The sequence below is a fragment of the Schistocerca piceifrons genome, chromosome 2, assembly GCF_021461385.2.
Source record: "Schistocerca piceifrons isolate TAMUIC-IGC-003096 chromosome 2, iqSchPice1.1, whole genome shotgun sequence".
NCBI lineage: Eukaryota > Metazoa > Arthropoda > Insecta > Orthoptera > Acrididae > Schistocerca > Schistocerca piceifrons.
This window is the reverse complement of record NC_060139.1, coordinates 177,486,028-177,630,206: the sequence shown is the minus strand read 5'-3', so window position 1 is coordinate 177,630,206 and position 144,179 is coordinate 177,486,028.

Genomic DNA, 144,179 nt, shown 5'->3' with positions numbered 1-144,179 from the left:
ACGTGGTTCTGAACCGTTGTTCTCCCGAATGCGAGTCCAGAGTGCTAAACACTCCGCCACCTTTCTCGGTCATCTGTATCTTCATTTCCACACATGAATGTTCGGCGAACGATGATGTGTAATGGCTTGTTGTCAGATCAAAACATGTTCGCTCGTCGCCTTACATGCATACAAGTTATATGATGCCTTCTGCACACGATACTCCGTGACTGGAGCAAGTGTAGTCCGTATCGGGGAGGAGTCATCGCATGACTTACCGACCTTGAATTACCTCATCAGTGCCCAGCCTGCGGTTAGAAATAGTTATCGCTTGTGAATTCCATAACAATGACCATACAATCAGCTGGCTGACTCTGCCTTAGTCTGACGTACGAACAATCTGCGAGCAGCCCAGCCCTGAATAATTGCTGGTAAATATTTCCTCACTGTAGTGCCGTACTGTCGGCTATCCGAGGGACTGTCTTCCCACTGCCACAGAGAAAACTGCCGTCCCAGCATCAAACACAGTATCTGCGGCGTCTAAATAAAGCTTTTGGATTACAGGATCGTTGTTTAGCATTTGGTATTTTTGTGCAGCATTAGTGCTGTACCAACAACTCTCATGGCAGTCGCTTCATCGTTCCCCGAGACACTGATAATTTTTTTCCATTATTTATGCAAGTCAGTGTTTCTCAATGGTATATTTGTAAAGTGAGTTCAAGAAACAATTTAAGTTGCAGTACAATTAATTAGTTTTCTTTAACAGATTTACCCATCACGAACTGAGGCCCTGGTCAACTGAACCGAAAATGCCTTATTTATCTTTTTTGGGGGGGTGGAGAGAGGGGGGGGGGGCTGGGAGGCATTTTTTGTACTGTTCGCTTATCAGCCTTTCACAGCAGAAATACCATCTGTACTAACGAGCTATCAAAAAATAAAACTGGGGGCACTACGAAGGAGTACACACACATGAGGCTGGTGTACAAGTTAAACCAATAATACGTTGCAACTGATGGAAAATTTCTGGAAACTGCAGAGAGATAACGAACATCTTTTCACATCTTCCGAGCGTGTCGTATCTCCATGAGGAGCGCTTGACATTGGGCGTTGAACTACAATACAGACCATAGCACAGATAATGTCCGTTTCGCTTACATTCATGGGTACTTTTGCAGACAGTGAAATTCTAAAATTGTGTGCAGTGGAAGAGGGATTAAATTACAGCTCCAAGCACTACAGATGGAAAAAACACACAAGTGAGACAGAATCGAAATTGTAAGCGAAGGTAGAGATTTTGTTGATTTTTCGGGAGAACTGAGTTTGATAGTTTGTAGGAACGCTAAGACAAACATAGTGCATACGAAATGGATTCGGAGGCCATACCACTGAACCTGTAATGAAAAAGGAATTACGACACACGTGTTAGTATTAAATGCACAGAAAATGAAAGTTTGCAGTTATTTACTGCTGATTTTATCTTCAGTCATCAAGGGAAACATTTCGTAATGTTATTACTATCCCTAGTACTTAACAGTCTCTTACACAGTAAATGTGCGAACTCGCTTGCAAAGCAATTTTGGACGAAGTTCTTTGATGTCGCTGTGTCATTTATTCTTGGTAACTGAGGTATTTAAATAAGGGCTTTTATCTGCATTACTTTAGTGCGCAGAATTAATTGCCTTCAAGAAAGAATTAAAAGCCTTCCCACATTTTTAAACAAAATTTATACACACGAGACAAATTGTTTTACACTCCTTAACGATACTACTATTACAGCCTGCGGCTGAAGGACAAGCGAAGAATTATACGCCTCTAAAAAGAAAAAATTTAGTGACTTGCTTAAAAACCTAATTCATTTATGCACGAAATGCCTTGTTAATTATATGCACGGAATACAGTTCTATTCAAAATTGCTTCTCTTCATTCACTTTACGTTCGCGCACTCTAAACATAATGTGGAATGAATAAATAACTGAAATTGTTAACAAGCGTGATTCCTCCTAAAGGGAAAAGTGGCTCTGTTCTCTACTTCTAAGTATACAGTTGATAAATATGGCTTTTAATTGTTTATTCTTCCTTTCTTGCACCAACGGTAACGACTAGTCGACAAATGATCGAAACAACTCTGCGTTCAAGAGAAGAAATCTGTTAATCCGTACAGAAAATCTACCAAATCTACATTTCAGTACACTTCCTTTGCAGTGTACCAGAAATAAAGTTCGTGATGAATATTAAATAGTTTTCGCCAGTTACTTGATGCTAGTAGAGCAATGAGGTTAGTCGCAGGCCAACACAAGCAATAAAAGGAGTTACACTGACGAGCCAAAACATTGTGACCACCTCCTTAATAGCCTGTTGGGCCACCTTTGTAACACAGTATGTCACCTGTTCTGCGTATAATCGATTCTACAATTCGTTGGTAGATTTGTGGAGCTATGTGCCACCAAGTTGCAAGTGTCTACGCGCAAGTCATGCAGTTTCCGTAAATAACTGGCCGCTGCTTTGTGTACGTGGTGATGGCCCTCGATAACGACTCAGATGAGAACCATCAGACTCACATCAGGTGACCAAGACATTAACGTGACTTCACTATCTTGCTCCTCGAACTATTGTAACACGATTCTGGCCTCGAGACACGGACAATCATCGCCAGGAAAGACATCAAGCGTGAGTGGATGAAGGTGGTCCGTAGGCGGCCTGGTGTCTTTGATTACTAACCCAGGTCCCATGCAAGCGCAGGAGAATGTCTAGCGTAGCAAAATACTGCACCCACCACCCTGCGTCCGTGGCGCAGCGCACGTTTGGAGCAGCCTTTAGCCTAGATGACGGCATTTGTGGGTGTGACCATCGACCTGGTGTAGCAAAAACACGACCACCTGACAGGTTTCCACTGATACACTGTCCAATCTCGATGATCCCGAGCCAAAACAATCACAACTGACGATGTCGTGAACTGCAGGTGTCGTATGCTGCAGAACCGCAGCGTGAATGGCATGCTGCGAAACACGTGTGTGTCCACCGGCATTTATCGCCATCTATTCTAATTCACAGAGCAGACAAGCCTCCAAACCCCATATTCTGTGGAGAGTCGTGAATGTCCAACAACTTAGCGCCTAGTGGTAGTTCCACCGCACTTCTACCGCCTTTCTCTAGATGCTCACGACAGTAGCACGTGAATATTCGACCAGCTTCGCAGTTTTCGAGATACTTGTTCACAGGCTCTGCGTACTAAGAATCTGCCCTTTAGCAATGTCGCTTATTTGCAGCGCATATCTTCACTGTGGTAATCCCCCATCCGTCTCTTCCCGGCTTAAATACTTTTGTTAGCTCGCCACTTGCCCGTAACGCCACAAGGACGCATCCAGCCTTGCAGTGGGCAGTGGTCACAACATTTTGGTTATCTTCTTCTTCTGCTTCTTCTTCTTCTTGCGTTACGGCCCCTGTAGGACCACGGGTAGCCCCTTCGTGGACTGCATTTTCCTCTTCTTCTCCCAGAACCTCTTCATTCTTTCTCTTCTTCTCTCCCGCTCTTCTTCCGAGTGTCCTTTTCTCCTGTCGGCTCCACTGTTGACTGTATTCTTCTGTGTCGTTGATCTCTGGCATATTGGTCGATGTATATTTGTTCCCCCAATTTTCCTTTCCTTCGACCTTGATCCCCAATTCCAACCAGTCCTTCCGAAGTTCAATACCCCACTTCGATCCTGTATTTCCCCTTGTCCTCCCTGTTGTTTCCCACACTCTCTTCGTCATTCTGTCCATACTCATCCTAATTACATGTCCAGTAGGCCGGCCGAAGTGGCCGTGCGGTTCTAGGTGCTGTAGTCTGGAACAGCGGGACCGCTACGGTCGCAGGTTCGAATCCTGCTTCGGGCATGGATGTGTGCGATGTCCTTAGGTTAGTTAGGTTTAACTATTTCTAAGTTCTAGGGGACTGATGACCTCAGAAGTTGAGTCCCATAGTGCTCAGAGCCAGCCATGTCCAGTATACCTTGCCCTTTTGTGTCTGATTACCCCGGATATTGTTCTCATGTTCCGGTACAATTCTTCCCTAGGTCTTCGCATCCATCTCTCTCCACCTCTTTTGGGACCTAGTATTTTTCTTAGTATTTTTCTCTCTTCTTTCTCTAGTTGTTCTGCCCCATTTCTTCCTAGTGCCATCGTCTCAGCAGCGTATAATACTGTATTCCTCACTGTTGCCTTGTAGTGGCTTATCTTTGCCTCTGTGGATATATTCTTTTTATTGTATATCTCTCTCGTCATACAGAAGGCTGACCTCATCTTCTTTATCCTCTCTGCTATTCCCTCCTTGCTACTATTCCTTCCTCTTATAAATTCTCCCAGGTATATAAATTTGTCCACCATTTGCACAGTGCCTCCCGGTGTTTCCCAGTCTAGAGTGGTATTTAATGTCTTAGTCTTGTCATAGGCGATCCTCAGTCCCATCTCTCTGGCTGCCTTACTTAAATTGTCGAGCTGTATCTTTGCGTCTTCTTTCGTCTCACTTATTATTGCTATGTCGTCTGCAAAGGCTAGGCAGTCCACTTGAGCCCTGTTGTCCTTTTTATCCCCCACATGGGTCTTTGATATTCCCGTTTCCTCGTTTATTGCTCTCGACTGCCTGGTTTATCAATATACATCTCAACATTACCCTCGTTCCACTGGAACAACAAAGTTGTCGGTGAACCTACAAATTACAACTTACTGTACATACTGGCCAAAAGTAACCAAGAGGGTGCTTTGAACATTCCATATAAAGAAATGTTTCCTGTAACGCTGGTATGTTCTGTTTCTGCGTGTTTCCCAAGATTAATGTGATTATGAAGAGAAGAGAAAATGAGTTCTAACATGGAAATAAAGCGTTGCCTAACTAATGTACACTACACATTTTATTCCTCTATGTGTGAGGAATGTCTCCTGAAAGTTTGGACACATCGTTTTGTTAAACACTGTATCAACTGGAACTACAAACTAAAAGGAAGTGGTTTAGGGTATTGTGTGTCTTTAATAGAAACCGTCTCATATTTCCGTAACTCGTATCTCATATATTAAAAGACAAAATTACGACTTCTGCAGTTATGACTTCTGCAGTTATGCCTTCTTTCCTCGATAGCAATGGAAATACCATTGATGACAGTGCTGCTAAAAAAGAGCTACTGATGAATAATTTAAAAGTAGATATCCTCGGAGTAGTGAAGCAACTTAAATCACTTATTAAAAGCAAGTCTTCTGGTCCAGACTGTATACCAATTAGGTTCCCTTCTGAATATGCTGATGCCTTAGCTCCGTACTTAATCATATACAACCGTTCGCTCGATGAAAGATCCGTACCCAAAGACTGGAAAGTTGCACAGGTCACACCATTATTCAAGAAAGGCAGTAGGAGTAATCCACTAAATTACAGGCCCATATCAATAACGTCGATATGCAGCAGGAATTTGGAGCATATATTGCGTTCGTACATTATGAATTGCCTCGAAGAGAACGGTTTATTGACACACAGTCAACACGGATTTACAAGACATTGTTCTCGTGAAACACAACTAGCTCTTTACTCACACGAAGTGATGAATGCTATTGGCAAGGGATTTCCCATCGATTCCGTATTTCCAGATCTCCAGAAGACTTAGGCACTGTACCTCACAAGCGGCTTGTAATGAAATTGCGTGCTTAGGGAATACCGTCTCAGCTATGCGACTGGATTCGTTATTTCCTGTCCGAAAGGTCACATTTCTTAGTAACTGACGTAAAGTCACTGAGTAAGACAGAAGTGATTTCTGGCATTACCCAAGGTAGTGTTATAAACCCTCTGCTGTTCCTTATCTATAAACGATTTAGGAGACAATCTGAGCAGCCGTCTAGGTCTTTTACAGATAATGCTTTCGTTTAGCGTCTATTAAAGTCATCAGAAGATCAACGCCAATTGCAAAATGACTTAGATAAGATACCCATATAGTGCGAAAATTGACAATTGACTCTAAATAATGAAAAGCTTGAGGTCATTTACATGAGTGCTAAGAGGTTACATGATGAATCGATCAAATCTAAAGGCCGTAAATTCAACTAGATAGTTAGGAGTTACGATTAAGAAGAACTTCAGGTGTAAAAAGCACATAGAAAATTTGTTCGGAAGGCGAACCAAAGACTGCGATTTATTGCCAGAACACGTATAAGATGAAACAGATCTACTAAAGCGACTGCCTACACTACGCTCGTCCGTCCTCTTTTGCAGTATCGCTGCGCGGTGTGGGAACCTTAACAGATAGAGTTAACGGAATACAAGGAGAAAGTTCATGAGAGAGCAACACGATTTGTATTATCGAGAAATAGGGGAGAGAGTGTCACGGACATATGCAGGATTTGGGGTGGGCATCGTTAAAACATAGGCATTTCTCATTGCGATGGGACCTTCTCACGAAATTTCAATTACCACCTTTTTCCTCCGAATGCGAGAATATTTTGTTGATGCCGACATACATAGGGAGAAACGAACGTCACAATAAAATAAGGGAAACCAGAGCTCCCACGGAAAGATGTAGGTGTTCGCTTCTTCCGCGCTTTTCGGGGGTGTAATAGTAGAAAATTATTGTGAAGGTGGTTCGATGAACCTTCTGCCTGGCACGTAAGTGTTGTCTGCAGAGCATCCATGTAGATGCAGATGTAGATGTAGATGTGACCATGCGGAAAGCGCACATATCAAAAAGTTAAGACAATTTCCCAACTTCGCTCACTCATGTTAACGAACTACAGATTAAAGAAATCACAGAGGGGTACCCAAACAACTGAGCGTCATGACTTTGTTAGGATCGGACAACATGGGCTCATTAAGTGTCCCGGTTCTGCGAGTGAGCTATACGTAGCAGTAACAGCACTGGAGCGCACGCCGAGGACGCGCTGTCTGTAGTGAAACTTTTAATCCAGTTACACAGGTCCCTGACAGCAAGCCTCTTGTACCGCGCCTGCTACCGTTTCGAGATAAGCCTTATTGATCGTTAGGTGATAAGGGCGAATCTGGCCGTTCAGATAACCACTGATCGTAAAAACTAAGCGGCAGGAGCCAACACGGCAGCTGAGCGCACGAGCTGTGAGCTCCAACAACCGCTGGCTTCGCCATTTGCGCGCCAGTTACTTGAAATTCATGCGGCCCGAAAGAGCTGATCGCGGCTCCAAACTCTGCACTCAGGCAGAATGCGCGGCTCCATCCGATACAGGGACAAATCCGTTACTGCAGATATTCCAGAACGGTATACAAGGCCTGAGTTGGAACACAGCGGAAGGGATAAGGACAGTACGATGCCTCTATACACAGTGTAAAGTGTCACGTATGTCACCTTCTTCGAATAAAATTCATGAATATAAAACCGTGAAATGGAAATACAGTTTTCTGAAAGATTCATTAAACGTTTGTCAAGCTTTAACACAGTTATCGCTACTCACCCACTCACACACCCTCCCACCCACCCAAACACACACACGAACACACACACACACACACAAAATGGTTCAAATGGCTCTGAGTACTATGGGACTTAACTTCTAAGGTCATCAGTCCCCTAGAACTTAGAACTACTTAAACCTAACTAACCTAAGGACATCACACCCATTCATGCCCGAGGCAGGATTCGAACCTGCGACCGTAGCGATCGCTCGGTTCCAGACTGTAGCGCCTAGAACCGCTCGGCCACCCCGTCCGGCCACACACACACACACACACACACACACACACACACACACACACACACACACACACACATATACTATATATGCGGGGTGTGGTGGGTGGGAGTGAAGATATTTCTGTTGCCGACTGGGGATGGTGTACTGAACAACATCGGTATTTACGTCATTTGCAGACTAATAATTATAGCTATTAGGAATAATGTGTTTTTAGATTGGTTAGTGCATCCATGTACATGTTGCAAGAAGAAGCCATTAATGATTATTTTTTCTGGTCAGCAGGTCAGACGTTCAAATCTGTACACACGGAGACAAAACGGTTAGTCCATACTTACAGGCGCAGTCCACTTTTGGTACGGCAGGGCCGTGCGGTTAACACAAGGTTGTAGAGTTTGAGACGTGTTTGTGCGTAGACTTCTCGACACAGAGTAAAAACAACCGACAAACTGAAGCGCGTACATGTTACAGTAGCACATACAAAAGTACCTGCCCTAATATCATTACACACTATACACATAATTATTCTATTCATCTATGCAACTGTACATTTTTCATTATAAGTGACCTAGGCTAATCTGTCTATGTATTTATAAAAATCATTTTATGCTTTAATGTACATTCTTCATCTCCTCAGCCGGCCGCTGTGGCCGAGCGGTTCTAGACTTTTTAGTCCGGAACCGCGCTGCTGCTACGGTCCCAGGCTCTAATCCTGCCTCGGGCATGGCTGTGTGTGATGTCCCTAAGTTAGTTAGGTTTAAGTAGTTCTAAGTCTAGGGGACTAATGACCTCAGATGTTAAGTCCCATAGTGCTTGGAGCCATTTGAACCGTTTCTTTTTTCATCTTCTCATGAAATACTCGATGGATTTCAATCAGATTTGGTTCACAAATTTCCCACTGTGTGGAAAGAAACAGTGTGGGGGCTAACACTCACATATCTCCCGCAAAAGGGTCTGGAGAGGTGTTGACGTACAAGCATAACTCCTAACGTCTATAGCAATTATAACCAAATATCGTACATCCACCCTCCCATTATTTACAAAATTATTTTTGTAAAAATACTGTGGGGTTATACACCACTACCATCCCTAGCGTTGAATATGCAGGCGAGAAGCTGTAACATTTAAAAATATTCAGTTTCGACCAATATCAGCATCCGATTAATAGCTGTCAGAGTCGCTACGCTCTATGGTGACAATCCCCTAGGGTTAATGGGAGGAGTGACGGTGCAAAGTTAGATACAGTGACGTATCAACATATATCTGTAGCCCTGAAACGTTAAGAGTCATCATTCTTCTGTTTGGTTCAATTCAGCCTGCCACGAATTACTCTCTTATGCCACACTGTTCATCTCAGAGAAACGCTTATTAGATGTAAGTCAATTTCTGTCTTCTCCTACAAATTTTACCCTCTACAGTACTCTCTAGTACCATGAAAGGTATTCCCCAATGTCTTAAAACAAGTCTTATTAAGATATCCATCTTCTCAACATCTGCAGTTAAATGGAGAAACTCATTCCTTGTCTTATCAGTATACCTAATTTTCAACATCCGTGTACATCTTGAGCAGTGGAGCTATGATAGTTTTAGAACAAAGGGACTGTTGTTCTCCTTGTGTAAACAAACCGACTAGTAGCTAAAGCTTCCCTTTTATAAACAAACTACTCTCTTGGGATCTTATTTCGTCTATTTAGGGTATAATTAATAGGCTACGATTGTCATTATAATTACCATAATTTAGGCCATGATGACCACCGAGTTTTCTGTCTGCACTCAACTGTGTTAGCCTAATCGTGATGACCTAACTTGTTGTTGTTGTTGTGGTCTTTAGTCCTGAGACTGGTTTGATGCAGCTCTCCATGCTACTCTATCCTGTGCGAGCTGCTTCATCTCCCAGTACCTACTGCAACCTACATCCTTCTGAATCTGCTTAGTGCATTCATCTCTTGGTCTCCCTCTACGATTATTAACCTCCACGCTGCCCTCCAGCACTAAATTGGTGATCCCTTGATGCCTCAGAACATGTCCTACCAACCGATCTCTTCTTCTAATCAAGTAGTGCCACAAACTCCTCTTCTACCCAATACTATTCAATACCTCCTCATTAGTTATGTGATCTGCCCATCTAATCTTCAGCATTCTTCTGTAGCACCACATTTCGAAAGCTTCTATTCTCTTCTTGTACAAACTATTTATCGTCCATGTTTCACTTCCATACATGGCTACACTCCATACAACACTTAAATCTATACTCGATGTTAACAAATTTCTGTTTTTCAGAAACGCTTTCCTTGCGATTGCCAGTCTACATTTCATATCCTCTCTACTTCGACCATCGTCAGTTATTTTGCTTCCCAAATAGCAAAACTCCTTTACTACTTTAAGCGTCTCATTTCCTAATCTAAATCCCTCAGCATCACCCGACCTAATTCGACTACATTCCATTATCCTTGATTTGCATTTGTTGATGTTCATCTTATATCCTCCTTTCAGGACACTGTCCATTCCGTTCAACTGCTCTTCCAAGTCCTTTGCTGTCTCTGACAGAATTACAATGTCATCGGAGAACCTCAAAGTTTTTATTTCTTCTCCATGGATTTTAATACCTACTTCGAATTTTTCTTTTGTTTCCTTTATTGCTTGCTCAATATACAGATTTAATTACATCGGTGATAGGCTACAACCCGGTCTCACTCCCTTTCCAATCACTGCTTCCCTTTCATGTCCCTCGACTGTTACAACTGCCATCTGGTTTCTGTACAAATTGTAAATAACCTTTCGCTCCCTGTATTTTACCCCTGCCACCTTCAGAATTTGAAATAGAGTATTCCAGTCAATATCGTAAAAAGCTTTCTGTTAGTCTACAAATGCTAGAAACGTAGGTTTGCCTTTTCTTAATCTAAGATAAGTCGTAGGGTCAGTAACTTATTACCCAGAAATATTGGTCTCCCCTCTCCCACTAGTGCAGTGGACCCCTGCTGGTCCAGCAACACACCACTAATCATCTTAGAGCACCCTGCATCCTGAGATGACACGTGGCATTCGTAGTCTGTAACTCACTCAAGCAACACAACCATCAAGCGTCTGCAAATTCAAGGGTTTAGTCACCACATCCACGGAGAACAAAATGAAAAAGACTGTTCCATTCAAATGTACTCTAACTATTAATTCCTCCATATTTCTCGTTATTCGCATTCTTATTCTTGTTATTGTCCGCAGCTCGTGGTCTCGCGGTAGCGTTCTCGCTTCCCGAGCACGGGTCGTCTTCATCATCCCATTACGGTCGGAGGAAGGCAATGGCAAACCACCTCCACTAGGACCTTGCCTAGTAAGGCGGCGCGGGTCTCCCGCGTCGGTCCCCTATGCTCTTTAAAGAAGCATGGAAATCATTATCTTTCTTATTATTATTAAAAAGTTTTCTCGTTTAGTATTTTTCTTCCACAGTGCAGTGGGCCCCTAATGACAACACAATTGATCAGTGGGATTTATGGGAGTCATTCGATTTTCCACAGCACCTACTTGTTTCATCAGAGTTCAGGTTTCGACCACATGGTTCGTTCAGCTTCAAGCCTCCAGTACAACAGCAGCAGAAGAACATAAAAGAACACTTCATCTTCCCAGACTGCAGATTTCCACCACCTGATTTATCCTTCTTTGAGCTTACAGGGCAGCAACATCGACAGTGCACTAACAGTGCATCACAGTGGGACATAAAGGAATTCTTCTTACAGGATTGTGAATTCCCATTGTCACTTAAGTCAGCACCACCCGTCAGGCAGTTACGATAGCATACCTCAACCATTAAAGTGTTTCTATTCGCAGTTATGGAAAATGTAAATGTGAGTGGAATTGGGGGGGGGGGGGGGGGGGAGGGTTCTAGTTGGTTGGTTGGTTGGGGAAGGAGACCAGACAGCGTGGTCATCGGTCTCATCAGATTAGGGAAGGATGGGGAAGGAAGTCGGCCGTGCCCTTTCAGAGGAACCATCCCGGCATTTGCCTGGAATGATTTAGGGAAATCACGGAAAACCTAAATCAGGATGGCCGGACGCGGGATTGAACCGTCGTCCTCCCGAATGCGAGTCCAGCGTCTAACCACTGCGCCACCTCGCTCGGTGGAGGGTTCTAGGCATGTTCTTTAGTGAAGAGTTCAACACTGTGGTCGTGTTTGAAAATCCTCATTTTGGCACAGGAATGTTGTGCTTTCATCGCATGAGTGGTTATGTGAGAAATTCTCAAATGTTACTTCCTTGTTCAATGATCAAACAGCCTCCCGCTTGCTTCTGGACTGTCATACAATACATATGTGTTGTGGGCTACGCGAAAACAATAAAAATTCACAACAATCGTGACACTATAAAGTACACTCATTTCCAGCAATTACTATTCAGAAACTTGACGTGTGCCAGTTCTACGAGTATCCAGTGAATGTCCATATCAGTTTGCTGGAGTACATGTACGAATTTTTCGGCAGTATGTCATGTGTCCTAACACAGCTCACTAATGACAACATTTCGGAGGATGTTTTCACTAAAAGTTTTTTGTGTTGTGACTCTGTACCCTGTATGTATAGTACGTCATCACTGCCCAATGCAACTAATCAAATGGGTGCATAATTGCTCATGTTCATATATCCCACAAATGGTTTTCTCTAGCTCTGAAAGAGTGTCCTACTTCATTCCAATAGACAGGTACGCAAAGATGCACAGCCATTTTAGCTCAGTCAGTAGTTTTGTAACACAACTCTGAGGATTACTAGATTTTTCCTTTCAGTTTTTCAGTTACGATGTGTTTTTTCTATTAAACAAAGGTTTTAAATAATTTAACTAATATTTTTCTTATGAAATATTGAGTGTTGAAATCTTACGCTGTTTTTCTATTGTAAAATTGAATTGGTTCAAATGGCTCTGAGCACTATGGGACTTAACATCTGAGGTCATCAGTCCCCTAGAACTTAGAACTACTTAAACCTAACTAACCTAAGGATATCACACACATCCATGCCTGAGGTAGGATTCGAACCTGCAACCGTAGCGGTCGCGCGATTCCAGACTGAAGTGCCTAGAACCGCTCGGCCACCCGGAAGTAAAATAGTCTCTCATTCGGATCTCAGGGCGGGGACTATTCAGGAGAACGTCGTTATCGGAAGAATCAAGGAAAGCGTTTCTGAAGAAGAGCAATTTGTTGTTAACATCGAGTATAGATGTGTCAGGAAGTCTTTTCTGGAAGTATTTTATGGAGTGTAGCCAGGTATGGAAGTGAAATATGAACGATAAACAGTGTAGACAAGAAGAGAATAGCAGCTTTCGAAATGTGGTGCTACAGAAGAATGCTGAAGATTAGATGAGTAGATCACTTAACTACTGAGGAGGTACTGAATAGAAATGAGGAGAAGAGAAATTTGTGGCACAACTTGACTAGGAGAGATCGGTTGGTAGGACACGTTCTGAGGCACCAAGGGATCACCAATTTAGTATTGGCGGGAAGCGTGGTGGATAACAATCGTAGACCTCGAGATGAATAACTAAGCAGAGTCAGAAGGATGTAAGTTGCGGTAGTTATTCGGAGATGATAAGGCTTGTAGAGGATGGAGTAGCATGGAGAGCTGCATCAGACCAGTCTCTGGACTGAAGACTACAAAAGAAAACAAAGACAACTTTCCCCTTATGATCACAGCCTCTATTTCGTGAACACTCACTCTCTTTCATGGAATCCATGATGTTAGTTTGTCTGTGAGCTATGGTGAATTTTATGCTCTCTCCGAGTTTAGAAACGGAAGGCTGAACCGCTGGAATGCACAGGACAATGTCAGTGGTTGGGGAAATCAAAGAACAAGGAGAGAAACGGTGGCAGACGACCTCTTTCCCCTCCGTGCGTGATACGGAGCGCTTGGGTGGAACTATCTTTCCCGCCGAGCTCGTGGGCGTGTGTTTCCATTGATTACTGGAAGTTCGCGGTAGAAGCTTAGAGTTCTTTCCAGGATCTCTCTCAGTTAAAACGAACAAACAGGGATCCGTAGGGATCGCTTTTTGAAGCGAGCAAATTGGGCCGTTGTGTTATGCCCGCCAAAAAGTACGTCCCCTCAGCGGTTTTGAGGAGCGAACAGTGGGCAGATGAAGACGTGGCAAGCTACAGTCTGGACGTGTTGGAGATCCTGTGGACTGGTGGTGACGCGTTGTGCAGGTGTACGACGAGGCACTGGCGGTGAGACAAATGCAATTGGTTGCTGGCATACTGCTAGTTTGGTCGCGATCAGAGCTTGTTCGTAGTCGTAGTTCTTTGTACTAATATCTTCCCGAATTTCTAAAATCTTTGCCATTCGTGTAGTTAGTTAAATTCTTTACACCGCTCTGTTTTAGGTTGAGCACTATGATCGTTATCTTGCTTCAATTACTGTAACTCATATCCATTTCTTTTTTCTCTCGCACTGCATTTGTCCCGTGAAGATTGGTTAACGAAGTTGAAAGTTTATCAGCCCCGCCAGTCACTATGAATAAGTAATAGCAACTTCCAGCTTTGTTCTTTACCCTCAGTAACGCTTATGTCTGTTGCAGCATGTTCGCGCGCAGAAGCTTATAAAATGCATTTCTTTGTTCCCACATAGGCACTCTTATGCTGATCATTTTGTCTACGTTGTCAAGTCTGATTTCACAGGGACCTTATAATAATAGAAACACTGGATCAGTTATTTCCCCAAAATCACAAAGCCATGTACTAATCCAGCGACGCCTCCGCCGCGACGTGATGTCAACATGATGACAACACACTACTCAAGGCTGGAATGGGAGATCCGCTGAAGCGCGTGTGAGCTGCAAACATCTATTCCTCGAGCGATGACGGGAAAGCTGCCAGATCAGCAGAACAGCAACGCGTTAGGCGCTGCCGATACAAGGCTGTCAACATATACCAAACGACAAATAGCAAACAAGTTTAATAGAAATTGACATACACGGCAATACTTATAATTTTCAAGGAAACCTACTATTAAAACTGCAGTGTAGGAGCGGCCCATTCATAAACATTGCAAGTTAACCTTCCTAGCAACAACAATAAACAGTTTACAAAGTCGTCTAAAAGAACGATTTCACAATAACTCAAACAAGATTAAATAAGTCAAGGTATACCTTTACTGGGGCCTCTTAGGGACTAATAGACACTGCAATTTGGATACGTGCCAAATAGTACACTACTGGCCATTATAATTGCTACACCAAGAAGAAATGCAGATGATAAACGGGTTTTCATTGGACAAATATACTATACTAGAACTGACATGTGATTACATTTTCGCGCAATTTGGGCTCATAGATCCTGAGAAATCAGTACCCAGAACAACCACCTCTGGCCGTAATGATGGCATTGATACGCCTGGGCATTGAGTCAAACAGAGCTTGGACGGCGCGTACAGGTACAGCTGCCCATGCAGCTTAAACACGATACCACAGTTCATCAAGAGTAGTGATTGGCGTATTGTGACCAGCCAGTTGCTCGGCCACCGTTGACCAGACGTTTTCAGCTGGTGAGAGATCTGGAGAATGTGCTGGCCAAGGCAGAAGTCGAACATTTTCTGTATCCAGAAAGGCCCGAGCAGGACCTGCAACATGTGGTCGTGCATTATCCTGCTGCAAATGTAGGGTTTCGCAGGGATCGAATGAAGGGTAGAGCCAAGGGTCGTAACACATTTGAAATGTAACGTCCACGGTTCAAAGTGCCGTCAATGCGAACAAGAGGTGACCGAGACGTGTAACCAACGGCACCCCATACCATCACTCCGGGTGATACGCCAGTATGTCGATGACGAATACACGCTTCCAATTTGCGTTCACCGCGATGTCACCAAACACTGATGCGACCATCATGATGCTGTAAACAGAAACTGGATTCATCCGAAAAAGATGACGTTTTGCCATTCGTGCACCCAGGTTTGTCGTTGAGTACACCATCGCAGGCGCTCTTTCTGTGATGCAGCGTCAAGGGTAACCGCAGCCATGGTCTCCGAGCTGATAGTCCATGCTGCTGCAAACGTCTTCGAACTGTTCGTGCAGATAGTTGTCTTGCGAACGTCCCCATCTGTTGACTCAGGGATCGAGACGTGGCTGCACGATCCGTTACAGCCATGCGGATAAGATGCCTGTCATCTCGACTGCTAGTGATACAAGGCCGTTGGGATCCAGCACGGCGTTCCGTATTACCCTCCGGATCCCACCGATTCCATATTCTGCTAACAGTCATTGGATCTCGACCAACGCGAGCTGCAATGTCGCGAACAATAAATCGAAATCGCGACAGGCTACAATCCGACCTTTATCAAAGTCGGAAACGTGATGGTACGCATTTCTCCTCCTTACACGATGCATCACAACGTTTCACCAGGTAACTCCGGTCAACTGCTGTTTGTGTATGAGAAGTCGGTTGGAAACTTTCCTGATGTCAGAACGTTGTAGGTGTCGCCAACGGCGCCAACCTTGTGTGAATGCTCTGAAAAGCTAATCATTTGCATATCACAGCATCTTCTTCCTGTCGGTTAAATTTCGCGTCTGTAGCACGTCATCTTCGTGGTGTAGCAATTTTAATGGCCAGTAGTGTAGATGGCCGGTTAAAATGTATACCTATGCCCCCAAGGGTTCCTCAATATGGAGTAACACACATACACACACAAAAATGGCTGTGAGCACTATGGGACTTAACATCGATCCTGCGACCGTAGCGGTCGCGCGATTCTAGTCTGAAGCACCTAGAACCGCTCGGCCACACCGGCCGGCGGGGAGAATAGTGGTTTGGAACGCGAGTGATTTTTTGGTCATCAGTCTACTGACTGGTTTGATGCGGCCCGCCACGAATTCCTTTCCTGTGCTAACCTCTTCATCTCAGAGTATCACTTGCAACCTACGTCCTCAATTATTTGCTTGACGTATTCCAATCTCTGTCTTCCTCTACAGTTTTTGCCCTCTACAGCTCCCTCTAGTACCATGGAAGTCATTCCCTCATGTCTTAGCAGATGTCCTATCATCCTGTCCCTTCTCCTTATCAGTGTTTTCGACATATTCCTTTCCTCTCCGACTCTGCGTAGAATCTCTTCATTCCTTACCTTATCAGTCCACCTAATTTTCAACATTCGTCTATAGCACCACATCTCAAATGCTTCGATTCTCTTCTGTTCCGGTTTTCCCACAGTCCATGTTTCACTACCATACAATGCTGTACTCCAGAAGTACATCCTCAGAAATTTCTTCCTCAAATTAAGACCGGTATTTGATATTAGTAGACTTCTCTTGGCCAGAAATGCCTTTTTTGCCATAGCGAGTCTGCTTTTGATGTCCTCCTAGCTCCGTCCGTCATTGGTTATTTTACTGCCTAGGTAGCAGAATTCCTTAACTTCATTGACTTCGTGACCACCAATCCTGATGTTAAGTTTCTCGCTGTTCTCATTTCTACTACAACTTATTACCTTCGTCTTTCTCCGATTTACTCTCAAACCATACTGTGTTCATTCCATTCAGCAGATCATTTAATTCTTCTTCATTTTCACTCAGGATAGCAATGTCATCAGCGAATCGTATCATTGATATCCTTTCATCTTGTATTTTAATTCCACTCCTGAACCTTTCTTTTATTTCCATCATTGCTTCCTCGATGTACAGACTGAAGAGTAGGGGCGAAAGGCTTCAGCCTTGTCTTACACCCTTCTTAATACGAGCACTTCGTTATTGATCGTCCACTCTTATTATTCCCTCTTAGTTGTTGTACATATTGTATATGACCCGTCTCTCCCTATAGCTTACCCCTACTTTTTTCAAAATCTCGAACAGCTTGCACCATTTTATATTGTCGAACGCTTTTTCCAGGTCAACAAATCCTATGAAAGTGTCTTGATTTTTCTTTAGTCTTGCTTCCATTATTAGCCGTAACGTCAGAATTGCCTCTCTCGTCCCTTTACTTTTCCTAAAGCCAAACTGATCGTCACCTAGCGCATTCTCAATTTTCTTCTCCATTCTTCTGTATATTATTTTTGTAAGCAGCTTCGATGCATGAGCTGTTAAGCTGATTGTGCGATAATTCTCGCACTTGTCAGCTCTTGCCGTCTTCGGAATTGTGTGGACGATGCTTTTTCGAAAGTCAGATCGTATATCACCAGACTCATATATTCTACACACCAACGTGAATAGTCGTTTTGTTGTCACTTCCCCCAATGATTTTAGAAATTCTGATGGAATGTTATCTATCCCTTCTGCCTTATTTGACCGTAAGTCCTCCAAAGCTCTCTTAAATTCCGATTCTAATACTGGATCCCCTACCTCTTCTAAATCAACTCCTGTTTCTTCTTCTATCACATCAGACAAATCTTCACCATCATAGAGGCTTTCAATGTATTCTTTCTACCTATCTGCTCTCTCCTCTGCATTTAACAGTGGAATTCCCACAGCACTCTTAATGTTACCACCGTTGCTTTTAATGTCACCAAAGGTTGTTTTGACTATCCTGTATGCTGAGTCTGTCCTTCCGACAATCATATCTTTTTCGATGTCTTCACATTTTTCAGCAGCCATTTCGTCTTAGCTTCCATACACTTCCTATTTATTTCATTCCTCAGCGACTTGTATTTCTGTATTCCTGATTTTCCCGGAACATGTTTGTACTTCTCCTTTCATCAATCAACTGAAGTATTTCTTCTGTTACCCATGGTTTCTTCGCAGCTACCTTCTTTGTACCTATGTTTTCCTTCCCAACTTCTGTGATGGCCCTTTTTAGAGATGTCCATTCCTCTTCAACTGTACTGCCTACTGCGCTATTCCTTATTGCTGTATCTATAGCGTTAGAGAACTTGAAACGTATCTCGTCATTCCTTAGTACTTCCGTATCCCACTTCTTTGCGTATTGATTCTTCCTGACTAATGTCTTGAACTTCAGCCTACTCTTCATCACAACTATATTGTGATCTGAGTATATATCTGCTCCTGGGTACGCCTTACAATCCAATATCTGATTTCGGAATCTCTGTCTGACCATGATGTAATCTAATTGAAATCTTCCCGTATCTCTCGGCCTTTTCCAAGTATACCTCCTCCTCTTGTGATTTTTGAACAGGGTATTCGCTATTACTAGCTGAAACTTGTTACAGAACTCAATTAGTCTTTCTCCTCTTTCATTCCTTGTCCCAAGCCCATATTCTCCTGTAACCTTTTCTTCTACTCCTTCCCCTACAGCTGCATTCCAGTCGCCCATGACTATTAGATTTTCGTCCCCCTTTACAAACTGCATTACCCTTTCAATATCCTCATACACTTTCTCTATCTGTTCATCTTCAGCTTGCGACGTCGGCATGTATACCAGAACTATCGTTGTCGGTGTTGGTCTCCTGTCGATTCTGATTAGAACAACCCGGTCACTGAACTAAAAACCTGCTATAATTGTGAAAACTGATGGAAAATACGTAAAATTGTGGAAAATTCGACACCTCGGCGGTTTTCCCATCCGTTATCGACAACAGTATCGTTGACTGAGTTCGTAGTTCTACTCAGTTGGATGTTACGGAATAATGAGGAAGCAGAGAATGCGAAACGTAGCTTGCCGTCGGGTGTAAAATTGATCGTGCCTTTTTTTCCGACACGTGAATGGATAGCGTGAAAGCCGCTGTACTGTTTTGATATTTGTTGGTCTGAAATGTATGTAATGCCTGCACACACGACAGTTTATTTACAGGACTTCCGTAGACACTTGTTCTGACTTTGTGGGCTATTGGAGTCTGCTGATGGAAGCAGCCGGCGGCAGCTGAGGAGTGGCCAGCGCCAGAGAATTGAATAGCGATCGCCGGCTAGTGCGGCCGAGCGGATCTAGGTGCTTCTGTCTGGAACCGCGCGACCGCTACGGCCGCAGGTTCAAATCCTGCCTCGGGCATGGATGTGTGTGATGTCCTTAGGTTAGTTAGGTTCAAGTAGTTCTAAGTTCTAGGGGACTGATGACCTCAGATGTTGAGTCCCATAGTGCTCAGAGCCATTTGAACCATTTTTTTTAATAGCGATCGCCCGCAGCGAGCACAGCGGCCGCTGGTGACGGCGCCTGCCTCCCCGGCGAGTGCAGCACCTAGAGCTGCCTCTTGCCGCTGCAAAACGTAGCCGAGGGCAGTATCATGCTGTTGAGCATTCGTGACGAATTATTGTTATTTTGAAAAGTATCATTCTTTGTAAATGTTGTAGATAAAACAAAAGGAAAGAAAACTGTAAGAAAATGAAAAACGAAAATTGTAAGATGTACGACCTGTTTTAAACATCAGGTAACAGGTCTATAATTTGGCAAGAAATTAAAAAAATTCCGTGACGAATAGCAAGGTGTTTCGCTGTTCTTCCAGCGGGTCGGCATTTCCTAGAAACACGTTTGATTTCTGTAGATCTGAAACATTATATCATTGTCATCCCAACGAACGCAGGGCATCGTCAGCAGATGGATCTCTTCGTGTACCATCAGCGAGAGGATAGAACAGACCTCGGAAAGCAGAACCACTATCTACGGGAAGGTCCTGCTGCAGATCGGAAATATTATATCATTATCAAACCACCACTGACCACAGCAGAGCCCCTGCAGTGGATGGAGCTCTTTGTGCGACAGCAGTATAGAACAGGACTGGAAAACCAGCATCCCTACCCACAGGGAGACGAGATAGAGATCGGAGAGGAGGTAAGACGCATCGAGGTGAAGATACATGTACTGCTCTGGTGGGAAGGTTTTTTCTTTCTCGATAGTTTTGTGGTGTAAAACCAAGGCGCGGATGCACTCATAGCATAACATAATTGAGCCGTGCGTGGCTCATGTTCGTGCCATCTATTATGTAACATCTTGTTGTACCGTACGACCGTCTCGTCATTTTCAATTTCAAATATTGGTGTCACTGAATTACTTTTTTGCCTGCCCGTGAGTGGCAGCAGCAGCAGCGCGTATCGATATTTGGCCTGCCGTATTATCTTTGCTGCACGGCTATTACTTCCCGGTCGTGGTGTGTCATGGGGTGAGATTGGGTCTGGAGCGGTTGGAGTTGGAACGCAGCAGAAGTGCAGTCGGGACGTAGCGGCAGTCGCAGACGGAGCGCTACGGAGGCGCGGATAGCCAGTGCTCGCCGCCGAATGCTCGCGACACAGGATGAACTGTCCGACAGACGGCAGCGGGATCGACCGGCTTCAGAGAAGGCAACAGTGCACAATTTCGAGAGTTATATGACGCGAAACTGGTAGAAGTCGACCTCGGGGAAGATCAGTTTGGATTCCATAGAAATGTTGGAACACGTGAGGCAAAACTGACCTTATGCCTTAACTTAGAAGAAAGATTAGGAATAGGCAAACCTACGTTTCTAGCATTTGTAGACTTGGAGAAAGCTTTTAACAATGTTGGCTGGAATACCCTCTCAGAAATTCTAAAGGCGGCAGGGGTAAAATACAGGGAGCGAAAGGCTATTTACAATTTGTGCAGGAACCAGATGGCAGCTATAAGAGCCGAGGGGCATGAAAGGGAAGCAGTGGTTGGGAAGAGACTGGGACAGGGTTGTAGCCTCCCCCCGATGTTATTGAATCTGTATACTGAGCAAGCAGTAAAGGAAACGAAAGAAAAGTTCGGAGTAGGTATTAAAATCCGTGGAGAAAAAATAAAAACTTTGAGGTTCGTCGATGACATTGTAATTCTGTCAGAGACAGCAAAGGACTTGGAAGAGCAGTTGAATGGCATGGACAGTGTCTTGAAAGGAGGATATAAGATGATCATCAACAAAAGTAAAATGAGGATAATGGAATGTAGTCGAATTAAGCCGAGTGATGCTGAGTGAATTAGATAAGGCAATGAGACGCTTAAAGTGGTAAAGGAGTTTTGCTATTTAGGGAGCAAAATAACTGATGATGGTCGAAGTAGAGAGGATATAAAATGTAGACTGGCAATGGTAAGGAAAGTGTTTGTGTAGAAGAGAAATTTGTTAACATCGAGTATAGATTTAAGTGTCAGGAAGTCGTTTCTGAAAGTATTTGTTTGGAATGTAGCCATGTATGGAAGTGAAACATGGACGATAAATAGTTTGTACAAGAAGAGAATAGAAGCTTTCGAATTGTGGTGCTACAGAAGAATGCTGAAGATTAGATGGGTAGATCACGTATCTAATGAGGAGGTATTGAATAGATTAGGGGAGAAGAGGAGTTTGTGGCACAACTTGACAAGAAGAAGGGACCGGTTGGTAGGACATGTTCTGAGATTTCAAGGGATCACAATTTTAGCATTGGAGGGCTGCGTGGATGGTAACCAAGAGATGAGGGAGACCAAGAGATGAATACACTAAGCAGATTCAGAAGGATATACGTTGCAGTAAGTACTGGGAGATGAAGAAGCTTGCACAGGATGGAGTAGCATGGAGAGCTGCATCAAAACAGTCTCAGGACTGAAGACCACAACAACAACAATGACGCAAAGAGCTAATGAAAATGAATGAAAGAGAAACAGAGGAAATGCTAAGATTCGGAAAAAATTAAAAAGAAGAAAATGCAGGTCCTGCTAAGACAACACCTAAAAGTTATAAAAGAAAACTTGACTTTTCATCATCTGAATCTGAAACAGTGGTATACTGGACAAACTTGAGCGACGACAGTGAACTAGGTGACATGGATCCACACTCCTAACAAACTTGTTGTTTGGAGTGCGCGTCTCTCTCATCAAGCTCACTGTCTTCACGCAGGTTGGTCCAGTCTACCACTGTTTCAGATTTGTTGGCTCTGAGCACTATCGGACTTAACATCTGAGGTCATCAGTCCCCTACAACTTAGAACTACTTAAACCTAACCAACCCAAGGACATCACACACATCCAGGCCCGAGGCAAGATTCGAACATGCGACCGTAGTGGTCGCGAGGTTCCAGGCCGAAGCGCCTAGAACCGCTGGGCCACACCAGCCGGCTTCAGATGTGTTATGAATAATAATTCTCTCTGCTGCTTTTTAGCGTTCCGTTAGTTTAGTTTCTCGCTGTTATCATTTCTGCTACTTCTTTCGTCTTTCTTTGATTAACTCTCAGCCCATATTCTATGCTCATTAGACCGTTCATTTCGTTCAGCAGATCATGTAATTCTTCTTCACTTTCACTCAGGATAGTAACGTCATCTGCGAATCGTGTCATTGATATCCTTTCACCTTGAATTTTAATTCCAGTCCTGAACCTTTCGTTTGTTTCCATCATTGCTTCTTCGGTGTACACATTGAACAGCAGGGGCGAAAGACTACATCCCTGTCTTACACCCTTTTTAAACGCGTGCACTTCGTTCTTGTTCATCTACTCTTGTTATTCTCTCTTGGCTCTTGTACATATTGTATACTACCCGTCTCTCTATAGCTTACTCCTATTTTTCCCAGAATTTCAAACATCTTGCACCGTTTTACATTATAGAAAACTTTTTCCAGGTCGACAGATCCTATGCACCTGTCTTGATTTTTCTTTAATCTTGCTTCCATTATCAACCACAACGTCGGAATTCCCTCTCTGGCACCTTTACCTTTCCTAAAGCGAAACTGTTCGGCATCTAACACAACCTCAATTTTCTCCTCCATTCTTCTGTATATTAGTCTTGTCAGCAACTTGAGTGCGTGAGTTCTTAAGCCGATTGTGCGATAGTTCTCGCACGTCACAGATCTTGCAGTCTTCGGAACTCTGTGGATGATGCTTTTCCGAGAGTCAGATGGTATGTCACCTGACTCATACATTCTAAACAGCAACGTGAATAGTCGTTTTGTTGCCACTTGTCTCTATAATTTTAGAAATTCTGATGGAATGTTATTGATCCCTTCTGCCTTATTTCATCTTAAGTCCTTCAGAGCTCTCTTAAATTCTGATTGTAATACTGGATCTCCCATCTCTTCTAAATCGACTCCTGTTTCTTCTTCTATCACATCAGACAAATCTTCCTCCTCATAGAGTCCTTCAATGTATTCTTTTCACCTATCCGCTCTCTCCTCTGCGTTTAACAGTGGAATTCCCGTTCCACTCTTAATGTTACCACCCTTTTCACCGAATGTTGTTTTAACTTTATTATATGCTGCATCAGTCCTTCAGACAAGCGACTGGACGGCAGAGTCAGCAACCGCATTGCAGCCCGTGGATGCTACACCACATTCTAATATGGGTGTTTCAGCTTGGGTCGATACATGGTACTTCACAACCGCCTCTGCTATTGCTGCTATTCATCGGTAAATGTAATCAATTCATATAGTCCATATGCATTGATGCAAGAATAAATCTTGATTGAATTGGAAACCTCTAAAAGGATGCGCAATTCTTTTTATTTATTTTTTTGCGTTAGTGCATTATAGATACGTTCAGACTATCCTGATGGGGGAATGTTCGCAACTCAGCATCGTAATAGACGTGAAAATCACCGCTCGAGTTGTTTGGCTTTTATTTTTTAAATCACAACGGGTTTTGGGCCAACAAATGTCCATCATCAGCTACAATGAGTCGGGTGCTGCGACACCGCCTGCCGCGAGACTGGTCGATGTGAAAGAGTTCGTAGGCGACCACCGCAATCAGCACACGAATAATTGCACCTAATGATGGGCATTAGTTAGCCCGAAACCGGTCGCGATTTAAAAAATAAAAGTCGAACAACTGAAGTGGCGATTTTCATATATATTATTACAAGCAAAAATTGTGTTGATTGATTGAATTGTTAATTAGCTACACTTTTCAGCAAAACCTTAGGAAAGATAGCCGGTCACTTTTTAAAAATTATACATAAAGTGTGATGAATGCTTTTAATTAGCTACAATTTTAAAGTGACCTTTTAAGCAACAATATCCCGTAACTGTTTGCAGACTATTACCATACGCATTTCCAAAACTAACTGTTATATAGTAGTTCTTACTGCCAGTTGTATACAGGGCTTGTCAGATTTTGGAATGAGGTCACCGAGTTATACATTTATGACCTGCATACTCTTTGTCTGTAAATTGCTATGAAGCATTGATTGTATGTATTTCTATCTCTAATATCATTCTACGTAGTTATAAGTTCGGCATCTACATTTTTGTAATGAGTTACCTCGCCTTTGTGTGTTACTTTCTGTTTCTGCACCATTATATGATGTCTCATTTCCTATATCACTACTGCTGTCATTTAATATCCTAATTAAGTTCAGTCTGGGCCACATCTATACGACAATACGACATGTCTTTTGCCTATTCTTCTTGCAACATTCTTGAAATACTACCCGTTTGCCCATTGGTCTAGATTCACAAGGGACTTGTATATCTTCTCGTACATCATCTCTTGTCGCCTTACCTATGTGAGCGAGGCTCAGTGTATGCAGTATTACACGTTCAGGGCAGACAATTTCCGCATATGTGCATTAGTGGCTCTGACAGACGTTCATACGATGTAAGTGTGTTGGGTAAGCACCATGTCATGACATCTTGACGTTAGGATGGAAAGATGGAAAAGTGTAGAACCGTTCACTCTTCGGGAATGGCAGGTGACTGATGGTGATTATGATTTAAGATAATGATGGATGTTGAAGCACGCACTGGTAATACCTGTAGTCTGCTTGTGCGGGTGGTGCTCGATATTCTATGGACTGACTGAAACTAGTTGTCGCTCGACAGCGAGCTGCAAGACTCCCGCCACTACAATGTGAGCGTGGCAACTCGATGTGTTACCTGAAGTACTGTGCTAGGCAGTCCTCAGTGACGCCTTGTACTGAGAGATTTGGGTGACATTTAGCTTCGTCTGCTTTTGTGATAAAAAAAGTCAAAAGAGGGGCAGACAGAGGCTATAAGCTCCTAGGAAACTTTGAAAAGATGTCGGACATGGCGTGATTATATGCAACCAATCGGGAGAATTTGTATGTCTGTTGAGAGAGTAGTTCGAGAGGGATGCAGAAGCGCCGCTACTTCTTTGAATAAAGTGGTGGAGCGAACTGCAGCCCCTCTACAAATCAGCGAACGGTCAGTGATAAGGATCTGCAAGGAGAAATTCGCGAAAGAAGAATCAGGCGAGTCATCTAAACTGGAGACACCTGGGAAGAAGAGGCGTCTCTAGAATAGGGTCACAAATTTCGACTCTATTCAGGAAGATGCGCTTCGTCGTCAGATATAAGCATATTATTAAGGGAGAAGTAGCCGACACTCAAAAAAAGGCTTCATGCTACGTTTGTTGCAGCGGACCTATTTCAGGATGGTATATAGTCCTTGTTACGAATGGTGTAAAAGTTTGGATTCCGCTGTAAATAATTTTCTGGCCGCAAGATGTTGCGATGCTGCTTTCACAGTGATTTAGTAGGGACAAATTTTGAAGATATCGTTTGGCTTTGGCTTCTGAAACAGGGATCAATAAGGACAAAGTAAAAAAAATGAAGCTCAACGGACGATACCATCGACGGTAGTATGGCAGAGGAAAAATAATACTAGGTCTACAACTTTGCTTCCTCCGTTTTGCAATAGACGGCAGTATTGGAAAGTAGTGATGCAAGTCGTTCGTCATGTCATACAGTAAACTTAGGCATCTGAGAACATGGCGCCATCAAAATATCAGTCGATTTTTGATTGCATCATTAAGTTATTCTCGACTGAATACGTCAACTTATGAGCCCAATTCTCGCCATCTGCGGGTGGTTTTAATTTTCTGCTTTGATGTGAAGAAATCTGCGGCTGAGGTTCATAAAAAGCTAGGTAAGACCTATGATGAGACGCCTGTTAGTGACAGAACTTCGCAGAAAATGGTTTCCATGCTTCACGAATGGTGATTTTGACGTTGATGACCGGCATGGTTGTGAAAGAGAGAAAGCTTTCGATGCTACTGCAACCGACGGGAACAATCACAGGAGATCGCTATCGAAAGCAATTGTTGTGTTTGAGCCGAGCACTGATAGACAAACGGCCACACTACAGCGATGGACATGAAAAAATGATTTTGCAGCATGATAGTTCACGACCCCATGTCGAAAATCCCGTCAAAACATAGTTGGGGACGTTGAAATGGGAAGTTCTACCCCACCCGCTGTATTCTCCAGATATTCTTCCCTCTGACTGCCACCTAGCTAACTACCACTTGCGGTCGTATGAACACGTGCAAAACTGGATCGATTCATGGCTCCCCTCAAAAGATGCCCAGTTTATACACTGCGGTATTCGTATGCTGCCCTCAAGCTAGGAGAAAGCAGTGGCCAAAGATGTCCAATACCGTGAATCGTAAAATTTTTGTAAGTTTTCCACAATAATGTCTCTATCTTAGAGAAAAAACGGCGGAAGCAGTGTTGCAGACCCAGTAGTATTATTTTTTATTTTCCCATGACTTTTGAGGTTTGGAAAAAGTATTCGTGTCTACTTGCCCACACGGTGGTAAAACATGTCAGATGGTGAGCCTAAAGCGACAAGTCTGAGAGTGCTCATGTTCCGTCTAGAGTGCCGAGTCCACAAACTATGTATCGTGGATTGTTGATGGGACTGAGAAATCCGCATGAAGCGGCTGGCAGCTGGCGGCGAGCATTGCCAAACATTTTCACGCTCGCGCGCGCTGGACTGGGTGTCCCTTTGAGCCTGAGGTAAACATCCGCCGCATAAAGGCCCGCGGCTAGCCGTGATGTGGTTCTCTTGGCAGCCCCCTCTGTTGTCAGTCTCAGCACGAGGCGGCGGCGGCGCTGGCGTCGTTTCATTACCCCCTTGTTAACGCGCTCCCTGCGCTGACCTCTACATTTTGCTTACGACGTCACAGCAGTGCTTAAGATGTAATGCTCCAGACGCCGCCAGCAATAGCGGTGATTTTACTATAAATCCTGCGGAGGGGCGGGTCGTTCTCTCCCTAGCCTTTAAACAATCTGTCCACCTACCTGGATAGGTTTCAGATTGTCTGCCCCTTCACTCTGCGAATGGTATACTGGGTGGTCCATTGATAGTGACCGGGTCAAATATCTCACGAAATAAGCGTCAAACGAAAAAACTACAATGAACGAAACTTGTCTAGCTTGAAGGGGGAAACCAGATAGCGCTATGGTTTGCCCGCTAGATGGTGCTGCCATAGGTCAAACGGATATCAACTGCGTTTTTTTTTTTAAATATAAACCCCCATTTCTATTACATATTCGAGTAGTACGTAAAGAAACATGAATGTTTTAGTTGGCCCGCTTTTTTCGCTTTGTGATATATGGCGCTGTAATAGTCACAAACGTATAAGTACGTGGTATCACGTAACATTCCGCCAGTGCGGACGGTATTTGCTTCGTTATACATTAGCCGCGTTAAAATGGACCGTTTACCAATTGCGGAAGAGGTCGATATCGTGTTGATGTATGGCTATTGTGATCAAAATGCCTAACGGGCGTGTGCTATGTATGCTGCTCGGTATCCTGGACGACATCATCCAAGTGTCCGGACCGTTCGCCGGATAGTTACGTTATTTAAGGAAACAGGAAGTGTTCAGCCACATGTGAAACGTCAATCACGACCTGCAACAAATGATGATGCCGAAGTAGGTGTTTTAGCTGCTGTCGCGGCTAATCCGCACATCAGTAGCAGACAAATTGCGCGAGAATCGGGAATCTCAAAAACGTCGGTGTTGAGTATGCTATATCAATACCGATTGCACCCGTACCATATTTCTTCGCACCAGGAATTGCATGGTGACGACTTTGAACGTCGTGTTCAGTTCTGCCACTGGGCACAAGAGAAATTACGGGACGATAACAGATTTTTTGCACGCGTTCTATTTAGCGACGAAGCGTCATTCACAGCCGTAACGTAAACCGGCATAATATGCACTATTGGGCAACGGAAAATCCACGATGGCTGCGACAAGTGGAACATCAGCGACCTTGGCGGGTTAATGTATGGTGCGGCATTATGGGAGAAAGGGTAATTGGCCCTCATTTGATCGATTGCAATCTAAGTGGTGCAATGTATGCTGATTTCCTACGTAATGGGCTCTGACCACTATGGGACTCAACATCTGTGGTCATCAGTCCCCCAGAACTTAGAACTACTTAAACCTAACTAACCTAAGGACATCACACACATCCATGCCCGAGGCAGGATTCGAACCTGCGACCGTAGCGGTCACGCGGTTCCAGACTGAAGCGCTTAGAACCGCACGGCCACACCGGCTGGCCCTACGTAATGTTCTATCGATGTTACAACAAGATGTTTCACTGCATGACAGAATGGCGATGTACTTCCAACATGATGGATGTCCGGCACATAGCTCGCGTGCCGTTGAAGTGGTATTGAATAGCATATTTCATGACAGGTGAATTGGTCGTCGAAGCACCATGGCCCGCACGTTCACCGGATCTGACGTCCCCGGATTTCTTTCTGTGGGGAAAGTTGAAGGATATTTGCTATCGTGATCCACCGACAACGCCCGACAACATGCGTCAGCGCATTGTCAATGCATGTACGAACATTACGGAAGGCTAACTGCTCGCTGTTGAGAGGAATGTCGTTACACGTATTGGCAAATGCATTGAGGTTGACGGACATCATTTTGAGCATTTATTGCATTAATGTGGTATTTACAGGTAATCACGCTATAACAGCATGCGTTCTCAGAAATGAGAAGTTCACAAAGGTACATGTATCACATTGGAACAACCGAAATATAATGTTCAAACGTACCTACGTTCTGTATTTTAATTTAAAAAACCTACCTGTTACCAACTGTTCGTCTAAAATTGTGATCCATATGTTTGTGACTATTACAGCGCCGTCTATCACAAAGCGAAAAAAGTGGTCCAACTAAAACATTCATATTTCTTTACGTACTACGCGAATATGTAATAAAAAACAAGGGTTCCTATTTTAAAAAACGCAGTTGATATCCGTTTCACCTATGGCAGCGCCATCTAGCGGGCCAACCATAGCGCCATCTGGTTTCTCCATTCAAGCTAGACAAGTTTCGTTCTTTGCCGTTTTTTCCCTTGACGCTTATTTCGTCAGATATTTGGCCCGCTCACGAGGAGCACCTTGTATACTGGTTTGTCCGACGAAAGCAGCGTTGACGAAAAGTCACCACGCAAAGGCCACATAACATAACTGGCATGTATCGGGCGTTCGGCATTCTTGCATGGCTCGTTTGAAAAATATTTAAAATTTCATGTAAGCTGGTCTATTGTCTTTAAAATACAGAAAATGGTTATGAAGTCCTTATTCAATATCCCGAAATTAACTACGTAATGTTGCTGACTGTATCTGTAATAAGTTCACACATAAAACCAACCACAGGATGTTAAGTCCGACCCGATATTTTAAACGGCCTGAACAGTCACTGACCCACGATTACTAGCGAGTTAACACAGTCAATCGGTCGGTACTCTTCTTGTACAGAAGCACTCGCCTTGATGTCTCGTAATCTGCACGAAACACGCCATGCGGTGTTTGTGAACGGCCGGCCAGTGTGGTCGAGCGGTTCTAGGCGCTTCAGTCGGGAACCGCGCGACTGCTACGGTCGCAGGTTCAAATCCTGCCTTGGGTATCGATGTGTGTGATGTCCTTAGGTTACTTAGGTTTAAGTAGTTCTAAGCTCTAGGGGACTAATGACCTCAGATGTTGAGTCCCATAGTGCTCAGAGCCATTTGAACCATTTTTGTTTGTGAACGACTTGAAATGTTCACACGCCAAAGTCCCTAAAATAAATCACTTACAAAGCTCAAACTTTCTCAAAATACTCAACACTGTAGTCGCTTTTCGTTAACTACTCTAAAACCGATCAAATACGCGGATTTCTTCACTTTCGTACAAATTTGATCAGCGCGATTTAACATGTGTGTTTACCAGAACACGGCTCCCGAGCGACCATATCGACTCATAGATCTGAGGCACAAAGCCCTACTCAATCGCGCAGGAAACGCTGAATTTATCGGCTTGTGTGTTCAGCAGCCAATCAGATAATCTCGAGCCCCTCTATTCTCGTGGTATTTCTAATGTCGTCCAATCAAATTACCACAAGTAATTTATACCAGAAATTTCGTAATTCCGGAACTAGATAAAATTTAATGAAAGTAAAATACGATTTCTTCAGATATAATAAATTACTACTATGTTTAATATTCAATGACCCTTCTGGCTGTCTTTTACAAATTCAAGCTCCCTCGGACGTACGTCACAAATTCCCATATGACACAACAACTTTCTCACGCTAACATTTACATAGTTTTAATAAGATATCACATTATCACTTTACGTATGTCGTCCATTCACTATCTGTCCCTCCAAAAAGTTACACAACCAAAACATATGGAATTAATAATTTTCCAATGTACTGTTAATTACGTCAGAACTGTGTGGCAATGGAACTAAACAAAATTCCAGAAAGATTATGCGAGCCTACCATCTTGGTTGATACTACAAATGAATACATTATAGTCCCTAACTAGGATTCACAGTGCCAGCACAGTTATGTGCTTTAGGTAAAAATTTATATCGCCGAAAGTATTGAAGCTATTGATTTGCAATTTTAACAGTATGGTTCTGTTATCCATAGAATTCGGTACACAAAGTATGAAAAAGATAGATTAATATTCAATAGTACTTCTTGAGATACACAGAGAGTAAGTGCAACGTACTGCACGCAGCATTACTAAAGTACACCGCTCGCCCGACCTGGTAGCCAGTGTAAGCTGTGCGAGCGTTAGAACGATTGTGGTTGTGACAATGTCAGTTTAGTGTATAAACCTGTATCCTCCTTATGACTGGAAATAATTTTACACGTAAAATCTTTCATACCCCTACGTGTGGGCAGGTTTTGAATTCGCAGTTTTTCCACACCAAAATCGGCGAATCTACACCTACCTTACGATCAGACGTTGTTCACTTCCCAGCCACACAATTCCATTGCACATATCGGAACAAGAACACAGTAATCTTACACTCTAACACATACGCTTTTCAGGCAACCAATGTGTATTGCATCCGAAAAAAAATTACGGTATGCCCACACTCACACCAGCTAGGTGCCTCGGTTCTCTTCTGTTCTAGGAAATTATTTGACATTCTGATCTTCCAGTTAATCAGATTCGAGAACAGACTGCAGGTATTTTCACTCAGCGCTTGCGGAAGGTGCTGCATCCTCCCAAGACGTTCTCAAACAAGTGTTGTAAAGCACACGCGCCTGGCAGTATGAGATAATCAACAGCTCTCTTGCGGTCGAAAGGGTCTTAAAAATACCAATACTGGCCGGTGTAATGTAATAAGGATCTGCAAGGAGAAATTCGCGAAAGAAGAATCAGGCGAGTCATCTAAACTGGAGACACCTGGGAAGAAGAGGCGTCTCTAGAATAGGGTCACAAATTTCGACTCTATTCAGGAAGATGCGCTTCGTTGTCAGATATAAGCATATTATTCAAGGGAGGAGTAGCCGACACTCAAAAAAAGGCTTCATGCTACATTTGTTGCAGCGGACCTATTTCAGGATGGTATATAGTCCTTGTTACGAATGGTGTAAAAGTTTGGATTCCGCTGTAAATAATTTTCTGGCCGCAAGATGTTGCGATGCTGCTTGCACAGTGATTTAGTAGGGACAAATTTTGAAGATATCGTTTGGCTTTGGCTTCTGAAACAGGGGTCAATAAGGACAAAGTAAAAAAAAAAGAAAGAAGCTGAACAGACGGTACCATCGACGGTAGTATGGCAGAGGAAAAATAATACTAGGCCTACAACTTTGCTTCCGCCGTTTTGCAATAGACGGCAGTATTGGAAAGTAGTGATGCAAGTCGTTCGTCATGTCATACAGTAAACTTAGGCATCTGAGAACATGGCGCCATCAAAATATCAGTCGATTTTTGATTGCATCATTAAGTTATTCTCGACTGAATACATCAACTTATGAGCCCAATTCTCGCCATCTGCGAGAGGGTTTAATTTTCTGCTTTGATGTGAAGAAATCTGCGGGTGAGGCTCATAAAAAGATGGGTAAGACCTATGATGAGACGCCTGTTAGTGACAGAACTTCGCAGAAAATGGTTTCCATGCTTCACGAATGGTGATTTTGACGTTGATGACCGGCATGGTTGTGAAAGAGAGAAAGCTTTCGATACTACTGCAACCGACGGGAACGATCACAGGAGATCTTTACCGAAAGCAATTGTTGTGTTTGAGCCGAGCACTGGAAGACAAACGGCCACACTACAGCGATGGACATGAAAAAATGAATTCTAGAAACATCCCCCAGGCTGTGGCTTAGCCATGTCTCCGCTATATCCTTTCTTTCAGCAGTGCTAGTTCTGCAAGGTTCGCAGGAGAGCTTCTGTAAAGTTTGGAAGGTAGGAGACGAGGTACTGGCAGAAGTAAAGCTGTGAGTACCGGGCGTGAGTCGTGCTTCGGTAGCTCAGATGGTAGAGCACTTGCCCGCGAAAGGCAAAGGTCCCGAGTTCGAGTCTCGGTCGGGCACACAGTTTTAATCTGCCAGGAAGTTTCATCGCAGTCGATAGTTCGACAAAGACCATGTGAGTATCTGCTTAGGAGAATGGATGAAGGGAAGTTCTGTGTATTCATGATGATGTCTGCCCTGTTTGTATATTACAGCAGATCCAGTTCAGAGATTGAATATCTCACCCATTACGGTCAGGTATACACCTCAGTGAACTGAAATCCCAGTTCTCCACGTCAAGTCTGTCCTTCCCTTATGGCTAGACAAATGTAATTTTTTACACGAATAGTAGCCTGATTGCTTCCCACACATCTGGTGATATGTTGCAACACTAACTACAGTAACTTTACGTTCCAACAGCATAACATTACGGACAAATTGCGTGGTTATCATTTAAAAGTGTACAGCGTCCGAAAAATTATGGTACGTCCACACTCTCACCAGCTAGGCGTCGTTTCGCACGGCATAACATAGCTTCGCAGTAACAAAACCCTACCGCCACATCGTCGTCATCAGATATCTGGCGAGGAATAAAGGGTGCAATTCCAATTAAAAAAGCCTCATATCTTTTATTTAAGTTACGTACGTACTTGCACGATAGTCGGCGTACCCCAGAGCAGGAAGAACCAACACACTTAATGTAGAAAGAGTAACTTAGAGCCGGCCGGTGTGGCCGAGCGGTTCTAGGCGCTTCAGTCTGGCACCGCGCGACCGCTACGGTCGCAGGTTCGAATCCTGCATCGGGCATGAATGTGTGTGATGTCCTTAGGTTAGTTAGGTTTAAGTAGTTCTAAGTTCTAGGGGACTGATGACCGCAGAAGTTGAGTCCCATAGAGCTCAGAGCCATTTGAAACATTTGAAATATCTTAGAAGGATACTGCCCTCCCTCCCTTCTCTCCCCTCCCCTAAACCTTGCGCTGGTTTCTTCGGTGTCCATTCTGCACGACCCGAATATGTACTTAACCTCATGTGTGTAGATGGAGGAAAGTAGCACAAGCTGGCGCTCATCTGGAACAACAGCGTATTTCTACCTATGTGTGTGGTATGCAGCCAATGGAACCAAACCGTTATTTCTAGACAAAACCCCCGTCCAGAATGTCCCATTAAACATTAAGCGTTCTGGCTTCCAAGACATTCCTGAGCGCTGAGGGGAAATACGTTCTGCAAATCGAAACATGTTGGTCTTGTGGACCATAGCAAAATGCCTGTCTACTGACCAGCCCTTTCCAAACACATTCACCGTCTCCAATTCGTAGCGCCTGGTCAAGTATCTAACAGTATCACAGAGTTTCTGTACACTACCGATTGGATCATTTACATATGTGCAACAACTTCACACCTCCACTCATAATTCGGAGATACTGCAAGAGTAGATGGTAATTCGGTGCTTATCAAAGCGTTGCTTGTTTTTTATCCCCATGTCCTGTTTGACAGTGAACCGACTTTGATACTGTATTCAGTCTAGAGAAAAGTGTATCCAGATGGGTAGTACGCACATGCGTAGCGGTAATTATTCATTTAGAAGCAAACCCAGTACTTACACGCTTGTCCTACTATAGTACAACGAGAGCCGATTAACAAACAAGTACAAGCTGGAAAAAAACCAGTGTCAGTGTTTTCTCCTGCACCAACACTCATGTTACTGCCTCTTACACTTCAATCCGAATTGTAGCAGCACAGTCTCCAGGTGACGTATGGACAGATTTGTGGTCACTCACTTCCTAGACAGACGCTCCTTAGTGAGTGGACCATACTGTAAGGTGTCAAGCAAATCCAACACCTTCCATGAAAACCCTGATACGATAGCAAATCTGGCAGTATGTCACATAGCTCCGAATAAATCCCGACATTAAATTAACCAAAGTAATACGATCAACGAGTGAGCAAATGGAATACTACAGACTAATACAAGAACGCCTAAATGCATTTCATACCTTCCCACCGTGAAACAGACGCAGTTCCGAGGGGAGAAACGAGAACAGAAGCCGAGAGCAGAGTCGTGTAAGCTAGAAGGCCCTACGATAAGGGACGGACACCCACATCGTCAAGAACAGCCCCTAGCCCAAGTTAAAAGATAGAGCCCTCCAAAATAACAGTATAGATCTTACGATAACACTAAAAGGGCCAGACCAGCTGCAAGTTTTAGCGTGAGACTATACGCGTCTCTGTTACGTTGCAAACATTAAAAACATTGCCCCACCACGAAAAGTATAACGTTTCTCATTGGATATACAGAATTTTTGTAGGCGGAGCTTAAGGTTAACATTGAGACCCTGACTGCTCAGTTAGAGAGTTGCTACCGAGACGGCGAGGTGTGTGGAGCTGCGCCGCCCGCCGCCCCTGACGCTGACTAACCACCGACAAGGTAATGAATGCACGCGATGCCGCATAAGAGCACATAAGGCTTCACTCAGAACTGCACAAGTCTCATCTGTTACATCCCCTTTTTACGTAATACTAGTGTCGATCGTCAATTAAAGCTCATGGTATTCACATTTGCTACTGGAAGTTAAAATCTGAAACACGATGATTTTCCTGTCATATAATTGTTGAGAAGCCACATCAGCCACTGTAATTTACGACAAGTTAAATAAGTAATTAAAGATAATTGAGGGTCACTGTAGACCATTTTTGACAGTTTTCTCTTTTATGAAACTTAATTTAATCCTAGATTATAGATGTGATACGGCATACGTCATCCTTCGATTCATTATAGAACTTGGAAACCCATTCTGGGAATACTTGTTCACATTTTTGTTGAATGCAGTTGGTTTTTATCATCCTGTATTAAAATATTTTCTTTTCTCAATAGTGCAATTTATAAACAATGTTTTGTGAGTAGAATAAAAATTCCAATGGTAAACTTAACTGCTTTTTCGACGTTATTTTACCAGTTAACTAAAAATAAGAAAGCCTTGAACCCCTTCCACTAAATTTAGTTAGTATTAAGATTATTTTACAAGTAGTGCAGTGGAGCTGACGCTGAAATCATTAAGTATTTGATTATATCATCGCTAGTCTCACTGAACTCTTCTGAACTCTACATGTCATGTGTGGTCTGGCGTCTCCTTGCCAGCAACAGGTCCCCGGTTCAAACTAGTCAATTCCCTTAAAAACACGCTCAGAGCGTCGTTGCGCGAAAGTGGTAGGGAGACACGACTTATAACAGACAGACACCACGCAGAATGTTAGAATACTCCCCTTAAAAATCCATGCAAATGAATTTGAGCCTGACACATTCTTCCGCTTTAGGTCACCGACTTGTCAATTTTTAGTGCATAGGTGGCTTCCTTTCAGATTCCAGAAAATGAATCTGAACCCGACAGATGCATTCTGGATCAGCTCACTCCAGACGCTTACTGCTATTTATTTTACGGCAGTTAATGCTTCCGACGAGAGTGTACGGGATTTCTAGTCCTATTAATGTGCAACGGATTTAGATACCTTCAGGTCAACAACTCTACCACAGACCTTCGCGCCTACTTGCAGACAACTCCATCACCTACGAACTTGCAACATCCAAAACAAATACAGAACAAGTGGCTGTACAGTGCATCGTGAATGGTACATCAAACCAGTATTATGGATTACTATTCCAATCAAACCTCACATGCTGATCGAGTAAAAAATTGCCTATATATGTCCATTCATACCCTAATCGACTCTCATGTTTCGGCGTAAAATACGTCGTATTTCCCAGAGATTATTTTTCTGTCATATATTCGAATGGAGTACGCCAATAAATATGATCCTAGCACCATCCGTATGATGGTTTGCTTCACAAATCAGTCGCAAAACACAAACAGATCTTGGCTCACAGGTTTGGTAGGGTGCGGCTATGCAGTGTCGAGCTGTCATATCTGTGTTACTGTTCACCACTTAATATTATTTAACCACAAATCGGTCTATGCGGGTTAATGTCGAGATAGCATCTGACAATGACCTCAGAGTTATAGTGCAAACTGAGAATCTATAATGAGGTACGAAGGTGGGTCTCGTTCACATAGTGAGAGGGGGGGGGCGGGGGCGGGGGGGAAGCTGTGTGGCAAACTCACCTATATATTGAGGATAGTTGATGGCTAAGTGCGACACATTCTGTCTTGATATTCCCTCCTTCGACAGCAGCAGTGTTAGTGCAGCAACACTCTCCGTGCTTGGTGTTGCTACGTCAAAATTAACCGTTCGAGAGACATCACAGGACGTATTTATAAAGGAACCAAGTGCCACGAACAGACATGGTCTGCAGGAAGTGGTATGTATATTGCTGCAGTGGAGGACTTTGTTGTAAGGGAGTGGTCTTGTAGAACATACTACGTACGTAAGAGAGAGGGTAACACAAAAACAGTTTTTTCTATAAAAAAATAAAGCCATATTTATTTTAATCTGTTTTATGACTTACCATAAAAATTCAACATCGCTTTCCTCCTCCTTCTCCTCCTCCTCCTCCACCTCCACCTCAATAGGCACCACCGAGCGAGGTGGTGCAGGGGCTAGCATACTGGACTCGCATTCAGAGGACGACGGTTCAATCCCACGTCCGGCCATCTTGATTTAGATTTTCCGTGATTTCCCTAAATCGCTTCAGGAAAATGCCGGGATCGTTTCTCAAACAGGGCACGCCGACTACCTTCTCCATCCTTCCCCAATCCGATGAGACCGATGACCTCGCTGTTTGATCTCTTCCCCCAAATCAGTCCAATCCAATCACTGGGCAGCAAATACCACCTTGGCTGGGTTATCAGGTAGTGGATCTGCAAAATACTAAAATGAAATTAGTCCTATGAAAGACGCAGACGCAGACGCAGACGCAGAACATCAGCTACATGCTAAATTGGATTATATTCAACAAATAATTAAGGATGTATGTTGCAAGGTCTATGCTGAGATGAAAAGGTTGGCACAGGAGAGGAATTAGTGGCGGGCCGCATCAAAGCAGTCTGAAGACTGATGAAAAAAAAATAAAAAAAAAGTGCAAAATACAAAGATGATGAGTTTATTGTTCTATTCCCGCAAGTCATATTTGTACGAATACATGTAATACTTTGGAAAATATAAAGCTTTAAAACGAATGAGTCATTTATAGTACCCTGTATTTTGAAACCACAGTTATGTTACATCTCAATAGCACAATTCGGGCGCCCCTCACATTTTTTTCTGTATTACTTCCTTAATGATCCATTTTACATTCAAACCCATTTGTCCGTTATATTGTATGTGTCTAATTTCATTGTCAATGTGATGCCTGTAACATTTCTGGTGCCTGTTTCATATTAATGAGAGAAAATTACTGTAACGATTAGAAAAAAGGCTCATAATTTTATGGTCATTTGTACTTGGTTTTACCAATGCCAATTCCTTTCTGAACGGAGAGTATTTTTCCTGTCTTGTCTTGTAGATGTACGTGGGTAACATAAATCTGAAGACAGTGAGGTTGACAACAGAAACGCTTTACCTATCAACCATTTCTGTGTGCCCTTCGTAGCGATGTGAGCCTGGAAACAAGAAGAAAGGTTTTGTACTGACGTTAGTAACATTTACATTTCGTATCATCTACCAGCTGCCACCTTGCACGTGACATTCTTCTCACTTGGCTACGGTTGGTCGTGCACGCACTTTTACGTCTCCATGTAAACCGAGTACAGTATATATAACGTGAGATGTTAGCCCAAGAAGACTACGTTCTTTAAGATTCTTCAGAATAGAGCAATAGTCCACATTTTAGCGTACCAACTACACACGAAAACTTTCCAATTACTGACGGTTTTAACTCCACGCACTTGGCTACGAGACGTCCGCACAGTAAATCAGTTTTGCCTCAACAGCACAAGAAGAAAACACACAGTAGTTTGATTTACGCAAGGGAAAACCTTCGACCTCTTAAGACTGTTCCAAATATCAGTGATATACGAGGGCTGTTCATTAAAATTTTAACCTAAATGCTTTCTCCTGACTCATTACTCACGGTCGGAGAGGAAGTAAACTTGGCACGGTTCCCACACGTTCTCAGCCAAAGCCATACAGACCTCTTACAATTTGATGCCTTGATGAAGATCTCGTTTACAGATGCCTAAGATGTACACTGATGAGCCAAAACATTATGAGCAACTGTTTAATAGCTTGTTTGTCAGTCTTTGGAACGAAATAAATTACTCACTCTGCGCATCAGGGATTCGACAGTTTGTTCGTAGGTTTGTAAAGGTATGTGGCATTAGATGTCTACGCAATTCGCGTAAATAACGGGCCGCTGATTTGCGTACGTGGTGACGGTACCCGATATCGACCCAGATGGGATATATAATATATACACCACGCGAATTTGGTCGCCAAGACGTCAAAGTGAGTTCGCTATAATGTTCCTCAAACCACTGTAGAATGCTTCTGCCTCGAGACACTGTGAGCGACGTGTGGGTGCTATTCTGCCATTCTGCGCAACGGATTAATCTGAGATGTAACCTTTACCCTGTGGCTCCTGCGAGATGCAATTTCTACCCCCACACTATTACAGAAGTCAGACAGACGCTCCTAACGTTCTAAAGAGAAATGCCTGAAAAACTTTCAGCAATAAATATCTTCCGGAGTCGTCCACTGTATGGAAATGACACAAAATTCACAAAATTTCTTACGTAACTAGTGGGATACCTGGGTACTGGAGCAGTGCTAGTTAGTGTAAGAAAAACATGAAACTAACGAAATTTTTTTTTTGTAAAAATTCTGAGAAATCACAATGGCACTTTTAGTTATGAACTGAACAAGTTATTTCTGGGTTCTTTTCGGAATGTCAAGTTACCTCTTAAGGACAGGATTCGCTAATGATATTTCTATACAAAGTTTAAGATTGTTATTGACTTGGCAGAATGGCTGAGAGCCGCGCCTACTCAACTTGAATAATTATCTGTTAGAATGTTGCTAGGTACGGTCAAGGCTGTCACGTGTGAAATGCAGTGAAGTGTACTATTGTGGAGGAAATATGGGGCTCGCAAGAGCTGGAGCGCACAATACTGTAAGCTGCGATGACCGCTGTCTGCGCCGCTCGCTGCTGACAAATAAGATAACTCTCGTTCTATCTGGATTGACCTTCGCCAATCAAACTCTCCCTACGCCTTGATGAAGTCAAGGACTCCTATTTGCCCCTAGTCTAACTATTGGCGTGGTACACCGGTCAGATAACCAGTCCACCGCGATGCCACTCAAAAATTCGCTTGCAGGCGTTTAACTATAACTCTGTCCGTTCATACCGCACAATAAGTGTGGCGGCCAACACAGTGAACAATGCTTAATCGCAAGGACTCAATATAGAGTCGCACTCCGATTCACTCTCGACAGAGGTGTTCTCCCAGTGAAGTACTGAGGAGAGACTTGTTCCTCATTCTTTGAGTACACGTATGAGCGCACACGCTCTCGTTACGTGTTCTCGCTCCAAGAGCGACAACAGAGCGGCCACTCTCCGTGCCAGACATGAAGGGGTATATCTTTCAGTCTCTACCATTACTCCTCCAGCTCAAGGCGTCAGGAATATCGTCTGCCAATCAGCATTGCTCTTCTAAAACGGGAGAATGACGTTTCGTTTAAGGCGACGAATCCGGAAATCTGTAGCATCGGTGTTTGGCGTTTGCACCAGCATTGTGCTCTTTCGGCAGAGATGCCACAGATCACCATCTATCCTACTATAGAGCAGACAAGCCTCTGAACCCCAAGTTATGTGAAGAGACGTGGACACCCAACCACTTAGCACCTTGTGGTAGTTTCACTATCCTGCTCCCGACAGTAGTACGTGAACTGGAGCATATCTCAATGAATTTCCCCATTTTCCGGCCATATCTCTGCCAGGGTGATACACCATCCATGTGTTTTGTTAACGCATCACGTGCCCGCAATGCCACCAGTCGGCATACAGCGTCGCGGTCGGCAGTGGTCTTTTTTTTTTTGGTTCATCAGTGTATTTGAGAAGCCTTATGCCGATGCACTAGTCTTGTCCCTTAAGTGCATAAGCTCCGCTAAAAAATTCAAGAGGCCAGTAATACGGAAATCACATGGCGTCTTAAAACCAAGTGGGTTTCCGTCCAGGTAGTAGTTGTGACATGTTACATTGCAGGAGATGACTTTTGCCAGAATGTTGCTACGTAAGGTATGGAATGAGCTTGAATACTGCTTGGACGTGAGTGCGTTACCAGAATGGCACTAATAGAACATTTTTAGAGCGCAAAGTACGTCAACACCTACAACACATCTGCAAATTAATAAATGCTAACTATTGGTGACCGCAAAATTCGAAAGCGTGGCTTTACATGCCGAATGAAAGTTTTTGGAACATTCCTCACACAGCGATCTACAAGGTGTCCGTAAGGTTCCTTTACAACTTCAAAATTTTATTACAATGGCAGTTGTTGAAATATTTTAACAAAATTTCTTTTATTGTAATCAGTGTTTACAAAAGTTTTTTGGACAGTGTTTGATAGATCTGTATATGGGCGCCTTTAGTTGCACGAAGCACATCAAGACGGTACTCGATTCTTGCCATGTTCGCTGTAGCATAGCGTCATCAGTGGTGGCAATGGCATTACGAATCCCTTGCTTCAAGTCAGCAATGTTCCGTATCTGTGTTTGATACACGATATCTTTTACATACCCCCATAAAAAACAATACAAGGGAGTGATATCTGGCGAACGCGGTGGCCAAGGAATCGGCCCATCTCTCCCAATCCATCTGCCTGGAAATGTTTCATTGAGGAACCGACGGACATGCAGTCCCCAATGTGGTGGTGCACCATCTTGCTGGAAAACGATAGTTGGTTGTAAGTCAATCAGTTATGGTGCTACATATTCGGTCAGAAGGTCGAGGTAAACATCTGCAGAAATTGTTGAGTCGATGAAGAAAAATGGACAAATTATTCTGTTGCACATGATTTCACACCACACATTCACTTTGGGACTATCCCAGTGAGGTTCCCTAATCACATGCGGGTGTTCAGATCCCCAGATTCTCACATTGTGTGTGTTTAATGTCCCAGAAACATGAAAAGTTGCGTAATAAAATTTTTAAGTTGTAAATGGACTTTATGGACACCCTGTATTAATATTATAACTGATTTAATAAACACTGTCATGATCGCATTTCAGTTGTATATTTTTATTTTTAGATAACGGATTTCGTCCTCCCAAGAGATCATTCTCAGATCTTACATTCCTTAATGACGGGAGAAAGCACTGGTGTGTAGCAGGTCCATTTGCACGGGCGCCTTTCTTTGTATCATACTGCTATAGCTTTGCTTTGTCGTGTGTGACTAGATTGTCGAAGAAACCCTATCTGTGTTCTCGATATATAGATAAAACAGACACGAAAGACGTCTCATGTATTACCCGCCATGCGACAGTATCGTGATGCCATTTATCAACAATATATAGCTCGTCCACACATGTCAAATGTCTCTATGAATTGTCTGCATGGTACTGATGTATTCCCGTGAGCTACAAGATTCTTGTGTGTGAGATATCTATGTGTGTCCGCAGTAGAACATGTGTGGGCCCATCTCGGACTTCAACCCAGTCTCAGTGCCACTGTGCAGAGTATCAAGAAACAGTTACAAGAGTCGTGGGCCGGATTGCCTCAGGAGAGGATAAAACGGCATGACAGACACCTCAACCGAATCAGTGCATGCATCTAAGTCAGACAGGGCGCAACGAAATTCAAATGGCTCTGAGCACTAAGGGACTTAACATCTGGGGTATCAGTCCCCTAGACTTTGAACTACTTAAACCTAACTAACCTAAGGACATTACACACATCCATGCCCGAGGCAGGATTCGAACCTGCGACCGTAGCAGCAGCGCGGTTCCAGACTGAAGCGCCTAGAACCACCCAGCCACAGAGGCCGGCAGGGTGCAATGGCATACGGCTAACTGGGCTCGTATTGTCAGGTTCTATGTAAATTTGGCTGTAAAAAACATCACATCCCTCTCAGTAAGTGAAGTTTCATTTCGTTTCTTTCTCCTCTTCTGTTTATTTTACTTTTTTTCAGCCGGCTGGAGTGGCCGTGCGGTTCTAGGCGCTACAGTCTGGAACCGAGTGACCGCTACGGTCGCAGGTTCGAATCTTGCCTCGGGCATGGATGTGTGTGATGTCCTTAGGTTAGTTAGGTTTAATTAGTTCTAAGTTCTAGGCGACTGATGACCTCACAAGTTAAGTCGCATAGTGCTCAAAGCCATTTGAACCATTTGAACTTTTTTTCAGGCAGAGTAAACTGACAGATTAACATAGACGAGGGAAGTAGGGGAAATCTGATGAGAAGAAGAAAATTTATTAACAATATGAATGAAAACTTAGTGATTAAGGATTTATCAAAGGTTTAGCACTCTGATGTACGAGGCTGAAGTGGTTAAATACAATAACCACATGTGCATAATAAATAACAGTTGTGAAACTTCCTGGCAGATTAAAACTGTGTGCCCGACCGAGACTCGAACTCGGGACCTTTGCCTTTCGCGGGCAAGTGCTCTACCAACTGAGCTTCTGTAAAGTTTGGAGGGTAGGAGACGAGGTACTGGCAGAAGTAAAGCTGTGAGTACCGGGCGTGAGTCGTGCTTCGGTAGCTCAGTTGGTAGAGCACTTGCCCGCGAAAGGCAAAGGTCCCGAGTTCGAGTCTCGGTCGGGCACACAGTTTTAATCTGCCAGGAAGTTTCATATCAGCGCACACTCCGCTGCAGAGTGAAAATCTCATTATGAATAACAGTTGTTGTTGCAATATGATATTTCAAGTAAACTTTAATGGTGTTCATGGGGAAAATTAAAAATAGCCCCGATCGCAGTGGAAACGTCAACTACAGTGACGAGCATGACGTTGCGGCCACTTGTAGTAAGCGTTGCTTCACGCAGTGAAGAATGGCAAAACAGAGGCACACGGGCGACCGAGGCGTTGCGAAGGAAGCATGCAGAGATAGTCTTGCTGACAGCAGCAGTCTACCAACAGGGTGATGCAAGGACGCACACAGACTGAGCGCCGCGCAAAGCCTGGAGAGTGCTGAGTAAGGGAAGTGAGGCCATCACGCTAAGTTACGCTGCAATATACTGCGGGAATAATAACAAAAAGCTACCACCGAGGGTAAAAAACGTCCTCCTGCCAGATATAAATAGTGGAGTGCAGGCAGCAACAGACAGAAGCCATTAGGAAGCAGTTCGGATCTGAGGACGGACGTGGTCCGTGTCCGAATGTTCAATCTTCGTAGGTGACGATTCCGGAAGTCTGTTCCAGCTCTCAGGAGTCATCTGTTCGCTGCCAGATGTCAACTTCAGCTCTGGAGGTCAGCCCGAGTTCGGTCGGCACCATGGCTGACTAACTACAGCGAGAACTTCCAGCAGAATGGGACGCAGTGCGGTGTTGGTCGCAGGCGCCGCCAGGGACTGACGCCCGGACTTTACGGCAACCCGGCCCCACGGCGCGTCGTCCATCCATGACGGGACCACGTGGACATCACGACTGATGGATTCCCAGCCACCGGTGCAGCAGGCGTCGGCAGCTGACCACATGGCGACGCTGCTCCGTGGGCGTGCCGTACTGGGGCGCCGAGCGGCGACGAGTTCATCTCAACCACAGGGCATCCTGGCTTCAGCGGAGCACTGGTGGCCTGAGGCTCCGAAGTGCGATCAGCGGTGCGCGTTGCGCGCATTGACGGAGAATCTACACAGCAGCAGCCAGGTGGAGGTATCTGCAGGGCTGGGCAGCGACGACGAGGGAGAAATTGTAAAGAAAGCTCAATAAATAATTGTAAAACTCCATGCTGTCTCAGTCTTTGGCGCAGCCACTGTGTCTGCTGCTAACAAGTGGTGCAGAAGACATAACAGTATGAACTGAATCTGTTATGACTGAAATACTTGGCAAAGAGTCAGTAACAATATTTGTGTATTTCGTTCAATCTGAATGACTGAGTGTAAACCGTTTGCATACTTTTATCTGTTTAACTCAAGTGGATAGTAACCAAACTGTATTTAGATCGAACATGGCCATCCGATGGGTACTAGGCACGCAGTCACAGTCTTAACTTCCCGTGTTTCCTATATCTGAACTATACTCTTCAATTATACTGTCGGCCACTAAAATTGCAACATCATAAAGATGTCACGGAAAAATCTACAGAGCGACATGAAGTGTACAACATGGAAATGTTTGGATATGAAACTAACATTTCAGCACAACCCTGCAAAACAGGTAGGATTAACACCGTCTGCATTCTATACACAAGGACAGCTTACGTAGCAGGTTTCTCGTTCAGAAATCACATCTAATTGTTGATCGTTTCTGAGAAGACCGTGTCGGAATTCGAACGCAGTAGACTCGTTGCCAAATGAGACTACAGTTTATCGTTGAGTGATATATTGTTGCTCAGGATCCCACGACTGACCTGCGAATATGCAATCCATGTTTCAGGAGGCGGATATATTCAACGCCATGCTGCATCCAATCGGCCCCATGCGAGTAGCGTTCGAAGGAACAACACATTGTTCGGTCGGCCGTACAGGATCTTACAGATACGTCACGTGACTTGAGGCAGAAAATGGGTTTCTTTGCAGCAAAACGTGTCCACGTAGACAGTCTAACGATGTCTGGAGCCACCATTGTCGCAGCAATAGAGAGATGCGCGCCGCCGGCAGTGGTGGCAACAACGAAAGTCTGGTCACAGTTGTGGCAGCACGTCGGCCTTTCAGACAACTTCGTGTACCGTGTACAGAATCTCAGTGGACTAGTAAAACTGCCAAAGGCTGCAGTAGACGATCGTAAGCCAGGGTAGACTGTGGTAGTTTTCCTAGTAGCTTTGTTCAGTTAAGGCCGTACCTGCATTACCCATGCATCGGACGTTACATCCTAAGGATCACTTTCTTCGAATATGTGATTTGTGTTTTACTAGAAGCCGTTAAAACCGTAAGTAAGTGGTAACCGCCTAGAAACAGAGTGAGGATATATCAAGGGCTTGGCAACCTAAGGAACATTTTTTTCTACTTAGTTACCCTCCTGCCTGTTGCTTAAAAGCAAACAGTATTTATAGCAAAATTGAAACTGTCTATCTTTCATTCAGATTTTATTCGCAAATTGTTGATTTTTAATGTGAAAAAGAGGGATGTTGTAGTAAACATAAAGAAAACAATACAGATCTACCATATATTCGTAATTTTCTCGAGAAAAAGATAAAATAAAAAACGCAAAACAAAAATGTAGCAGTCCGCAGCTCGTGGTCGTGCGGTAACGTTCTCGCTTCCCACGCCCGGTTTCCCGGGTTCCATTCCCGGCGGGGTCAGGGATTTTCTCTGCCTCGTGATGACTGGGTGTTGTGTGATGTCCTTAGGTTAGTTAGGTTTAAGTAGTTCTAAGTTCTAGGGGACTGATGACCATAGATGTTAAGTCCCATAGTGCTCAGAGCCATTTGAACCAAAAATGTATCAAACATGGCTTCAGTACTTCGCCGAACTTTATGTAAAGCAGGTTTGTGTTATGCATAAACAACTTTCGAAGTTATCAGCAATAACAGGAAACTCGTGCCGTTGATCATGATGATGGCGTGCACATGGGGGGCTTTTAGGCTAGGCAGCAGTGCGAGGTGTCCTGATGAACACTCACCAGTCGACGTGCAGGCAGAGAAATCAGGACGCGCTCAGTTTAGACACTTCAGTTACCAAGATATTAGCAGTAAATTTTCAGAGTGTTCGGAATAAAGTTCCTGAATTTACTGCCCTCCAGGAAGAGTGTGGAGCGCAAATTATTCTCGGGACTGAGACCTGGCTGAACCCTGAGATAGGAAGTTCTGAAATATTTAGTGAGGGTTGGAATGTGTATCGGAAAGACAGATTAGACACCGTAGGAGGTGGTGTCTTCACTGCAGTTGATAAAAATACAGTGTCTACTGAGGTCAAAGTAGAGTGTGATTGTGAAGTTATTTGGACACGTTTAACACGGATAGGGGAAATAAAATTAATTGTTGGCTGTTATCACTCTGTATCGCAGAAGTCCCCGGATCATGTTATATTAGTCGGAGGCGACTTCAACCTACCTAGTATAGACTGGGATGTCTATGGATTCATTACAGGTGGTACAGTCAAGCCGTCGTGTGAATTACTTTTGAACACATTATCCGAAAACTGTCTTGAGTAGCTAAATCGACGGTCAACGCGTAATGGAAATATTTTAGATCTGGTAGCCACGAACAGACCAGACCTCATCGACGGTGTCAGTGTTGAGTCAGGGATTAGTGACCATCATGTAGTCATTATGACTATGGTTACGAAAGTTAAAAAGTCGGTCAAGAAGGCTAGGAGAGTATTCTTACTAGAAAGAGCAGATAAGCAGTTGTTAGCATCCTACTTAGTAAATGAATCGACTTCATTTACTTCCGGTACGATGGACGTGGAAGAATTATGGGCAAATTTCAAACACGTTGTAAATCACGCATTGGACAAGTATGTACCGAAACAGTGGGTTACGGACGGAAAAGACCCACCGTGGCTTAACAGCGCAATTCGGAGAATGCTCAGGAAGCAAAGACAGTTGCACTCGCAGTACAAGAAAGATCGGGAGAATGAGGATAGGCAAAAGTTAGTAGAGATTCGTGCTGCTGTAAAAAGAGCGCTGCGCGTAGCATACAACCACTACCACCGTCATACCTTAGCATAAGATCTTGCTGAAGACCCAAGGAAATTCTGGTCTTACGTAAAATCGGTAAGCGGGTCGAAGGCTTCCATCGAGTCACTCACTGATCAGTCTGGCCTGGCAACGGAAGACAGCAAAACGAAAGTTGAAATTTTACATTTAGCGTTTGAGAAATCTTTCACGCAGAAGGATCGTACAAACACACCGCCGTTTGAGTGTCGTATATATTTCCGTATGGAGGACATAGTGATAGACTTCCCTGGGTTGTGAAGCAGCTGAATGGATTGAACATAAATAAATCTCCAGGTCCTGATGGAATTCCAATTCGGTTTTACAGAGAGTACTCTACTGCATTGGCTCCTTACTTAGCTCGCATTTATCGCGAATCTCTCGCCCAACGTAAAATCCCGAGCGACTGGAAGAAAGCGCAGGTGACGCCTGTATATAAGAAGGGTAGAAGGACAGATCCTCAAAATTACAGACCAACATCCTTAACATCGATTTGTTGCAGGATTCTCGAACATATTCTCAGTTCGAATATAATGAATTTCCTTGAGACAGAGAAGTTGCTGTCCAAGCATCAGCACGGCTTTAGAAAGCATCGTTCCTGCGAAACGCAACTCGCCCTTTTGTCACATGATATCTTGCGGACCATGGATGAAGGGTATCAGACGGATGCCATATTCCTTGAGTTCCGGAAAGCATTTGACTCGGTGCCCCACTGCAGAAAAATGGTTCAAATGGATCTGAGCACTATGGGACTTAACAGCTGTGGTCATCAGTCCCCTAGAACTTAGAACTACTTAAACCTAACTAACCTAAGGACATCACACACATCCATGCCCGAGGCAGGATTCGAACCTGCGACCGTAGCAGTCGCGCGGTTCTGGACTGCGCGCCTAGAACCGCGAGACCACCGCGGCCGGCACCCCACTGCAGACTCCTAAGTAAGGTACGAGCATATGGGATTGGTTCCCAAATATGTGAGTGGCTCGAAGACTTCTTAAGTAAGTTGTCCTCGATGGTGAGTGTTCAGCGGAGGTGAGGGTATCATCTTGAGTGCCCCAGGGAAGTGTGGTACGTCCGCTATTGTTTTCTATCTACATAAATGATCTTTTGGATAGGGTGGATAGCAATGTGCGGCTGTTTGCTGATGATGCTGTGGTGTATGAGAAGGTGTCGTCGTTGAGTGACAGTAGGAGGATACAAAATTACTTGGACAGGATTTGTGATTGGTGTAAAGAATGGTAGCTAACTCTAAATATAGATCAATGTAAATTAATGCAGATGAATAGGAGAAAGAATCCCGTAATGTTTGAATACTCCATTAGCAGTGTAGCGTTTGACACAGTCACGTCGATTAAATATTTGGGCGTAACATTGCAGAGCGATATGAAGTGGGACAAGCATGTAATGGCACTTGTGGGGAAGACGGATAGTCGTCTTCGGTTCATTGGTAGAATTTTGGGAAGATGTGGTTCATCTGAAAAGGAGACCGCTTATAAAACACTAATAGGACCTATTCTTGAGTACTGCTCGAGCGTTTGGGATCCCTATCAGGTCGGATTGAGGGAGGACATAGAAGCAATTCAGAGGCGGGCTGCTAGATTTGTTACTGGTAGGTTTGATCATCACGCGAGTGTTACGGAAATGCTTCAGGAACTCGGGTGGGGGTCTCTAGAGGAAAGGAGGCGCTCTTTTCGTCAATCGCTACTGAGGAAATTTAGAGAACTAGCATTTGAGGCTGACAACAGTATAATTTTACTGCCGCCAACTTATATTTCGCGGAAAGACCACAAAGAAAAGATAAGATAGATTAGGGCTCGTACAGAGGCATAAAGGCAATCATTTTTCCCTCGTTCTGTTTGGGAATGGAACAGGGAGAGAAGATGCTAGTTGTGGTACGAGGTACCCTCCGCCAAGCACCGTATGGTGGATTGCGGAGTATGTACGTAGATGTAGATGTAGATGATGAACATTCTATTACGTACAACATATAAACAATCATTATACATATATAATTTTATGTTTGTGCATGTGCATCGAAATTAATTGCTTTGTTTACATAAATGCGCACACGTTAGGCAATCAACTATTTCCTTATTACTTATATAATGGAATTTATTCTGCAAGGATATAACGTACACACTGGACTAACACTGACTGGTATGCCGTTCTAATTACGAGCAAAACAAACACTCAAAAAAACCAAAGAGAAGTCGTCGGCTCCCAGTTTCTCTATCATACATTCGTTTTTGTTCCTTTCCCTATCAATTTTACCAGTACTACCGGTAATCCTAACATTCACTGCGTCATTTATGTAGTGTACCAAAACTACCGGACAGTATCTTTGGTAGAGTGCAACTCTGCAATGGACACATCCGTGTGTTGAAGCTACGAGGACGACGCATATTTCCGGAATGTATTCGTCACCGTTAAACGAGGTTCAGCAGCTGGCCTTTTGGTACGGTGTGCCACTTGGCACACTACACGATCATCTCTGGTTGGCAAACGTGTTAAACGGTGGTTGTTACATATCTTCCAAGTGTCTGTGACCTCACCTATCGACAAGATAATGCAAGACCACATGTTACCTGTGTTGCTCTGACGTACTTCGACACGAGGAACGTGCGAACGTTGCCCTGGCCAGCTCGTTCTCCAGATCCCTCACGCTCAGAAAGCATCTGATCGTAGGTTACTGACAGACCGGCAAGCAACCCACTAATATTGACGAACCCTGTGTAGAGTTTAAGCAACATTCAATGACGTACCCGTATCTGTCTCCAAGATCAGTTCAACTCTGTTTTCTAGCTGGGTTAGAGTCGCTGTAAACACTGGAGATCGTCAACTTTGTGTTCCAAATTTTGTACCCCATGTACCCCTAAATCATAAACAAATTTAATCAAGCTTTATTCCTGCTGTACTGTATATTCACAGTAAGTAAAAGATCGTTATTTTTCTGTCCGTTCTGCTGTTGCAGTATTAATGGCCAGCCGGGAAATTGAAATATGATCTCCTTCAGTAAAATTTGCGACCGCAAATATCCATGCAGTATAGAGCGGAGAGCTTTACGACCTTACGTTAGGTTACCGACTTAAAGGTATGTTTTTCTTTTTTCACAAAATTAGCTCGAATCATATTTAACAAACAGAATGCATAAATTTGTGCTGAATAATTCATACAACGTTGAAAGAAAGTCCCAAATGATTCAACTTTGTATCCATTCCTTTACCTTATATATGTGGATGACATTCAACAAGCAACAATGGTGCTTTTTGCAGACTATATTAGTGTTGTAATAAATCCCATTAAAGAGAAAGCAACAGAAGAGAGAGCGTTAATGATTTTTTTTCAAAGAATTATTAAGTGGTTCTGTAAAATGGACTCTCTCTACTTTTTGATAAAACAACACTGTATAGAGTTCTTTGCAATAATTGGAGTCATACCAACAGTAGCATATTTTACCAAATTTTGTACTATGGAATAATTTTCTGAGGTATCTCATCACTTAGAAAGTACTGAATGCACAAAAGCGAGCAGTAAGAGTAATATGTAGTGTTCATCCGCGGTGAGTGCAGGTCTCTCTTCAAGGAGTGAGGGCTTTTAACTGCACAGTCACACTACATATTTTATCCAGTGAAATTCGTCATGAATAATCCATCGCAATGTAAGAAGAGCAGTGATGTCCATACCTACAACACCAGAGGGAAAAAAGCCTTCATTGGCCATTGAAAGTTGTCAATGGATCAGAAAGGAGTTCAGAGTGCAGCAACAAAATTATCGATCATTTTCCTAATATTGTAAAATGTCTCACAGGTAGCACACCAAGTTTTAAATGTTCAAACGAATTTCGGGCTTGTATCTGGTTGTCGTCTAGCTCATGGCATGATAATTCAACTGGGCACCTGTCATTGATCTTCATGTGAACCATCGAAGACTGGCTCACCACCGGCCGGGGTGGCCGAGCGGTTCTAGGCGCTACAGTCTGGAACCGCGCGACGGCTACGGTCTCAGGTTCGAATCCTGCCTCGGGCATGGATGTGTGTGATGTCCTTAGGTTAGTTAGGTTTAAGTGGTTCTAAGTTCTAGGGGACTGATGACCTTAGAACTTACGTCCCATAGTGCTCAGAGCCAGCCACTGGCTCACCTGAAGGTGACTGGCAGGTGCCCAGTCGAAATATCGTGCGAGGAATTAGACGACGATCGGCTGCAATCCCGAAATTTGTTTGAATACTCAATCCGCCGGGAAAATTTTAAAAGTTTTAAATGTATTCTAATATCATTTCTTTTGTATCCCGCCTGAGAGGCGGCGCGTGGGTAGGAACAGGAGCAGGAACAGATACTAATCTCTCGGTACTGCAAATACGGTTTAAGCGCCTTTACTAGTGGATAAACATATGCAAACATATTACATAACTTGCAAGGTGGTGCGAAGTTGAAGCGAAGTGTCCTGGCTGTCTGCACCTGATGAAATGGGCTGAATCTGCTCGTGGAACTGCACAGCACCAGCTAGAGGGCGCTGTTGTCGGTGTCCCGTGGTAGTGCCAACCTTTGAAACTGTCGTGGCATCGTTGATACCACAATTTCTCCTGGACAACTTCGTACATTCCACGGACGAATTTCTGTTTAAAAATTGGGAGCCCATAAATAACTATTAAAACCATTGTTAACTTCAGTTGCGCGAGTAAGACTGATTAATGTTAACACTAATCATGTAGATATAAACTAACTCGTTCCTCATCATTTCGATAAAAGGATCATTGAAACGACTTACGAAACATGTAACTAACGGTCTTTGTCCTTTTTTCGTGCAACATCCATTTTTAAGAAAAGGACAAGGTAAACTAAAAATGAGGGTGAAGATGTGGTTCGCTTTCTTCGTTTTTACGTCATTGGTCGTACATTGGTTTCAGAATCAGGCCTTTCCAGCTGAGGGAACAGTGGGCATTAGTCGTGACAGGATAGGGAGCGGTTTAGCTGTCTGCCCGCGCAGGGTCGGCGTTTGATGTCTCGGCGTCCCGCCGCAGTGCACGAGGCGCCCTTATCCGGCGCGGAACACAATATTACATTCGCAGAGCTGCCCGCCTCAGCAGTTGACGGCGAAGTGGAGCAGCAGCCAGAGAGAGAGACGTCAGCGGGATGCGGCTGTGTGCAGCGAGGCGGCTGGGCGCTGATCCTGGAAAAAGGGGTCACTGGAGCACTGGAGGCGAGGCTGGAGGCCGAGGCGAGGGTGGAGGCCGCCTCCAGATCCCTCCAGCACAGAGGCGGCAGCCGGATAACGCAAACCTCTGCGGAGTACACAAACTCTGCCTCGGGCTGCATTCTCTTTCCTACATTCCTTCTCTTTCCTACATTCCTTCTCTTTCTCCCCATCCGCTGCATACTCTCAGCAACCCACAGCCACTACTGTGGCGCACACATCTCTTGCCTAGACATACAAATTTCCGGCAAATATCAACAACCTGCACATGGTGAGCCCGCCTTCTGTCGACAAATTTTCTGGAAACAGTTCCTAGGTTGTGAACAGGCTGTTTCTCTGCATATCCCTCTCTTTGGATGACTTGCGATGAAACAATGCAGTGTGACATCACTATAGTGTAAGACTCCGTTCAATATGTTGGACTGGTGCATAAGTTCGTACCGTTTTTCCATAATTTTAATAAAACACACATACACATAACAGAGACTCTAGTCAACAATAAAACACCACTGGTCATTAAAATTGCTACACCACGGAGATGAAGTGCTACAGACGCGAAAATTAACCAACAGAAAGAAGATGCTGTGATATGCAAATGATTAGCTTTTCAGAGCATTCATACAAGGTTGGCGCGGTGGCGACACCAACAACGTGCTGACATGAGGAAAGTTTCCAACCGATTTCTCATACACAAACAGCAGTTGACCGGCGTTGCCTGGTGAAAAGTTGTTGTGATGCCTCATGTAAGGAGGAGAAATGCGTACCATCACGTTTCCCTCTTTGATAAAGTTTTGTGGTTTATCGTATCGCGACATTGCTGCTCGCATTGGTCGAGATCCAATGACTGTTAGCAGAATATGGAATCGGTGGGTTCAGGAGGGTAATACAGAACGCCGTCTGGATCCAAACGGGCTCGTATCACCAGCAGTCGAGATGACAGGCATCTTACCCGCATGGCTGTAACGGATCGTGCAGCCACGTTTTTTGAACCTTCCTCATTGCATGCAAATGTTGCACGATAGTGGATTGGTCACAGTTCATCACATTTGCCAATGCTCGAGTATACTGTCGAGTATGAGCGTGGATTAATGCGTTTAAACGATCTTCATCGAACCCCGGAGATTCATGGAGAGTCATTAATGTCAATCCGATCCTCCTTCAAACGAGAAAACAGTTTTCTTTTCATGCCCTGTGCAGTGGCATTATCCCCACTCACGGCACAAATGTTTGTTGCTGCCTCCTCTGCTGTCACCCCTCTAATCAACTTAAACAGAAGAATATTTCGGAAATGTTCCGAGTTTCCATATGACACTCCATTTTCTACTTTCCACAACTCCACTCACTATCTCCGAATGAGAAACTGACTGTATGTATGTAAACTCAGATAGCAGGAGAACTAAAAATAAGCCGGCCGCGGTGGCCATGCAGTTCTAGGCGCTCAGTCCGGAACCGCGCGACTGCTACGGTCGCAGGTTCGAATCCTGCCTCGGGCATGGATGTGTGTGATGTCCTTAGGTTAGTTAGGTTTAAGTAGTTCTAGGGGACTGATGACCACAGATGTTAAGTCCCATAGTGCTCAGAGCCATTTGAACCATTTTTTTGGAACTAAAAATAAAAAACGACAATCAATAAATAAACCCACAGCAACCTAAATACCAACATCCAAAACAAAAACGTTCCGAGAGTTATACACCAACATAATAGCACCAGTACTTCACAAATCCAACTTGTGCATGATATCAGTGTAATATGATGAATTTGATCGTCATAGTAAATACCAGGTCTCAGGACCCGAAGTTCACTTGTGCTGTCAGGGTTTATAGCTACATGCAAAGTCCATTTTAATGCATAAAACATGTGTCCTAAGTTCGGTATTTGTTTTCTAGCAACTGACTGAAGTTTCACGTAACTGTCATCGGACGTGTTTATACACCGTTGCCAAACTACATTTGTTGGACAAGTTTGTTTGTGTGGCCATCCTCCGCAGCAAGCATATCAATACTTGTTTTGTAAATAAAACTGCCTTTTCCTGCTGCTAGTTACTTTATTTATCCCATACGCGTTTCGCCTTTTTCTTTTGTAAGGCATTATCAGTGGGATGTATAACGAAACAGTTTTGTTAGTTTTAGATTATTAAACATTTTACGTCGTGATTTTTTGTAAAAAAGTGATTGCTTACGATTTGCTGATCTGCAGGTAGAACATATGATGTCAGATACAAGGAACACATGAGAGCCTGTAAATATGGGACAAACCACTCCACATTTGCAGAACACCTAAGAGATAGTGACCACAAACCAACCACTAGAGAAGATGACATAAAAATAATCACAATCAACGATAAAAAGCACCTCCTAACCATGCAAGAAAATTACCACACACAGAAAACCAAAGCAGAAGGGAAAACTCTGTTGAATGACCAAGTACACATGCCAAGCAATACATTATTTACACTAATAGATAAAATAATAGAATAACGCTCCCAAAAAGGATTAATTTGATAATAGTTCAATATAATGATAATAATAATAGCATCCAACATCTTCACCCTCACTCATCCATGAACTCTTCACAGAATTTTGAACCGAAAAGTCAAATCAGCTGTCACCAAAGCTTTCTCTCTCTCTCTCTCGCTCTCGCTCATACACACACGGTATAAACATCTTGAATAGAAGTTAGTCTCGAACATACAATTCGTTAGGTTGGCAACAAACAGGTAAACATACCAAAGAGGAGGAAACACGTAATGGAGTCGCAATATCTACGTTGTGAAAAGGAGTGTCAAGCGAATTAGTTGTATCGAGTGACAAAAAAACAATACTACTCCACAAAAAAAGAGTGAGAAACATGGTGAACAGTATGAGGAAGGCCAGAACACAAAGTTGTGATTATATGGCAATAATAAAAGTGATAGTGCGACCTCCAGACCAGACGTGAGGAAACGCAGGCCAGCAAATCGTAAGTAATTGCTTTTTTACAAAAAATCGTGACGTGAGCTGTTTAAAACTAACAAAACTGTATTGTTGTAGATCACAGTGATATTGCCTTAGAAAAGGAAAAGGAGAAACGCGTATGGGATAAATAAAGTAACTAGCAGTAGGAAAAGACAGTTTTACTTACAAAACAAGCATACATTTTTTTGGATTGGACAAAAATTAATAGTACTGTAGATGTATGTGACCTACCACGTCAACATAGTCTCAAGTGACCTGTGGCATCTACACAAAAAGTACTCAATTACAAGACTCTCCCTACGAGTTTTTTCGGGGTGTCATGTCACAAGACTAAGTATAAAAATGTATATGATGACAGAAATACGCTATTACATTAAAATTGTACACACTAAGACAAAAACAATTTCATGAAAATTGTATGATTTATTCAACAGAAAGAGCTTCACAAACTGAGCAAGTCAATAACGCGTTGGACAACTACTGGCCCTTAAACAAGCAGTTATTCGGCTTGGCATTGATTGACAGACTCCTTGCATGTCCTCCTTAGGGATACCGTGCCAAATTACGTAATTTGAGTATTATATCGTCAAAATCTCGAGATGGTTGGAGGGGCCTGTCCATAATGCTCCAAATGTTTTCAACTCTGGAGAGATCCGGCAACAAACATAGCCGAGGTAGGGTTTGGCAAGTACGGAGAGAAACAGTAGAAACTCTCTTCGTGTGCAGGCGGGCATTATCTTGCTGATACGTAAATCTATAATGGCTTATCATGAAAGGCAACTATACGGGGCGTAGAATATCGTCGACGTGTCGCTGTGCTGTAAGGGTGCCGCGGATGACAACCAAAAGGGTCCTGCTATGAAAACAAATGGCACCCCAGACCATCACTCCTGGATGTCGGGTCGTAAGATGGGCGAGAGTGAGGTTGATATTCCACCGCTGTCCGTGTAGTTTCCAGACATGTCTCCGCTGGACTTCGGGGCTCAGTCCGCAGTGGAACTCATCGCTGAAGACAGTTCTATTCCAGTCAATGAGATTCCAGGCAGAAGACGTATCTGAAGACGCCCCGGACAACGGTGGAATACCAACCTGACTGTCGTCCGTCTTACTACCTGACGACCAGGACTGATGGTGTGCGATGCCATTTTATTTCGTGGAGGTGATAATCAGTTCGAATTTAGGAAAGGTATAAGAGGCCGTTCAGACTTTAAGAGAACCAAAACGCTTTCATAAGATTTGTCTGTCTAGCTCTCTAGAATAATGGTGCAGAATGCCTGAAATTCTTAGAAAACAGCTGAAAGATCTAACTACCCTATTGGCCATTAAAACTGCTACACCACGAAGTTGACGTGCTACAGACGCGAAATTTAACCGACAGGAAGAAGATGCTGTGATATGCAAATGATTAGCTTTTCAGAGCATTCACACATGGATGGCGCCGGTGGCGACACCTAAAACATTTCCAACCGATGTCTCATACACAAACAGCAGTTGACCGGCGTTGCCTGGTGAAAAGTTGTTGTGATGCCTCGTGTAAGGAGGAGAAATGCGTACCATCACGTTTCCCTCTTTGATAAAGTTTTGTGGTTTATCGTATCGCGACATTGCTGCTCGCGTTGGTCGAGATCCAATTACTGCTAGCAGAAAATGGAATCGGTGGGTTCAGGAGGGTAATACGGAACTCCGTGCTGGATCCCAACGGCCTCGTATCATTAGCAGTCGAGATGACAGGCACCTTATCCGCATGGCTGTAACGGATCGTGCAGCCACGTCTCGATCCCTGAGTCAACAGATGGGGACGTTTGCAAGACAACAACCATCTGCACGAACAGTTCGACGACGTTTGCAGCAGCATGGACTATTCAGCTCGGAGACAATGGCTGCGGTTACCCTTGACGCTGCATCACAGACAAGAGCGCCTGCGATGGTGTACTAAGCGACGAACCTCGGTGCACGAATGGTAAAACGACATTTTTTCGGATGAATCCAGGTTCTGTTTACAGCATCATGATGGTCGAATCCGTGTTTGGCGACTTCGCCGTGAACGCACATTGGAAGCGTATATTCGTCATAGCCATACTGGCGTATCATCTGGCGTGATGGTATGGGGTGCCATTGGTTACACGTCTCGGTCACCTCTTGTTCGCATTGACGGCACTTTGAACAGTGGACGTTACATTTCAGATGTGTTACGACCCGTGGCTCTACCCTTCATTCGATCCCTGCGAAACCCTACACTTCAGCAGGGTAATGCAGGTCCTGTACGGGCCTTTCTGGATGCAGGAAATGTTCGACTGCTGCCTTGGCCAGCACATTCTCCAGATCTCCCACCAATTGAAAACGCCTGGTCAATGGTATCTGAGCAACTGGCTCGTCAAAATACGCCAGTCACTACTCTTGATGAACTGTGGTATCGTGTTGAAGCTGCATGGGCAGCTGTACCTGTGCACGCCATCCAATCTCTGTTTGACCCAGGCGTATCAAGGCCGTTATTACGGCCAGAGGTGGTTGTTCTGGGTACTGATTTCGCAGGATCTATGCACCCAAATTGCGTGAAAACGCAATCGCTTGTCAGTTCTAGAATAATATATTTGTCCAATGAATACCCGTTTATCATCTTCATTTCATCTTGGTGTAGCAATTTTAATGGCCAGTAGTGTATAAGATGGGTAATAAACAAAATGCGCAAGAACGAAGGGGGAGCAATAAGAACAGAAGAGCACGAGAGAAATTGTCGCCTAAAAAGCTCCTAAAAGAGATATGAATTTGTCCTCTCCTATAAATCAACCTGTACATAGATGAAAAGACAGCAGTGAAAGAATTCGATAATGACGTTCCTATCAGCTGTGAAAGTGAGGAAGAATTACAGAACGTGTTGAACTGAATAAATATTCTACCAAGCAGAGAATTTCAACTGAGAAAGAATCTAAGAGAGGAGGAAGTAATGAGGAGTGGCAAAATTATGTTACCGATAAAGTTAAAATCAAAATTGAGGGTCGAGCTGTAGACGATGTGGATGAAGCAAGAAGGATATAAGAAGCAGACTAGCAGAGGAAACGGAATACTGCTCACCAGAAAATGTCTACTGGTATCAACCACTGGGCTGAATTAGAGGGGTAAAGTTAAATGTGAGGAAATTCTCTGCAATTTGCTGAGGATACTATTGTTGCTAAGGTGAGATACTACTGTAGAATACATCACCTTCTCGAAAATTTTCGAAAATGATGTCACCTGTGAAACAAGTCGCTAATTATTACATTCTCTTATCACTTTTTTAAAGGAGACTTTCCCAATGACGTATTTTAGTCTCTCTGGAAAAACGCCTTGAGTTAGTGATGCATTACAAATTTCAGATACGACCGGGCTTATAATTTGGGAACAAATCTTTAGTGCTCTATTGGAAACACCATCAAAACCAGGCGAGCTTTTATTTTTGAGAGAAAGTATAGTTTTCTTAATTTCAGAAGGAGAAGTTAGTGATACATTCATATGACTGAATTTTGTTAGAAGTACTTTTTCAACATACTACTGTGATTTTACCATGAACTGATTGTCCCTAATCTTTCTGCTGTTTTTACGAAACGATTTTTAGATACATTTGTTACTTGTGACTCATCATTTATAGCTCTAACAGTCAGTTCAATACTGATATTATCCTGTTCTGTGGCTGGTTGTCCTGTCGCTTCACTACATTCCATATACACTCCTGGAAATTGAAATAAGAACACCGTGAATTCATTGTCCCAGGAAGGGGAAACTTTATTGACACATTCCTGGGGTCAGATACATCACATGATCACACTGACAGAACCACAGGCACATAGACACAGGCAACAGAGCATGCACAATGTCGGCACTAGTACAGTGTATATCCACCTTTCGCAGCAATGCAGGCTGCTATTCTCCCATGGAGACGATCGTAGAGATGCTGGATGTAGTCCTGTGGAACGGCTTGCCATGCCATTTCCACCTGGCGCCTCAGTTGGACCAGCGTTCGTGCTGGACGTGCAGACCGCGTGAGACGACGCTTCATCCAGTCCCAAACATGCTCAATGGGGGACAGATCCGGAGATCTTGCTGGCCAGGGTAGTTGACTTACACCTTCTAGAGCACGTTGGGTGGCACGGGATACATGCGGACGTGCATTGTCCTGTTGGAACAGCAAGTTCCCTTGCCGGTCTAGGAATGGTAGAACGATGGGTTCGATGACGGTTTGGATGTACCGTGCACTATTCAGTGTCCCCTCGACGATCACCAGTGGTGTACGGCCAGTGTAGGAGATCGCTCCCCACACCATGATGCCGGGTGTTGGCCCTGTGTGCTTCGGTCATATGCAGTCCTGATTGTGGCGCTCACCTGCACGGCGCCAAACACGCATACGACCATCATTGGCACCAAGGCAGAAGCGACTCTCATCGCTGAAGACGACACGTCTCCATTCGTCCCTCCATTCACGCCTGTCGCGACACCACTGGAGGCGGGCTGCACGATGTTGGGGCGTGAGCGAAAGACGGCCTAACGGTGTGCGGGACCGTAGCCCAGCTTCATGGAGATGGTTGCGAATGGTCCTCGCCGATACCCCAGGATCAACAGTGTCCCTAATTTGCTGGGAAGTGGCGGTTCGGTCCCCTACGGCACTGCGTAGGATCCTACGGTCTTGGCGTGCATCCGTGCGCTGCGGTCCGGTCCCAGGTCGACGGGCACGTGCACCTTCCGCCGACCACTGGCGACAACATCGATGTACTGTGGAGACCTCACGCCCCACGTGTTGAGCAATTCGGCGGTACGTCCACCCGGCCTCCCGCATGCCCACTATACGCCCTGCTCAAAGTCCGTCAACTGCACATACGGTTCACGTCCACGCTGTCGCGGCATGCTACCAGTGTTAAAGACTGCGATGGAGCTCCGTATGCCACGGCAAACTGGCTGACACTGACGGCGGCGGTGCACAAATGCTGCGCAGCTAGCGCCATTCGACGGCCAACACCGCGGTTCCTGGTGTGTCCGCTGTGCCGTGCGTGTGATCATTGCTTGTACAGCCGTCTCGCAGTGTCCGGAGCAAGTATGGTGGGTCTGACACACCGGTGTCAATGTGTTCTTTTTTCCATTTCCAGGAGTGTACATATAGCCTTACGTCTGACGTCGGAATTAGATTTCTGACATTATGTGCATGTTCCTTGATTTTTTAATAACCTTTCTTAGTAATTTGGAGTAGTTTTTGATGTGTGCAGCTACTGTACCACATCTACTTGTTCTTGCAAAAGACACATTTTCCTTTTCCTTTTGCAACGTACTTTAATCCTTTTCCTTTTACAAGAATCTTTAATCCCTCTAGAGTTACCACGGTGTTTTACTTGGCTGGTTAGTGTCCTTTCTGATTAGCTTATGCTCCGATTACCATTCCGCGCTCTTTCCGCTGCGCCAAACACTGCCTGGAGAGACTAGTGTAACATAAACGGTTCGTGCCTCGCCCTGCTTTTTCTTAACGCTTCTATCACTTTCACTTCTAGTCAAGCCCTTCATATACCATAACTTTGCACAAAATCAGTGATGACGAATAGGCATGATTCGCTTGTGTGTCGTTAAGAATACTTCCAGCTAAAAACCCGGTTACATGTTTCGAGAAAGGGGCCGGCACACAGCGTCAAGAAATTTTAACAATATTTTATTCAAAAAATTGACGCTCAGTTAATCTTGTGCGAAATCGAGTAGGTGCGGTAGTATCCTCAGCGCAGAGCAGTCGTAAAGGTAACTGGAGCACATGCGAACGAACTGCTCGGCAATGGTAAACTGGCAACTAAACGTTCCTTACTGAAAAGCGTTGCAGAAGTTGAGAGTTTATTGGTAAAGACTGTACTCATATTCTGTATAATGTGCCTCTAAATTCCGAATAAAAAATTCTCTGACATGGAAAGGAAGTTAGTTCCGTAAATTCACCCTTTTATTGTTGTAATCTATTTTATTTGCTTCAAGCGTGTTTCGCCGTTTACACACACACACACACACACACACACACACACACAAAGGGTGAGAGAGAGAGAGGGAGAACAGAAGTGAGCAGTCGTTAGGTTCGTGTCACATACTTCAGAAGGTGGGCTGCACTTGCGTAAACAAATAAGAAAAGAGTTGTGAGATGAGCACACAGTTAAGCCAGAAATTACTCACGCTTCTAGTAAGAAATTCTGCAATTTAGTGCCATACTAGTAGTGGCGTTTCACAGTAGTTAGCTTACGAAATATGAAAACTATAAAACAAAAGAGCGTGATGTGAAAATGTGTCGATGTGTCATAAGTGGATTGACAATTCGGTCTCTAACATCTGACCTATGCCCTGATGGAACGAAATGCAGATGTCGGCCAGGAATAACTGTAAGTAATAATTTATTTACGTAAAAATTAGGACGTGGACAGTTTTGTAATCTGCAGATATCGCATATAAGAACAAAACTAGATTATTCACGATAAAATCCACTGAAGACACCTTAATATAAAAGTCGAATCGCGTCTGGAGCAAACATGTAAAATATTGTGTTTCACTTTCCCGCATTTTCTGGATGAAACAACTACATAAATTTATTGTTCCTAGAGATTACTAAAATAGTAGCTAAGTTCCTAATGGGCTATCAACGCCCATTGCTAGAATCCATGCTCCATCTATAGTATTCAGGTGTCCAAGGGCGGATTCAGAGACTTTCCTGGCGTGCATACATTTTGAAGCAATGCTTCAATATTAGCTCGGTGAACGACGATTCCATGGGTTATTTTCAAGTAAACTTGAACGAGATGCATCTAGAAGGCTGTGATACTCCACGGTCTTTTAGATCATCTGTGGTTCCACCGTATCTTAAAAACAATAACAAACTAGCTGTTTGGCCTATGAGAAAGCAATTCTTGTTTTACCATGTGCTACTGATGAATTTTATCGAGAATTGCAACTTGTGTTGCAGTCCAAGTATTTAATGATGGGAAAGTAGGGAGGATGAAAGTATTAGAGATAATGGGCTTTAAGGTAGGAAATTTCAGCCAAGACTTGAAGTGAAAGAGCAGTCTGAGTATAAATCTGGGGTCTTCTGAAGAGATGATGTAAGAAAAAATGTTAGGTTGAACTTTAAATTGCATTTCCCGAAATTTATGTGTTTTAGAGTCTATGTAACTTTCTCTGAGAATCTATGAGGGCTAGAATTATGAAATGTTGTACATTTATTTCTATAACCTCAATAAATACGATCTTAAAATTCTGAGTGTAAGCTGGGATATGAGCCCAAGCGCTTGGAATTTTGCTTGAATTTTGTATTATACGCACTGAATTATAATTAAAAATTATTAAAATTGTTCTGTTCAAAAAACCTCGTGAGAGGGACTTGTTATATGCCGAGAGATTAAACAGAGAAAATTTTGTACGAAGCTCTTGAATAATTTCTGAGAAAATGGTGCATATATTACTTTTTTAAAATAAAATTTTTAAATTCCTTAAAAATGTTCAATATACTTAATCGAAGGAAATTAACAGTAAACGGGGGAAAAATGTTCTCATACCGACCCTGCGTAAAGTTACCAAATTTCGTCTGCTGTTCCAAAAAGACCCAAAGTTTTCTTTAAGGGCCAATCGAGATGCAGTAGGGTGCCTAAGTGTTCGACGACCTGACGCGTATGCGGTAGCCCTGTAAACATGTTCGTCGTCATCTTGGAAGACATGAGTGTACATGGCATACGTATCATGAATATGTAGAAGAAAGAACAACACTTGGTCACCGAGTGTGTTGGAATAAATCTCTTGGTTTATGTTCTCGGTAATGTAAATGAGTACGAAAACACCCCCAAAACATCACAGAAACCACAGAACCGTCTACGAACAGAACTAAACCATCGAAAAAGGACTAAAATCACACTGATGGAAAAAGTCGCAAAATCAAAAAAGCATTAATACAGAGTAAGAAAAAAGCGGGAACCCATTTGTCTAGGTAACATACACTACTGGCCATTAAAATTGCTACACCAAGAAGAAATGCGTAAGATAAACGGGTATTCATTGGACAAATATATTATACTAGAACTGACATGTGATTACATTTTCACGCAATTTGGATGCATAGATCCTGAGAAATCAGTACCCAGAACAACCACCTTTGGCCGTAATAACGGCCTTGATACGCCTGGGCATTGAGTCAAACAGAGCTTGGATGGCGTGTACAGGTACAGTTGCCCATGCAGCTTCGACATGATACCACAGTTCATCAAGAGTAGTGACTGGCGTATTGTGACGAGCCAGTTGCTCGGCCACCATTGTCCAGACGTCTTCAATAGGTGAAAGATCTGGAGAATGTGCTGGTCAGGGCAGCAGTCGAATATTTTCTGTATCCAGAAAGGCTCGTACAGGACTTGTAACATGCGCTCGTGCATTATCGTGCAGAAATGTGGGGTTTCGCAGGGATCGCATGAAGGGTAGAGCCAAGGGTCGTAACACATCTGAAATGTAACGTCCACTGTTCAAAGTGCCGTCAATGCGAACAAGAGGTGACCGAGACGTGTAACCAATGGCACAGCATACTATCACGCCGGGTGATACGCCAGTAGCCGGCCTGCGTAGCCGGCGGTTCTAGGCGCTTCAGTCTGGAATCACGCGGTCGCAGGTTCGAATCCTGCCTCGGGAATGGTTGTGTGTGCTGTCCTTCGGTTAGTTAGGTTTAAGTAGTTCTAAGTTCTAGGGGACTGATGACCTCAGATGTTAAGTCCCATAGTGCTCAGAGTCATTTGAACCAATACGCTAGTATGGCGATGACGAATACACGCTTCCAATGTGCGTTCACCGCGATGTCGCAAAACACTGATGCGACCATCATGATGCTGTAAATAGAAACTGGATTCATCCAAAAAAATGACGTTTTGCTATTCGTGCACCATCTCAGGCGCTCCTGTCTGTGATGCAGCGTCAAGGGTAACCGCAGCCATGGTCTCCGAGCTGATAGTCCATGCTGCTGCAAACGTCGTCTAACTGTTCGTGCAGATGATTGTTGTCTTGCAAACGTCCCCATCTGTTTACTCAGGGATCGAGACGTGGCTGCACTATCCGTTACAGCCATGTGGATAAGATGCCTGTCTTCTCGACCGAGCGAGGTGGCGCAGTGGTTAGACACTGGACTCGCATTCGGGAGGACGACGGTTCAATCCCGCGTCCGGCCATCCTGATTTAGGTTTTCCGTGATTTCCCTAAACCGCTCCAGGCAAATGCCGGGATGGTTCCTTTCAAAGGGCACGGTCGACTTCCTTCCCCGTCCTTCCCTAATCCGATGAGACCGATGACCTCGCTGTCTGGTCTCCTTCCCCAAAACAACCAACCAACCAACCAGCCTGTCTTCTCGACTGCTAGTGATACGAGGCCGTTGGTATCCAACGCGACGTTCCGTATTACGCACCTGAACCCACCGATTCCATATTCTGCTAACAGTCATTGGATCTCGACCAACGAGAGCAGCAATGTCGCGATACGATAAACCGCAATCGCGATAGGCTACAATGCGACCTTTATCAAAGTCGGCAATGTGATGGTACGCATTTCTCCTCCTTGCACGAGGCATCACAACAACGTTTCAGCCGGCCGGAGTGGCCGTGCGGTTCTAGGCGCTGCAGTCTGGAACCGAGCGACCGCTACGGTCGCAGGTTCGAATCCTGCCTCGGGCATGGATGTGTGTGATGTTCTTAGGTTAGTTAGGTTTAATTAGTTCTAAGTTCTAGGCGACTGATGACCTCAGCAGTTAAGTCGCATAGTGCTCGGAGCCATTTTTGAACAACGTTTCACTAGGCAACGCCGGTCAACTGCTGTTTGTGTATGAGAAATCGGTTGGAAACTTTTCTCATGTCAGCAAGTTGTAGGTGTCGCCACCGGCGCGAATCTTGTGTGAATGCTCTGAAAAGCTAATCATTTGCATATCACAGCATCTTCTTGCTATCGGTTAAATTTCGCGTCTGTAGCACTTCATCTTCGTTGTGTAGCAATTTTAATGGCCAGTAGTGTATTTGAGTAATTGACATGAAAAGATCCCAGGTTAATGTAAGCGCTAGATATGCCGTAGAAAATGTGGAATCCCGGTATACTAAAAACTGGTGTAACTGCCAGAATGTTGAATGCAAGCATGCAGACGTGAATTTATTGTGTTGTACAGGCACCGCATGTCAGTCTGTGGGATGGACATCCATGCCTGTTGCATGTGGTCGGCGAATACAGGGACGGTTAACACTATTTGTGGATGACGGCGGAGTTGTCGTTCAATGATGCCCCATATGTGCTCGACTGGAGACAAATCTGCTGATTGAGCAGGCCATGGCAACATGTCGACACACTGTAGAGCATGTTAGGTTACAATAACTCTACGTGGGAGAGCGTCTTCCTGTGAAAGCACCCCTAGGAATGCTATTCATGAATGGCGACACAACAGGTTGGCTCTGAGCACTATGGGACTCAGCATCTGTGGTCATCAGTCCCCTGCGACACAACAGGTCAACTCACAAGACGTACAAATTTTCAGTCAGGGTGCGTGGGCTAGCCGTGAGAGTCCTCCTGTTGTCATAAAAAATTACACCCCAGACCATAATTCCAGGCAATGTCCTTGCCGCAGTGGATACACCGGTTCCCGTGAGATCACCGAAGTTAAGTGCTGTCGGGCGTGGTCGGCACTTGGATGGGTGACCATCCAGGCCCCCATGCGCTGTTGCCATTTTTCGGGGTGCACTCAGCTTCGTGATGCCAATTGAGGAGCTACTTGACCGAATAGTAGCGGCTTCGGTCAAGAATACCATCTTACGACCAGGAGAGCGGTGTGCTGACCCCACGCCCCTCCCATCCGCATCCTCCACCGAGGATGACACGGCGGTCGGATGGTCCCGGTAGGCCACTCGTGGCCTGAAGAAGGAGTGCAGACCATAATTCCAGGTGTGGGTCCAGTTTGTCTAGCACACAGACAAGATGGTTGCAATCCCTCAACTGGTCGCATTCTAACCAACATATTGCTGTGACTAGCATCGGGGCAGAACCGTCTTTCATTAGACAACAGTCCTCCACCTTGTCCTCTAATGATCTCTAACTCGAAACCACTGAAATTGGAAATGACGGTGGTTTCGAGTAAGTGGAATGCACGTTACAGGGTGTCCAGCTCGGAGCTGTCCTCGAAGTAACCGATTTGTAACAGTGTGTTGTGTCACTGTGGTGCAAACTGCTGCTCAAACGAGATTGGTGCGAGACTTGAATAGACTTCATCTTTGGTTGACTGGTTGGTTGATTTGGGGGAGGGGACCAAAAAGCGAGGTCATCGGTCCCATTGAATAAGGGAAGGATGGGGAAGGAAGTCGACCTTGCCCTTTTAAAGGAACCATCCCGGCATTTTCCCGAAGCGATTTAGGGAAATCACAGAAAACTTAATTCAGGATGGCCAGACGAGGGTTGAACCGTCGTCCTCCCGAATTCGAGACCAGTGCTAACCACTGCGCCACCTCGCTCGGTAGACATCAACTTTCAGATTTAGAAACACGCCTGCCAGTTTTCGTTTATGTCGCACAACTGTGTTGCGTGTTTTTTTCCTTCTGTGTAATGTGTTCGTGATGTGATGTATACATATCCTGTAAACTGACGCATCCCACATAATTTCGATAGAAGAGTTATTCAAATGCTCTATGGGACATAGAACTAGCTAACTAACTCAGCACACTGCTGGTTGAACACCTCACTGGGGCATATAAGCACTCGAGACCTTGTGCCGTTCGGAAAGATGCAAAACCGCGACTCGTCAGACCACGCTACAGGCTTCCAGCCGGCTTACGTCGTGTTCCGTGTTGTTACACCCACTGAAGAAGTGCATTTTTATGTGCTGCTTTTAACAATGGCCTTCTGCGAAGGACATGGCTGCAGACGTCCATTGGATACAGTTCCCTTTGTAGGCTCGAAAACTTCATTCACTGAGGGTAGCGATTCCTCTAGGGTTTGAACCGATTGCCATTGACAAGGCGTGACACACAACTCCGGCCACTGCCAGTTAGCATCTTTAACGAACGCAGTTCTTAAGGCGTGTTTCATGGCTGCGAGTAGACACATTCGACAGTTTGCACTAATTTTTTTTTTTTTTTTCTGGTTATCAGTCTACTGACTGGTTTGATGCGGCCTGCCACGAAATTCTTTCCTGTGCTAACCTCTTCATCTCAGAGTAGCACTTGCATCCTACGTCCTCAATTATTTGCTTGACGTATTCCAATCTCTGTCTTCCTCTACAGTTTTTGCCCTCTACAGCTCCCTCTAGTACCATGGAAGTCATTCCGTCATGTCTTAGCAGATCTCCTATCATCCTCTCCCTTCTCCGTATCAGTGTTTTCCACATATTCCTTTCCTCTCCGATTCTGCGTAGAATCTCCTCATTCCTTACCTTATCAGTTCACCTAATTTTCAACATTCGTCTATAGCACCACATCTCAAATGCTTCGATTCTCTTCTGTTCCGGTTTTCCAACAGTCCATGTTTCGCTACCATACAATGCTGTACTCCAGACGTACATCCTCAGAAATTTCTTCCTCAAATTAAGGCCGGTATTTGATATTAGTAGACTTCTCTTGGCCAGAAATGCCTTTTTTGCCATAGCGAGTCTGCTTTTGATGTCCTCCTTGCTCCGTCCGTCATTGGTTATTTTACTGCCTAGGTAGCAGAATTCCTTAACTTCATTGACTTCGTGACCATCAATCCTGATGTTAAGTTTCTCGCTGTTCTCATTTCTACTACTTCTCATTACCTTCGTCTTTCTCCGATTTACTCTCAAAACATACTGTGTACTGATTAGACTGTTCATTCCGTTCAGCAGATCATTTAATTCTTCTTCACTTTCACTCAGGATAGCAATGTCATCAGCGAATCGTATCATTGATATCCTTTCACCTTCTATTTTAATTCCACTCCTGAACCTTTCTTTTATTTCCATCATTGCTTTCTCGATGTACAGATTGAAGAGTAGGGGCGAAAGGCTACAGCCTTGTCTTACACCCTTCTTAATACGAGCACTTCGTTCTTGATCGTCTACTCTTATTATTCCCTCTTGGTTATTGTACATATTGTATATGACCCGTCTCTCCCTATAGCTTACCCCTACTTTTTTCAGAATCTCGAACAGCTTGCACCATTTTATATTGTCGAACGCTTTTTCCAGGTCGACAAATCCTATGAAAGTGTCTTGATTTTTCTTTAGCCTTGCTTCCATTATTAGCCGTAACGTCAGAATTGCCTCTCTCGTCCCTTTACTTTTCCTAAAGCCAAACTGATCGTCACCTAGCGCATTCTCAATTTTCTTTTCCATTCTTCTGTATATTATTCTTGTAAGCAGCTTCTATGCATGAGCTGTTAAGCTGATTGTGCGATAATTCTCGCACTTGTCAGCTCTTGCCGTCTTCGGAATTGTGTGGATGATGCTTTTCCGAAAGTCAGATGGTATGTCGCCAGACTCATATATTCTACACAGCAACGTGAATAGTCGTATTGTTGCCACTTCCCCCAATGATTTTAGAAATTCTGATGGAATGTTATCTATGCCTTCTGCCTTATTTGACCGTAAGTCCTCCATAGCTCTTTTAAATTCCGATTCTAATACTGGATCCCCTATCTCTTCTAAATCGACTCCTGTTTCTTCTTCTATCACATCAGACAAATCTTCACCCTCATAGAGGCTTTCAATGTATTCTTTCCACCTATCTGCTCTCTCCTCTGCATTTAACAGTGGAATTCCCGTTGCACTCTTAATGTTACCGCCGTTTCTTTCTATGTCACCAAAGGTTGTTTGCACTAACCCACCAATATATCAAGAAACCTCATACCCGGTATGGACATGAGCACGTCCTAACACGATAGCTCTTTTCCACCGTTCTGCAACGTCTCCACGTAGCCTCATTTTACTATGCTGATCCCGTAGAACCGATTAACAAATATGCACCATTTCGCTAGCGCGAGTTACGGTCGGCGGAGGAGGATAACAGTTGTGGATTATCTAAAGCTCTCCAAAAGGACCAACGTGCTCTTTCAGCCGGTGAGATGACCTTATAAAAGAAGTGTCTGATGTACTTTCGGGACGCTGACTTCCTGCATGTATCGATCCGGATCCATCGGAATGGGATTTTCTGCATACTTGTAGTACAACTGTAGTTGTCCTTTTTTTGCTACACATTACGCACTTACTTACTCGGAGCCACAGACCATGTAGGACCTTGGCCTCTCGACGGTCACAGCCCAATCTCGACGATCTTCTGCTCGTTTCCTCCATCTTCTTACTTCCATCTTCCTTAGACCGTTTTCCGCGTCTTCCAGCCATCGTTTTGGGGTCTCCCCCTGCACCTTCTGCACCTAGATTTCCTCTGTAGACCCCACAGATCTATACTCCGGCATTCTCTCTACATGACACAGCCATCTCAGTCTGGCAACCTTCAATAAGATTTCTTACAACTTGTCTAAAATTCTTCTGGCAAACGCCAGGATAGTCTTTGCAAAAAGACTGTGGCCGAGTCTCTGATCTAGTGGAGGACTTAAATGTAGTCCACCGGAAACATAATTTATGCAGACAAACTTTGTCCTCAGGTATATGTAATTGATTTATAATGGACTAGCTGTCACATGCGGCTAACCTCACGTGTCACTAGTTTTAATACGATGAGTGATGACAAGTAAACAGACTAGTAATTTATAAATATCTGCCCATACACTGCTATGGATATGTGTGGATGTAGGCCTATGTGTAACTTTATTTAGTACTGGTAGATAGTTAATGAAAGCGTGTCTACTATTTTGCCGTATGTCTAATATCAGATATTGAAACAAAAAAAATATTTCTTTCTTATCAGTTATGTACCGCACAGTTCTATAAACAACGGTTTTGGTATTGCCTTGTTTTGCAAGGACGCAAAGATGGGTTGGATACGCCTGAGTACGCCACATACAGCTGCCCACGGAAAAAAAAGTTCTACCAAGTGCACACCGGCAACTCTGTTCCCTCCTGGGCATTATTTATAGCCATTCCAAAAGCAATTTTTAGTGGGAATTGCCGTCTTCCAAACCGAAAAGGCACGACGTCTCTCTCCTTTTGTAATGCAGCGTTTAAATGACGACATCGTTGTGAGCCTTCTAGCGTATCAGAAGCTATAAGACTCGTGGATGCTCAGTGCCTAAGGTGCGGCGAGCTTCTGTTTCAGTGTCTCTCTAGCTCTAAGGCCGCATAACGATATGCATCAGAGTTCCGGTGGATCTGAGACTGTTCGGAGGTTCGTTGGGTTCGATTAACTTACGTAGCTGGAGCTGTCTTTAAACCATGCAGTAAATCAGATACTTTTGCGAGGCGTATCGTGAAATAAATAATGTTAGTAATATGTTTTGTAAGGCTTTCCAGAAGTGATGAATTTAGAAAGGGTTGTTTGGCTTACCGTCCGATTTTATTATTGTATCTCCACGATATTTCGCCGTAAAAACTGTGTAACTTCGCCAAGTAGGGTAGCATTTTTCTCGCTCGACCGCTACGGTCGCAGGTTCGAATCCTGCCTCGGGCATGGATGTGTGTGATGTCCTTAGGTTAGTTAGGTTTAAGTAGTTCTAAATTCTAGGGGACTGATGACTCAGAAGTTAAGTCCCATAGTGCTCAGAGCCATTTGAACCATTTTTGTAGCATTTTTCCTTAAAACCGCGCTCAAAAGTGAATATTGGATTCACACTGTCGCGCATATATTTATATATACACTCCTGGAAATGGAAAAAAGAACACATTGACACCGGTGTGTCAGACCCACCATACTTGCTCCGGACACTGCGAGAGGGCTGTACAAGCAATGATCACACGCACGACACAGCGGACACACCAGGAACCGCGGTGTTGGCCGTCGAATGGCGCTAGCTGCGCAGCATTTGTGCACCGCCGCCGTCAGTGTCAGCCAGTTTGCCGTGGCATACGGAGCTCCATCGCAGTCTTTAACACTGGTAGCATGCCGCGACAGCGTGGACGTGAACCGTATGTGCAGTTGACGGACTTTGAGCGAGGACGTATAGTGGGCATGCGGGAGGCCGGGTGGACGTACCGCCGAATTGCTCAACACGTGGGGCGTGAGGTCTCCACAGTACATCGATGTTGTCGCCAGTGGTCGGCGGAAGGTGCACGTGCCCGTCGACCTGGGACCGGACCGCAGCGACGCACGGATGCACGCCAAGACCGTAGGATCCTACGCAGTGCCGTAGGGGACCGAACCGCCACTTCCCAGCAAATTAGGGACACTGTTGCTCCTGGGGTATCGGCGAGGACCATTCGCAACCGTCTCCATGAAGCTGGGCTACGGTCCCGCACACCGTTAGGCCGTCTTCCACTCACGCCCCAACATCGTGCAGCCCGCCTCCAGTGGTGTCGCGACAGGCGTGAATGGAGGGACGAATGGAGACGTGTCGTCTTCAGCGATGAGAGTCGCTTCTGCCTTGGTGCCAATGATGGTCGTATGCGTGTTTGGCGCCGTGCAGGTGAGCGCCACAATCAGGACTGCATACGACCGAGGCACACAGGGCCAACACCCGGCATCATGGTGTGGGGAGCGATCTCCTACACTGGCCGTACACCACTGGTGATCGTCGAGGGGACACTGAATAGTGCACGGTACATCCAAACCGTCATCGAACCCATCGTTCTACCATTCCTAGACCGGCAAGGGAACTTGCTGTTCCAACAGGACAATGCACGTCCGCATGTATCCCGTGCCACCCAACGTGCTCTAGAAGGTGTAAGTCAACTACCCTGGCCAGCAAGATCTCCGGATCTGTCCCCCATTGAGCATGTTTGGGACTGGATGAAGCGTCGTCTCACGCGGTCTGCACGTCCAGCATGAACGCTGGTCCAACTGAGGCGCCAGGTGGAAATGGCATGGCAAGCCGTTCCACAGGACTACATCCAGCATCTCTACGATCGTCTCCATGGGAGAATAGCAGCCTGCATTGCTGCGAAAGGTGGATATACACTGTACTAGTGCCGACATTGTGCATGCTCTGTTGCCTGTGTCTATGTGCCTGTGGTTCTGTCAGTGTGATCATGTGATGTATCTGACCCCAGGAATGTGTCAATAAAGTTTCTCCTTCCTGGGACAATGAATTCACGGTGTTCTTATTTCAATTTCCAGGAGTGTATATACAGCTATATCAGGTGCAGAAGTATGAAACCGTAATTTGCTTGCAATAGTTACACGTCTATTGTTTGAAACTGATAAACAATATTTTATTCAACATAATCACCATTGCTATTTATACATTTCTGTCATCTCTCCGGCAGGTTATGAATGGCACGCAAAAAAAAGTTCTTCTTTTGAAGCGAACCAGTCAGCGAGCCATTTTCGTAGATTTTCATGCGAATTGAAGCGTTGTTCAGCGAGAGCGCGTCCCAGTGATGCAAATAGACTATAATCGGACGGATTCAAGTCTGGAGAATAAGCCGCATGCCTAGTATTTTCCAACTGAACTTCTCGATCGTTTCCCTCACCCGTTTTGCTGCGTGTGATTGGGCGTTATCACGGAGTAATACGACTGTGTTGCCTTTTTCCGTATTCTGGTTGTTTTTCACGTAATGCTCGATTTAAATCGATCTTTTGCTGTTGGTAGCGATCAGTATTAGTGATTTCACCAGGTTTTAGCAGCTCATAATAGATGACACCGTTCTGATCCCACCAAACACAGATGATTGTCTTCTTTTCAAAGCGATTTGGTCTTGCAGTGGATGTCGATGGTTTGCGTAGATTCACCCTTTATTTACGACGCAGAGGATTATCAAAATATACCCATTTTCATCAGCTGTCACTACTCGATGGAGAAACAACTTACTTTTATACCTGGTGAGCAGCATTTCACAAGTGGTCTTTCGATTTGCTTGCTGCCTTTCATTCAGTTCATGCGGAACCCATTTTCCCATTTTCCGCACCTTTCCCGCAGCTTTCAACCGAAGAGAACCGGCTTTCTGCGTCACATTCAATTGTTCCGCGAGTTCCTGTTGAGTTTGAGTAACATCTTCATCCAATAAGACCTGCAATTCATTGTCTTCGAACTTTGGCCGTGGTTTCCCGACCTCGGTTATTACGTCAAAATCACCAATTTTGAATTTTTTGAACCACTCGAACCACTGTGTCTTTCCAGGAGCAAGTTCGCCGAAAGTTTTGACAAGCATTCGATGCGATTCTGCAGCAGATTTCTTCAAATGATAACAGAAAACCAATGCTGTCCGCAAATCGGAGGTCGTATGTACAAAACTCGATATGTTTACTGGTTTGAAATAGATATCGAAATATGGAACTTGGGTCACTGTGTGTTGACATTCATCGTCAGCTGTTACAGGAAGCAGATGGCGCTGCAGACGCGGTCTCACTGGCCCTAAACTGACTGCTAACCACATCTATAGGGAAATTCCGGTTTCATTCTTCTACACCTGGTATATATAATCTCCGGAGCCGTCAATCTGATTTAAAAAGAGTAGTTCCAGTCTTACTTCATCCTGATTTTTTTTTTTACTTTCTATGGTAGTTTACATTCTTCCTCAGGCTTCGAGCTATCCCCATATCAATTTCACCAAAATTGATTTAGTCGTGAGAAAATAGCAGACAGAGTTACTTTCGCTTTTATAAGATTGGTATGGATTCTTCGTAAGGCATTCACATCGTCGAACTATTCCGACGACATATCTTATTTCGCAATCGAAGGCATTGACTTATAAGTAGTACTACATGAAATTCACCTCCCACACTACTCACACATTCACACAAGGGCACGCGCGTTTGTGCGCATCAAATTCTATTCAAGTTTTTCGAAAGGTTTCCTTTGATCATCAGGCTGAGTCCGGAATTGGAAATCCTACCAGATATTTCTTACAGGGAATCCATCGACCTACACTTAGCTCGTTAGAATTTTCCTGGAAAGACCGGAACACAACAGTCTATTCTTTCATCCGGCCTCTAAAAATGAAAAGTAAAGTAAAAGTACTTCGCAAAGTTTGGTAAATAATGAAAGAAAACACATACAGGCATACATGGTTCTCTTGGTAATCCGGTAAAGCCGGAAATGGAAATTCCCTCTTAAATATTCATAATGTACTCCCCATCTTCCATTCACTATCAAGAGGGCAAGGCAAGGTGTGTAACTCATTTCTTTTCAATCAAATATCAGTCAGGTTAGAGTGAGATGAAAGGGTTTACAGCAGGCAATATTTGAGAGGGTATTTCGAATTCAATGACTACCGATGAGGTGCCGAGCGAGGTCCGAATGAATATGTCAAAACTAATACAAAAAACTGTTGCATGGATACATTTATGGCTAGCGAGGTGAATTTCAAATGATAGAGTCTTCACGGAGCCAGCCAAAGTGTCGTTAATCGTAAAATAAATAAAAAATACGGGATATGAAAAAGAAGCACGAATTTTTTTGAAAGTTCTGTGTTCCGTTAACTTGGTGCATATACCCTGTTAGGCATGTTATTATCAGACGTTGTTGCGGAGAAAGGTTTGCTGGAGTACGAATAAAACACAGGTTTGTGAAGGACATTGTCGTGCCTCCGAAAAGAGGATGCGGGTGTAGGCTTCTACAGTACCGAGATTTTCAGCCACCGAAAATACACGCCGCTCGCTCAATAATAACGCACGGAATACCCAGACAAAATGAGTAACGGGCGAAGCTCATTATTTATGTACGCTGTGTGGCAGAACTGCTGAATGATTCAACACCATCGCTGTACCAGCCAATGATTTCACTGCGATCAGATCGGATAAATCTCAACTTTAGCTTTGAGGTTGTGGCGACGAGGACAAATCGTAACTGAAAATGATGGCGCAAGATATTAACTTCGGCTATCGTCAGTTGACAGTGTAATAATTAGAATTTGCGTACTACAAAAGCCCTTACACATCCTTTTCATAACACATCTTAAATAGCGTTCTATCAAGAGTGAGTGATATAATTTTGAATGAGCGATCGAAATAGTAATCCGGAGCGTATGTAATTTATTTATGATTAAATCACCTGATATGTTGTTAGTACTGGGAGGAAATAACTTCGTGTAGCAGTTGTCAAAGGTAAGACATTTCTCCAATTGCAGGATAATTGCATCTTGGGAAAAGAAACGTTCAAATGACCTACTGCAGTATAACCGGCTAACATCCTCGACAACCCCCGATGTTTCGACAGACGAGCAAGGCACAAATGAAACGAGATATCACTGTTGGAAATTAATTCCTCAGTGGGTGAGTCTACTTCAGCCAGAAGCAAAAACCGTATGTAGAAAGACATCCACAGCATAAGGTTGGTATCTGCAATATCCCGTACTGTTGTGACATGTCAGACATCGGTGGAAATATCAGGACCGTGGAGGACTGGTGTGTAGAGCATAAGCGTTACACAAACGTACAACAGCCGAGCAAATCTGCGACTGCAGAATATTGCCTTATTAAATACCGTCCTGTGGAATGTAACAACACAGATTTTGGGGTGACCTTCGGGCTAATAAGATAGTGCTACTAAGGAATCTTTTGAGATTAAACTAGCAGGTGACTCTGCAAATAGAGAAATTTTTTGGCTTAAATTTTTCCTGGAATCCTACTCTCTTCCTAGTCAAACAAGCAACGAGACTGATTTAGCGCCACCCTTTGACAGTATTTTGCTGTGGATAACGTCTGGCGTTAGTTATCATTGTTTGTGTGTTGGCACTATTTGTTTATAGTATGTGTTTTCTTTCTGCATGCACCTTGCTTTATTTCTGTTTGACGTAACACCGGACACCGAGTGTTTACTTTGCCGTGCACTGTGAGCTCTTGGGTCTATCGTACCTTTAAAATGACGGGCCGTCCACCTGTAGAAATATCAGCTGTTGCACTCCCACAAATCATCTGAACATTCGGTACGCCGGGAGAAGCTCAAGTTTAGCATGAAAACAGTTGTAGACAAAGGGATGGAAACTTTGCTACACAGGGGATTTCGTTAACAGCCGTTCCAGTTCTGCTGGAAAAGACATCAAGAAAGTACGAAAATAAGTAGAACATCACCACGGTTTATGCAAATAAACATAAAATAAAACTGTAATTGGTGCAACTGATTCGACTTACGAAAAGTGTGAACAGTGACTGGAAAGAACTGTATGTAAAGTGACAGAAGACAAAGAATTAGCCGACATGGAAATAATAACTGCCCATGGTTACGCTCTGAATGTATCAGACGTGTGAAAAATTGATGTTCCGTCTCTTTCATTTCTAAAACTTTCGAAGTCATTTTTATCATCTTGATTGTTTAGTTAAATTCAGCTACGGCACTTAAAAAGAAAGATCATGTAAACTGGTTCTGAGGCTTCATTATTAACTTTGACGATTTTCTTTTCGAAGTATTTAGGTTGGGTTACATTACTGAAATTTTATTCTGACAGATTGTTTCCAAACTGGCTTGATTCTATTCGTAGTCGAATTCTATTTGCACTATAAACAAAGCGAAGGAGGTTCAGGAATGTTCCATTAACAAATATTCCTCCATCGTTTTCCCTGTGTAGTAGTTGAAATTTTCCTCTAGGATAACCGATGACAGACCTTTTATCTTCAAAACTACTACTGATTTCTCTTCCTCCTTGCCGTGCTCCTCTTTTAATTGTGAATTGGTCTCTACCTTGATGAAATCTAATGAAAGATGTAGCACTGACGTTCCTATTCTTCAATACATTAACGTGGGGCCTTTAATTGCACCTCGGTGGGATTAAGTGGACCGTTGTTCTCAAGGTCCAGTCCAGACGTCCACGCCATGCTCACGCTGTAATCGTCATGATGAAAGAGGAGAAAAACTTCAAATGAGGTATAGAATAGTAATCAAAAGGTTGATGAAAAAAAGGAAGAGCTTGAAGAATTGATATTGCCACATCCTTTCCACAGAAGCAGACCAGCTATCTAGCAAAGAAGAAATTTAAAAACTACATTGCGGATACATAATGAATCTCACAGCTATGAATTTACAGTTACCAAAGTCTGTGGTTGGGGTGGAATTACATCAACTGAAGGTCTGATCGGAGGCAGGGTCAGAACGAGTCACAGGAGATACAGAATTTTCCTCCGAAGTACAAAATGTTAAAAACGTCACCGACATTATTATTTCCACAACACCTCCAAGCCTCTGAATAAAGTGTAAGTTGGATAATTCTGAAAACAATAATTCAGTCAAATTGACATATGAAATGCCTGAACTGGTAACCATTCTGATACACAAGAACAATAGACGAAACGTCGGCGATATATATTAGCATTGCGTCACTTCGTTCAATTTACACGAGACGTCCAATAAGCAATACAACACGTTTTTATGGGCCACTTCGGTTGAAAAAAAATGCAGAATTTGTAGTGGGACATCGTGGAATATTCCCGCTTCAGCCCCTATGATTTCAAGGTGTCAAATCTCCCACATGCCGGCCGGTATAAAGTCTCTCTGATGAGCACTTAGCCGGCCGTAGTGGCTTTGCGGTTCTAGGCGCTACAGTCTGGAACCGAGCGACCGCTACGGTCGCAGGTTCGAATCCTGCCTCGGGCATGGATGTGTGTGATGTCCTTAGGTTAGTTAGGCTTAATTAGTTCTAAGTTCTAGGCGACTGATGACCTCAGAAGTTAAGTCGCATAGTGCTCAGAGCCATTTGAACCATTTTTTTGATGAGCACTTATATTGAGTGAGTGTCTCCCTCTATGTTTCCCGCACCACTTTGTGTTTGCCTTTATATGTATGAGTGACTGTGTGTGCTCTGTTGTGTTAAATACCTACACCGTTGGTTTTATACAGGGCGATGTCTAAAACTGCTTTCACACTACACGCTTCCGTTGTTGTAGCGATCTGCTCCAGCTGCTGCAGATGCTGTATTGAAGCTGAAAGTGTTAATCAAAGTTGTGGGCTCTGTTGCATAGCAGTCAGATTTGCTTTCAGTTCTTAGAAATGTCCAACAATGGTGAATTTAAATGATCTGTGGAATTACTCCTTTTCCGAAGAATACATCAAACTATTTAATTACAACTGAACACTCCCGTCGAAAATGTTCTCGAGCTGGTATTCATTAAAAGATCATAATTGAAGTATACGTCAATTGTGGAATAAACAAGTACCTTGAAAGGTAGCTACACTGAGTCACAGCGCCAGAGACTGCGCCAAAGATTATTATTCCGCCGCCTCCACTGGTTCAGTAGTAGTTGGGAGGATGTCGAGGGCAGTTGTTGTTCTGTTCTGTTGGGCGAGAGAGTAGATGCTGTTCGGTTGGTGTAATGTATAGATGGAAGATGTTGCAATTATCACAGTGTATTTGAGAAAGGAGGGAGGCTTTTGATTTTATGGTGCTGGTGTAATGGAAAATTTTCGTCAATATATAATGAGGTAAAAAGGTATTACAGTTTTCTTTAATGACAATCCCTCTTGCTCACAGGTACAGTCAACAAAGCATCTGGCTCATGTTCATTTATTAGACTTGTAATTCTGGTTTCTATGTGCAATTATAGTATTTCTGGTTTTTCAATTAGGTCATTGTGAATGGTGTTTAAAATATTTTGTCGTATTGAGAAAGAACCGAGCCAGATACATGTACGTTGAGTCACACTACCACACACAAAACAGTTACACTTGTGCTTTGTTGTTTCGTAGCTTTTATAATTGCAGGGGAGTTAATTAATCAATTGTGTTAAGGGAAATTCCTTGTCATTCTTTATTTTTATTTTAAACAGTCAGATTGCGTGCTAATAATAGTCAGGGCCAACTGGTTACGAGACTTCGTAACTGGTCACACAGCTACTAAAGTTATTGCACTTAATCTTTTAATTAAGTCCCCATGCAACCTTCTTGAAACGAACAATCTTTTATTGACTTTTGTGTCAATGAAATTCTTCCCTTAACATGATTTATCTGTTCACTGGTTTATATTCAGATATATAATACAATTTTCTTCAGAATCTCGCAATGGAGTCGATTTCTACTTCACAAGAATGGAAAAAAACTCTTAATGAATTACTTCTTAACAAGAACAAAGACTTCCTACACTAAGAATAATTATCTGTGAGGTAACCGCCACAAAGTAATAAAGAATATCTTTGTCTCTCTCTCTAGCACTGTCAAGTCAAGTCTCGCTCTTTCTCTCGTATTGCATGATACATCATACGGGCCGCACACAGCTGTATTATCTAGGAAACTGAAGAAACGACTTCAGCATGTTGGTAGCTACAAAAATGTGAATGATCTTCTCCTTCTCCACGACAGCGCAAGGCCTCATGCCTGTCTGCGCACACGTTAGGAGCTCACGAAACTTCGTTGGACTGTTCTTCCTCATCCACACTACAGCCCGGATCTCTCATTTTCCGACCTCCATCTGTTTGGCCCAACGGAGGATGCTCTCTGCGAGAAGCTGTACATGGATAATTGGGGGGGGGGGGGGGGGTATGGAAGAAGGGGGAGTTATTGACGCAACAAGACGCTGGCTCCGACATCGACCATTAGAGTGGTACCACGAGTCCATACAGGTGTCCTTCCAGTAACGTGGCCTAAGTCCGTCGCATTGAATGAGGATTAGGTTGAAAAATAGGGTTTTGTAGCCAAAAGAGTGAGAAGTAATTTGGTGTATTGGAATCCTGAATGAAACTAGCCTGGTTTCAGAAAAAAATGTGTTGCATTACTTATTGAATGCCTTTCGTATGACTGAAGGTTCATGAGGTTTCATGAAATAGCGATACAGCTATCTTCGTCTGCTTGCGCTTGTTGTACGTCGTCCCCGTCATCTGAAAATGAAGAATAGATCTTTAGTTTTGCAGTTTGCCCTATTTTTTATTAAAATACACGACTTTTAATCTTGTAGTGGGATTTGCTATCATTTACAATTTTATGAAAGTCTTTGTACAAGTCTTCCATCGCTTCATCAGAGTGTGAACACATCTATGCATAAACCTGAATGATTTTATTTTTGAACAGATCTTTATTGCGTCTGAGATTCAGTCTGTATCCGCAATGTAGTTTTTAAATTTCTTATTTGCTAAATAGCTGGTCTGATTCTGTGCAAAGGTTGTGGCAATATTAATTCTACAAGCTCTTCTCTTTTTTTCATCAAACTTTTGATTACTATTCTACCTCTCATTTGAAGTTTTCCCCGTCTTTCATCAAGACGATTACAGCAGCAGCATGACGTAGAAGTCTGGACTGGACCTTGGGAACAACGGTCCACTTAATCCTACTGAGATGCAATTAAAGGCTTCACGTTAATCTTCCTACATCTTCCATTAGATTTCATCAAGGCAGTAACAAATTCGGAATTAAAAGAGGAGCATGGCAAAGAGGAAGAGAAATCATGAGTAGTTTTGAAGATAAAAGGTCTATCATCGGTTGTTCTGGAAGAGAATTTCAACTACTACACAGGGAAAACGAAGGAGGAATATTTGTTAATGGAACTTTCCTGAACCTTCTTCGCTTTGTTTATAGTGCAAATAGAATTCGACTACTAATAGAATCAAGCCAGTTTGGAAACAAGCCTGAAAATCTGTCGGAATAAAACTTCAGTAATGTAACCCCAACGTAAATACTTCGGAAAGAAAATCGTCAAAGTTAATAATGAAGCCTCAAAACCAGTTCCTATGTTCTTTCATTTTAACTGCCGTAGCTGAAGATAGCGAAATAAGCAGGAGGATAGAAATGACTTTGAAAGTTTTCGGTAAAATAAATACATTTTTTTTCAAAACTATGCTTCCGATCATCTAAAACCGAAAGTATGCAAGCAAGTTTCAATGCCAAAGCCACTGAAAACTGAGAGTTGCTTAGAGAGCAATAGATATGTAATTACGTGATCGGAATTACCCGTATACCTACATCTATATCTAATCTCTGCAAATCTCTGTGAAGGGAATGTCAGACGGTACTACCCATTGCACCAGTTATATGGGCTTCTCACGTTTCATTCACGTATGGGAAGCGGATGTATGATTACTTTGCCCGTCCGGTTAGCCGTGCGGTCTAACACACGGCTTTCCAGGCGGGAAGTAGCGCCTGGTCCCCGGCACGAATCCACCCGGCGGACTTGTGTCGAGGTCCGATGAGTCGGCCTGTCTGTGGATGGTTTTTAGGAGGTTTTCCACCTGCCTCGGCGAATGCGGGCTGGTTCCCCTTATTCCGCCTCAGCTACACTATGTCGGCTATTACTCCGCAAACAAGTTCTCCACGTGCCCTTACACCACCATTACTCTACCACGCAAACATAGGGGTTACACTCGTCTGGTGTGGGACGTTCCCTGGGGGGTCCACCAGGGGCCGAACCGCACAATAACCCTCGGTTCGGTGTGGGGCGGCGGAGGGGTGAAGTGGACTGCGGTAGTCGTCGTGGGGTTGTGGACCACTGCGGCTGCGGCGAGGAGGGAGCCTCTGGTCGTTTCTAGGCCACTGGTTAACACACAATACAATACAATAACTACTTTAATCGTGTGTGCATGCTGTAATTAATATCGTCAGTTCGATCCGCACCGGAGAGCAACGTAGGGGGTTGCAGCATAATTATATTTATACCTTAAAGCTAGTTCTTACAGCTCTGTAAACAGGCATTCACAGGGTAGTTTGCCTCTTTCTTCGAGATTCTGGCAATAGTTTTTCAGCATCTCCATGGCGCTCTCCTATGGATAAAAAAACCTGTAATCTAAGTATATGTTGAATATGCCCATCTGACCCCATATGGTTCGGATCGCATACACATGAACAATATTCTAGGGTGAGTGGCACTAGCGTTAGGAAGGTCAATAAAAAATTATCCTGGTACAAACTGGATAGATAGACTTAACTATGACTGATAAAAACGATCTTATGGTGAGCAGGTCATGTGATCGCGCAAAAGCACGATGGACCAATGAAGTACTCTTCTGAAAATACCGAGGCGACAACCCCGTAGAAGGTGGTCCATGAGACGAGAAGAGGTGCTAGTGGCTTTACTCAACAGTGGATTTCAAATAGATTACCCTGAAACTTTATCTTGAACTACCTGTTGCTCGTCGGGATCGGTATTCACTCGCTACAATCAACGCGCGCCAACTGTTTTGGCGCGTTTGGGTTGACATAGGTGACGAGAACATCGAGAACATTGTTCAGTCACGCTGCAGTGAATCAAACGATTCGTCTAAACTTAAAGAGGTACCCGGTACATTTATTTTTAAGCTACGCCACATACAAATGGGTGCTATAAGTTTAATGCATGTATCCATGTATCTTTGTGTCTGTCCTCCTTCCAAACTAAAGATCTGCTTCTAATGTAGGTCTTTTACTTGAAAGCTGGTATAATCGGGATGGTTCTTAGCCTTATCCCAGGAAAGTCTGTTCAGCCGTTTCAATTTCATCAGCTAAATCAAGTAAAAATACTTTCCGTCGGCGCACTCTCTTGATATACGCAACGAAATACATAATAGCTGCACCAAGTTACGCAGCATCAGAACGTAGAGCTCAAAAAGTTCAAAATAAAGTCCGAGAAAACATATGTTTATCTTTTACGGTTGATCAACTACGAGGATTTTTGTCCTTTGAAGTCGCCCTTTTCAGCACCTACGAATCAGAAAAAGGGTGGGTATGATTCAATTGTAAAAGATAAACATATGCTCTAGCAGAATTTTTTTTTTTTAGTTCTTCAATACTGACTCAAATGATTTTGCGCTAACAGTTTAGGCAGTCTATTTCAAGAGAGTGCAATGGCAGCCCATTTTCCTCCGACTTGATTTAGAATTAGCGTCACTGCTTATTGATTATGTTATCTAAATTAGATAAATATATTAAAACACAGTCAACGGATGTATGTGTGAATTAAAAAGAGAGCCACGTAAATGGCATAAGTGAAAAAGATCTCGTGTCTCAGTTTCGTATTTCTTCCCGGAAAATATTTGTGTGATTGTGGGGATAGAGTGTCGATCGTACCGTTTCTACTAGAGAAGTATAATGTTTAAAAAGCATGAAATAAAACTTATATTGTGAATTTTAAAAAAACACAAAAACCTCTAAAAATAGAAAATAGTACGTATTGCCTCTTTAAGTTTAATGTAAATAGCGATATTTTGAACCAAGTGTCGTCGCGTCGGAGGACCACCAAGTAAACAGAATAAATCTAAAAATGATAAAGTATGAAATTTAAATACATATAAGCCACCTAGACAACACACTTAAATATCAAAACAGCAATATCATATCGTTGAGTCTAAATCATGAGTTAATCCGAAAAATTCGCAATATATACGCACTCTATAACGACGCCTGCAGTCGTCGCACTTGGTCACGCCCCTCGCACCGCATAACGCTCTAACATCACACCACTGTAGGACATAGGCCTCGAAAGACAGACTAAGTTTGTAATTAATTATCCAAAAACATGATACAAAATAAATAAGTAACTCCCTTTTTAACAATATTAGGCTAATTAAAGACGGATTAGTTTTCATACTTATTATCATAGTAATTATAACTTCATTACACATTTTGAGTTGTGGATGCGGGACGCGCAGGACTGGAACAGATGACACCAAACAGATGAGGCTTACACCCAGCGTAATGGAAGTATGGTATTCTAGGAGGCATAGCTGCTGTTAACTTCTTTTTTTTATTACTATTATTTACTTATTGGTTCTCCGACGCAATGACTACTTACACTGAATTTAAAGGGTCAATCCATATAATATTTTTTACTTTTTAGAGATTTTTATGTTTCATCTGTCTAGTGACTTCACATATAAACCATTGAAATACATGGACGACACTGACACTCTATTACGTATTACGTTTCACCTGCAGATGATATCTGAATACAGTTGAGCTCATGTGCCGAAACCTCTAACACGGAAATGAAGAAACGATGTTTATTTCCTGTCTCTCAGCAAACGAAAACTAATTGTGAGATTCTCATTGACAAAGTGATGAGAAAAAGGAATGAAGAACCGATTTTGATTTGAAACAAATACTGAGAAGCGCATATGACGTGGTACGACACGTCTGTGGCTCCAGCACGGAATCTATAAGGCAATTGATGGATATCTTTTTCGTCGAGCCAGTAATTCCGATCGTATTATTTTCTATTTACTTGCGTCCACAGCGTTGCAATATTTTAAGAACTGACCGTTACTAAATGTGTTTATTGACGATCGAACCCGTTGTGTCATTCTCAACTGACAGCTCACTATGAAGTTCGTTAATGCGTGGCCGTTGCTTTTAAGAGGACACTATCCTTGAGTCAACCTCGTAGACGCACACTGCACAATGAAAACTAAGTGAGCAAAGAACATGAGTGAAGTGTTACGTTCTTTTATATAAGTCTTGCATGTATCGCGTGTATTTCGCCCAGCGCAAAGTCCCAAGCGACTGGAGAAAAGAGTACGTGACTCATATGTATAAGAAGGGCAAAAGAACGAATCCGCAGGATTACAGACCAGTACCCCTAACATCTGTTTTCTGTAGAATCTTTGAACACATTCTCAATTCGAATATAATGAATTTTTTTGAGACTGAAAAGCTGAAGTCCACGAATCAGCTCGGTTTTAAGAAGGGTCGTTCCTACGAAACTCAGCTTGCCCTTTTTTCGAGTGGTGTACTGCGAATTATGGATGTAAGACAACAAACAGATCCTATATTTCTAGATTTCCGAAAAGCATTTGACACGGTGCCCTGCTGCAGACGGTTAAGTAAGGTACGAGCATATGGAATAGGCTCCTAGATAGACGAGTGGCTCGAAAACTTCTTAAATAATAGAAGCCAGTATATTGTAATCGGCGGCAACTGTTCATCTCAGACAGGGGTATCGTCAGGAGTGCCGCATGGAAGTGTGATACGCTATACATAAATTATCGGGCGCATAGGCTATGCGTAGACCTGCCGCTGTTTGCTGATGATGCTGTGCTGCACGGCAAGGTGTCGATGTTGAGTGGTTGTAGGAAGATACAAGATGATTAAACAAAATTTCTAGTTGGTGTCTGCTCTGAATGTAGAACGACGTGCGCTGTTGACAGGTAGAGTAAACCTTACTCTAAACCCATTGCGAACCTTAACCTGTTGTATTGCTGTAAAAATATGGAACATCTTGTGTTCTCAATTATGGCTGTTATGGAGAAGGAGAAACTCCTCTATAAAAGTCAACAAGGATTGCACAAACATGGATATTGCGAAACTCAGATCCGTGTGTTCGTCCATGATGCCTAGAGTAGCATAAACAACGGTGAACGGGTTCATTCCATGTTCTCTGAGTGCAGCAATTCGTTCGATCCAGCTCCGCGCCATCGTTTAGTTTTCAGAACGTAAGCGTCGGCAGTGACTGTAATCAGAACTTCCCAGCAGATAGAACTCAAAGTTAATGCAGGTGATTAGGAAAAAACAAACCCTTGATGTTGGGATACAGAATCAGCAGTCTCCTGTTTGACATAGCGGCGTCGTTTAACTATATGGAGTAACGTTGTATAGAGGTATTAAATGAAACGCGCATGCAAGTAATGTGATAGGAAACGCGAATGGTCGATTTCTGTTTGATGGGAGAATTTTGATAAAGTGTGGTCCATGTGTAAAGAAGACCGTAGGTTGCTAGTGTGACCTATTCTTGAGTACTGTTTGAATGTTTAGGATCCTTACCAGGTCAGATTAAAGGGAGACATCGAAGCAATTCAAAGGCAGGCTGTTAGCTTCGCTACTGGTACTTGTAGGTTCGAACAACACAGAAGTGTTACGGAGATTCTTTGGGAATTTAAATGGAAATCCCTGGAGGGAAGGCGAAGTTTTTTTTGATAAATACTGCTGAAAGAAATTTAGAGAATCGACACTTGAAGTAGACTGCAGTATGATTCTACTGCCGCCACCATACATTTCGCATAAGGACTTCGAAGATGAGATTCGAGAAAATAGGGTTCATACGGAGGCATGTAGACAGTCGGTTTTCCCTCGCTGTATTTGCGAGTTGAACAGGATAGGAAATGAGTAGTAGTGGTACAGGACACCCTCTGCCACTTATCGTAGGATGGCTTGTGCGGTGTTCACATAGATGTTGAATATGTAAACATGGCTGACACGAGCACCGAATGCTCGACAAAGGAACGATCATGTGTTAACGCACTTCATAGTGCGCTGTCACTTGAGAATGGCGCAATAGGCCGAAGCCGCGACTTGTCATCAATGCATGCCATCTCTAAAATGCTGATTAGACCCAGTGACTAATCACGTTTGGTAGAAGACACTGAAACACGAAACTCTCGGAGGTAGTCAATACCATTGAGACGTTAGGAGTAGATAACGTTTAAGACAATAATACCAAATTTGGAAAATGATGCGTTATATTATCTGCTGCTTCGGTAAAAAGCATCTGCCTAGCATACTGAAGCAACTCAATTCGTTCTTGTGGAGCAAGCACAAACGTTCAGATTTGTACTACTTTGCTTGTGTGTTTAACGACAGCAGCCAATGTTAAGGATCATCCCATTCTTTTTTCTACCTCAAATTAAGGAAATGATCATTCTAAATATAGTGGTGTGCAAAAATTAAGGACTAAAGTAACTTTCGCATGATGTATCTTCGTCATACAGGGTGTTTCAAAAATGACCGGTATATTTGAAACGGCAATAAAAACTAAACGAACAGCGATAGAAATACACCGTTTGTTGCAATATGCTTGGGACAACAGTACATTTTCAGGCAGACAAACTTTCGAAATCACAGTAGTTACAATTTTCAACAACAGATGGCGCTGCGGTCTGGGAAACTCTATAGTACGATATTTTCCACATATCCACCATGCGTAGCAATAATATGGCGTAGTCTCTGAATGAAATTACCCGAAACCTTTGACAACGTGTCTGGCGGAATGGCTTCACATGCAGATGAGATGTACTGCTTCAGCTGTTCAATTGTTCCTGGATTCTGGCGGTACACCTGGTCTTTCAAGTGTCCCCACAGAAAGAAGTCACAGGGGTTCATGTCTGGCGAATAGGGAGGCCAATCCACGCTGCCTCCTGTATGTAGCCCAAACCAATCACACGATCATCGAAATATTCATTCAGGAAATTAAAGACGTCGGCCGTGCGATGTGGCCGGGCACCATCTTGCATAAACCACGAGGTGTTCGCAGTGTCGTCTAAGGCAGTTTGTACCGCCACTAATTCACGAAGAATGTCCAGATAGCGTGATGCAGTAATCGTTTCGGATCTGAAAAATGGGCCAATGATTCCTTTGGAAGAAATGGCGGCCCAGACCAGTACTTTTTGAGGATGCAGGGACGATGGGACTGCAACATGGGGCTTTTCGTTTCCCCATATGCGCCAGTTCTGTGCACTATATCGTTAGCGAATGTCTCTCGTGCAGCAATGGTAGCGGCGCTGAGGGGTTGCAGCGTTTGAATTTTGTATGGATAGAGGTGTAAACTCTGGCGCATGAGACGATACGTGGACGTTGGCGTCATTTGGACCGCAGCTGCAACACGGCGAACGGAAACTCGAGGCCGCTGTTGGATCACCTGCTGCACTAGCTGCGCGTTGCCCTCTGTGGTTGCCGTACGCGGTCGCCCTACCTTTCCAGCACGTTCATCCGTCACGTTCCCAGTCCGTTGAAATTTTTCAAACAGATCCTGTATTGTATCGCTTTTCGGTCCTTTGGTTACATTAAACCTCCGTTGAAAACTTCGTCTTGTTGCAACAACACTGTGTTCTAGGCGGTGGAATTCCAACACCAGAAAAATCCTCTGTTCTAAGGAATAAACCATGTTGTCTACAGCACACTTGCACGTTGTGAACAGCACACGCTTACAGCAGAAAGACGACGTACAGAATGGCGCACCCACAGACTGCGTTGTCTTCTATATCTTTCACATCACTTGCAGCGCCATCTGTTGTTGAAAATTGTAACTACTGTAATTTCGAAAGTTTGTCTGCCTGAAAATGTACTGTTGTCCCAAGCATATTGCAACAAACGGTGTATTTCTATCGCTGCTCGTTTAGTTTTTATTGCCGTTTCAAATATACCGGTCATTTTTGAAACACTCTGTATAATATAGCTCTATGAAACTTGGAACATACACTACTGGCCGTTAAAATTGCTACACCAAGAAGAAATGCAGATGATAAACGGGTAATCATTGGACAAATATATTATATTACAACTGACATGTGATTAAATTTTCACGCAATTTGGGTGCATAGATCCTAAGAAATCAGTACCCAGAACAACCACCTCTGGCCGTAATAACGGCCTTGATACGCCAGGGCATTGAGTCAAACAGAGCTTGGATGGCGTGTACAGCTACAGCTGCCTATGCAGCTTCATCACGATACCACAATTCATCAAGAGTAGTGACTGGCGTATTGTTACGAGCCAGTTGCTCGGCCACCATTGACCAGACGTTTTCAATTGGTAAGAGATATGGAGAATGTGCTGACCAGGGCAGCAGTCCAACATTTTCTGTATCCAGGAAGGCCCGTATAGGACCTGCAACATGCGGTCGTGCATTATCCTGCTGAAATTTAGGGTTTCGCAGGGATCGAATGAAGGGTAGAGCCACGGGTCGTAACACATCTGAAATGTAGCGTCCACTGTTCAAAGTACCGTCAATGCGAACAAGAGGTGACCGAGACGTGTAACCAATGGCACCCCATACCATCACGCCGAGTGATACGCCAGTATGGCGATGACGAATACACGCTTCCAATGTGCGTTCACCGCGATATCGCCAAACACGGATGCGACTTTTCGTGATGCTGTAAACAGAACCTGGATTCATCCGGAAAAACGACGTTTTGCCATTCGTGCACCCAGGTTCGTCGTTGAGTACACCATCGCAGGCACTCCTCTCTGTCATGCAGCGTCAAGGGTAACCGCAGCCATGGTCTCCGAGCTGATAGTCCATGCTGCTGCAAACGTCGTCGACCTGTTCGCGCAAATGGTTGTTGTCTTGCATACGACCCCATCTGTTGACCCAGGGATCGAGACGTGGCTGCACGATCCGTTACAGCCATGCGGAGAAGATGCCTGTCATCTCGACTGCTAGGGTGATACGAGGCCGTTGGGAACCAGCACGGCGTATTACGCACCTGCATCCACCGATACCATATTCTGCTAACAGTCATTGGATGTCGACCAACGCAGCAATGTCGCGATACGATAAACCGCAATCGCGATAAGCTACAATCCGACCTTTATCAAAGTCGGAAACGTGATGGTACGCATTTCTCCTCCTTACACGAGGAGCATCACAACAATGTTTGACCAGGAAACGCCGGACAACTGCTGTTTGTGTATGAGAAATCTGTTGGAAACTTTCCTCATGTCAGCACGTTGTTCGTGTCGCCACAGGCGCCAACCTTGTGTGAATGCTCTGAAAAGCTAATCATTTGCATATCAGAGCATCTTCTTCCCGTCGGTTAAATTTCGCGTCCGTAGCACGTCATATTCGTGGTGTAGCTATTTTAATGGCCAGTAGTGTACATAGAAAGAACTGTTACAGTACAGTACAGTACAGAACGCAACTGAAAAAAATGCGCAGTGAAACGAACAGAAATGACTCCTTTACTCAAAGACGATACAGTGAAATCACTGCGGTTGTTGGTTATCCACTGTGGAAATCAAACGGCTGGGTATTGTTCTTAATAAGATATGTGACTACGGAGGCGGAAATGTGTGCTCTGCTACCTGCTTGCGTACTAGCCACAAGGTAGTAGTGGCACGGCGTTACCTTCCCCAAACAGCGTGGCTGACAGTGGTGAATGGCCGTTGGTGCATGTGGACATACGGCAGTACGTCTCCCCAGCGTATCCCCCACGTTCTCGGTGGCATTTAAGTTGGGGGAACGGACGGGCCATTTCATTCACCCTACATCGTCTCGTTCAAAGACCTCCTCCCCTTGGGCTGTGCGATGCTGTCGCTCACTGCTATCCACAAAAAAGAAGTTAGGACCGTATGCGCCACAGAAAAGACGCACAGTGGGGAGGAGTACAGTGTTTCAATAACTTTTAAGTGTATCGTGTTCAGAGATTTAGAGGACAGTCCGCCCATGCAACATTATGCCTCTCCACACCATAATACCTGGATCACCAAAGCGATGATGTTCGATTATGCTGGATGTACGAAGAGTGTGAGAAAAGTAATGACACTGACAACACTGCGAACCATCTGGCAACGCTGTGTTGTTCTACTTGCGTAAGCCGGTGTGTTTATCCCTTCCATAGGCTCAGTCAGTGTGGTGTCACCGCCAGACACCACACTTCCTAGAAGGTAGCCTTTAAATCGGCCGCGGTCCGTTAGTATACGTCGGACCCGCGCGTCGCCACTATCAGTGATTGCAGACCGAGCGCCGCCACATGGCAGGCCTAGTCTAGAGAGACTCCTAGCACTCGCCCCAGTTGTACAGCCAACTTTGCTAGCGATGGTTCACTGTCTACATACGCTCTCATTTGCAGAGACGACAGTTTAGCATAGCCTTCAGCTACGTCATTTGCTACGACCTAGAAAGGCGCCATATTCAGTTACTATAAGTACTATCTTCCAGAATGTATTCTGAACCGATAATATTGTGAATCATGTACCGTCAAGAGCGACGTTCATCATTAATGGATTAAAGTTAAGTATCAAACTAATTACGTCCGCTTTCTGAATTCTCATTGCTTTGTATGTTCCAGACCTCACGTCAGTATAGTTCTTCCCTCCTCACGCCAGCCTGCGTGAACTAAAACGCGTGCATTTCAGCCTTCACTCGTAACACGGTGTTGGCTCTTTGCTAACACAAAAGTCAGAGTTTCAGCTCTATACAGGCATCACGTGATTTTGTAAGAGCCACCAGTGAAGTTGTATTTTTGTTGTGTGTTACGAAAAGGCAACAACGGAATGTAGACCAACATTATACCATCACGTTTTGTGTTAAACTTAGGTAATCGGCAAGTATGACCTGTGAAATGTTAAAACAGGCCTGCACGGAACATTCCTTTTCAAGAGCACTACTTTCACGCTCGCACGAATTATTTCGGGAAGGCCGAGAACATGTCAAAGGTGAACCTCGCTCAGGGAGAACTTCACAACCGCCGAACGTGTGAGTGCTCTTGTGAGGTGAGGACAAACTGACAAGCAAGTGTTTTACAAGGGTGTCCTTGAAAGACTCAGGAAAAGAGTGAATCGAGTGAGACCATACGATGCGCTCCTTCTTACGTGTGGCATTGTAGCGAGAAGGAAGCGACTCTGCCTTCCTTCTCTGGTTTCTTTATTACTAACCTAGTATCTTGCTGCTTCGGTTGTCCCTCGTCGCAATAGTAGCGCTCAGGCGCCAGGTTCAATATAGGTTTGTGCTCCTGCTAAAATGGCGTGTGTCGGGATGGCAGTTGTTAAAGGTTAACTGCATTTTGTAATATAATCTTTTTAATTACGAAGACTTTAAAACACGCGTCACAGACTTTCCAATATGGCAGCTCTTGGCTGCGTCGTTACACTCAACACTTTACAAAACCATTATCACTTTCAATACTCGTTATAGATACTGCCCACGACACGTGGTGTTCACTGATAATTAATACCGTTCACTTTAACTTTATATCTTGTTTATCACTTCTATATTTGTGGTCAGTGGTGCACTCTGCTACTGCCACTGTCTACTCGCGACCGTCCTTTTGGAGTCGCCTCCGGTTACTCGACCGCGCGTCTTGAGTGGCGCCTTGCTACTAGCTTCGCGCCGTCTTCCCGACGCACAAGAGATACCCCACCTTTCTCCCTCAGCCAATAGGGATGCTCCACTCGTCTCCTTCGCATATAGATAGCAAAACTCTCAGCCAATGGGCTTTCAGATCACTGTTCCCAGGCGGACCTGACGTCACGTTTGCGGACAGGGTGACGGAAGTTTGTCTCGGAACACTTTCTCAGATTGTAAGATCCTGCTCCCGAATAGTCGGATCTTGTTCCTACTAAGGTTGTTCAACACTGCCTCTTATGATGTTATCGTTAATGCTCTTTGCTGACGCATAATTGTCAGATGGACATGTATCCTGGCTGCTACATAGCATTCCCGAGCGTTTAGATCTCGCAAAGGTTCATAAATGTGCGTAATAATTAGCATAAACACGTGAAGTGAATGCACTTATGCATTATTAAAAAAATGGTTCAAATGGCTCTGAGCACTATGGGACTTAACATCTGAGGTCATCAGTCCCTAGAACTTAGAACTACTTAAACCTAACTAACCTAAGGACATCACATACATCCATGCCCGAGGCAGGATTCGAACCTGCCACCGTCGCGGTCGCGCGGTTCCGGACTGAAGCGCCCAGAACCGCTTGGCCACATCGGCCGGCGTATGCATTACAATCTGACGTGGGAAACAAATGGACGCTGCATCATGAGAACGCTCCTTGTTACATGGCCACTTCCATCACGGAATTTTTGTCCTCAAAAGGCATTCCTGTTGTTCCACAGTCCCTCCCCCCCCCCCCCCCGCCCCCCCCCACCACCACCCCTCTCCTATTTGCCTGAACTGAGTCCTTGTGGCTTCTTCCCTTTCCCAAAATTGAAAAATCCTTAATTGTGCGTCATTTTGCGAGTCTGGAGAACATTCAGAGGAGTGTGACTGACATTTTAAAGGCCCTACCAGTTGAAGCCGTTCAGCACTGCTACCAATACTGGCAACAACGACTCCACCGTTATTTGGCTGGCGAAGAGAACTACTTTGAACTGGATGATACAGTTGTTTGATAAAAATGAAAAATAATCGGTCTCATTACTTTTCCCACACACCTCATACACTCATACGGTGAGATATGAGAACTCGTACTGCACCCAAGAACTCTGCCGAACATTCTGTACTAAACTAAAGTAGCTTTTTCTACGTATGGTTCAAGTTTCATGGGGCTATCTTCCTTGGAAATGTCACATATCATGCGAAAGTTACTTTCATCCTTACCTTTTCCACACTAGTCTACATGCGGATACAGGAGCAAAGCATCAATAACAGGAAATTTCGGAATAAAAGCAAGCATTGAATTAAATGTGGAACATTTCAGTGATTAGAAGAACTACTTGCTTTACAATTTTTGCGTTACTGTAAATTAACAGAATGCTTGCTTAGTAGAATATTTATGATACAACCTAACCACAAATACCGTTTTTTGACACAAATCATGGATTTACCTGAACGTCTGAGGCGTGGCGTAGTTAAAAAGAAATTCCACTTCCGCATTCCTTTCCGCTGTGTTAAATACTATTCAGTGATGAATTGTCGCCGACAGGGAACGTAATATAACGAAACCTCTTTTTCACAGAATGAAATGGTGCACCTTCGAGGGAGAGAAAAGTATTTCTTAACTGCCAAGAGCTCATAGCAAGAATTCGCTTCCAAGGAAGGCCCCGCAGATGTAATAAAATGTTTAAAATGCTGGCTCAATTAGAACTTGGTAAGGAGATTACCGAGTTTTACGGCGCGGAGGCGGGACTGATTCCTGGGCCTCGCGCCGTGATTCGCCTTCGAAGAAGGAAGATAAATTTGTTAGCGGCCTGAATAAATTATTCTCCCGCGAGGTGGCGGGCGCTTCCTGGCAGCTTTTCTTTTATGCCGGCATCAGGCCGGCCGGCCGGTCCATAACTTTCAAACAGTGATTACGTGTCAACGCTTTAAAATTCACTGAAGGTTTCTTGGCGTCTTAAGGAGTCTCCCTGCGTGCGTCGAAATTTCGTCTAAAGCCCCCTTGTTCTTAAGAGATTATATTCACTAAACGAATGCTTCTGAATCCTCACTGGTCGTCAGATGTAAGCACACTCTTCACTGTTTGTGTCTTGTGTACATTAAAACGCTTACGTACAGTAAAGTGCATGAGCTTTCGAGCTGTTGTGTTTTTTCTGTACTGTCGGTTCCTTCTTCTCACAGCGCAACTGCCCAGTCTTACATGTCACAACTTGCCCTGAAATTTTTTGTACGGGAAGAATTCATCTAAAGAAATACAATGTCAAACTTTAGATGCAAAGACATATTCAAGTATTCTTTAAAAAATATTGAAATTTGCCAAATTCGTACCTCGCCAGGTGGCTGGAGAAATACACTACTGGCCATTAAAATTGCTACACCAAGAAGAAATGCAGATGATAAACGGGTATTCATTGGACAAATATATTATACTAGAACTGACATGTGATTACATTTTTACTCAATTTGGGTGCATAGATCCTGAGAACAACCATCTCTGGCCGTAATAACGACCTTGATACGTCTGGGCATTGAGTCAAACAGAGCTTGGATGGCGTGTACAGATACAGCCGCCCATGCAACTTCAACACGATACCACAGTTCATCAAGAGTAGTGACTGGCGTATTGTGACGAGCCAGTTGCTTGGCCACCATTGACCAGACGTTTTCAACAGAAAGACCCGTACAGGACCTGCAACATACGATCGTGCTTTATCCTGCTGAAATATAGGGTTTCGCAGGGATCGAATGAAGGGTAGAGCCACGGGTCGTAACACATCTGAAATGTAACGTCCATTGTTCAAAGTGCCGTCAATGTGAACAAGAGGTGACCAGACGTATAAACAATGGCACCCCATACCTTCACGCCGGGTGATACACCAGTATGGCGATGACGAATACACGCTTCCAATGTGCGTTCACCACGATGTCGCCAAACATGGATGCGACCATCATGATGCTCTACACAGAACCTGGATTCATCCGAAAAAAGGACGTTTTGCCATTCGTGCACCCTGGTTCGTCGTTGAGCACACCATCACAGGCGCTCCTGTATGTGATGCAGCGTCAAGGGTAACCGCAGCCATGGTCTCCGAGCTGATAGTCCATGCTGCTGCAAACGTCGTCGAACTGTTCGTGCAGATAGTTGTTGTCTTGCAAACGTCCCCATCTGTTGACTCAAGGACCGAGACGTGGCTGCACGATCCGTTACAGTCCTGCGAATAAGATGACTGTTATCTCGACTGATAGTGATACGAGACCGTTGGGATCCAGCACGGCATTCCTGAACCCACCGATTCCATATTCGCTAACAGTCATTGGATCTTGACCAACGCGAGCAGCAATGTTGCAATACTATAAACCGCAATCGCGATAGGCCACAATCCGACTTTTATCAAAGTCGGAAACGTGATGGTACGCATTTCTCCTCCTTACATGAGGCATCACAACAACGTTTCACCAAGCAACGCCGGTCAACTGCTGTTTGTGTATGAGAAATGGGTTGGAAACTTTCCTCTTGTCAGCACATTGTAGGTGTCGTCACCGGCGCCAACTTTGTGTGAATGCTCTGAAAAGGTAATCATTTTCATAACACAGCATCTTCTTCCCGTCGGTTAAATTTCGCGTCTGTAGAACGTCATTTTCGTGGTGTAACAATTTTAATGGCCAGTAGTGTACATACCCCTGCCGTAGCTGTAGCAAATGACACGTGCGCAAGACGGCGGGTGCATACCTTCGATTGACGGCACGTCGGTAAATAGAGAACACGGCACGACGCGATCGTAATTTGCAAAGCGAACTTCAGTTCCGTTGATAGTTTCTCTGACACAATCGTTCATAGTTCCTATTGATTCGAATTTGCAACTCGTTTAATATCCACACTAATTAAGAGTTGCCTTTGCGTTTCGCTAAAAGTTAACAATGGAGATGCTGGCTAATAGCATCTGCCTTTGCGAGAGTTCTATAGTTTCTCAGTAATTTGAAATACAGTTAATGTTTTCAGCCTTGAAAAGATGAAATATGAAGAACGTGGTATGCAATCCAAATCACCTGCTTCCTCTGAACGTCTGCATATGATCTGTTATTTGTTAGTTAATTTCTTGGACATTCACTCGAATGAAGTCGACATTTCGTTAGCAACTGTGGAAAAATTAAAAGGGAACAGGAATTGAATCTGACTGTTCCGTTAATTGTAATTTGAATGATGATTGTTGTACTAATTAAAGTTTAGAACAAAAATTGAGTACTTACCAAGTCCTAAGAAATCATCTAGAGTAATAGCTGTCAATGAGAAAGAAAAGGCTATAAATGTTTTAGTTACACGAAGGACAGAAGGAAACGCTTATACTTAAGCAGTGTGCAAAGCTAGTTTCGTAACGTAAAATTTGAACATGAATTGTTTAAACGAAGCAAAGATTTACACAAAGTACATTATATGAGCCAAAATGAAGCTCAGAAAAGTGTAAAAGAAAAATTATTTGAAAGATCTAGAGCTGCTCTGGAGAGTCAATGTAACATTACCGAAGATGATCTACGAGAGTGGCTGCTCTGAACTGCATATGAGATGAACATTACTGATTCACGAGCTCCATCGACCTGGTTAAACAGACTCAGGGAATTATACGGAAAAGGAAGTCGCAAAATTACGACTTAAAGTAACGTGTAGGGGAGCTGTCGTGAATAGGTAATACCATGGAGAAATTCGTGGCTGACGTGAAAATGAAACTTCTTGTTACCCCCTAAAATGCTGCGCGTGAAGTCACTCAGCGAGGTTTCGTGAAAACCCCAATTTATCATTTTGAGCAAAAAAATAAGTCGCTTCTGCAATCACTAAACGCTGTGATACTTTCGTATACAACAATTCCAGCGAAAATTATCAGTGGGTTACTATTCCCGCAGCTTTATATCTGTCTTCAGGGACATCAAGACCAGTTAGCACGACAATTTTTTAAAAAATGACTGTTTACTTTGCAAAAATCTTGTAATCGACATGGAAAAATGGAAAAACAGAATTTTCAGTGTTGAATCCGAATTGCCTTCTTATCTTTTGGAGAAAATAATTCATTATTATTCTTGGACCCTTGGTGTGGACATAGTGACACCTCTATCTTTAGGTGAACGACGAGAAGACTGTTAATATACACTCCTGGAAATGGAAAAAAGAACACATTGACACCGGTGTGTCAGACCCACCATACTTGCTCCGGACACTGCGAGAGGGCTGTACAAGCAATGATCACACGCACGGCACAGCGGACACACCAGGAACCGCGGTGTTGGCCGTCGAATGGCGCTAGCTGCGCAGCATTTGTGCACCGCCCCCGTCAGTGTCAGCCAGTTTGCCGTGGCATACGGAGCTCCATCGCAGTCTTTAACACTGGTAGCATGCCGCGACAGCGTGGACGTGAACCGTATGTGCAGTTGACGGACTTTGAGCGAGGGCGTATAGTGGGCATGCGGGAGGCCGGGTGGACGTACCGCCGAATTGCTCAACACGTGGGGCGTGAGGTCTCCACAGTACATCGATGTTGTCGCCAGTGGTCGGCGGAAGGTCCACGTGCCCGTCGACCTGGGACCGGACCGCAGCGACGCACGGATGCACGCCAAGACCGTAGGATCCTACGCAGTGCCGTAGGGGACCGCACCGCCACTTCCCAGCAAATTAGGGACACTGTTGCTCCTGGGGTATCGGCGAGGACCATTCGCAACCGTCTCCATGAAGCTGGGCTACACCGTTAGGCCGTCTTCCGCTCACGCCCCAACATCGTGCAGCCCGCCTCCAGTGGTGTCGCGACAGGCGTGAATGGAGGGACGAATGGAGACGTGTCGTCTTCAGCGATGAGAGTCGCTTCTGCCTTGGTGCCAATGATGGTCGTATGCGTGTTTGGCGCCGTGCAGGTGAGCGCCACAATCAGGACTGCATACGACCGAGGCACACAGGGCCAACACCCGGCATCATGGTGTGGGGAGCGATCTCCTACACTGGCCGTACACCACTGGTGATCGTCGAGGGGACACTGAATAGTGCACGGTACATCCAAACCGTCATCGAACCCATCGTTTTACCATTCCTAGACCGGCAAGGGAACTTGCTGTTCCAACAGGACAATGCACGTCCGCATGTATCCCGTGCCACCCAACGTGTTCTAGAAGGTGTAAGTCAACTACCCTGGCCAGCAAGATCTCCGGATCTGTCCCCCATTGAGCATGTTTGGGACTGGATGAAGCGTCGTCTCACGCGGTCTGCACGTCCAGCACGAACGCTGGTCCAACTGAGGTGCCAGGTGGAAATGGCATGGCAAGCCGTTCCACAGGACTACATCCAGCATCTCTACGATCGTCTCCATGGGAGAATAGCAGCCTGCATTGCTGCGAAAGGTGGATATACACTGTACTAGTGCCGACATTGTGCATGCTCTGTTGCCTGTGTCTATGTGCCTGTGGTTCTGTCAGTGTGATCATGTGATGTATCTGACCCCAGGAATGTGTCAATAAAGTTTCCCCTTCCTGGGACAATGAATTCAAGGTGTTCTTATTTCAATTTCCAGGAGTGTAATTCGGATTCCTTCTGGAACTAATACTTCGATTCAGCCTCTCGATAAGAAAATTTTTCGAAAGTCTAAAGCGTTCTTCAGAAAATTTTCTGGCAATATAATTTCAGTTACCTCTTTGTCATTTCAAATCTATCAGCGGAACAGTATTGTTAAACATCAGTCATTTCTGCATTGTCAGTTTGCATCACTACATTTTATGAATGTGATCAAGTATGCTTGATCTGTAGCACAATATGCAGAACAATGTACATGATCACTTCCTGCTCCATTCCAGTTCCGTCCAAATAAAAACAGTAATTACTGTGAAGTTCTTGAATGCATTAATTTCTCTTTCATCAGCTGTGGCTGGTGCAAGGAAAATGTTTCTTTTCGTCATCCAATAGACGCTTCTCTTTTTGCGACAACCACAGGGAATAAACGAAGAACTGTTTCATTGCTAGCAAAATGTACGTTATTAAGAAATTATCATTAGAACTGTGCTACAAGAACGGTTATAAAATATTTAATGACAACAAATGGAAGTCCCGATTGACGGATGTCGTCTGTAACGTTACATCATACACTATCTTGATTTTCTTTCCTCTGCTAGTCACTTGTGTAACAATTAACTCTGCAACAGTTTAGCGTCGATATGAACAGCAAGTTATTAAAAAAATTTATGATCTGAGACATTTTTGGTGTGGTTAATTACTTAAAATACGAGTGTGTGTTCTTTGAACTTAGTGCTACTTTCTTTTTTTATGGCTGCCTCTGCTTATTCGCCGATTCGGTGCAAGGCAGGAAGGGCTATACAAACCGCTGTTATAATGAGCAACTTTAACATATTTTTTAAGTACTGGCAGCGCGCCTTAGCAATTAAAATTTAACATTGCATTTCTTTCGGCGTATTCTTTCAGCGTACAAAAATTCTGTGTAGGTTTCGACATGTCGGATTGGACCATTTGCTTGTCAGTGTGTAAAAATCGACAGGGTATTACGACAGAAATATCACAAGTGTCTATTTGCTGCGTCACCTGGCCGTCCTCATATTTCCGTTTAGTACACACAGTGTATTGGTATACCAACGGTCTCACTGTGTAGTGCAACGTATGGGGGTGGGTCGACGGTCGTTTACTAATACTTATAATTAACACAAGCAAGCTGCGTTTACTAGAACAATGGGTAACAGCATTAACGGTGCAGCGCAGAGTACAGCTTTCAGTTGAAGAAAAGTCAGCTTCATTTCTAATTGAAAGAAGTAATTAAAACCAATCTATATTTATATAGGGTGTTTAGAAAAAAGTGACATATTCCTGCAAGAGGTATTTTTTGCCAAACTAGAAGCGAAGTTCCCACGGTCGTATGCCAGTGGACCAATATCTGCTGAGATATGGGCCAATCTGTCCTCTCAGTCCCACGTGTCTGTTACGCAGAAGCATACACTATACGCAGTGTTATCTGTGGTTAGCAATCATCCTTTCACATGCTCCAGCCATTCTACACAATGAATCACACACTCCTTCAATTACACTTCGCTCTGTTCTGATTGAGTCACATGCATTCGTCACGCATTCCTGTAACATCTGCACATTTTCGACGGGTTGTGCATTCAACAATGCCCCGAAATGTCCCCATATAGCCAAAATGCAACTGATGCGGGTCCAGTGAACGGGAACGCCCTACCACTGCATCTCTTCGACCAAACCACCGCCTATGAAACGTTGCGGTGAGGTACTGCCGCATTACTCCGTAAAAAGGAGATGGTGCTCTGCTGAGCATAAACTACTGTCGTTGTCTGTCTGTAAGTGTAACGTCCTCCAATAGCGCTGTTAATTCATCGAGCGGAAATCGATGATCCAAAGCAAACTGATAATCTGTTTGGTAAAGTGTATGGCCTTATGAGTCTGTTACTGACAAATCCTACTCAACCCTTCTTACTTATCGTGCGGTAGCGTTCTCGCTTCCCGCGCACGGGTTCCCGGGTTGGATTCCCGGCGGGGTCAGGGATTTTCTCTGCCTTGAGATGACTGGCTGTTGTGTGCTGTCCTTAGGTTAGTTAGGTTTAAGTAGTTCTAACTTCTAGGGGACTGATGACCATCGATGTTAAGTCCCATAGTGCTCAGAGCCATTTGAACCACTTCTTACTTAAGAGTTCCTGATGTCTCATCTCCATGACTGCTCGAGGTTCCGCATCTTCCCATACGCTCTAGTATGGTAATTGACTACGCCGTCTCTTGTGAGCCATATCTCATATGTAAGTACTACACATCGCTCGTCGCAGTTTAAACGGGCCATATCGCAACAGGGCTCTGCACATATAATTATAGCAACTTTTGTTCTAGTATTGATCAATACTACCTCCTTAAGGAATATGTGACACAAAAAAAACTTTAATAAAGGAAGACACATTACTTTGTTTTCGGGAAAAACAACAGCAACGAAAATAAAAGAAATGTTACAGAATAAGATAAGAGACAATACAAAGACACGCTGTAAAATCCTTTCGATCAGATTAAGAATGCAACAGTAATGTGTTCTATCACTAAACCAATTTGTCGCCGGTGAGAGCAGAGCAGAACAACCAGCACGGCCAATAACAAGAGGCAACGTGTGTACCTGCAGTATACCTGTGTACCTTTCTGCATAGATGAAACATTCTGGCACATTCCTACAGCAAGCAACACCAGCTCATTGGATCTCAGTTTGCAGATCCCGCATAGCAGACGCAGTGGACCATCACGGGTTCGTCCCCTGATGTAACACCAACACGCTAACAGTGCGGCTTTGTGGGTAGTCTCCTTGTTGTGTAGCGGTCCACCGTTCATCCATCTCGTACATGTCACGCATCACACCACCGCCTAGGTTGCTGTAGTTGTAGCCACCTAAGTCCCACAGCGCCGCCTCGCAGGTTAAGGAGACGAAGACTGTGTCGCACAACATGATAACATAATAGTAAGAACACCAGACAAACAGTCATCCCAAGCAGACATGACGCTAATACTGTAGCGCTAACACCGCCTCTACCTGAATAATTGCCTCAGTTTCGTCACGGAAGAGACTAAGTAACGTTTTCTTAAGTATGCCTTATCCAGCTAACTCATTGATGACCACTCCTTGATGACCACTCCTTGATGACCGCCTCTTGCTGGCCACCTCTTGATGACCACCTCTTGATGACCACCTCTTGATGACCACCTCTTGATGACCACCTCTTGATGACCACCTCTTGATGACCACTCCTTGATGACCACCTCTTGATGACCACCTCTTGATGACCACCGCCTTGATGACCACTCCTTGATGATCACCTCTTGCTGACCACCTCTTGATGACCAACTCTTGATGACCACCTCTTGATGACCACCGCCTTGATGACCACTCCTTGATGACCACCTCGTGCTGACCACCTCTTGCTGACCACCTCTTGATGACCAACTCTTGATGACCAACTCTTGATGACCACCTCTTGATGACCACCGCCGGCCGGAGTGGCCGAGCGGTTGTAGGCGCTTCAGTCTGGAACCACGCGACTGCTAGAGTCGCAGGTTCGAATCCTGCCTCGGGCATGGATGTGTGTTATGGCCTTAGGTTAGTTAGGTTTAAGTAGTTCTAAGTTCTAGGGGACTGATGACCTCAGAAGTTAAGTCCCATAGTGCTCAGAGCCATTTTTGATGACCACCTCTTGATGACCACCTCTTGATGACCACCTCTTGATGACCACCTCTTGATGACCACCTCTTGATGTCCACCTCTTGATGACCACCTCTTGATGACCACCTCTTGATCACCACCTCTTGATGACCACCTCGTGATCACCAACTCTTGATGATCACCTCTTGATGACCGCTCCTTGATGACCACTCCCCGATAACTATTCCTTAATGACCAATCCTTGATGACCACTCCTTGATCCCAAAGAGCTAATAAACTGCTGCGATGTTAACTGCTACATTTCACCAGCTTTGTGTAAATTTCGAAGATCTGCAATGCTATTAATCTAATAGTTTCATTCTGGTTTAAAGTAAGGCAATATCGTGAGCGCATAGTTCGCAGTTTCTACGGAACAAAAGCGAACTCATGAAACGTATAAATGTTTTGCTATGGCCCATGGTGGCTAAACCACTGCTATTTTTTTTTCTTTTTGAATCATCGCCCGCCACGAATTCCTTTCCTGTGCCAACCTCTTCATCTTGGAGTAGAATTTGCTATCTACGTCCTCAATTATTAGCTGGCTATACTCCAATCTCTGTCTTCCTCTACAGTTTTTGCCCTCTACAGTTCCCTCCAGTACCATGGAGGTTATTCCATCACTTCTTAACATCTGTCCCATCATCCTACCCCTTGTTCTTGCCAATGATTCCATTACGTTCCTTTCCTCGCTTATTCTGCGGAGAACTTCGTCATTCCTTACCTTACCAGTCAATCTAATTTTCAACGTTCTTCTATAGCACCACATCTCAAATGCTTCGATTCTCTTCTGTTCCGGTTTACCCACAGTCCTTGTTTCACTGCCATACAATGCTGTGTTGCAAACATACACTCTCAGTGAATTCTTCCTCAAATTAAGGCTCTTGGCCAGGAATGCTCTTTTTGCCAGTGCTAGTCTGCTTTTCGTGTCCTCCTTGCTCCGCCCGTCATTGGGTATTTTGCTGCTTACGTAGTAGAATCCCCTAACTTCCACTACTTCGCGACCACTAATTCTGATGGTAAGTTTCCTGCTGTCCTCATTTCTGCTACTTCTCATTACTTTCTCCTTTTTCCAATTTACCCTCAATCCATATTCTGTACTCATTAGACTCTTCATTTCACTCAGCAGACCATGTAATTCTTCTTCGTTTTCACTCAGGACAGCAATGTCATCAGCGAATCATATCACTGATGTTCTTTAACCTTGAATTTTAATTCCATTCCTGAACTTGAGTTTTATTTCCATCACGGCTTCTTCGAAAAATAGACTGAACTGTAAGGGCGAAAGACTGCATCCCTGTCTTACATTATTTTTAATCCGAACGCTTTCCATTCTTGTTACTCCCTCTTGGCTCTTGTACATATTGTATATTACACCTCTCTCGCTATAGCTTACCCCCCATTTTTCTCGAATTTCGAACATCTTGCACCATTTTACACTATCGAACGCTTTTTCCAGGTCGACAGATCCTGTGAACGTGTCTTGATTTTTCTTTAGTCTTGCTTCCATTATCAGCCTCAAAGACAGAATTGCTTCTCTAGCAGGCGATTTCCTACATCCAAACTCATCGTCACCTAAAACGCATTCTCAGTTTTCTTTCCCATTCTTCTGTATGTTATTCTTGACAGCGACTTGGATGCACGAATTGATTGTGCAATAATGCTCTCACTTGTCAGCTCTTACAGTCTTCGGAATTGTTTGGATGATATTTTTCCGAAAGTCAGCTGGATGGTATGTCGGCAGACTCATGCATTCTACACACCAATATCAGTAGTCGTTTTGTTGCCACTTCCCTAGTGATTTTAGAAATTGTATTTGAATGTTATCTATCCGTTCTGCCTTCTTTGATCCTAAGTCCTCAAAAGCTCTCTAGAATTCTAATATTGGATGCCCCATCTCTTCTAAATCTACTCCCGTTTCTTCTTCTATCACATAAGACAAGTGTTCAATCTCATAGAGGTCTGCAGTGTCCTCTTTCCCCCCATATACTCTCTCTCTCTCTCTTTCTCTCTTCTCCATTTAACAGTGGAATTCCCGTTGCACTCTTAATATTACCACCTTGCTTTTAATTTCACCGAAGGCTGAATTCACTTTCCTATATGCTGAATCAGCCCTTCCGGCAATCATTTCTTTTTTGTTTTCTTCACATTTTTCCTGCAGTCATTTCGTCTTAACTTCCCTGCACTTTCTATTTACTTCATTCCTGAGCGACTTGTATTTCTGTATTCCTGAATTTCCCTGTATATTTTTGTACTTCCTACTTTCGCTATTACAAGCTGAAATTTATTAGAGATCTCAGTCTTTCTGTTCTCTCATTCATTGTCCCAAGGCCATATTCTCCTATAACCGTTTCTTCTACTTCTTCCCCTACAACTTCATTCCAGTCCCCCGATGAATTAGATTTTCACCTTTTTATTATCCGTTTAGTATCCTCATATACTTTCTCTATCGCTTCATCTTCAGCTTGTGACGTCGGCATGTATACCTGAACTATCGTTGTCACTGTTGATTTGATGTCGATTCTGATATGAACAACCGTGTCACTGAACTGTTCACAGTAACACACTCTCTGCTTACCTTCCTATTCATAACGAATCCTACTTCTGCTATACCATTTTCAGCTGGTATTGATATTTCCCTATACTCATCTGACCAGAAATCCTTGTCTTCTTTCCATTTCACTTCACTGATTCTCAGTATATCTAATTGAGCCTTTCCATTCCCCTTTTCAGAATTTCTAGCTTCCCTATCATGTTCAAGCCTCTGACATTCCACACTTAGACTAGTAGAACGTTATCCTTTGCTTGGCAGTCCCCTCCCGGAGATCCGAAGGGGGGACTATTCCGGAATCTTTTGCCAAAGGAGAGATCATCACGACATTTTTTCAATTACAGATCACATGTCCTATGGATACACGTTATGTGTCTTTAATCCAGTGGTTCCATTGCCTTCTGCATCCTCATGCCATTGATCATTGCCGATTCTTCCGCCTTTAGGGACAGTTTCCCACCCCATGGACAAGAGAACGCCCTGTACCTCTTCCACTCCACCGTCCTCTTTTGACAAGTCCGTTGGCAGAATGAGGGTGACTTCTTATGCCAGAAGTCGTCGGCCACCAATGCTGATTAATAGTCAAAGATTAAGCGGTGGCGGGTATCGAACCGGGGACTAAATACGTTATTGATTACTCATCAAAGACACTAGCCCAAGACCACGGGCGCACCCTCTCCTTGTGTCTTTTAAAGTCAGAAAACCAACATCCCCATCGTCATACGGCTGCGCCTGATATCTATGCAATAGCGGATTTGTGAGTTTCTTTACCAAAGGATACCAAGCCTGATCAGGGTCTGTTTCCACAGGGTTCCAGGCGTGATGCTAAATTTTTTAAACGTGCCAGGCCAAAGTTAGAAGTTGGTTATAGAATCTAAGCATAGATTTACTCCAATTTACTTGAATTTTTTTAAAGGTTTCATTAATTTGCTGTTAAGTCTCATGAGGAAAACTGTGCTACATTTTTTATAAAATCCGTAGTGATAATAATCACATCTACTTAGATTTACATTCTGAAAACCACTGTGAAGTGCGTAGCAGAGGGAATGTCCCATTGTACCAGTTATTAGGGCTTTCTCTCGTTCCATTCACGTACGGAGCGCGGGAAGAATGGCTGTTTAAATGCCTCTGTTCGTGCCGTATCTAACCTAATGTTGTCCTCACGATCCCTACTGGAGCGATACGTATGGGGTTGTAGTATATTCCTAGAATCATGATTTAAAGCCGGTTTTTGAAATTTTGCAAGTATGTTTTCTTGGGATATTTTTCATCTTCCTCGTGAGTCTGCCTGTTCACTTTCTTCAGCATTCCAGAGACACTCTCCCACAGGTCAAAAAAACTGATCATTTTGCTGCCCTTCTCTGGACACGTTCAACATCAGCCGTAAGTCCTATTTAGTATGGATCCGACATACTTGAGCAGTATTCTAGGATGGCTCACATGTCTGATGCATAAACAATCTTCTTTGTAGAATAACTGCATTTTCCTAGTTTTCTAACAATAAACCAAAATCTGCCAGCTGCTTTCCCTGCGACTTATCCTATGTCAGTGTTCCATTTTATACATCTACAAAGTCTTACATCCAAGTATTCGTATGATTTGATGGCTTCCAACTTCGAGTCGTTGATATTCTATTCATAGGATACTACGTTTTCTCATTTTTTGAAGTGCATAGTTTTACATTTCCAAACATTTAAAGCAAGGTGCCAATCTTTGCACCACTTTTAAATTTAAGGAGATATGACTGAATATTTGTACAGTTTCTTTCAGATACTACTTCTTTAAATATAACTGCATCATCTGCGAAAAAATACATAGTATGAACAGCAAGGGTCCCAACACACTTTAAATATTTGGAAATGTGAAACTGCGTACTTCACAAATTGAGAAAACGTAGAATCCTATGAACAGAATATCAATGAATCAAAGTTGGAAGCTGTCATATACAAATACCTGGATGTAACACTTTGTAGATGTATAAAATGAAATATATGTGTGGGTGGCACAGAGGATGCTGCCGACCTGGACAGTCTTAGAGGTACCCTTCGCCGTTTTATTCTCGCACATGTATTCATTGCATTCCCGCGTGATCAAGCCACAGGAGGGTGGAAAGCAGAAGGGTCGAAAAAGCAAGTACCCTTACCTCTTCCGATTACATTAAGATTTCATCGAACGGTTTTGAACGGTCCCTAGTGGTTCCATCCTGTACAGTAAAAATTCCGGTCGCACTCCATTCAAGAGAGTGTGACCACGTTTAGTTAGCTTGCGACCTCAGTGTCCTTAGAGAAAGACGGAAACGTCCGAGGGCGCCATCAGTGTCGAAGGTCGTCAGGAACATCTTCCTGCTGTTTATCGCACTGTGATCTGCCGTTTTCGACTGTGAAATGTATTGGAATCAACACACCAGGGAAAGGGATGGTTTGACTGACGCCCTTTATGCCACTCGCTGCGGCCTTTTCGTGACGTTTCTAGAGGCGCTGTTTCTGAAATGTTTTCCTCGACCACCCATACGAGAACTGCGTTATTTCAATGCTGAGTGTCGCGGTCCTGACTTGCATCGCAGAGACATCAAAAGAAAGGGTGAGGGGACCGTGACGAACTTCTCATGGCGTGACACTTCCACGGTGGCTTTGGGCAGAACTGTGGTGAAATCTGGTGCCACTGTGACATCATTAGCCCACCATACACCTCATACCAACTTCTGAGCTTTGGCCTTTTCTCCGCATGTGTCGACACCTTGCTGTTTGACGCGTCGCCGACCCAGAGGCTGACGCCGCAGGGCATCACGCTTTTGTACCATTACAGAGGAAAGTTGTAGGCACCTTTGAGCCAAATTTCAAACTTAAGCATCAGAATGGGAGAAAATTACGGTAATTCGAAAAACTGATACTTTAACTTCGTTACTCAGTGTATTTAGGTGTTATCTTCCCTAATGCATATGCTGACACAGGGCTCACTCGAAGGAATGGTAGGGTTCGTTTGACTCACCGAACTGAGGATCCAGAATTCCGGTGGGTTTTTTGTTTTTTTTTTTTTCTTTTTAGTCATCAGTATTCTGACTGCGCTGATGCGGACCGCCACGAATTCCTCTCCTGTGCTAACCTCCTCATCTCAGAGTAGCACTTGCAACCTACGACCTCAATTATTTGCTGGATGTATTCCAATCTCTGTCTTCCTCTACAGTTTTTGTCCTCTACAGCTGCTCCCTCTAGTACCGTGGAAGTCATTCCCCCTTGTCTTAACAGATGTCCTATCATCCTGTCCCTCCTCCTTATCAGTGTTTTCCACATATTACTTTCCTCTCCAACTCCGTGCAGAACCTCCTCATTCCTTACCTTATCAGTCCACCTAATTTTCAACATTCGCCTGTAGCACCACATCTCAAATGGTTTGATTCTCTGCTGTTTCAGCTTTCCCACAGTCCGTGTTTCACTACCATACCATGCTGCATTCCAGACGTACATTCTCAGAAATTTCTTCCTCAAATTAAGGCAGATATTTGATATTGGTAGACTTCTCTTGGCCAGGAATGCCCTTTTTGCTAGTGCTAGTCTGCTTTTGATGTCCTCCTTGCTCCGACCGTCATTGGTTATTTTACTGCCTAGGTAGTAGAATTCCTTTACTTCATCTTCTTCGTGGCCAGCAATCTTGATGTCAAGTTTCTCGCTGTTCTCATTTCTACTACCTTTCTTCGATTTATTCTCAGCCCATACTCTGTACTCACTAGACTGTTCATTCTGTTCAGCAGATCATGTATCGTCTTCACTTTCACTCAGGATAGCAATGTCATCAGAGAATCGTATTATAGATATACTTTCACTTTGAATTTTAATTCCACTCCTGAACCTTTCTTTTATTTCCGTCATCGCTTCCTCTATGTACAGATTGAACTGTAGAGGTGAAAGGCTACAGCCTTGTCTTACACTCTTTTTAATGCGAGCACTTCGTTCTTGGTCGTCCACTCTTTTATTCCCTCTTGGCTGTTGAACATATTCTATATGACCCGTCTCCCCATATAGCTTACCCCTACTTTTTTCAGAATTTCGAACATATTGCATCATTTTAAGTTGTCGAACGCTTTTTCCAGGTCGACAGATCCTATGAACGCGTCTTGAGTTTTCTTTAGTCTTGCTTCCATTATTAACCGTAACGTCAGAATTGCCTCTTTCGTGTCTTTACCTTTCCTAAAGCCAAACTGATCGTCATCTAGCGCATCCTCGCAATTGTCAGCACTTGCCATCTTCGGAATTGTGTGGATGACGCTTTTCCGAAAATCAGATGATATATGACGCCAGACTCATACATTCTACACACCAACGTAAATAGTCGTTTTGTTGTCACTCCCCCCAATGATTTTAGAAATTCTGATGGAATTTTATATATCCCTTCTGCCTTATTTGATCTTAAAATTCTCCAAAGCTCTTTTAAATTCTGATTCTAATACTGGATCCCCTCTATCTTCTATATCGACTCCTGTTTCTTCCTCTATCACATCAGACAAGTCTTCCTCCTCATAGAGGCTTTCAATCTATTGTTTCCACCTATCCGCTGTCTCCTCTGCATTTAGCAGTGGAATTCCCGTGGCATTCTTAATGTTATCACCCTTGACTTTCCTGTATTTTTAGTCTGTCCTTCCGACAATCATTTCTTTTTCGGTGTCTTCACAGTATTCCTGCGGCCATTTTGTCTTAGCTTCCCTGCACTTCCTATTTATTTCATTTCTCAGTAACTTTTATTTCTATATTTCTGAGTTTCCTGGAAAAGTTTTGTGCTTTCTCCTTTCATCGATCAATTGAAGTGTTTCTTCTGTTACCCACGGTTTCTTTGCAGTTACCCTCTTTGTATCTATGTTTTCTTTCCCGAATTCTGTGATGGCCCTTTTTTAAAGATGTCCATTCCTCTTCAACTGTACTGCCTACTGACCTATCCCTTATTGTTGTATCTATAGCCTTAGAGTACTTCAACCGTAACTCGTCATTCCTTAGTACTTCCGTATCCCACTTCTTTGCGTTTTGATTCTTCCTGAGTAATGTCTTAAACTTCAGCCTACTCTTCGTCACTACTATCTTGTGATCTGAGTCTATATCTGCTCCTGGGTGCGCCTTACAATCCCGTATCTGATTTCGGAATCTCTGTCTGACCAAGATGAAATCTTTCCATATCACGCGGCCTTGTCCAAATTTATCTCCTCCTCTTGTGATTCTTGAACAGAGTTTTCGCTATTACTAGCTGAAATTTGTTACAGAACTCAATTAGTCTTTCTCCTTTTTCATTCCTTGTCCCAAGCCCATATTCTCCTGTAACCTTTTCTTCTACTCCTTCCCCTACAACTGCATTCCAGACCCCCATGGCTATTAGATTTTCATCCCCCTTTACATACTGCATTATCCTTTCAATATCCTCATACACTTTCTCTGTCTCTTCATCTTCAGTTTGCGACGTCGGCATGTATACCTGAACTATCGTTGTCGGTGTTGGTCCGCTGTCGATTCAGACAGGAACAACTCTGTCACTGAACTGGTCACAGTAACACACTCTCTATCCTACCTTCCTATTCATAACTAATCCTACTTCCGTTATACCATTTTCTGCTGCTGTTGATATTACCCTATACTCATCTGACCATAAATCCTTGTCTTTTTTCCACCTCACTTCACTGACCCCTACTATATCTATATTGAGCCTTTGCATTTCCCTTTTCAGGTTTTCTAGTTTCCGCACCACGTTAAGCTTCTGACATTCCACGCCCCGACTCGTAGAATGTTATCCTTTCGTTGATTATTCAAACTTTTTCTCATTGTAACGTCCCCCTTGGCAGTCCCCTCCCGGAGATCCGAATGGGGGCTATTCCGGAATCTTTTGCCAATGGAGCGACCATCATGACACTTCTTCAATTACAGGCCACATGTCCTGTGGATACACGTTACGTGTTTTTAATGCAGTGGTGTCCATTGCCTTCTGCGTCCTCATTCCGTTGATCATTGCCGATTCTTCCGCCTTTAGGGGCAGTCTCCCACCCCTAGGACAAGAGAGTGCCCTGAACTTCTGTCCGCTCCTCCGGCCTCTTTCACCAGGCCGTTGGCAGAATGAGGTTGACTTCTTATGCCGGAAGTCTTCGGTCTCCAATGCTGATTATTAATCAAAATTTAAGATGCTGTGGGATTCTAACCCGGGACCAAAAACGCTACCCCTAGACCACGGGTGCAATCAAATCATGTGTATAGCAGAGCATATCTCAAAAAAATTCAGTGTTCAGTACACGATCTGTAAAACGAACTACTCCGTCAGCAACGTGGACAAGCAGCCATTGTCCATCCAAGCAAGGAATAAAAAGCACGCTGGGCTCGAGGCTATTAGAAAGAGGACAATGCCTAAATCCCTGCCAACAGCCGCGGCCTCAATGCTACTGCATTAAACGTAGATCTCGCGGTCCCGACAGCCACTGCTGGACAAATACAAATGATCTTCAGCTCGAACAATCCTGACAGTGCCCTCGATTCGTTGAATGCGTTGGAAAATAAAATTTTCAATTTCGTTGAAATTTCTCATTTTGAGAATCCTGAAGGGCGATGTGTTTAAATTATAAAATACCGTTCAACAGCCAAGATCGCATAAAATATTTCTTTGTTTAAGACAATCGACTTCAACAGACATTTGCTGTCATATTCAGGTCTTAAAGCTCTTTTTGTTTTACACTTAACGTCACGCACAAGATATCAAATGGATTAAAATGTGGATAATGTGCTAGTTTTTATCTACTTGACATCTAGTGCGTGAGGCGAAGCGTAAAATCAACATGTTTTACAACAAAAAGAGTTTCAAGACCTGAAGATGACAAAAAATGTCCGTTGAAACGTGTTCTCTTACATAAATAAATATTTTGTGTGATCTTGGCTGCTGAGTGATTTTTTTACAACTCTCAAATTCAACGAACGAAAATGGTATTTCTTATTAGTCTCTGTGTATTTTAAGTCTGCCGTGACGCAGGTAGGGAGTGCATCATGCAGTCTTAATGCGTGTGTTCCACCCGCCATTGTTGGAAGTTCTGGGCGACGGCCGACAGTGCTAGATAATGTGTTTAGGCCGAGATCCATTTGTGTCTGCTGACTGTGTGAGACACAGATCGCCAAACACCCTAATAATTTCAATCGAAAGGAGGAGGGCGTGAAATTAAACGGTATATGGATGCCGGTGTTGAAGAAGATGTGTACCACCCGTCCACCACTGGGTGATGGCAAAGGCGATCGACGGCAGCGGACAGCGGCCAATTGCACTAACGTTTTCAAAACAAGTGACGTCACGCCTCGGCGCGGGAGCGGGCGGACACGGAATTTAGCGGCAGTCAGTAGCGAGCCAGTGGGTGTATTGGAACTTCCATCGAGCTACAGACCTCCTTGAAGATGTTCCCCGCAGACGGGGACGAAACGTTGGGAATTGACACACAATTAATCAACCGACCACGGCATAACAGCCCGGATAATTATAATGGACATTTACTTCATCCTGTTCCTGCGTCACCCTCTACTTCTTTCACGTACATTTTCAACCATCATTAATGATTGCTGATGTCTGACTGCCATAATTTTATATTCCAACCAAAGAAGGCGAAAAACGTATTGGTGAAATCAGCTCGGCAGGAGGGAACGATTTTAAATAAAGTTCTCAGAATCCGAGCAGGGTTCCAACCAGTGGTAGTACTAACTGTCTTAAAGGCAAAGGCACCGTGCACTTTATGTAAGGTAGATGTCCCAAATTCCAAAGGCTAGGGATCCTCTGGATTACCTTCGGCTTTAAGCTTACTTTTCATTTCTCTTAGAAATGACTTATAAACATTATGGCCGTCCTTGGACACCTGGACAACTTCCCGTTTCCGATTTATCTTAGAGTGGGCTGCACCTTCCTCAAATCCTTCAACTAAATTTTTTGCCGCACTTTTTCGCAAAAACACTGAAGTGAAATAGTGCTCGAATCCTGGCCCGGCGTTTTATCCCAGAAATGTACAAACAGATACATCTGCTGCTTTTGGTTATTCTTATTCAGACTCTCATCAGACCCAAGCCTTAAAACGTCAGAAGCAACGATAATACGCTGTAGTTGTTAAGTGAAACTCAACGCATTTCTGTAATTTGCTTTTAACTTCTGATGCTGCACTGTGGGTATAATCACTATCGGTATATAAGAAGTAGAGCATTTCGTAATATCCGCTTGTGGCCGCTAGTGTTTGCGTCTCCTCAAAACTAATATGGTGGGTACCTGGTTGGAAGGCTCTACAGGGAGGCAATCGAAATCGCCAAACACCCTAATAATTTCAATCGAAAGGAGGAAGGCGTGAAATTAAACGGTATATGGATGTCGGTGTTGAAGAAACGGTGGGAATTGACACAGAATTCATCAACCGACCACGGCATAACAGCCCGGATAATTATAATGGACATGACATTTCCGGCCGTGAAAGTCTACGTTTTAGTATCAGGATGAGGTAAAACCGAAACCTCAAGTTACTATAGGAATTCCTAAGAGTCATGGCTACCAAGTAGTGCGTCTGCGACTGAGTGACAAGATGCTGAGAACTCATTTTAACATTATGTGATTGCCCTACCATTTTAAATAATTCAACCGAGCAGTCGTTCAGCAACAGCTACAGTTAGCAAATAACGTCCTGTGACGTGACGTGTTTATTGTGGAAGCGCCGTCAGAGATATAGTGAACTACTGACTTTGAAAGCCGCTGCGCGAAAGGCGGACAAAAGAAGAACATTTTTACACATTCTTTTGATGTACGAGATATTCTCGATGAACAGTTACTCATTCCTCTGTCTCTCGTAATTTGTGTCGGACTCGCATGTCTTGCCACTGTATTATCATTGTTTAAAAAAATATTATTTTAGTGTCATGTGAAAGTGCCATACTGTATAGCAGTAGATTCATGTGAGAAGCTATATTGTGCGACGTGTATCTGGAAATGTTAAAAGATGTAAGTTCGTTATGTATCGACTGCCATAAATTCAAAGTTAAATGGAACTCGTGCATGGACTAATTATTTAGTATAGAACCTATGTCTCACTACTTCATGATCATATCTACTTTATTTTCTTTTATGTTTCTGCAAATTTTGATGGTTCACACTCACAAATTGTTTCGTCGAAATCGGACGGAAGTTATATACGGCGAAATAGTTTCTCCGCACCTTATTCTACTGGTAAATGCACGATAAACTTCGGTCCCTTAGGAAATTCATGTTGAGCTATCCAAACAATTATATTTTCAATAGTCATTTAGTCCTGGCCACTAAAAATATTCAAAACCACGACAATAACTAGTTATGTCTATTGGCCTAAAATACAATATATATCATTATCTGCTTTTCTCTGCAAATATATTTCCACCGCAGATTATAGATGTATGTTAACGCACAAAAGTAAACATATTGTTATATCATCTCCTGTTTCTTGAGACTATGGATGCTCAGGGTCATAAAACTGAACAGCCATTTCTGACTTAATTTCGACCGCATGGCCCTCCTGGCTCCTTTCCTACATATTTCTCCAGTCTAACATCAGAAAATTAAGGATAAAATTTGTCAAACAAATAGTTTTGGAAGAATAGATATCTTCGTAATGGAATGACAAGGCAAATCGTTTGCGACATCAGAAAGTGAAATCGGATACGGAACTAAAAAAGCTCTTGGTCAGTGTGACGAGTCAGAGGAAGATAACTTGGAGTTATGGAATGAGTCCCATGCATGTATGCAGGGTTTAGTATTCCACATGCTGGATAATTCGCCCCTGGGGTATTCCTTTACGAAGGGCATCAACTGTTTAAACCCAGAAGTGGCAATTACCGCCGACCTTGCGAAGAGAATTTTAAGGATAGCACTGATACGTCTCACTGCCTTAAATCGTTTGGGTAGTCGTGAGGCTAATGCCATTTCTGTTGAGTTCCAAAATCTTCCATAGATCAGGTCAGTAAGGAAACTTTTCAAATAATTTGATGGAAATGGTGACTTCGCTGATCAGTTCTGGATGATGGTAGTTGTGTATAAGAGGGAACATAGAAATTTGGAGACGTTTATCACGCTCGTTTGCATTCCCTTTCATGGCAATGACGGCCTTGGAAGATATTTCTCTGACAACTCCTTCATTTTTGTCGAAAATTTGTCTCGGACCTCTCTTATAGCCCTAGGTATCAAGGTCGCTGAGGTTATTAGGTCTAAACCCATCACACAGCTACTGAAATGCACATGGAAGGTACAGTGAAGCAGTAGCAGAAAGGATACCTGGGAAGACCTCAAAAGAAAAATGAAAGAAAGAGAAAGGAGATAAGAGTAAAGCCAAGAGAGCTACAAAAGACAAAGGAAGAAAACAAAACTCATGGAAAGTGCAGAGAAAGTGGTTTCTCAGACCTAAGATGAAGTTCTGACACTAAAATTTGATTGCTTCTGATTTCATTTAATGTTTATGTAAGTTTCCTTACTTTGTTTTGTTTTAGTTAGCTTTAGTTAACATACACATTGAGGTTGTACTAATGTACTTCTCTTACCGGTGAAAGACAAGTGCATAAATTGACTTGAGAAGTGAACGTCAGAAATTACCTGTTTTTTCTTACACAAACATCCTTATGGCTGTATATCGATCAGTTTCACAAGGGGACCTAACTTGAAATCTTCTACTGAATAACAGCATGTCTCTATTAATAAGCGCTTCAGGTTATTCTGTAAGGTATTTAAAGTGGCTGTCTGAAGATCAGATGGTAGTCTGTTGTAAAAAGTTGTTACGATTGTATATGGACTGCAGACTGCAGCCTTTATATCACTTGTAAATCTGTGAAAGTTTTCCCTTCACTGTGTGTAGTAGCTATGTACATTATGTTCTGGATTTAGTATCACAAATTTGATTGTCTGCACAGAAGGTTGGCGCCGGTGGCGACACCTACAACGTGCTGACACCAGGAAAGTTTCCAAACGGTTTCTCATACACAAACAGCAGTTGACGGGCGTTACCTGGTGAAACATAGTTTTGATGCCTCCTGTAAGGAGGAGAAATGGGTACCATCACGTTTCCGACTTTGATAAAGGTCGGACTGTAGTCTATCGCGATTGCGGTTTACATATCGCGACATTGCTGTTCGCGTTGGTCGAGATCCAATGACTGTTAGCAGAATATGGAATCGGTGGGTTCACAAGGGTAATACGGAACGCCGCGCTGGATCCTAACGGCCTCGTATCACTAGCAGTCGAGATGACAGGCATCTTATCCGCATGGCTGTAACGGATCGTGCAGCCACGTCTCGATCCCTGAGTCAACAGATGGGGACGTTTGCAATACAACAACCATCTGCACGAACAGTCTACGACGTTTGCAGCAGCATGGACTATCAGCTCAGAGACCTTGGCTGCGGTTACCCTTGACGCTGCATCACAGACAGGAGCGCCTGCGATGGTGTGCTCAACGACGAACCTGGGTACACGAATGGCAAAACGTCATTTTTTCGGATGAATCCAGGCTCTGTTTACAGCATCATGATGGTCGCATCCGTGTTTGGCGACATCGCGGTGAACGCACATACGCACATCGACATACTGGCTTATCACCCGGCGTGATGGTATAGGGTGCCATTTGTTACACGTCTCGGTCACCTCTTGTTCGCGTTGACGGTACTTTGAACAGTGGACGCTCCATTTCAGATGTGTTACCACCCGTGGCTCTACCCTTCATTCGATCCCTGCGAAACCCTACATTTCAGTAGGATGATGCACGACCGCATGATGCAGATCCTGTACTGGCCTTTCTGGATACAGAAAATGTTGGACTGCTGCCCTGGCCAGCACATTCTCCAAATCTCTCACCAACTGAAAACACCTGCTCAATGGTGGTCGAGGAACTGGCTCATCACAATACGCCAGTCACTACTCTTGATGAACTGTGGTATCGTGTTGAAGCTGCATGGGCAGCTGTACCTGTACATGGCATCCAAGCTCTGTTTGACTCAATGTCCAGGCGTTTCAAGGCCTTTATTACTTCCAGAGATGGTTGTTCTGGGTACTGATTTCTCAGGATCCATGCACCCAAATTTCGTTAAAATGTAATCACATTTCAGTTCTAGTATATCTGTCCAATGAATACCCGTTCATCATCTGCATTTCTTCTTGGTGTAGCATTTTTAATAGCCAGTAGTGTAAGTGCCAATGGATGCGTAAACAGAGTATATTTAGATTGTAGCTAAGCACCAAAAACATTATCACTGTCTTCTCGTTACTTTGACGGAGCTTATTTGCAGGAAAATATATTGACAGATTGTTATAATTGATTTCCCTACGGTTGGCAGCAGTTGCAACTACACAGTCCAGTCACATTAACGGTCATCACTGACTACTTTGCCGGCCGAAGTGGCCGTGCGGTTAAAGGCGCTGCAGTCTGGAACCGCAAGACCGCTACGGTCGCAGGTTCGAATCCTACCTCGGGCATGGATGTGTGTGAAGTCCTTAGGTTAGGTTTAAGTAGTTCTAAGTTCTAAGGGACTGATGACCGTAGAAGTTAAATCCCATAGTGCTCAGAGACATTTTTTTGCAATAACCACACACAGACGGCAGGTGTCAGCAATAGCAGTGAATAGCATATAAATCGTGAATGGAGGACGCGCAAAAAGTGGAGTCGTCGTCGTAAAGTGGAAACGGACCGAGTTACGTAACGTCCCAAACGGCGTGATCATTTGCTTTCGGGCCAAGGGTGGAAGTGTTTCGGAAACAGCTAAGTTTGTTAACCGTTTGTGTCCCGAGGTGGTTTAAATATACCCTGCATGGCAAAATGGCACCATCCAAAACAGTCGCTAAAGCAACTGTGGTGCACCAAAGTCATAGATGACAGGTGTGAACTACGACTCCTGTGATGTGTACGAGAGGATAGATACGCCACTTTTGAACGACTGACCACCCAAATTAACCTATGGGCTACCAATAGTGTCTCCTCAAAGACTATACAGTGAATGTTGCTGCATATGGTCCTCCACAGCGGGCGCCTGGTTCAACCTATGTTGACTGCTGTTCATCGGTGACGAAGATTGGAATTTGCACCCCAGTATCGCAACTGGACGTTCACTGAATGACAACAGGTGGCCTTTTCAGATGACAGATGGCCTCTGACGTGTATGGCGTGAAACGTTGAAAGCAAACACACTGCAACAATCGTCCGTAGGGTCCAGGCTTTGGAGGTACCGTTGTGCTCTGGGGAATGAATTCATGGCATTTCCTGGGAGATCTACCCATGCTGGAACGCACACTGGATCAACACAAGTATGCGTATATCCTTGGTGACCATGTCCACACCACATGCTATTTGTTTTTCTTCAGCTCGATGGCATCTACCAGCAGGACACTGTAATGTGTCACGCAGCTCACAGTGAACGTGCGTGGTTCGCAGAGCAGCAGGATGAGTTTACCGTATTCCGGTGACCACCAAATTCCCCGTATGTTAACGCATTCGAGAATCTATGGGCCCACCTCGATCGGACTGCACGTGCCATGGGTCCACAGTAAGGAAACCTAGCGCAGCTGACCACGGCATTGGTGTCAGCATGGCTCTACATCCCTGTCGGTACCTTGCAGAACTTCACTGACGCTCTTCCTCCACGTCTCCCAGCGGTCCGCACTGCAAAACGTTGTCGTGTGACTAGGGCCTTTTCGATTTGACGCCACTTCGGCGACTTGCGCGTCGATGGGGATGAAATGATGATTAGGACAAGCGAAGAAAATCTCCGATCCAGCCGGGAATCGAACCCGGGCCCTTAGGATTGACATTCTGTAGTGCTGACTACTCAGCTACTGAGGGCGGACGTAAAATATGGTTATTCAGGCTTTTGACTGCTAGTCACATTAATGTCACTAGACAGAGCAGTTTGCTATTATTCTTTCCACAACTGAGCTGTTCAAATTGCATTTGAACTTAATTGTTAGGTCTTTCCGTAAAATGTGAAGTTTTTTTTTTTTTTTTTTTTTTTTTTTACTGAAGTAGCTAATGCTTTTTGTTTTCATGTTAGTTTGTGTGCCCCTACCACTGATTGTTCATAATGGAAATGTTCTATTAATAAATATTTTACTTCGTTTGCACCCTAGGGTCAATCCAGTTTTCCCAAAAATTTTTGTTCAGGTTACCTTTGACTCCTAATTGCGATGTCCGAATCCGGAGTTTTTATTTCATGGTTAAAATAAGCTTTGTTGCTTTTTTTGTGTTTTTTCTTTAACTTCAAGTGAAACCCCTATTATATTTTTAAATATCGACAAAATTTGTAGATTTTGTCATAAAATTGATCAAATTTGGCTAGGGACTAAGCACAAGACTGTTGTTGTTGTTGTGGTCTTCAGTCCTGAGACTGGTTTGATGCAGCTCTCCATGCTACTCTATCCTGTGCAAGCTGCTTTATCTCCCGGTACGTACTGCAGCCTACATCTTTCTGAATCTGTTTAGTGTATTAATCTCTTGGTCTCCCTCTACGATTTTTACCCTCCACGTTGCCCTCCAATACTAAATTGGTGATCCCTTGGTGCCTCAGAACATGTCCTACCAACCGATCCCTTCTTCTAGTCAAGTTGTGCCACAAACGTCTCTTCTCCCCAATCCTATTCAATACCTCCTCATTAGTTATGTGATCTACCCATCTAATCTTCAGCATTCTTCTGCAGCACCACATTTCGAAAGCTTCTATTCTCTTCTTGTCCGAACTATTTATCGTCCATGTTTCACTTCCATACATGGCTACACTCCATACAAATACTTTCAGAAACGACTTCCTGACGCTTAAATCCATACTCGATATTAACAAATTTCTCTTCTTCAGAAACGCTTCCCTTTCCATTGCCAGTCTACATTTTATATCCTCTCTACTTCGACCATCATCAGTTATTTTGCTCCCCAAATAGCAGAACTCCTTTACTACTGTGTCTCATTTCCTAATCTAATTCCCTCAGCATCACCCGAGTTAACTCGACTACATTCCATTATCCTCGTTTTGCTTTTGATAAAATACAGAAGTTGACCTGGAAAACTTAGGGATTTTTTTACTCTTTTTGTTATTATCTTTTTAGACAGCTGAACACCCTGTATATTATCATGTCAAGAATAATGAGTTCTCTATTAATGCAGCAGGCCGATAACAGGCGGCCTTTCAGCGGAGATGTTTTATTACCTCGAAGGCATAGCACCTCCAACAGTTAGAAGATAATCGTTAGCCTCCAAAGAGAGAGCCAAGAATCTGATTCTCTGCGCCTTTTAGCCTGCCGCCGAAGCACAATTTCTTGGATTCGAGTACAGGCTTTGGATAACAAACCACCAATGTAGAGGTGGACGAATCCACAGACATTATATTGCACCATAAGGAAAGCACGCATCTGGGTTCAGACACGTGGCACTCTCGGAACAGATCTCGAATCGGTGTTACTGGTGCGTCGAAAACCTACACAGCTGCGATTTTCTCGACGTCTCACAACCGTGGGTATGCGTTGAAACGCAGTTAGATAGATGCACTCGGGTCGTCGCTGATCTATTAAGTTTTCTTGGGAATAGTTCATGTCCACATAAGCTAGTGGCAATGCACTTCACCATTCCCTGGCCTATAACTGTTTGCTGCTTTTCACTTGTTACTATTAGGTATAATTTATTCCCATATGTTTGCAGATGGGGATATCTAGCCGCCAAATAATTGTTAAAATTCATGATGAAACCTTCAGCTGTCATTTATTATGCACAATTCGCTACCAGTTTCTCTCAATGACCTTTATCAAGCTTAGCTTAAAACGAATAAATCAAACCATAAGAGATTACACATGTAACGCTACCGCCCGCTCGGACGTACTTTAGCTGTATAAAGCCTGTACTGTAATAAGTTCACGGGCTTCACCTTATAAACAAGGATTTTAGTACATAAGTTGACCGCGTGTACCTAATAGAAGCAAGATCGGACTTATACTCAGTCAATAACTACAGTGATGCATCAAGCAAATGTAAAGTATAATTACTCTTTCGCATGGACAAGAAGTACACACAGTAGATGCTACCTATAATTAATAATTCGGTCGCCAGCCTACTTAGGCAATGAGTGAGTTTTTCCTTGTACAAGTGGGTGCATGTACAAGTATAGTAACACGTAGTAATGATGCGTTATATGGCAAACTTTGGAACCAGAAAAATCCACTGAACTAAAATTTTTTCTTTTTGTACTAATTTGGACGAGCTAAATTTACACAACACCACACAGCAATGATTACTACGAACTGCATTTTGTATATTGATCAGACTGAAATCGGGCATAGATTGCCCTAGCATCGACAATCTTGAAAGTACACACACAATGTCACTATTAATGATGGAAAAACACTAATACACTTAGGATTAATATAGACTTAGCTTTACTGGTCAAATCTGATCAGCACATTTCAAGGTTTGAAAGAATGGACAAGAGAAGGGGGGGGGACCCTGAAACTGTTATGGTCGTTAAACTGAAACTATTAAGTACTGAAGGCAAATTAACACTCAAAATTATCAATCTATGGATAACTACTCTTTTGTCTTACTTCTGAATAATTTAACTGTCATTATTTCTGTCGCAAATTAATTAAATAACATCGCTAACTCAATTCAAAAAAAACTCTCTTCCAATTTAGTCATACTTTTGTTCTTTCTCAACATTTGCAGTAACACACAGGACTTTAAACTTCTTTATAGCATAGGTTTGTCTGCTGATAATTTTCGTTAACACTAACATTAAACTTTCAGTTCGGGATACTCGGGTTGCACAATACGAGGTAAGGACCCTGTCTAGGACAGTGATCAGGATCAGTAATGGCTAAGGCAATTCTGGTAAAAGTCACGTTATTATTGAACAGTTAGAAACAGTTTCGACACTGGTCCACACAGATACACTTCTAAAGATGAAATAAATGTTTGACCTGTGCAAGTCGGTGCGGCGGTTGGCGGGCAGCGAGATAGCGGGCAGCGCGGCACACATACAAGCACGGCTAAGGCTCTCACTGCATCGGCACATTCCTTCTTCTTAGCGTCGTAATCTTTCCAATTTTGTGCCTCAGAATATAGCCATGCCAAGTAGTCGTCGGAATCGTTTCATCCGAGGCTCAATGGAATCCACTTATTCTGGGTAGCCTCCTCGGTACAGAACGTGTTCCTCTGACCGATTCCCAACTCCGAATGTTGCTCGCCTCCGACTGTTATACTGAGCCCGTTGTGCCGAACCGCGCCCAGTGTGCGTTTTCCCGCCTCGCCTGCCTCCACCTTTTCCCGCTCCCCTACAGGTAGGGTATTCACCACAGGTTTTCTACTTCACATATCCTAATGCATTACCTACGTATGGACCAAGTGTATAAATTACAATTTTCACATCTTACAATAATATTAACATTAGACACACTTCCCTTTTGATTATCACATTGCTGGAAATCTAAAATAAATAATAATATTCATTTCAAAAGTTGCTCACAGTCTCTTTAACATAACAATACGAACCGAAAAAGAAGTTCAAAACATTGCTTACATTAATTTATCTAAATTCATAAAGAAAAAATTATTATATGTACAGTTGTCGTTACACACAGTTTACAGGGAAATATGAGGTTAAATAGTATTTCACTTACTGTCATAAACGGCAGTAAACTTATACCATAATTTAAACAAAAGTAATTTACTCTTTTAAGCTCACCATAGTATGTAAAAAATTTCTCACAGTAATAATTGTGTACGATAACTTTCGTCAAGAAGCAAGTCCACACTGACAGCTTTGTAACATATTGACAGATGTAACTAGGCCAGACAATATAGGGTACATTCAGAGCCGCGCGGGTAGCCGCTCGGTATCGGGCGCTTTGCCACGGTTCGAGCGGCTACCTCCGCCGGTGGTTTGAGTCCTCCCTCGGGCACGGGTTTGTGTGTTGTCCTTACTGTAAGTCAGTTTAAGTTGGATTAAGTAGTGTGTAAGCCTAGGGGCGGATGACCTCAGCAGTTTGGTCCCATTGGGAACTTACCACAAATTTGCAAAAAATTACATTCAGAGTCATTGCCATGTCAGAGATAAAACTATAGTACATGCTAGCAATTGCATGATCAATTTACTGTGAGGTACATTATAATTGGAACCAAAGATTATAATGTACCTCGTAGTAAATTGATACTGCAATTACTAGCATGTACTGTAGTTTTATCGCTGACATGGCATTGTCTTTGACTGTACCCTTGACTGTCTGTCCTAGTTACGTCCGTCAGTGTGTTACTAGCTGTCGATGTGAACCTGCTTCTTGACGAAAATTATCGTTCAGTTATTATTGTGAGAAATTTTTTATATACTATGGTGGGCTTAAAAGAGCAAATTAGTTTTGTTTAAATTATAGTACAATTTACCTGCCGTTTGTGCCAGTTAGTGAAATGCTATTTAATCTCATATTACCCTCTAAACTGTTTAGTCTCTAATGGTTTGGTTTATTAGTTTATGCTAAGCTTGATAATGGTCACTGACCGAAAGTAGTAGCGAATGGTGCGTAGTAAATGAATTTCAAAAATGAATTTTAACAATAATTAATTCCACCTCAAACGTTTGGTTTATTTTGGTTGTTTGATGCTTTTCAAAAGTTTAAAATAGTAATAATGACATCATAATCAAGCCTGTCTATAAATTTCCTAGATATTAAGAGTGAAAGTAGTCATCACAAGATCAAGAGAGACAGACAACAGAAAAAATGCAAATTAACTGAAATTTAAGAAGGCCGAGAAATGATTTAAAGAGAGCCACAGAGAGGCAGATGGACAGCATCGAAGATGACTGCTAAACGAACGATCGTAAGCGGATAACAGAACTGGTGGAAGTAGTTACAGAAAGGGATGTCAGTCTTCGGATGTCTGTCGAAACAATTATCCCGATGACGAACAGACACGTAAGCAAGATCTAAACAAGAGATTGATGGATTTGTAAGATAGTTTCTGCGAGCTATGGTGCCGCCATACATGGTGAGAGGAGAAGAACATCGAAAATTAAGTAGCTGTGATTGCTGCAAGAAGGTTTTCGAGAATACAGGTGCAAATTACCCTTATGTTAGTTGTATAGAGTAACACTACAAACATGAACGGGAAAACAATGAGGAAACACAGAAAAATACAGAAATGTTTCATTGGCAAGCATATAATAGAAAAAGAACGATACAGTAAAAATTAGAGCTTAAATTTTCTTTCATTCTGATGGACCAAACTTGTTGTGTGCATTATGACATACGTAGTGTAGCTGAGACACGGGAAAATTATTATATTTCCAATAACATTGCACCCAGAGCTTTCAATCTTTAATCCTGAAAAGTTTCTGTGTTTATTGCAATTATCTGAATGGTTGAAATCCAAGCAATGGTTCTACTAAGTCTTTCGGAACCTTCAAAATGTTGTAATCAGCTAAAAACTAGAAATCAGCCCATTTTATAGCAGCCTGATCTGTAGTGAAACATTTATTTGATTGAAAAACTACCCATTACTAATAACAAAATTTATTTTGATGATCGGCTTCCAAGAAATCATGCCAATATCATCAGGACGCTCATTTCCGTGAGTGTCCACAGAAAGTTTTTGTAGTATCAACTCCCTAACACTGCAATTTTTGATATAAATAGGTAGAACAATTTCGAGACAAATTGTGCAGTAAGAACTGCATTTTAAAGATGACCCCAAGTGCCCCATCTTGCCCCCTTTTGGGACGCCTATGCTCATCATTACATTGGTTAAGGCATAATTATTCGTACTTGACTCAGATCGTCTGTATTATGTATACTGCATTCAGTTAAGTTATACATTGGGTGATGAAATCTTGTTATGAGGTATGCATCATGAAAGCTGTTTAAAGTCGTAGATGCACTGCGATAACTACTTTAGTCAAATTTCGTCGTAGCATGTATAAAGCTAACGAATAAATACTTTCGACACTGTGAAACCTTCAAACAATGCTACCGTCCGTACTGAACCAGTCCACATCCCGGCTAAGACACCACCCAATGATCAAAAATAACTGATAATTCTAAATAAACACGATTTGTTCATTTGTTGATATCAAATGAACCCCTGTAATCTGTGTTGCAGTGCACTGCAGCCTCCCTTACGAATACTGCCTCATAACCTACATCATTTGTCGAGCGTCTGCAGCGTTTTCCTCTGCTGAATAAGTTGGTGAACTTTCTCAAAGGCTCCCGTTATTTTAACCTCAGCCAGTGGCGCATATTTGCCGCATGACTGCTTTCAAGCATTTGAATGGAGCCAAATTCCGTTTTCGTCCGTAATTCTGTGTCTCAGACAGGCTGTTCCCTAATACTACGAAGCGGCTCTTGCCATAAAAAACCGTTCCAGGAATTGCAGGCAAGACAGCAAAGAGCGGCAGCCTTAGATTGTACTGCCAGCCTGATGGAAATTTGAGTGTATTCGTTCGCGTTACGTTTTGTGTGAGATTACTTCGCCTCAGGCGCCTTCTCATCTCATACCTTCTTCGCTGTTTCAACCCCTTCCTCCTTCACTCTCACTATTCTTCTGGCTCTGTGTGTGTGTGTGTGTGTGTGTGTGTGTGTGTGTGTGTGTGTGTGTGCAGAAACGACAACAGTAGGGCGGACCGAAAACCGAGAAGCATGTCTCTCAGTTTTGTGGCGTACAGTTGTTATTGATTTCGCTGAAACGAGCAGCCAAACGGCTTAGCAAAAACAGCGAAAACAAAGAGGAGGTAAGCAAACAGTGACACGAAAACACGTGACGACACAACAGCCATGTAACCCAGAAAGCTCCAATTTCTTACAACGCTCGGCAGCTGACAAGAAAATGCCTGCACAAACACTTTTATGATCGAAATCGGCAGAAGTCAATGTAATTCGCAGTAACCGTGTCTCGTAAATGTTAGTTGGTAGCTTAGGTGGCAGAATTATGGCGGTGTAATATTTGTCTGATGTGTCAGTCCTCACGTTAAAAGAACCATTTTCTGAATGAGCACTGTAACTCTGTCACTGTCTTTACGTAGTTGCATAATAGAGGTCTATCTTAAAACTGAAGTATTTTGTACGTGTGTACAGACTTTAAGAGCAATTACCCTGTTATTCGGTTAGAAAGAAAACAAAAAATCATTATTTATTTCAAACTTCTGCTACCAGTCACTTTTTATTTTGTGCTTAATCTAACATAATACAACGCGTTTCGAACATGTTCTGCTCATTTTCAGGCGTTTATACATACATACATACAGAGAAATGTTACTTAAAAATAAACAGTCTTAAACTAGATTAATCTAGAAGTCTTTGTCCATTGTTTTTTACTGTAGCTTGTAATGGTACTTGAATTACGTAACCATTACGGTACCTCACCTAAACCTATCGATACCAGCAATATTCTACTGTGTTTCTGTAAAATAGTTAACATATTTCTGTGACAACATTCAGATTTGATTTCGTTAATGTAGAGGTACTTTGATACAGCGATATGTTTATATTGCAATGACATTTTTCTTATGTGTATTCTTTCTTTTGTCACTATGATCTTTGACGTACTTGTAACTCTGAATTTTTGGGCACGTAAGCGGTTATTAGAGAGTTAAGTCTTGATCGTCATGTTGAAAAGACGCAAATTGTAGTCACTTTATGAAATGTGAACTTTAACAATGAGGAAGATATTTTCAAGTATGTTTTATATTGTGAAGTGATATTGCAACAAAAGTAATAAAAAAGAATTGTAACTTAAATTCGGAGTGTTGATTACATTTTTTACATCACCGTTGTCTTAACTTGCAAAAGTTTAATCCCCAAGAATGGTTTATTAAACACATCTACAAAACTTTTGAATATAGCGGAATAACACCTAGGCCTTTTTGCATCCGAGCTTGGAATCATCACCACCTAGATTTTCGACGATTGAGCCATGAGTTCACAACGAGACCAGTGTGGGAAACACGAAACGATGTGTGCCTAGTTTATCCATTATCTCATGAAAGGCTTTATTAACTGTGCTCTAATGACACCTGCCACATAATATAACTTTGTTGTTGCCCGAAAATGCATTATTTAGCAGCGTGAGCAACACTGCGATCATAAATAATTTTTGACCTTTATTGTGGTAGGGTTGTTAGAAGCTGCTGGTGTGGCATTTGAGGGGAAAGAGGGGGGCGGTGTATGGCTAGAAATCGGAATCAGTGATGTCTTCTGCTGGTTTTCTTCCTTGTGGTTGACTATGTATATCACTGTCTGTATAGGATGCAGGCAGATGCATCAGTTATGTGTTACGAAAATAGTGTGAAAGGCTTTTATATGACAGTTGATCACTTATAATTTCATCATCTTGCTGCTTCACTTGCATCACTGGTGTAATGACGGAGCTGTTGATTGACATTAACTATTGCACATTATATTTTTTGTCACTGATTGCCAATGTAATTCACTGCACAAATTGCTTCGATGTTATACACACAACACAAGATGGCAGACTGTGGCATTTGAGTCTGTATCGATTATCGAGGTTTTGTATCGATATTCTTGGCACTGACAGATTTGTAGTCAATTATTTACATTGACATATCTTGAATCTATTGAGTTAGAACTGGCGTAAGACTGTTGAAGAATTTTGAGTTTTTGAATTCGGTTATTTCATTAAGAATGTTATCTCCATGCTTTATGTTGTGTATGAAAATTTCCATTTCTTCCATGATATCCATTCTTTTACTTTTTCCTATTATGTGTAAAATTTAGAGGTTGTCTTCGACTTTCAAAGGGTGGCCTGTGTTTTTAATGTGAGTTGCTACTGCTGATTTGTTACATTTATCAAGCCTGTAGCAGTCTATATGTTCTTTGAATCGGGTTCTGAAATTTCTGCCTGTTTCGCCGATATAATATTTATTATATTGGCTGCAGGTAATTTTGTAAATGCCAGATGCATCAAGACTTGTATCTGGTGTTTTTTTTATTGTGAATAAGCTTCCTACATAGGTTGTTGTTGGTGCTGAAGGTGATTTTTACTTCTGTGTTTTTGAATAGTCTTGCTAATTTCTCAGATACTATTCCAAGATATGACATTTTTACATATTTGACTGCTGGGGCACTGTCAGTTGTGAGCGTAGTTTGATGTTGTTTGTTCAATTTATTTTTTATCTGTTGTGACATGGTATTAATTAGAGAAGGGTCATATCCATTGTTTATTGCAGTATATGTTATGGTTTCTATTTCTTGTTGGAGTTATGTATGTTGAAGTGGATATTTGTGTGCTCTGTACAGCACTGATCTATAAGCAGCTCTTTTGTGGGAGGAGGGATGCGTTGAGGAGTTTGGTATAGTGGTGTCAGTGCCAGTAGGTTTTCTGTAAACATTGAAAGTTACCTTTTGGTTCTGCTTTGATATTTTTATGTCAAGAAAAGGTATAGTGTTGTGATGGCACAGAGGATGAAATGACAAACCTTTTCAACAAATTCAATAGCGTAAATAAAATATTCAATTCGCCCCTGAACCGGAAGAAGACAACACCATACCTTTTCTTGACATAAAAATATCAAAACAGATCCAAAATGTAGCTTTCAATGTTTACAGAAAACCTACTGGCACTGACACCACTATCCAAACTCCTCAACACATCCCTCCTCCCACAATAGAGCTGCTCATAGATAAATGCTGTACAGAGCAAATCTGTCTGCATCCTATACAGGCAGTGATATACATAGTCAACCACAAGGAAGAAAACCAGCAGAAGACATCAATGACTTCGATTTCCAGCCATACACTGCCCCCCTCCTTCCTCCCAAATGCCACACCAGCAGCTACAGTAAAAAACAATGGACAAAGAGTTCTAGATTAATCTAGTTTAAGACTTTTTATTTTTAAGTAACATTTCTCTCTATGTATGTATGTATGTATGTATAAACGCCTGAAGATGAACAGAACATGTTCGAAACGCGTTGAATTATGTTAGATTAAGCATAAAATAAAAAGTGACTGGTGGCAGAAATTAGAAATAAATAATTATCCCGCACACTCACGGTGCACAAACATAGCTATTATGGCTGAAAATAATTATAGAAAAACCATTGATAATGCTGTAAATTCAGCAAAACATGTCTGCGTACAAAGGAGAAAAGATAATTTTTGTTCAAAGTGGGTTCTATCCAAGTACAAATTGCAAAATAGATGGTTGGCATACTCTAAACAGTTATCAACGACAGCATGACTTTCTTGTTTATAGAGGATATCCTAACACTTTACAGTCAAAATCATGAAGATGGATGAAACTGATTACTATAATGAAGCCTTGATCTTTCACTATAATTTTTACCCACGATGGTTCCTTCCCTAGTCAAATTGACTATTTGATGACTAAGAATGTGTCCTTTCAACCAGTCAGTTATTTTAGGCGACTCCTAACGCTCTTTTCTCCGCAGTTCGATTTAGTAGAGATTCGTTAGTCTTTTGATCTGCTAATCTCATCTTCAACATTCTTCTTTAACACCTCTCTGAGAGAGCTTTCATTATTTATCTGTCTGTGCTACTATTCGTCAAAGTTTCTATTCCGTACAACCCAGCACTCCAAATAAAGACTTTCTAATTTCTAAGGTACGTTCCATATCTAAAAAAGTCACCCTTTCTCAGAAAATCTTATAACTTCTATTGCTAGTCCGCGTTTTTTATTTTGCCTGCCTCGACATGGTCACAGTTATCGTGCTGACACCAAGTAACGAAACTCGCCTACTACATTTAGGTCTCATTTCCTAGTCTGATTCCCTATCGCCTACACTCCCTTCTCAATTTTTTGCTATTTTTTTGTTCGGCTTATAGCCTATTTGAAAGACCGTTCAACTGTTCTTTCAAGTCCTCAACGCCTCTGCCAGAGTTACAATGTCATAGGAGTTTCTATTTCTTTTTTCTGAACCTTAATTCTCATACCATATTACAATGTTATTCCTTTTGCTGCTAGCTCACAGTAAATATTGAATACCATGTGGGATAGCCAACAGCGTTGTCATATTTACATCTCAACTACTACCTCTTCTTAGTGTCCTTCTACTCTTATTACTCTTATAACTGCAGTCTCTTTGCTGCTCAAGTTGTAGCTATGTTATTGCTCACAATATTTTATCTCTGCCACGTTCTACACTGGAGCCCCAAAGAAACTGGTATAGGCATTCGTCTTCATACAAAGGTACGTAAACTGGCAGAATACGGCGCTGCAGTTGACATCGCCTATATAAAATATCAAGTGTCTAACGTAGTTGATAGGTCGGTTACTGCTGCTACAATAGTAGGTTATCAAGATTTAAGTGTGGCTGAACGTGACGTTATAGTCGGCGCACGAGCGATGGGACACAGCATCTCCGAGGTAGCGATGAAGTGGGGATTTTCCCGTACGACCATTTCAAGAGTGTAGCGTGAATATCGGATTACGGTAAAACATAAAATCTCCGACGCTGCTGCGGCCGGAAAAAGGTCCTGCAAGAACTGGACCAACGACGACTGAAGAAAATCGTTCAACGTGACAGAGGAGCAACCCTTCCTCAAATTGCTGCAGATTTAAATGCTACATCAGCAAGTGTCAGCGTGCTAAACATTCAACGAAACATCATCAATATGGGCTTCGGTAGCCGAAGGCCCACTCGTGTATCCTTGAAGACTGCACGACACAAAGCTTTACGCCTCACCTGGGCCTGTCAACTCCGACATTGGGCTGTTGACTGGAAACATCTTGCCTGGTCGGACGAGTCTCGTTTCAAATTATATCGAGTGGATGGACGCGTACGGGTATGGAGACAACCGCATGAATCCATGGACCCTACATGTCAGCAGGGAACTGTTCAAGCTGGTGGAGGTGCGAGGCGTGTGCAGTTGGAGTGATATGAGACCCCTGATACGTCTAGATACGACTCTGACATGTGACACATACGTAAGCATCCTGTATGATCACCTACATCCATTCATGCGCACTGTGCATTTCGAGGGATTTGGGAAATTACAGCTCGACAATGCGACACCCTACAAGTCCATAATTGCTACAGAGTGGCTCCAGGAATACTGTTCTGAGTTTAAACACCTCCTCTGGCCACCAAACTCCCCAAGCATGAAGATTATTGAGCATATGTGGGATGCCTTGCAACGTGCTGGTCAGAAGAGATCTCGTACTCTTACCGGTTTATAGACAGCTCTACAGGATTCATGGTGTCGACATTAGTCGATTCCATGCCACGTCGTGTTGCGACACTTCTGCGTGCTCGCGGGGGCCCTACACGATATTAGGCAGGTGTACAACTTTCTTTAGTTCTTCAGTGTAAATCGCTATAGTGTATTCCAGTTAACACTGTGAAAAGTATTTTTTATAAAGCCACAAATGTTATAACTGTAACTTTGCCTTTCGTCAGTCTGTGTACGATGACAAGTCAGTATTGCCTAGAGTATTCCTAAATTTATCCAGAACCAAATTTGAACGTTCAAATGGTATGGGACTTAACATCTGAGGTCATCTGTCCCCTAGGCTTAGAATTACTTAAATCTAATTAACCTAAGGACATTACACACATCCATCCCCGAGGCAGGATTCGAACCTTCGACCGTAGCAGTCTCGCGGTTCCGGACTGAAGCGCCTAGAACCGCTCGGCGACCGCGGCCGGCGAACGTTCCTAAGTTTGGCTCCTATCTGACTCTCCACTCATTATGAATAATTCGTGTCTGCGTTTTGCAACCGTCGGTTTGATGATGAAATTGAACACAGCAGACACAAAGCAGAAATGTTAAATTCCTAATTTAAAAGTGTATTGAAGCAATAGGATACTGCAGCACGAATGTTTTAAATCCGCACAGACTTAGAAACGAGCAATATCGATATTACGAGGGTGAGGCAAATGGAAACCTTAAATCTGTAATACCAAATCGTAATTTCGCGCCGTTATCCTGTAAGTTGGTAAGCGTGCTACAATCAGCATGCAGAATGGTCTGTAGGTGGAATTATGGTGCAGATGCACACATACCGTCGCAGTATCAGTATAAAGATGGCCGCCCCACTTGCGATTTGCACCAGGGAAGAATAGCGTTCTGTTATTCGGTTTTTGCTTAGTGAAGGTGTGAAACCTATTGAAATTTATCGACGAATTAACGGTGATGCATGTCTGTGGCAGCAGCAAGTCTACGAATGGAGTAAGAAGTTCGCAAATGGTGTGACTTCAGTGGAAGATGCTCCTCGTCCAGGTCAGGAACAACGAGCAGCAGTTGAAGCCATAGTGAAGGAAAACCGCCGAGTGACACTGAATGACTAAGCAGCATGTTTACAGGTTAGTCATCGGTCAGCACACCACATTGTGGATGATGTGCTCCAGTTTCACAAAGTGCCTGCAAGGTGGGTGCCACTGCAGCTGACTCCTGAAATGAGAGAACGACGTGTTGATGCTTGTGAAGAAATTCTTCGGCGCTTTGAACGAGAAGGTGATGGCTTCCGTACAAGAATCGTTACTGGGGACAAAACCTGGGTTCACTTCCACCAACCGGAAACGAAGAGAGCGAGCAAGGAATGGCGCCATTCCTCATCACCAAAACCAAAGAAGTTTCGAACAGAACCATAAGCAGGGAAGGTTATGCTGACTCCCTTTTGTCGGCCGGGGTGGCCGAGCGGTTCTAGGCGCTACAGTCTGGAACCGCGCTACCGCTACGGTCGCAGATTCGAATCCTGCCTCGGGCATGGATGTGTGTGATGTCCTTAGGTTAGTTAGGTTTAAGTAGTTCTAAGTTCTAGGGAACAGATGACTTGAGCAGTTAAGTCCCTCGGTGCTCAGAGCCATTTGAACCATTTTTGACTCTCTTTTGGGACGAAAAAGGCGTCATTTTGTAGCATTACATGCCTAGAGGGACCACTGTCACCAGCGCATCATACACAGATCTCCTAAAAATCATCTGCGGCCTGCAGTCAAATCAAAGCGACGTGGATGTCTGTCAGAAAGTGTCCTTTTGCAAAATGATAATGCAAGGCCCCAGACTGACCGTACAACTGTTGCGACAGTCACAGACCTACATTTTGAGTGTCTTCCTCATCCGCCATACTCACCAGTCCTTGCCCCAACTGATTTACATGTGTTTGGACGCAATGGGAGGAAAGAAGTTCTATTATGATGAAGAGGTACGCCACGCGGTGCGTGAGTGGTTGCGCGGACTACCAAAAGAATTTTTTTTCTAGAGGAATTTATGTACTTTGTAAGCGCTGGAGGACTTGCATTGAGCGTGGGGGAGATTATGTTGAAAAGTGATACAGCTCTGTACCACTTCTGCATAATAAATAATATTTAAAAAAATATTTAAGGTTTTCATTTGATTCACCCTCGTACAAACGGGCCTTGACGGAATTCGAGTTATAATTTACATTTAATACGGTACTAGTTTACTTCCTTTCCTATTTCGTATTTATGGAGAACCGCTAGCGCTGCAAGTAGTCACACTTGACTGGAAAACAACATAAAAAGTACTACCAGTTTGCCATGTTGTTTGGTCCCTGTAGCTGTGAGCAATGACCTTTCCCAGGTACCTGACTCCAGCTATCCACTTCTCACAGTTACCTTCGCTCGGAAACCGGTTGAGATGGATCTACATTACCTGACAGCAAGAAAAATAGTTAATGAAAGCAATTTATTGTGTTTACAGCGGAACCTTTCGCACTGCTTCTTGCCTATCCCGCGCCTGTGTCTTCGCCACTTCGTAACTCATCATTATCGTGTGTTACGCTTAACTAACAACAGAGCTAATTGCCAAACTTGTCAGCTGTATCTGATTCGGTTGCTCGCCAGTGTAGTGTAAAACGTAACGCAGTAAGGAGCAGTGCTCAGTAAAGGGTGAATGAACATGCAGTAATTACGGTTTCGGGGTTAATATCGCTGCGGAGCAGGGACCGACAGCCGGCGCTGCTCTACTGTTCGGGCCAAGCTGTTACTCTGGCTGTCTCCGCACGCGACGTGTGCCGGCAGGGGGCGTGACACAATCTCGCGCTGCCAAGTGCCGCCGTGCACGAACAATGGCGGACGCGTGCAGCGCCCAGTGTCATGCTTACTGCCGACTAAAAAAAAAAAAAGACGAGCAAAAAAGCTGAATGGCGTGCTCAGTGCCCGCAATTAACGCCACCGTTTCCTTTTAACACGATTTTATAACTATGGCACACTGTTTATCAGGCACACCTGTTCTCGAAATTAGTTATCCTCTCGAGTAATAAGGATGGAATAATTACATTGTCGATAACGGTTTCCACCCGCGCTGTTCACGTTACTCTGCAGTTAACGCATATACAATTTACACAGTCTACACACACAACCTTAGACTCCGTCCCCATCAGCTGAACTAAGACCTCGAAGTACCTCAGTGTGATCCTCAACCAGAGGCTCACCTGGGCCAGAGTATACGTGACGTCAGAAGCAGAGTAGTGGGGCTACTAGCCTCAGCTCAATGACCGGTCGTCGCTGCCTCTGCACCACGGCTTTACGCTCTGCTAGAGCTGTAAAACTACGTAAGCTAAGTAGACTAACGTATGCAAGCAATGACTGTCGTAGTTTTCCCAGTAACTTTGGTCAGTTGATGTCGTAACCGTATTACCTACAAGTGTCATACGTGTGTCGTATAGGTGTCAGACGTTACCTCACAGCGATCGCTTTCTTTATGTACGCGATCAGTGTCTTACCCAAGAGTCACCTAAAAACCGGAAGCGGTGAGCGGTCTATAAACTGAGTGAGGATATATAAAGGGTGGGGTAACCTATGGAACACTTTTGTTCTACATAATCATCATCCTCTGTGTTTCTTAAAAGGGAACCTCCCCATCGCACCCCCCTCAGAGTTAGTTATAAGTTGGCACAGTGGATAGACCTTGAAAAACTGAACACAGATCAATCGAGAAAACAGGAAGAAGTTGTCTGGAACTATGAAAAAAATTAGTAAAATATACAAACTGAGTAGTCCATGCGAAGATAGGCAACATCAAGGACATTTGGAGTCTAGGTGCGCCGTGGTCCCGTGGTTAGCGAGAGCAGCTACGGAACGAGAGGTCCTAGGTTCAAGTCTTCCTTCGAGTGAAAAGTTTGATTTTTTATTTTCACTTTATTTGACAAACTCTTATGTTTTCATCACTATTTTGGAAGTGGTTATCACATCTACAAGAAAACCTAAATCACGCAAGGTAGAAGAATCTTTTTACCCATTCGCTAAGTGTACAAGTTAGGTGGGTCGACAACATATTCCTGTCATGTGACGCACATGCCGTCACCAGTGTCGTATAGAATATATCAGACGTGTTTTCCCGTGGAGCAATCGGTTGACCTATGACCTTGCGCTCAAATGTTTTCGGTTCCCATTGGAGAGGCACGTCCTTTCGTCTACTAATCGCACGGTTTTGCGGTGCGGTCGCAAAACACACACACTAAACTTATTGCAGTGAACAGAAACGTCAATGAACGAACGGACAGATCATAATTTTGCGAAAATAAAGAAAGTAAAATTTTCAGTCGAGAGGAGATTTGAACCGAGGAGCTACTCACGCTAACCACGGGACCACGGCGCTGCTGAACTAGCGTTGTCCTTGATGTTGCCTATGTTGCGCATGGACTACTCAATTTGTATATTGTACTAATTTTTTTCACGGTTCCACACAACTTCTTCCTGTTTTCTCGATTGATCTGTGTTCAGTTTTTCAAGGCCTATCCACTGTGCCAACTTATAACTAAATCTGAGGGGGGTGCGATGGGGAGGTTCCCTTGTTAGAAATAAACAGTACCTAAAGAAAAATTGAAATGGTCAGCGTTTACTTCAGGTTTAATCGAAAATTGTTGATTGTACTGTGAAGCACTGGGATGTTATAGTAAAAATAAAGAAAAAAAAATGGTTCAAATGGCTCTGAGCACTATGAGACTTAACTTCTGAGGTCATCAGTCGCCTAGAACTTCGAACTAATTAAAGCTAACTAACCTAAGGTCATCACACACATCCATGCCCGAGGCAAGATTCGAACCTGCGACCGTAGCGGTCGCTCGGCTCCAGACTGTAGCGCCTAGAACCGCACGGCCACTCCGGCCGGCAATAAAGAAAACATTACAGGTTTATACATACAGCTAGAAAACGCAAGGTAAGATAAAATAACTCTAAACAAAAATACACCGATCATCACTTCAGTACTTCGTCGAAATTACATAAAAGTCGAACTTGTGTAAAACATGTTTCTGTTATTCATAAACAATTTTCGCTTTTATCATTTATCAATACTAACAGGGAAATCTCGCCTCTTTTCATGATGAAGAACGTTCTATTGAGTACAACATAACAACAATAATTATATGTTTGTGCGTGTAAACTGTTCTTGGACCGAAAGTATGCGAGCTAAAATCCCTGAAGATGTTCGGGCTCACATGCGGTTCCTCTTCGTGAAGTGTCTTGGCTCAAACTCGTCTAGGAGTTCAACCGCACGTGTCGCATTACAGGCCCTAAATTAGACACTTGTGACCCTTTGGTTAGATTGTCTAGTTGACGGTAATTTTGCGAAATTCAAAGTTAATACAACGTATAATAACACTAATAATAATATCGTGAACTAAATTAACAACCCACAAATGATGTAGGCCACACAGTTGCGATTTTGTTAGAATAATATTTATTCAGAAAGCAAACTAATAGCGAACGTAGTCGTATTCAGAGTTACTGTTACACTCGAGCGCATATCCATTTGACACAGTTCGATCATTCACGATCTCATCGCGAAATACAAGTTCGATACTCCACCTCGTTAACTATGCGAAAAGTTAGAGTTCACACCAGGCGCGCGGCTGCTCACCACTCAGAGACTAAGTCCCGCGTTACCATAAAAGGTGAATTTTTCCAAGTCGTTTCACTTCCTAGCTACCTAAAGACCGACCGTACGCTTTCGCGTCTCCTCCAGCACTGCCCCCTTTTGTGTCTCGACCTGAACTGTCCCTCTCTGCCCGTCTCCGGTCGCGTTTTCCCGCGCGCCGAACATCGTCACTCAACTGACTAGAGCAGTTCCTTTTCCTGAAGCTGTCCATGTGATTGGCTACTTCTTATTCTACAGTATTTTACATTTTAACGTATTTAAATAATAAAAGCTTGAACACTTTCACGTTCTAAATAAAGTAACAATAGTATCCATTACATAATAAACGTTAAATCTTTTACATAAAACCAATACAATTTCCTTCTTAACTTTGAATGTCACGGCCAGTAGCCTTGCGCCAATGTGCTTTCTGATAAATAAATAACTATTATGCACTAAACTTTACAAAAAATATTCTATTACCTAATGATTCAATAAGACGTTATGCTGTCATCGTTCAATGTGTTTTGTGTGGAGGAAATGATGATCTGATGCTTAACTGAAAATACTGATAATTTAAATTTACTAGTGTCAGAGTTGATATTTACAACGTTTGTCATTTTAATGATGCACTTTTAGATGAAATGTCGATCGTTAAGATCGACCAAAGCGCTCAAATTTTAGCATTCAGGTCCTTGTTACAAAACTTGTTAATTTCACTTTAACAGTAAATCCTAAACTATTATAGATATGATCAGTATTCAAGTTTTATTGGGATCACCATGAAAATTTATGGAGGATGGCAGATTAAAAATACTGTGGCTTCATTCCCTGCATTACTACAGAATTAAATAGTTTCCGTAAGTGTTTCTCTTTATGGCCGATCTTAGGTCCGCCATATTTTACACTACTACGTCTCCTCGGCCACAAATGGCTTCTACTGGGTTTCCCTATGACGTAAGTTCTCGTCTGTCTCACTCGCACACTACAGCGCTTAGGCCTCAATAGACAATACACGCCTGTGAGTTTCCCCGTCTCGTGGTGAATCTGCACCCTTCGTGGCATCCGGTCCTGGACGACAGGGTTCGTTTTACAATTCCTGAAGGCTGACTCTTTCGGCCACATACTTAAATGAGAGCGCAATGCTCGTTAACTCACAAGTAATAGCTTTTGTTACACAAAAACGCAGAAGTTAGGCATCAACTAATTTTTATTACTTATAAACTGCAAGTTGTATTGTTTATAATACACAGTGGAGTAACACTGAATCACGTGCGGTTCTAATTATGTGCAGAACAAACAACCAAGCAAACAAAAAGCAAAAAGAAGCCCTTGGCTTCCAGTGTCTCTCGTACATATTCATTTATGTTTATTTCCCTAAAAGTGCTACAAAAGATACCGGTAATCCTATTTACGTGGTGTACTAAAACTACCGAGCCGAAGTTTTGGTAGAGCGCTACACTACGTTCTACCTAATAGTGGTCAAGCCAGTGCTAGAGTACGTGGCTGTGGGATAAGGCCGGCGACTCACGCATCGCGGCGCTGCAGAGTGTGCAGAACCGATCTCTAAAGCTCGCGCTGCACCTCCCTGGTCTCAGTCCAGCTCGATAACTGCACGAAGAAATGGGTATTCCGCTGCTGCGGGGCAGAATCCGGCAGACTGCTCTCGCCTCCTACAAGATGTCGCGTCAAACCCGTAATCGGCTCGTCATGGACTGGACCACCAACAACACCGCAGGCCAACATCATGGACTGGCCCACCAACAACACCGCAGGCCAACATCACGCTGGTCGGACCTGCTGCGAGGATAATGCACTCCGCAACAGCTTCAGGACTGGTCACCTCTACATCACCCGAAGTGAATCTTTTTGCGAGAGTGATTTTCTCCACAGCAGCTCGAGGGCAAGCATCACCACAAGCCATTCCAGCAAGTCAGGTAATCACAACACCAAATCGAGAGGTTGATCACCAGTAACATTCTAATGCTTAAACCCCACACAGCCGAGGAAGCAACGCTCACCTGGTAAGCGACCAGCCTTAGACTCGGTGTGTACCGTCTACAATTGGATTCAAACAGATAGCTACGTAGTCCCAATTCGAATTCCAAAAAGTTACAAAACCTCGATACTCACAATTAAAGTTTTATGAAAAACTGCTTTGTTGCAGTCAGTTCAAGTTTCAGTGCTTACGCTCAATCTTTATTGGTTGCACTTCGTTCACTTGTATACTGATAGCTCTCATTATCAAGCGACTTCGGCAGTAGCATGTTCTTTTGCTGTTCCCAAGCAGAAATACTCCAAGAAATTTCGTCAGCCCCATGTTGTTCAATTTAGACAGTGAAAGCTACAGCGATTCGACTACATTCAAATGTGGAACAGGAAAGTGAATATTCAGATACTGGATGTTTTTCCTTCAGTCTTCTGACTGATTTGATGCAGCCCGCCACATATTCATCTCCTATGCCAAGTTTTTGATCCCAGAGTAGCAACTGCAATCTACCTCCTCAGTTATTTGCTGTATTCTAATCTCCGTCATCCTGTACAGTTTTGCCCTCTACAATTCCCTTTAGTGCGATGGTAGTAATTCCCTGATATCTTAACACATCTTCTTGTCAGTGTTTCCATAGAAACGAGTCTTCACTCGCCGATTCTACGGAGAACCTCCTCATCCTTACCTTACCAGTTCCCTAATTTTCAACATTCTGCCGTTGTACCACATCTCAAATGCTTCGATTCTCTTCTGTTACTGTTTTCCCATTCATGTTTCACTACGATACGATGGTGTGCTCCAGGCGTACATTCACAGAAATTTCTTAGATTCAGGCCTATTTTCGATACCAGTAGACTTCTCTTGGCCGGTAATGCTCTTTCCGCCAGTGCTAGCCTACTTTTCATATCCTTGTTCAGTCCATCATGGGTTATTTTGCAGCCAAGGTACCAGAATTCATTACGCGTACCAGAATTTCTTAACTTTTTCTACGCCGTGAGCCCCAGTTCTAATGTTTCTCGCTGTTCCCATTTCTGCTATTTCTCATTACTTTCGTCTTCCATAGATTTGCTATGAATCCATATTCTGTACTCATTAGACTGTTCCTTCCACTCAGCAGATCCTAATTCTTCTTCGCTTTCACTGAGGAAAGCAATGTCATCAGCGAATCTTATCACTGGTATCCTTTTAAACTGAATTTTGATCCCACTTTTCCTTTCTTTCCGTCGTTGCCTCTTCTATGTGTACACTGAACAGTAGGGCCAAAAGACTACATCCCTGTCTTACACTCGCTTCTCAGATATTCGAATGCCTTGCACCATTGTACTTTGCCGAACGATTTTTCTAGGTCCACAGAGCATTCGTTCAGTTTTGTTTCCATGATCAACCGCAACCTCAAACGGCCTCTCTGGAGCTTTTTTTCCATTCTTCCATATTATTCCTGTCAGAATCTTGAAGGCATCAACTGTTAAGCTGACTGTTCTATACTCGGGCATATCTGCCACTACTTATCTTCGGAATTACGTGAATGTCGTTTTTCCGAAAGTCTGAAGCTATGTCGCTAGTTTCATACGTTCTGTACACCAACGAGAATAGTCGTTCAGTTGCCACTTCCCCCCAATGATTTCAGAAATTCCGGTGGAGTGTAAGGTGCCTTGTCACGGTTCGCGCAGCTTTCCCACCGTCGGAGGTCCGAGTCCTCCCTCGGGCATGGGTGTGTGTTGACCTTAGCGGAAGTTATTTTAAGTTAGATCAAATAGTGTGTAAGCCTACGGACCTATGACCTCATCAGTTTGGTCGAGTAGGAAAAATTTCCCTGCACTTCCTATTTATTTCATTCCTAAGTGGCTGTTATTCCTGCATTCGTGAATTCCCCTGAACACTTTTGTACTTCCTCCTTCGTCAATCAACTGAAGTATTGCTTCTGTTACCATGGTTTCTTCAGTTATCTTCCTTGTACCTATGGTTTTTTTCTGTTCCTGTGATGACCCTTTTTTGAAATGTTCATTCCTTTTCAACTGAACTGCCTACTGAGCTATTCATTACCGCAGTGTGTATTCCTTGTCGCACTTCTTCGCGCATTCATTCTTCCTACCTCCAAGTATACCTTCTTCTCTTGTGATTCTTGAACAGAATATTCGCTATTACTAGCTTAAATTTATTACAGAACTCAGTCTTTTCCTCTCTCATTCCTATTACGAAGCCCCTATTCTCTCGTAACCTTTTCCTCCACTCCTTCCCCGACAACTACATTTCAACTCCCTCCTCCCTCATGACTATTAGGTTTACATCTCCCTTTACATACTGAATTACCCGTTCAGTATCACCATCTCTCTTCACTTTCTCCTTGCTACGTCTGCATGTGTACGTGAACAATCGTTGTCGTTGTTGGTTTGCTATCGATTCAGATGAGAATGACCCTATCAGTGAATTGCTCACAGTAGCTCACTCTCTGCCCTTCCTTCCTATTCATAACGAATCCTACTCCCCTTACACCATTTTCTGCTGCTGTTGATATTGCCCTGCAGTCGTCTGACCACAAACACTTCTTTCCTTTGCATTTCACTTAATTGACCCCCACTGATCCAAACTAATTTTCTAGCGCCCCTACTACTTTCAGACTTCAGTTGTAAATTATACTCGAATTACGTGGCACGGTCTCGATTAGCGTCTCACGCACTGTTGGAGGGAACTGACATCAAGGATCCTGCAGGACTGTCCATAAATCCGTAAGAGTAAAAGGGGGTGGAGATCTCTTCTGAATAACGAGTTGCAAGGCATTCCAGATATGCTCAATAATATTCTGCAGAATTTGGTGGCCAGTGAAAGTGTTTAAACTCAAAAGAGTGTTCCTGTAGCCACTCTGTAGCAATTCTAGACGTGTAGGGTGTCGCATTGTCCTGCTAGAACTGGCCAAGTCCGTCGGAATGCACAATGGACATGAATAGATGCAGGTGATCCGACAGGATGCTTAAGTATGTCTCACCTGCTAAGAGTCGTATCTAGACGTATCAGGGGTTCCATATCACGCCAACTGCACACGCCCCTCACCATTACAGAGCCTCCACCAGCTTGAACAATCCCCTGCTGACATGCGGGGAACATGGAATCAGAGGTTCTCTCCATATCCGTAGACATCCATCCGCTCGTTACAATTTGAAACGAGACTCGTCCGACGAGGCAACACGTTTCCAGTCATCGAAAGTCCAATGTCTGGGTTGACGGGCCAAGGCGAGGCGTAAAGCTTTGTGTCATGCAGTCATCTACACGAGTGGCCCTTCGGCTTCGAAAGCCCTTATCGATGTTTCGTTGGAAGGTTCGCAGGCTGACTACACTTGTTGATGGCCCAGCATTGATATCTGCAGCAAGTTGCGGAGGGTTGCCCTTGTGTCACGGTGGGGAATATCCCCAATTCATCGCTACCTCGGAGACATTGTGTCCCATCGCCCGGGCGCGGACTATAACACCACGTTCAAACTCACTTAAACTTGATATCCTGCAATTGTAGCAGCAGTAACCGATTAAAAACTGCGCGAGACTCGTGTTGTCTCATATAGACACTGTCGACCGCAGAGCCGTATTCTGCCTGTTTACATACCTCTGTATTTGAATATGCATGCTTATACCAGTTTCTTTGGCGCTTCACTGTAGTACGCTGCGATGCAACCAGTACTCCAGGAACAGCCATGGCGTGCCAAACTTCACACGGCCAGGTCTGCGGGCCGCGTTTGGGCTGCATGTGGGCAAGGCTCGACCTCTGCCGGCTTTACTCGTTCCTTCCCGGAAGTACCCGGTACAGCGTGACATTTCATTTAGAATTGTGGAATTGCACTTTGCAGTTGGCACAGCTCTATTCAGTTGGGTAGAATCGTGATGTCAGCGCTATTTACCCTTCGCTGTTTGTACGTGCTACAGAGGACGTTCACAGGTACAGTGGTTGTTTGTGCAAAAAGAGGTAGTCTAGAGGTCTGACGTCACAAGGGTTTAAAAAGGAATGGGAGTGACTGAACTATTGAGCGAAATACAGCAGATAATCGACGAATACTACAAATCTGATATGGGACGAGATGCAAAAAAATTTAAAAATTTAGAGGTGATGAAAGAGCAAAAAATTAAAATGATTGACTGACGGGATTCAGTGTTCTGTACATCAAGAAGCACTTTGTACTAAATTTGCAGACACAGAGATTTGATAAAATTAGTAGTACGAATAGTAAATTTTCTGATGTTGAACGCATCATTCCACTGTCAGGTGCAACAGTTTTCGATGGAACTGAACGATGATAATTATTTACATATTTCTCCAAAGTACAGTGATTAAATCAAGAGGCTAGTCTCGAACGATATTTTTTATTTAAAACTCGCTATTGGAAAATTTATGAAGGAAAAAGGATTGCTGGAACGAAAATCAGAATATCCAGAATTGACACTTTAAGTGGACTTGATTCCACGCAGCCCACAGTAAGACATTATAAGATGAGAAGTTTATTTTTGGTTTGACGGGAAGCATTTAAAAAGAAAATAGCGTTATAGAAAGGACTCATTCTGACAAACACAGCCCAGTTTTCTAAGGTCACTGTCGTTATAAAATTACGTGGATAGTTTCCTAACTATTTTGAGAACCCTGTTAATCTTTCATCTATTTTCGAGTTGTTTTCGAGACCATTTGCCATTTCAGTCAAAAGCGCCCCTGCGCAAGTGCGGATGTAACTGATTGATCTGCAAGGAAATTCCCGTTTGAATGATAAATCCTTTTACGTTAAATCTATCCAGTACATTCGCGTAGCTTCCTCAGGTAGAGGTTCCACATCTCAATAACAAGGCTCAAAAGTGATATAATTTCGATCGGCATATTTGTGTGAAACATCTTTTTTCGATTATGAAACTAAATGTCACGATTACATGGCAACCTGAGTGCGAAAGTCTGTCAGACTGCCTGCGTCTGTCTGTATGCTGACAGTTTGTACCATTAAATTATTATATCTGAAAAGCATCAAAAATAAACTGAAAATTTGTTCTGTTTGTGATCTACGTATGTTGTCGCGAAATGCGAAATGTGAAACCAAATCGTATGCAGTGCAACTGCATTGCCATAGAAATGTAGCGTGGTTACGGTTTCCCCCCCTTTTTCCCCCTGAGAC